Below are 121,896 nucleotides of genomic sequence, written 5' to 3'. Positions count from 1 at the left end.
TGGAGGGACGTGCACTTCTGAGTAATGCCAATGTGGTGTCATATTTCATCCGATTCATGATGACTGTCTTCATCCTGTTCCACAGTGCATGTAATGCCTTGGCAATTCTGTTGTACCCTTCTCCTGACTGATGCTGTGAAAGCTCTCTGCAGATCATGGCTTTTGCTGGAAGATGTGACAACAGAAAATGTCAGGAAAAGCCAACTAAAACGTCTGAACTTTAGTTTGGTTTAATCGGGGGCATTTCCAATGTGTGTGCTGACTCCCATTGACATGAGTTTGAATGTGATTGGTTATTTCTGAATGCAGCCACATCCCCAGTTACAAGTGGGTGTGCACACTTGCGCAAACACAATCGCAGATGTTTATTTTCACATTCCCTCTTTAAAATATTTCCTTTTTAAGTCAGTCGTACAGCTTATAGGGAACAATAATGGTGGAAAGATTTCGCTTAGTCTAATCTAAGTCTGATCACAATAACCTGCCGTTTGAACAGAGCTAAGTAGACTTTTTGCATGCACTCTGTTCACATTTGTGTGTCACTTTGTCCGAATACTTCTACCTTAAAAGGAAGTTACTCCGACATAAAATGGCTGTCATTCTGCCATACCCTTACACTGTTTGTGAGTCTTCTTAAATTAAAGCTGGTCAAATGTTGATTGTTTTACTGCACCGTATCTACGACAAATCAATTTGTGGTGGCGTTTCAAGGCAAAATCACAATAACTCTGCGATTGTCCTAATACTTCTGGACCGACAGAAACAATTTCTTTGGCTTCTGCCTTCACTGCATGTTGAATGGGTTTACTCCAGGTACTCCGGTTTCTCCCCACATTCCGAAAACGTGCATGTTAGATGAATTCAAGACTCTACATTGTGCCTAGGTGTAAACTAAACCAAGTGTGTGCCCAAAGTCAGCTGGGAGACAGTCCACCCTAATGAGCATTTCTACAAAAAACATTGTAACACAACATCTCACACGTACCATGTCAGAGTAAAGGTTTAATACAGTACCTGTATTTCTTTTTCTTTCTTTTTTTTGGGGGGCGGGAGATTTGTTCATAAACCAGCAAAGTATCTTTTGAGTGTAAGCATCTAGGCAGGATCACAGTGAACCTCAAAGCTTCACAACAGCCAACAGAGAACACAAGCTGTCCTTGTATTATAAAGAAGAACTAAAGTCATTTTAATGAGTGAGTACAGCAGCAGGTGTTTCCCTCTTTTGTGTGTGTGTGTTTTATTATTATTTTTTTCTTTACAATTGTAATCATTTTTTTAACGAAACATTGTCCAATCACGAAGATGCAATGCGGTAGCTTCACAGCACTGATACAAAAGTCACACAAGGAAACATACATGGAGTCATATTTCACGTGCTGATTGTCATGAGGAGGTTTAGTGTTGTGTGACTGATTGGCAAGTGTGCAGAAAGAGGTGATGTAGTGCCTATCAACGTTCTCATTCAGCGGTTTGGAACCTTCTGCTAGGCAATTCTAAAAAGAAAATAATGCTACAAGCGGTGAAAAAGCTCACTCTTTCACTGCAACTCCTTGAAGTGAACATTAAACTTCGACAGTTAGCACATCTACCACAAAGTCGAGAGGTTGTGTATTTAGATCTCGGCTCAGGTCCTCGTGTGTAGAGTTTGTGTTGTTCACATGCTTCCGCCCACATCCCAAAAACATGCAGGCAGGCAGGCTCTAAATTTGCCATACATGTGAATGGTGCTTTGTTTATATCTGCCACACAATTGACCAAACCACAGTGTACCCACTTCTCGCCCCAAAGTCAGCTGGGCTAGACTCCGGCTCACCCGTAACCCAAATGAGGAAATGCACAATAGAAAATGTATGGCTGGAGTTCAGCAAAGTATGAGCCCTGGAATTTGCCCAAAAATTGCAGATTGTTCAATTTTGGGCATGGGTCCTTGAGACTTTTTCTTCTGTTTTGCGATTATAGACATGTCCACCCAATTTCTTGTTGATCAGTAAAACTGGCCACAGGAAAAAAAAAAAATGTTTTCTAACTTCCCAAGGGCGCTATTGTGACCTCGGGGAGTTGCTGTGAGGTGCCCTTAAAATACAGTACATGCATTTTCACCAGGTTACACATGAGTCAGGTCCCCAAAAAGGGGACTAAGTCATTAGAAAAATTCTGATGATTAAAGCTGCAATGCCGTAAAGAAGCTTTTTTCATAGGCTCCAGCACGCCCGCGAGCCTAGTTGAGGAGAAGCGCTACAGAAAATGGATGGATGAATCCTTTAATTGATCATTCAACTTTGACACCATACTCTACCCACATTAGTGGCTTGTCTGAAGAAGAAGAATCAATGCTGCTGGCAGCGAAAAACGAGCCCTTCTTCATGGGAAATTCTCAGAAATGTTCATTCAACTTTGACGCCCATGCTCCATCCACATTAGACGGCACAGGCAAAAAGCTTGGACATTTAGTGCCGTCCATCTGTGAAGGATACCTTTTCCAAACAAAAACCTCAGAGCAACATTGGAAAAAAAGCCCTAAAACATTGAATGCTTATAATATATAATCAGAAACATATTTGTGCAGCAGTTGCATCTGTTCATCCCTCGAGCACTTTATGAAAAAGTGCTGCTCATAGCAGGCGAACATCAAGCGACAGCAAACGTCTTTCCGTGAACGCCACAACAGTCACAGCATGACAGCACACACACACACACACACACACACACACACACACGTGCATATGGATCGGAACCAGTGCAAGTCACCAGTTGTTAGAGGCTGTTGTTGAGAAGGCGGCGGTCCTTGTTCCCAGTGGTGTTTCCAGCAAGTCCTCCAAGTGTCAGTTCTTCTCAGCTCGGAACTGCCTACCGTGCAGTTCACCACCGGCTGTGACGACGCTCCTGCGTGTGCACCTTACGAATAGATGGACCAGTAGATGATGTTGAAGAGGATGTAAGCGCCGGGAAAGACCACCCGCGAGTATTTGTCTATGGCGTGCGTGTCGATCCATATGTTCACGTAACCCCTGGAGGGCTTCACCTGGCCCGTGAGCTGCGGGTCGTTTAGGGCCACCTGAGCCAGAATCCGATCCTGTCGCCCGCCGTTCTCCGGCATGCCGTAGTTCCCCGTGGTGTTGATGTCCACGGTGCCGTATCCGGTGATCTGGGGGTCGATCATCATGTCGTCCGGGTTGCCGATGCCGCACGTGCAGGGCAGCTGGGCAGGCGCACGTTTAAAAAAAACCAAAACAACAACATGATTATTAGTTTTTTGAATCTTTAATCAAGACCTCTAAATAAGGGAGAATATTTATGGAGAAATGTTTGTACTGGAAATGTTCCTCGGGGGTACGTGGGTGATTTTGGCTCCATATGCCTTGGTATTTGCCAGATGGAATATTGTATGTGTGAGTTCCAGGCCTGCATTGATTAGCCATGGCCCTGAGAGAGCCTTCCAACTGATGCAATTTAGAAAATAGTCACTGCAAATGAACATCATATAATATTCATTCTGGTGTGTGCCAGTTTAGCATTTCCTTCATGTTGTGTATTGGCTGGTTTATTTCATTGCTACTCTTGACTATAATTAGTTTTAAAAACTATAGGAAATAAGATAAAGTCACAAACTCAAACCGTTGCCGTCATAGAACGACATTATGAACAGGGCTCAATGAACTAATTTGTGCAGCAGCGCAAGAATATATTGGCCCGTATCACGGCAGAGCACACAGTTGCCGCCGCACTTCATGTTAGCGATAGACGACTGTGACGCGTTCCCATTTACTCTGCGTACCAGTTCGCTTCCGTCGGTTTCATAGGAATGGAACGCCATCATTAAACAAAAACCTTCTGTACAGGCAACATTTAGCATACAAGTATCAAACTAACAACTGTATAATGAAACTAAAAGAAAGTAAAACTACTTACCCTCTCAAGAACATTTCAAGTTTTCCACACATGGGCAAAAAAAAAAAAAAATCGTTGGCTAGATTGGTCATTTTCATGCTCGTTATTAGCCAGTATGCCACATGCTATTAATGTTCTTCTTGGTGCAGTTGATCTGTGTGTGCAATTGATAGTTAATTAACTGTATTGCTCATGTTGTACAAAGCAGCCACACCCTCTTCCGCATGGCAGAGCGTTCCATTTGTGGTTCTCTGGTGATAGTCTCACTGTTCCCTACCCGTATTTGGTCTCACTAGATGTAAAAAAAAAAAAAAAAAAAAAAACAACTTGTAGTTGTAGAGTTAAATCTTCAGATACTCACTGAGCTAAAGTCTCAAAAGTTTTGGATGATGATGGTTTTGTTTTTATTTTGGGGGCATATTTTTTCACAAGGTTCTGGTTGAACTTTCAGGGTGTTCAATTTTGGAAACTCTGCTCTAGCATCTTTTTTTCTTCTTCATATTTTAAGTAACATTTTAACAAAAAAAGTTAGAACTGTATATATTCAAACATGAAAACATGATACCTTAACTTTAACCCCATGTATTGCCATTCAAACACTACAACGCTATCTTATGTACTGTTAAATGTTAAATCAATAGAAGGGTACTTGACTTCCTACTTTCTTTGAGAGCAAATGGCCATGCATTCACCAGTTAGCCCGTCATCGCTAGGACCCCACTGCTCGGATAGGGCCTGACCCTTAGTCCTTCCATTTTTGAAATACAGGTACAGGTTTACATCTGAAATCTGACACAAACAAACAGCCATATCAAACTGTGGGATTTAAATCATTCTATTTTTATTATGAGGTAAACCTCTTTGCAGCTGTCTTTTTCATTTGGCAGATGAAACGAATATTAATATCCACGAGTTGACGTCCCAGGAATAATTGGCCCGTAGCACCCAGAGTAGCTGAAACTGATGCAATTTAAAAAATATGTATTGCAAATGGGCGTACAAGATTGTATTATTTATTAGTGCGTGTACCAATTTAGAGCTGCGTTTTAATATAACATATTCAATCATCCATCCATTCATTTGCTATAGCACTTGTCGTCATTAGGGTCACTGGTGAGCTGGAACCTAACTCAGCTGTTATCAATCATTTATTGCACCTGTCCCGTCAATTATTTCCCATGGGAAAATATATACATCATATTCATTTCTGCCTGTGTAATTTAGGTTTTTGTTTGAATTTACACCAGTCAATGAGGCCATTTAAGACTTGAGATTTGAATCCGCTTTTTCCAATCATCCACTTCATATGTTTTCTCTTCTTGGTCTCAGCCTTTTGCACACAGTAGAATAGCAAAACGACATTCAGGCAACGAGCGCGTTTGTTTATGTGTTCCGCATCGGGGGCAAAGCTACGTTGATTTGAAGCAAAACAATTGCATTCTTATTGACTTTAATAAATCACCTCTTGGGATCACTGTTATTAGATGAGGCTTTCAAACACGATGACAATACGAATGTTTTAATCTCTCCTCTAATTTGTTTGGGCAAGTGCAGTGCAGCAGATAATTACTGCAGGAGATGATGTGAAAATGCAATTTTCCAGCATCTCACAGGGCAAGAGTTCCATTAACTATCAAAAGGGTGAAAACAACACTACTTACTCTCTCTCTGAGCTTCCTCTCTTTCCTCTCCTGCACCGTGGAGAGGTAGTTGACGGCGGCGTACTCTATCACCGACAGGAAGACAAACACAAAGCTGACCCACAGGTAAATGTCCACCGCCTTGATGTAGGAGACCCGCGGCATGGAGGCGTTGACCCCGGTGATGATGGTGGACATGGTGAGCACAGTGGTGATGCCTGCCGTGAGAAACACACACACACACACACACACAAATACCTCAGCTGGTTACAAGCCCATGTTAAATAAAAGACAAAAATAGAAAGCAATACTGAACGCCGTGAGACGTGATTATTTGCGTGGTTGTGCGCCACAGTAAGGTCATAAAGGAAGTAAGCATGTAGGACACAGTCTGCCTGCAGCAGTTCTCGTCGGTGCGCCTTCTGGCTTTAAAATGTTACGAGGAAATAAATAGCTTTTTATTTGTGAGGCTGAAAGAGAAAAACATGCATTAACAACCAGAAAGTGAGTTTTCATTCACAACGCAAGTATTGCCTTCCTTTGCAACTTCATTCAACGACACATATTATTCAATCTTTAATATTACAGGTTTACTCATACATTTACATTTACTCTGTTACATTTACTCAAGTAACATTTTGGATAAATTTTACTCGTCAAAATAGTTTTAGTTCTTTTTACTTTTACTTGAGTATTTATGTTAAGAAGAAATGGTACATTTACTCTGTTACAATAATCTACATGCTGCTCGCTACGTTCATTTATCAATAATTGCATGTGTGATCTATTTTTAGACTTTCATTTTCAACTTCCACATCAGGCGCCATTGCTCCAATCCACCGTGATTAGCACAGTGATGTTTGACTCAAGTTCACCAATCAAATGACACAAGAAAGTCACATGTCTGCACACAAAGTCTCCTATTGGTCTCCTTCGTGGGCCAATCAAAGTGAGTCGTGACAGCCGCAGCGACATTACAGATCACAAAAAAAAAAAAAAAAAAACAGCTTTAACATGCAGCGTAGCTTTGCCACTGCCCAAACTTGGTCATTTCAGCCCACTTCTAACTTGAGAAAACACCTTGCGGTAAGTTGCAGATGTATGTTCTCTCTCTCTCTCTCTCTCTCTCTCTCTCTCTTACACACACTTTATCAATAAGTCAGAAAACAGCTTCTTCATTCAGTCATTTTAGTGGATAAAGCAAATAATATTTCCATACGGCTGTGTGGATGTGTTGATGTTTTTTTTCAAAAGTGAAATGGTGGCAGGTGTGTGTGGACTCCCATTGATCATGAATTTGAATGTAATCTGTTACTTCTGAACACAGCCACATGCCAGTTATTAGAGGGAGTGCATCTTTGTGCAACAAGATTTATTTGTATTGATTTGATTTAAACCATTTCACCAGGTAAAAGACCTCTTAAAACAGAATATCTCTTTTGCAATGGTGTTAAACATCAAGTCCAAGTCAATCACATACAATTTTATGTTAATATTGGGAATGGGTCCAATAATCGACTAATTAATTGTTGATTAATAATGTCTTGAAGGATCCAAGTCAAAATGGAGGACACTACTTGCGGCAACCAGCAGCTGATTCAGTCTCAACTAGTTCAACATGACATCAGCTAGGAGAACTTCATTTAATATGGCTCTGCTCCTCTGGGCAGCATCTCATCTCATTAAAAAATAATAACGTATAAGTAAGGTAAGATAACTTCTCTTTTCCTGAAAAAAATGTCTGAAGACAAGAAATCTTATCATAAAAGAAGACATCATGAACACAATAGATCGCTAATCATGTACACTCTAAAGTCCAACAACCCTGAGGTCAAATATGACCTAAATCTCGCCTTTAAAGTCGCCAAAAAACTGAATTTGATCTGCGTCCTCAGTATCTGAATGAAGAAAAACTTGCATAGGAATGAGGAAGTGAGTTTTGATTCGTGATGAATTTGAAGTGGTGCCTTCATATATGACTCAATTAATCACCACAAGTAAAACATCGATCCATCGATTTTCTCTACCGCTTCATTTCCATTAGGGAGCCTATCCGTACTGACCCTGGACTGGTCACCATAAACAACGCTCTCACATTCACACCTATGACAATTTACAGTCTTCAATGCCAACGTCAATGTCAGTCTTTTTGTTAGGACTAGAAACTTGTTACATTGCTGCAATTGAGGGTACGGTAGCTAATAGCATTGCAGTTTTTCTCATGATGTCATGGCAGGGGAGGAATTTCATACCACTGACTTGGATAATCATATTACAGGGCCATATTTGGTTTGGTATCTGCAGATTGCGATGACAGCGTTTGATGTATTCACCGGTGCTTAAAGTGATGCGTTCATTACTTTCTTCTTTGCATTACCCTTGGAGAGAGCATCTCGTGGCAATTGCAACCTCTAATTGTCATTATAGTTCCAAATATAATGTTAATTTGCTAATTAAATCTGAATGAGCAGCACCATATTTCGGGGAATAATCATATTTTTTTTGTGCAAATCTAGGCTGCGGAGGAGCCCCGTAGGCGGTGTTTTCTTTGAAAGTCTTCGTTTGTGAACATTAAAGCTGCATTACCCCAAAACCTGGAAGGGTAGATCCCTAGAGGAGACTAAAAGGGGGGCCTACCTAGGGGGACTCTGGCGGGTACGGCCCTGCGGTCGATCCAGAAGGACACCCAAGACAACATGACCATGAGTGTAGCGGGGAAGTAGGTCTGCAGCAAGAAGAAGAAGATGTGGCGCCGCAGGGTGAAGTGGATGTACAAGCGGTTGTACCAGCCTGGAAAGCACACACACACACACACACACACACACAGAGACTAAGTGGTGTGTACAAGCAGTCGCTAGGCCATAAAACCACTGGAAGGAAAGGTTCATGCTATTTCTGGCAAGGGAAGATAGTGCACAAAATCATTTTAAGACTTGAAAGGCTTTTGTGAGAACAGAAGTGATGGGCGCTGAGAAAACCGCCGCACAAGTTGTTCGAAGTCCTTTGATTCATTCGGTGTTCGTGTGAAATTTACGGTAAATAGTAGCACAGTTCACATGGTGGGCGGTGCTAGGAACGCAGTTTGAATTTTCCTTGCGTTTGCTTCCGGAGCTTCTCCGCTCACTGGCGATCAGGCTTCGAAAGCTCAACGAGTCGAACTGGAATACTCGTGATCGTGGATGCTCCCATTTGGCTGGAACACACCGGAAGGAAGAGATTACCTGTGCTGCTGTAGAAAGCCAGCTTGGTGGTGGTGTGAAATTTCTGGATGAGAAACTGGGAAAGGGATATTCTTTCGTCCGTGTTGAGGGATTCGTTGCCTTTCTTCCAGTAAAGCATCAGATCGTCGTCCGTGTACGCATCTGTGGGTAGAGGGAACAAGCCAAGCCATGACAATAGTGCCCCCCGCCCTGAAACACAACTAAAACAAAGTGGTTCACAGATGGCTTTTCAAAAGCCAGAACTCCGCAAATGCAATGATTACTATGTTCTCAACAATAGAGAATACCAGGCATTTGAGAGGTTTATGAGTCCTATATTTGTACACGGTATTCGAACTGTATTAAACAATGTAACAGGTGTATTACAATGTATGATGTCCTATAGCTCAGCAGGGCATAAACACGGACACACACAATGGTGGCGTGATCACGTCAGGGTCGACTGGAATGTTAACTGTCGTTAAACATAACATTTAATACTGCAAAGGGAACTTGTTTACAACATACAGTATGGTAAGCCTCCACACTGTAATGCATAGCTGCCTCCGTAGGTGCTGCTTTTTCAGTTGGCAACATGGTTCAAATGGGTCAACTTTGTGTGGAAACATTGCCGTCTTTGAACATACAGCAGGTGACTTCCGACCCTTTTTGTTCTGAGAGCCAAAATGAAGCATCTCTTTGAGTGAGTCATTAATTTGTCCTATGTGGATGACACACCCAGCGACTAATTCAATTAATTGAGGAAATAGCGTACAGGAGGTAACCAGAATTTGTATGTAAATCGGAACGTGACATGGTCTAATACTAACCTACAGCAGCAGTAAAGTCATAATTACAGTACATATTTCTATGTAAAACACTTGTAGGCCATAACTAGAAAACAATCAATTGACGCGTGCTGCTGGTAACCTCTAAATGTCACATGTCGGGACAGTCATATACTGAAGACCCCCTGTATATTACTATGGTATTACAATTCTATTATTATACTGGTAGAGTCTGATTTGAATTATCTAGGATTGTGATATAAATTATTTGTATTTGTACAAATGGGTTTGAATGAATGAATACCAACCCTGTATTCATTTTGGTAATATATATATATATATATATATATGTATATAGTGCACCACATTCGGTTGCGTCAGATGTGGCAGTAAACGAGATAAAAAGGAGGTGTGTTTTTTGGAATATAGCTTTTGGGAGCCCGAGGATGTGAATTACGAGATGATGTAACCACTCACAACTTTCGATCTCAAGTGAGCAAGTCTGGGTGTCCAGAGGGAAGCGGCTGAGGTCCATGTTGCACATGGCCGTGACTGTGACTCTAATATGCAAGACACACAAAAAAAGCATATGTAGTGAGTGGCAGTTTCGCTGTGTTCTTTATTTGTATGGAGAGGTGCCTTAAAACACGGGCACAATAGCTATTATGATTCCTTCACTGAATGTGGTATGAATCATTTCATATTGTCTCGTGATGAGCGGCACAGTATCACATTTATCTCGTCATGTGATTACAGTTATTATATATTCTATTATTACATATCCCAGTTGTCCTGCCCTTGCAGTATCAACCTTCATCTCCAAGGTTTTGTTCACATGAATGATTCATTCTATTTTTCCAGCATTGTGTTTTGGGGAACAGTTTTTCATTTTTGACCATTCTTTCACTGTCACACAAAAACAGCCTATGACTAATTCTATTTTTTTTTTTGGTCTGGGAAATTGCACACATGAAAGATAGATACAATTGTTCCCTTTAATGTACAATTTGAAGAAAGCCTGTTCATGTTTTGACAGACCTTTATATAATATATACACTGCTTAACATATTAGACCCCATAAAACGATGCCGCATCATCGTGAGAGGAGTTTCTAACACGTTGTCCCTCTCAAGTTACTGATGAGGTAGTGTTAAAGTTAGCCAGAAAATATTCAAACCAGAAATATTCAAAGTTGTCTGTCGTTCATTGGCAAGGAGCAACAACGCGTTGGAGACAGATAGTTTCACAAGCCGTGCCACTAAGTGTCTGTCTCGACGAGGAAGTGCTATCTCTCTTCTACTCTCCTCGGAGTACGGTGTGGAGTGGAATGTGCCAGCAAGTTCTACTCCTTATAAGGTAAACTACAGATGTTACAACCTTCAGAAACAAGCCCAGATAAATGACTTAGAATTGCGAATATACGCAATATTTTCTGTTCTTTTTCACAGACTACATTCTTTATTTATTTCGATATGCAGGCATTCTATCTTTATAAAAATATATCCGTAGGCAATAAACCTCAGTATGATGCCATGCAAAGTACAACCAAAACAATAAATTACCAGTGAGTGCATATAAAGAAAGAAACAAAAAGGCAATCATAAAATGTCTGCCGTTTGCTGTGTTTTACCGGAGGCTGTAGAGGACGTTGCCGTCGGGATAAACCCTCAGCATGACATTGTCTGTGGTGGTGTCATGGATGAAAGAGCGCTTGGAGTGGACAAAGAACATGTCCGGGACCCAAATCTTCTTCACCAGGCGACTGTCAAAAGTCATGCTCTGGTTGTTGGTGCTGGGGAACGACAGACGCTCGTCCTTCCAGTAGTGACGCAGATAGAGTGTCATCGTGAAGTCCTATATGGAATAAACACACTTCGTAAGGTACGGCACATCTAATGAGGCCCAATATGACAGCTTGATCCAAATAACCTAACATTGCTCAGATTTGATTGACACTTTCAGGGATTTATTAATTTTGCAATATGCGTTTGTTTATTTGTTCACCATATCCACTTCAGAGATGGTGTCCAAACTTTCCACCTGAACATCTACTCCGACTGGAATGGGAGGACCTGAAATAAAACATGATGGTGAATGTTACACAGACTGCTTTTACGGTCACGCTTCCGCAACAGTCACTTGTAAAAAAAAAAAAAACAAAACATGGTTCAACCCCGCAAATCGGTCTGGTTGGGATTGTACAGCGCATGTGACCTATTTACGCTTTGCCACGCCACAGCATCATCCTGTGATAAAAGTGCGTGAACACAATTAGGTCGCAATAATGGATCAAAGTTGATGCAGCGGCGGGATGAAATCCAGTCCATGCTTGCACTTTAAGGACGTGCAGTTCAAATGTGATGCAGGAAAATATTTGTTTGGTTATGCTTATGTGATGTGAGCCAAGGTTTCCCTCGTTGGCATCAATGAATGTTGCAGTTTATGCTCAATAAATAGTTCAAAATAGGGTTTAACTACAGAGAGCTGCATCAAAAATGTATTTGATTGACAATCAAAGGGGTATTCATTTAAAAATAGGATTATTACTGTGGTTGTACTGCACTGCTTCATACTGACAGCAATTCTGGTTATCTTAAATAGCTACAGCGATGGGCAAAATATGAAAATCCATTTTTAATATGATGTAGTACAAATTATAGCTTTGGAAATATCATCTGCTGTGTGTGTGTGTGTGTATATAAACATCCATCCATCCATCCATCCATCCATTTTCTGTCGCGCTTCTCCTCACGCGGGTCGCGGGCGTGCTGGAGCCTGTCCCAGCTGTCATCGGGCAGGAGGCGGGGTACACCCTGAACTGGTTGCCAGCCAATCGCAGGGCACATACAAACAAACAACCATTAACACTCACAGTCACACCTACGGGCAATTTAGAGTCTCCAATTAATGCATGATTTTGGGATGTGGGAGGAAAGCGGAGTGCCCGGAGAAAACCCACGCAGGCACGGGGAGAACATGCAAACTCCACACAGACGGGGTCGGGGATTGAACCCCGGTCCTCAGAACTGTGAGGCTGGCGCTCTAACCAGTCGTCCACCGTGCCGCGTATATAAACATATATAGATATATATAATTTTATTAATTTTTGTTTTGTTTATATAGTATCTGTAATTAGAATCTGTTATTTATTATTATTCATGTTTTTCTTTTCTTGTAGGAAAGCGGAAGCATTTTCCTCTTTTGGATCTTATTACTGAGATGCGTGCTGAGTTTATATTCAGTGTTGTTTCTCCCAAAAAACCAAACACAAAAACAGCTGGTGTGTTTATCCTATAAATATATGTCAGTCCGCAATTCTTCAAATCCCTTGTATAATATAAACAGCTCAGCTATGCCTGTCATAGGAGGAAGTGATGGTACACCACTCCAATGGCTGCAAGCAATGTCCTTTTTCTTCGGGAACCCAAACATGAGTCATGCATACACATCTTTTGCCTGACCTCCAAATGCTGGCCTCATAGTGAAATCGTGGTCGTCTATTCTGAGAAGCTGCTCCGATTTTGTCAACAGAGATTTTGTCATGTCGGGGCTTCTCTTGTAGATCGGGCTGCGGAAATAAAGACAATTTAAGTAGACATGGGCCATTTGGCTACATTTCCTTGACTCACTGTGAAGTAAACCAGTTCATGGATTCATTATGTGTTTGCCATTACTTTGAATGCTCATTAAATGCTCTGAACTCCTGTTTTCATCCCAGTGTAATGAGCAGAATAACGTTATGCCATTGTGGAAGTCTGCATGGATGTCCAGTAGCTCAGCATCAAATAGCTGATATCATGTCATTCTTCAACATGTAAGGACATCCACGGAATGCAGCTAATTACTGCTTTTTAATTTGACTTTATTACTCAACGTGGTTGCATAATCAAGTCAACGATCAATTCCACACAATCAATAGAACTATCAACAGTCAATTACGTAATAGAATATTTATTCCTATTGTTGTGGAATTTAACGGATTTCCAGTGTTTACAGGTGGAATTATTAAGAGTCAAAGAAAAATCAAATATCTCCTTATAAAACCAAATATACTAGGTATTTAACTCACCTTCCTGTTTTGTGACCTGAACCTCCATCCATTCTTGTTTCTCTTCGGGACCTAATCATTGACATAAAAAAAAAAAATATATATATATATATATATATATATATATATTAGTGTAGATTTAGTTAGCGAGTCTTCCTCTCAGTCAAGAGCATTCATGTTTGAAACTCAGCTTGGGCCTATCTTTGTGGTCATCTTCTCCCTGGTAAGACTCAATTGCCCATTGGTGTCAATGTGAGCGTGAATAGCTATTTGTCTATCTGTGCCCTGGATTGACTCCAGCTCACCCGTTACCCTGAACAGGATAAGCAGTAGAAAATGGATGGGTGGGTGGATCAAATGATGGACGAATGGCAGGCATTGCGGGATTTGTGTGTACAGTAAATCGGAATGCCCATTTTTGGGGGTTCTGAAGCACCCCTAAAATGAATCCCAGCACCCCTAAATTTTTAGAGCTCAATTCGTTTTTTTATTGTGTAAAACCACAATACTTGCTTGTAACTCAATATTGTAACAACAAAAATACAGCACCCACTAGTGCCTCGAAAAGGTTTGCTACACCCGATCCCTCCCCGACTGGGCTGTGAGCACAGAGCAATAAACTGTCTTTCGGTGATATGGCCTAAGTACCTGGCTTAAACCAGGATACAGTACGTTGCACATTTCTTGACTCCAAACACTCAAAACCTACACACTATTGTCATTACCAGATCTCATTTTTTTTTTTTTTCATTTAATCGTAGCTCACTGTTTATGTTGTTTGGCAGCAGTTAGTGGATATTGTTTTTCCTAACTAGGAAACGATTCAGGTGGTCAGACAGCAGAACTGTCCTGTGGTTGAATTAGAATGAGAGAAGTTAAGAAGTTAGGTTTCGCTGCCTTGTGTGGAGTTTGCATGTTGCCCCCTGTGCTTGCGTGGTATTTCTTCCGCTACTTCCTCTAATGTCCCAAAAACATGCCTGTTGGATGAAGTGAAGACTCTTATTTGTCCTTATGGTATGCGTGGTTATTTGTCTGTTTGTGCCCTATGATTGGTGCTACCTTTTCAAATTATGGCCAAAAAGTTCAACCTTGGTTTAATTGGACATGAACAACATCTACAAACACGTGGGAAAATGTGATTTGATCCGATGAAACAAAGGCTGAACTTTTTGGCCATGATCGCAAAAGGTAGATTTGGCGCAAACACAACACTGCTCATCATCAAAAGCACCATACTTATTTTGAAGCATGGTGGTGGCAGCATCATGCGCTGGGGCTGTTTTGTTTTTCTCAGCTTCAAACACGGCCTTAGTAAGGTGGAGGGAGTTATGAACAGTTCCAAATACTAGTCAGTGTTAGCACAAAATCGTCAGGCTTCTTAATATAAAGTAAAACAAACAAAAGTTAAGAAAACCCCACTAGGACAGCTAAAATGTATTTGTAAATGTTCATCGGAGGAACTTTAAATGGTGGTAGGTGTGTGCTGCTCACTTCCATTTAACATGAGTTCAAACCTGAACACAGCCACTTCTTAGCTATAAGAGGGTGTGCACACTTGTGCAACTACATTATTTCCATAGTTAATTTTTACCCCCTCTCAAAAAGACTACAATATTTTTTTGATCACATTAATGGAAGAAAATGTTTTGAAAGGATTTATCTTGGTCTCCATTCATCCATTTTCATTCATCCATTAGGGGCGTGGGTGTGCGGGAGCCTATCCCTGGTGACTTTGTGTGAGAGGCGGGGCACACCCTGGACAGGATGCCAGCCAACTGCAGGTCACATATAGACAAACATGGACAAATAAGCATTAATACTCACAATCACACCCGAGGACAATTCAGTCTTCAATTAACCTAACATGCATGTTTTTCGAATGTGGGAGTAAACCAGAGTACCCACAGAAACCCCACACCAGCACGGGCAGAACAAATCTCCACAAAGAAAGGTTGGAACCCTGATACGAACCCCCGATGTCCGAACTGTGAATTGATCGTGTTATATTCGTCTCATTTTTTATATCTCAAAAACCTAGTATTTGAACAGGGGTGCATAGACTTTTTATATCCACTGTACTTTAAACACTGCATAGGGTTACGAGAGCACACATTTTCTACCGTTCTGCTGCTTTCCCCTGCTTTCAGGAGCTATAGTGACTATGATTACATCATCCCAGCATCAATCACACATGGGCCAAAAGGGCATCATCTCCTCATGGCTTCCAAGTTGAATGAAGCCGCCTCTTCTCTGACGCCACTCTTCCAGAGGCGTGCCTTCAGCTCAGTCAGGGCTTAGCGGGCTTTCGTCAGACCACATACGGCACGAGAGCGAGAGAGAAAAGATGAATTCCAAGCCCTCTAAAATGGATTAATGGAGTAGAGCATGTTGTGACAGACAGAGACAAATCCCTCTGACAAGCACAGACAAACATAAAGACGACAGCACAGAAGCAGAAGCAAAGAAAGAAAATGAGAAGGGAGGGAGGGAAAAACGGAAATAAGGGCAAATCATGGGTGATGGCTGCACCGATGGCCGACGGGTGCCACTCGTCCGGTTCCATCCAGCAGCTGGTTCCTAATCCTCTTGGCAGAAATGACGCTCCAATCCCCTCTCGGACTGTCATCAGAACACAGCCGACTGCGTGTCTGCACGCCGCTTTACCTCGCAGCACTTTCTCCTGGGGGAGGCCCACTTGTAGGCCTACTTAATCAATCCGTAACAGCCCCCATGTTGTCAATTTTAATATGGAGAAGTGAGCATCAGGGACGATTCCTGCTGCATTTGACTAGTTTAAAGTGGTGCGTGCCCAAAGCCTCATGAGGCGTTTCTAGTGTGCCCTGCTACCTATATCCACCCATCACTATTCAGCATCCTCAAGGCTGAGAACAGGGAGGAAAATCTGAGTAACAATAAACACACGCGCAACACACAGCAGCAGCATGTTTTTGTGTGCTTCCACCACGTGACAAAAGGATGCTGATGACAGCAAAGAAGTGCGACGATGACGACCATAGAAGAGGGATCATAGCGACATATGCGTTACATGTGTCTCTGTCCGGGTTGCTCTGTAAAATATGGCAAATAGGGTTAGGCATACGATTACAGGGGTCCTCAGTTGATGAATATCCAAATTTAACCTTAAGAATATAGTGTTACCTTGACTTACGAGTTTAATTCATCCTGTGACCAAGCTTGTAACTCAATTTATGCATATGCCAAATCAATTTTCCCCGTCGAAATGAATCAAAATCCGTTTCATACACCCAAACAACACTACCTTTTTTTCATTACGCACATGTTTTTAGCAAAGAAAAATAGAACTGTATCGTATCAAAACATAATAAAAGACAATGTAATAAATAAACTGGTATCATACAGCGTAATTACTGAACATACTCAAGTATTTGTGTCATGCATATAAATGGAAACACACCCATATGAACACTCACACACACACAAACAGAGCACATATTGACTAATAGTGTAGACGCTGTAGAGGAATGGCAAGACACTGATGAAAGACAAGCTGTGGGAACAATCCACACTGAGAGGTGCCACAACCTGCAGCCACAGAGACCATCAGGACCCGGGATTCTCCACATTGTGCAGAGACCCCCCAGTCTCCCGGGTCTGGGGACACTGCAGGACGACATCCAATCAAAACAAGATAATAACAAATAAATAAATAAATAAATAAGGGAGTAATAAATAAATAATAAAGAACTCAGTTAAAAGCTAAACCAAACAGGTGAGTCGTGAGCCTTCTTTTAAAAGCATCTTTTAAAAGTCTCTGCGGTCTTGGTGCCTTTTAACTCATTCACTGCCACAGATGTTTATATTCCTCCAGTGGAATCCAACTGTTATATTGTTATTCTATATTCTTCAAGTATGTTTTTCTACGGAAAGGCGAGCAAGAGGGTCTGGTCCAGCTCGTCCGTGAACTTCAGGTTTGTAAACCACTGTAATGACTAACAAATTCCTGTCAATGACGGCGTTGCATCGCTTTGGATTTGAGAGCAGCACGGCTTTGGAGTCGAAGATAAAGATTAGGGGGTGAATCTCAGCTCGTCACGTCGCTTATGAGGGAGAGAAATACAAATACGTTGGAAGTCGGATGTGTTTAGGCACCTCACACGCCAACAGCGTATTTGTATGGCATGAAAAGAGTATGTGTCGGGTAATTAGTAGAAAGTGTGTGTCGCGATCGTGAGAAGAGGATGCCGTTCACGGAGTGAATGGTGAACTGTGTGTGTAAACTCACGGTGCATTTCTTAGTTGTAGATCTGTAAATAAATTCTTATTTTGCCATCAAAAGCTCTTTCTCAGTCTTCTTTAGCCGCTTCAGTGGCCTTGTTCCGTAACTTAAAATTTGGCTCGCAACACAAAGCAAAACATTGGTATGTGACTTGAAAAACACCGAATTGGGTCACTTGTAGGTCGAGGTACTACTGCACGTGGTTGTGTCTCATCGCCATTGTAATCCATCATCAATTTATTGATTGATTAGTTGCCTGGTGTGGATTCCTTGATCAATGTCTTGAATTTCCCTTGATAGATGATAATAACCTTTCTTTTCATTTGAAAAACAAATGTAATTTCTAGATTAATTTTAGATTTGGAAAAGTATATTGAATATTTTAAATACCGGGTACATTTTGTAAGACATTCAATTGTTTGTCACAAAGACTACTGCTCCCAGAGGCGTCCAACCACAGTGAAGGATGTGGATGTGGATGTGGATGTAGCCAATAGCGACTCGAGCGAGTTGAGACTGAACCAACAGCGCCTCTGCTGCTTGCAGCCAAGTAGTGCATGCCATCGCATCGCTGACAAATCAACAATCATTGATTGTTATGCAATAATGGCTAAAGCAACAATAAGTGGACATTACTAATAACAAAAGAAGAATGCAATTTACACTGCAAAGTCAGCTCTTTTTAGTCTTTATGTCAAGAGACTGCTCCCCTCCGAGGCACATGTTGTAATCTCATAGTTCAGCACGCCATAATAGTTAAGGGTGGGTTAAAGCATGACTTAAAACATTGCCGTTACAGTTGATTTTAACACCGAAAAAAAACCACAGCTGAGAATATACAAAAAGTACAAGGCTAGATTTGAGATGAAGACAACACAGGCATCTGCAGGGTTTACTGCTTTCAATCACATTTGCATTCATAACTTCATTCCTCGTTCTACTCGACAACCGCCAATCAGCCGCGAGATGATTAGCGACAAAATGGTGCACACTCGCAGCCCAAATGACCTGAGGCTCGTTCATTCCAGCTGATGATGCTGAGCCGTTTAATGTCTCCAGTGATCTCTGAAACAACATCTGGACAAATGATAGTGTATCTAAAGGCAGCAGGATTATATGATATGGTGGGCTTCTGCTGTCGATAAACTTGTGACTTCTGCAAGGGTCTTATCATCCTCAACAGAAACCAATCAGAAGTTCATCGTGGCCACAGGCTACGACTGAGCCAACTGTGTATTTAATGAGAAAAAGATTTGAAAAGTGAAAAGATGGTAACCTTTTATTGCGTAAATAGTTTTTTTTGCACTACTTTAACCATCAAAATAGTTCAGTGCTACTTTTATACCAGCTTTTTAATTTCTGATGAGACTATCTATCATTTTTTAATGAACTCATACATTAATGATGAAAATAAATCCTTCATCTATATCCCCAGCTCAAAAATAAATGTCTTCATCAACCTGATGGATTTAGAATTTGAATTCATGTGTTAGTCTAGATCAGGTGTGAGGAATTTTTTTCAGCCATTCTCACTTTCATAAAATATTCCGAAGGCAATAACAAATTGCTGAAAAAAATATGTTGCAACGATCAAACAGATATTTCTTATCATATATTACGAGCATTTGATGTTTTGTTTTATAAGGTTTTATGAGGTTTTATTTATTTTTTGTATTTTAAGGCGGGCCATATATAGTTAACACACAGTGGTTTTCCAACCCCTGATTTGTTTGCCTAGCTACTCCACTTAATTAAACAGGAAGTATTCTCAGGCTATGCCCTGCCATTGGCTGGCGACCAGTCCAGGGTGTAGCCAGCCTCTTACCCAAAGTCAGCTGGGATAGGCTCCAGCTCCCCAGCGACCCTAATGAGGACACACAGTAAAGAAAATGGATGCATGGATTTTTTGGGGGAGTCACTTTTGGGGAAAATTACATCACACACAAAAAAATTCCCATTAGTTTTTTTTCCAGCATCTAATTGTCTATAAACACTTGCTAAATCCTTCAAACCAATGGGTAATGAGTTCTAATTGCATAAATGGTCAGCAAGAAGTAACCACCGGGTGAAGCTATGTCGCCTCGCTTTCCTGCTGCGGTTGTGGGGCAAAACAACTTGTCAGTGGTTCATAAATAGATTCAGGTCTCCTTGCTGTCCAATCTGCTGTATGTGGAAAAAAAAAAAACCCAAAAAACTGGAGGGGCAAAGTAGCACACAGGTGATGCCAGCCCACATCCTGTCAATCTAACCTTCTGAACTCCTTTTCAAGCACACACAGCAACAGCGTTTGTGACTGAAGCAACAAGCGCACACATTCATTGCTTTTCCACGTTTGTACCTGCTTTCCTTCAAGGTCTCCAGCTTGTGACCCTGCGACCGAGCCAGCTTCCCGGCGGCGCCCACCAGGCAGACGCAGATGAAGAACACAAGCACAGTATCCACCCGCATGGCTCACATTCCCCGGAGGACGGACCTCTCTCTCTCTCCAGTTAGTCAGAACGTGCTCCCCTCTTGGGCTCCAACTACTTCCTCAGGCATTCCCTCAGCCAGCTTCTTAGCTCCTATGTTGAAAGACTGAAAAAAAAAAAAAAAGCAGCAAGCAAAGCAAAGCTACACTGGTTTATTCTACAGCCAGGGTGGAAAACATTCTACGTCCTCCGGTGCTTAATCTCCACAGTGGGAAAAGCAATTTTGACTAAACCCATAAATCCTTGAGCGTCAGATGGTGCAGATTTGATCCCTGCAGCGAGCGGCGGATGTGCCTGCCTCTCTGCTGCACTCACTGATGTGTGCTCTCTACTTTACTTTGCGCCGCCCAGAAACACCAATTCCCACAATGATGCAGCATGCTCATTTGTAAGGTCAACGCTTTGGAGATGCAGACTCACAGAGGATGGCATGGTGGAGGTGGATGAAGGGGTGGTGGTCTGAGGTTGATGCAAAAGGCTATTTAACTCCTTGTGAGCCTGTCATGAGAAAAATCCATCCATCCATTTTCTACACCGCTTATCTTCACGAGAGCTGTGTGTAAATCGGAGCCTATACCAGCTGACTTTGGGAGAGAGGCAATGTACAACCTGGATTGGTCGCCAGCCAATCGCAGGGCTCAATTGACAAACATTCACACTCACAACTAAAGACAATTGAGAGTTTTCAATAACCTAAGAAGCACGTTTTTGGAATGCGTGAGGCAGCCGCAGCACCCAGCAAGCATGGGGAGAACATACACACTCCACACATGAAGGCTGGAGCCCAGATTCGAACCACCAACCTTTCAACTGTGAGGCAGATGGGCTAATCACTCGACTTCCACCATGACAAAAAAAAAAAAAAAAAAACAATACACTGCATCTGGGTGCTGGATGTCTTAATGTCATGATTGCTGGCCAGCATGTTATTTTCATTCAACAAAGGTTGATGTCAAAGCAACAGTATTTTGGCCCACAAAAAAAAAGTCATGAAGATACATATTACAATGGAAAAAGTTAAAAAACGTATGAGAATGAAATCATAATATTGTGAGATAAAGTCGGAATATTACGAGTCAGAGCTTTAAGATGAACTGCATTCTTCAGAAAAACTAAAGAAATGTATATATATTATATATATATATATAAAACTGTTGTAATTCCTACACTGCTCACCTGATTTGGATGTAAATACTCTCAAATTAAAAAGTCTGCATTTAAAGAAAATCTTGTTCATTTCATTTCAAACCCATAGATTCTCTATAAATAAAGGCTCATGTTGACACCTGCAGATCTAATATGTGATATAATGAGATGACCTAACAGAATTGTCTGAGTCAATATAAGATGATTCTGATTCTGATTCTGATTCTGATCAGATGTCTTTGAGACCTTCCCATTTCACCAAAAGCAAAAACAGCAAAATATGTGAACTTGCTGACACGGTGGACATTTTTGACTAATGTTAGCTTTTAATAAGCAACATGATTCATTTTTAAAGCTGACTGTTTAACAAGTATATTTAAAATGTTTGAAAGGTTGTTTCTATCAATTGATATTTCATTATGGCAGAGCGGACATGTTAAGCTTGACAACATCCTACTAAACACAAATTCTGAAACCTAAGGTTAAATATTTATTCTGCAACTACCACTGTATAAGAAAGACAAAATGCTGGTAGTCATTTTATATTTGAGTTCATCTATTTCAAGGCCAGTACCTAGAAATGTGTCATCTCATTTTCAACCCTAACCCTAACCCTTCTTAATGGTGCATTTACTCCATTATGACAAGGTGGACAGCAATTCCAGGAACACGTTTAATATGATTAGGAAAATTGAATATACATGATCAGAATGACTCTTTTTATCAACTAACCTGTTGTGGACTATAAAACTTTGTAAAAGAAATATTACTCTTATTACACACACTGTAGGAAGCAGAGCATGCCAAAATCACATACACCCAATGAACACAAATTGTTTAAAAGGACGGAAACACATTTCAAGAGACTTATCATTGCACAGTGATGTATGTATCGCGCTTGCCGTTATAAGGGAAATAGGTGGGCTGGGGCCTGTCAGTTTACACCCTGGACTAGTGGCCAACCAATTGCAGGGCACATCCAAACAACCATTTGCACTCAAATTCACACCTAAAACTCAGAACTATGAGGCAGATGTGGTAAAAACATTTTACTTTACTTTTGTTTAATAACTGATCAAGCAAAGTTGTTTCCAAAGTAGCATTCTTTTTAGACTCAACATTTATTCTATTTCAGCACTTAGTTTGGCATGCGGACACACAAATTGAAAGTATCCCAGTGCTGCCATCCCATCTTTGATTCATCTTTGGCTTTTTTATTATTATTATTTTTTTAACACAGGCGGTTGGATTAGAAGAACACGGATTTGGGTTAACTCCACGGATGTCAGGCTTGATAATTGGTGTAAGTAATACAATATTAGGCTTTGTTTGTGCAGCTGTCTTTGCAGCAGCACAAATATGACAGCACAAGCTTGCTCTTGGCCTAATCACAACTACACTAATTCCCTCTTCCTAAGTGTTGGGGTATTGTTGTTTGTGAGTCTCCTTTTATGTTTTAGATTTATAATATAGATAGGTAGGCAGGTAGATAGTGGCACTGTCTAAATCGTTGTTAATTAAGAGAAATTAGACAATTTAGGGGAGATGCTCGAATCATTTAATATATGTTGCATTCATTTAGCTGTTATTTTCCCCAAAAATGTATTAGTTAAAATGTATTTATTCATTTTACCATTCATTCAAATCATTGAACAATTGGTTGATTGGGTGAATAGTAGTAAAAAAATTAAATAATCAAATACATAAACTTTTAACAAGGTTTTATTTATTTTAATAAGGAATTTGTTAGTTATTATAACTTCATTATGAAAGAATGAATTATTGTATGAGCAAAATAAATATTTTACATGCAATTGTTAATTTTTTATTTCGTATTTATTAATTTGTTGCATTAAATAATGGCAGTTTGCCCAAACACATTAAGGCTACTTCTGCCTTTCAATTTTTTGGTAGCTAGACAAAATTACCCAATTAAGATAAATTTTCCTGTACTTTCAAATTAATAACTTGTTCGTGTTAAATATTTACATGAAAAAGGCAATATTTCTTAAACCATAGCATAATAAAAATGGACATCACTTCGTGGAAAATCGTACCCGTGCCTCTTACACGCACTGAATATGTGCTCGTTTTGCCTCTCGTATCTTGTGTCTCCAAAAATATAAATAAAAATAAAATGCATGAATAGATGTAGTGTATTTCAAATATAAATAAAAATAAAATGCATGAATAGATGTAGTGTATTTCTGAGTGTCATGACGCACCAGATTAGAACGTCATACTGTTGTTTTCTTGTCTCCAAGCGTTATCTGTCACGTGCACTCCCGGTAGCCAATCAAAGCGCATAATTTAAGTTTATTTTCTCTCTTTCTTAATTGACAGGCATAATGTACACCTCGCTTTTACCGCTATTAAAAGCAATCATCAAATTTTTTCCCTTCCCATAGATTTCTTGAGCCAATTTATGTATGTATTTGAAATATGACATTTACATATGATCAGGCAAAGAGGAATTTTGCCTGACAGTCAAAATGTAGGGTAAATTCATAAATCCCTTTATTTGATTGGTTGGCAACGCGCTGGCGGGGCTTTGTAAAGTTCCAGAAAGGCAACACACATTTGTCTCTAAAAATGGTGATGTTTCATATCAGGAGTAGTTCACGATCTGCCACGTCAATTACCGGTAACGATGTGTCTTAGTGAAAAGTACGCGTAAAAGAGTGTGTCAGTCAGCGAGTCGGCAATTGATTTTAGACGCAACAGATTGAGCTGAGCGGGTTCCACTGTCAAGTGTTTTTTTTTTTTTTTTTTTTGTTACTAGCAAGCTAGCTTGTGGCTAGCATTCCCGGAAAGCTTCACGATGAGTTTTTCACGGGAGATGAAACGTAAGTCATAAATAAGTATTCCCGTTTATTTGTTTGCTATCTCACCTCGCCGCGATTGTTACGTTCTCGTCGTCGTCGTTGTTGTCGTTGGCGGCGATTGTTGTTTTGCAGTGCTGCAGAAAGCGAAAAACAAAGCCCAGAACAGCAAGGACATAAGAGAGGAGGCCACCATCTGCAATCAGCTTGGAGACCTGCTATCAAGAAACGGTCAGTGCTCTATTTCTGTCCTTTATTTATTAACTTGTCCATCAAGGATAAAGGAGACAATAATGGGGCGAGTCACGTCTCGGTTGGATTGTCTACAAGTGTTGGTTAAAATCACATGCTGCTATTTCTGGTTTTCTTAATATAGTTGACATTAATGACGAATATAATAATCAAACAATAAATACATGAAAATTGTAAATTTATTAAAAAATATATGCATAGTTTAAGCACTTGAAATGTGCAATATAAAAGCAAGTAGTTATTGTAATCATTATTATTTTCACATTAGCCAGCAACACCATAGCTCCATGATATTGTCTTGCAAATGGGGTTGTAAATCATCTGTAATGTTGCATGTGTAATGTGCATTTATGGAAATTATTTTTTTATTTTTGTAAAGTTTTATACGCTTACGAATTATTTTATTATCAACGTAAAATTTGTTTCCCCAATATGATTGTCTGTCATCTATGTGCCCATCGATTGGCTGGCGACCAGTTCAGGGTGTACCCCGCTTGTCTGTCATCTATGTGCCCATCGATTGGCTGGCGACCAGTTCAGGGTATACCCCGCCTCTCGCCCGAAGATAGCTCCGATAGGCTCCAGCACGCCCGCCAGCCTAGTGAGGATAAGCGGTACAGAAAATGGATGGATGCATGATAGTCTGTCAAAATGCTGAATCTGGTTGCAATGGCCACTTCAACCTTAGTACAACGCATCAAGAATTTTGAAAATCAGAGGATGGGTTCCCCAAAAATGGACTCTTTTGTGTCGGACAGAATGGCCGAGAATGGGAACGTTTTTGTTGCCAATCTAAAATCTGGTCAAAAAACGGCTTCAAATTAAAGCAAATCAGTACAACGTGATTCTTTTAAAATATATTTTAATTATATATATATATATATATATATATATATATATAATATATATATATATATATATATATATATATATATATATATATATTATATATATATATATATATATATATATATATTATATATATATATATATATATATATATATATATATATATATATATATATTTATAAGAGCAGTGTGGGCAGTAGAATTGGTCATCCATCCATCCATCCATTTTCTGAGCCGCTTCTCCTCACTAGGGTCGCGGGCGTGCTGGAGCCTATCCCAGCTGTCATCGGGCAGGAGGCGGGGTACACCCTGAACTGGTTGCCAGCCAATCGCAGGGCACATACAAACAAACAACCATTCGCACTCACATTCACACCTACGGGCAATTTAGAGTTTTCAATTAACCTAGCATGCATGTTTTGGGGATGTGGGAGGAAACCGGAGTGCCCGGAGAAAACCCACGCAGACACGGGGAGAACATGCAAACTTCACACAGGCAGGGCCGGGAATTGAACCCCGCTCCTCAGAACTGTGAGGCTGACGCTCTAACCAGTCGTCCACCGTGCCGAGAATTGGTCATATACTTTCATAATCAATTATTTTTCCAGAATTTAATTAATTATGGAGGATTTTAGAGGCACTTGAAGTGCTTTTTAGATGGCCAAAGATGGCAGCCACTTGTCACGTATTTGTATGCAATAATTATTAATGAATATAGTACATATTTGTATTCACTGAGTCGCATAATTGGTTATGTTGAATAAAACCGTCAAAACATACACATTATTCTATATACTAATTTTAACTGGTATACAAATAATGAATTACCTATTTATTTTAATGCCCGACATTTTCGACCTACTGTAAAATTGTCACCAGAGAAACATCGCACACACATGCACACATTTTAGTAAGAAAAACAGTATAGGCTACGATGAGATTTTAAAGGATGTTTTTACATTTTTTTACATTTTAGGTTCATCTATAGCAAGAAATTGTTCTATACACTTATTTTTTTGTCCCTTTTGCAAATCTTTATGACGTTTTTTTTGGGGGGTCCTTCGTCCAGGTGACTATGAAGCAGCCATTATGGAGCACCGGCAGGAGTTGTCGCTGTCTGAGGTGTTAAACGACAGAATTTCACGAGCTGTGGCCCATCGTAAGATTGGAGAGTGCTTTGCTGAGCTGGGCAACATTGAGGCTGCACTGAAAGTGAGCATTTGTACATCTACAGTATGTCCAAATATTCATTTGGAAACATAATCTCTAAACGGGTTGTGTCTGCGTTTGTCTTGTCTAGCATCAGCGCTGTCACCTGGACTTGGCCCGCTCTGTCAACGATCTCGTAGAGGAGCAGCGGGCGCTCGCCACGATTGGTCGAACTTACCTCTTCCGCTTCGAATCGGACCAATCGAAGAAAAGTCTCAAAGAAGCAGAAGATGCCTTCCGGAAGAGCCTTAGTATTGTAGAGGATCTTCTCGGTGTGAACTGTGAACATGCTGCTGCTCTCTGCTCCTTTCTTGTATAACTATAATAATGACCTAAATTAATCTTTGTGTCTGTGTGTATTGTTAAGGGACTGTGCCAGAGCGAGACATTCATGAAATGAAGGCTCGACTTTTCCTCAATCTCGGTGTGGTTTGCGACCACCTGGGAGAACCCAAGCGCTGCAGCGAGTTCATTCGACGCAGTGTCTTCACCGCAGAGTAAGAGCTGCCTCAATAAGACACAGAGGGCCTCTTTGGAAAGTCAACTCTCCTAACATTTTCAGCACCTTTCCTTAACCTTTGTGGAAAACGTCAATGGGTCAAGGCGAGATACAAAATGTGCTTTCCTTTGAACATGGACAAAAACAGCACTGTTTAAAATGAATTTGACTCTACTTTTCCTGACCGATGGCATCGCGCAACGGCAAGCATTGCTGGCTTAAGGCCAGGTACACGCATAAAGACAATCGGCCTGTTTTTGTGCTTATTCCGCCCCTTCTCGACCTTGTACGTCAAATGCCAGACAATCTTAACGTTTAAGATTATCCGATAAGGTTGTCCTTAGGTGTGATGTGTGTTAAGAGTGGATTCGTCGTGATTTTAGAGTCCGAAACAGATCGGGGCCCGACAATCTTAAATAATGAACGTGTTCAACATTTACGACCAAAGCTCTTCGTGTGTGGGGAATGCCGACTTCTCCTGAATCATGACGCCGATAATGGAATAATGGACGTGGAACAGAATGTAGCCAATCAAGAAGCACCCGAGACTGACGAATACAGAAGTGACCGTAAATAAAAACAAAAATGTTTTACCCGAAGTTGTTTTCTGGATAAAAGTGTGTTCCCCAGACAACAAGGTGTATTTTCCAAAGCAAGTTGTTTTTTTGAGAACATCCCTGCTGTAGCAGATGAAACATCTTTAAGAGTGGAGAAATCTTTGTGTGCGTACCAGGCTTAAGTCTCAAGCGTGAAAATAGTATTTCCCAAAGATGGACTTTAAAAAGTCTTGTGTGCTTGTTATATTTATTTCAGTCTTTTGTTGCCAACAGCGAGAATCAACTTATGTGAATGTGGAAATTTACTGCTCCCAGTACTCGTTCTTAAATGTGAAGTTGGCATTTTCTTTTCTTATGAGGTAAATTATGAGCTACGCAAATAACTTGTATTTTTTAATACTAACATCATAAGTTATTGTTTTGTAGCGTAATAGTAACTTACCCGCGATGCATTGCTTCTTCTCCTTAGGCGTTTTCTGTTGGTTCTGTAACGGCGTCGGTATACTTTGTTGATTTAAATATTTTTGCCATAAAGCATTATAGGTCAAATCCTTTTTTTAAAGGTTGGTCAGGAGTAACCTATGCTAAAGGTGGGTTAAAGGTTGCATCGAGGCAATTTGAACACCTTTCCTCAAAGTACTTTCGCTTCATCTCGCTTGGATAGGAAAAGAAAGTTCCTAAGTCAAAACCAGAATCCAAAAAGGCCCATGATGTCATTTTGTTTTACTGAGAGAGGTCAAGTGGATTGCTCATCCATTGATTGTCTTTACCCCATTTATTGTCTTGTCCCATTTTTGTTCCTGTATTTGATTTTGGTTGGACTTTTGGAGCACATTTTCAAGACATTTCCAGCTGAATTTCACTGAGCTGTCTGCGAGTCCTCTGTACCTTCAACGCTGAACTAGCTTCCTTTGCTTGCTATTAACTCTCTTCCCCTTTGCTCTTAAAAAGGAAGAGCGGGCTGCTGGAGGATCTCTATCGGGCCAACTTCCACCTGGGCAACATCTTCTTCCGCAACGGCCAGCACTCCAACTCCTTGCGCTGCCTCGAGCAGGCCAAAGAATGCGCCCGGAAGATGAAGGACAAGTTCAGCGAAAGCGAGTGCTTCTATTGCATCGGCAAGGTAACAACTTGCTCTAGAAAAGGGATCACAAGATGGAGGCTAAAGTTAAACTATCAGTTTTGTGACTTTTTAAAATTATTATTATTATTTTTTTTTTTTTAAAACATACACAGGTCCAGCTTTCTTTGGGTGATTTTGTGACCGGGAGACGATCCCTTAAAAAAGCGCTGTTGTTGGGTTCCCAGCAGCCACAGGACAGGCAAGCGGTGAAGAAACACTTTAAATATGGTAAAGGAGCTTGCTTGCTTTTTAATATACTCTACATTACATTTGTTTTCAAGCAATGATGTGTACGAGTGTTAAGTCACTATTAGATTGTTTGTTTTAGAAATGCTATATGACAGTTCTTCAACGCTGTGCACAGGTTCTGGATGGCGACTTCTGATGTGTTTTCGTGTTGTTATTACATATTGTGGTTTGAGTGTTTGCATCATCTTCTTGAAGGTCTGGTTTTCCACCATACTGTAGCCTGCGGTCAAAACTTGGCGGCAGTTTGCAGGCAAAAGCTTTGTCAAGTTTCGTATTTTTTGAGTTAACAGTTTTAGCCACGGGTTGTTGCAAATGTTTGTCATATTACTGCAATACTTAATTCTGCCTGGTACAGCTTACGAAAAGACATTACTTTTGTCTATTTCCTGTGTTCCGGATTTAAAAAGGAATCCAAAATGACCCCAAAGATTTGAAAGATTTGAAAGTTGAAGGCACTGGATTCTCGCTGCTGCTGGTTACTTTGGACGCCATTTTTTTGGGTGGGGGTGGTGATTCCAGCCTTGTCCATAAAATGTGAATCACACGCAAAGCGCCCCCTACTGGTCATGAAGTGAAGCAATTCAGAGGAGCTGCTGAATCGTTATTGAATTAGGTGAATTGTGATGCATCGATTAATTGATATTTGTACCACCCCTAATGTACTGGTAGCATAGCGCAAAACAGTTGACTGAGTACAGTATGCCAGAAGTGCCATTTCCAGTCCAGTGGTCATCGCCAACCCTTGTTTGCTCTTGCCGGCACCTTTTTGTCACGTGGTTTGTCAAAGAGGCTGCAACCAGCAGAGGCGCTATTAAGGCAAATGGCGTATTGGTAGAACAAATATGTACATGTGACGCCAATGGTGAAATTACCTGTATCAGCAACTTTATCCAGATTCTTGCTAAAATATACTGGTGTTTTGGTTGGCCCATGCATGCACAACCCCTCTTAAAAATTCTGTGGAAATCAGTTTAATTTGTGTAATCCTGTTAACTGTATTGGCCCTACTATTTATATGTCAATACTATGTCAAATACGGCTTTTTAAAAATCCATTCCATAGCCGACCGGGGCTGTAAGCTTGAAGAGGAGTTGGCGGAGGATCAGGCCAGGAAACCGAGCTCCCATGAGGCCGTGGGGTTAGAAGAACAACTCGGAGATCTCTACTGCAAGGTTGGCTGCTTCCACAAAGCTGTGAATGCATATCAAGCTCAGGTGATTTTTATTTTTTGTGTGCGAATTACTTTTAAAATGTAATCTATAAAAGCACTTTTTAAATTAATGCCGCTTATCCATCCGGATTAGCTTACAGGCGCTGAGGCGTTGGGGAAGCCCGCACGCGAACTGGCGGTCATCCACGTGTCTCTGGCCACCACCTTCGCTGACCTGGGGCGGCATAGTGAGGCTGTGGGGCACTACAAGCAGGATCTCGCGTTACGGCAGGGCAGCCCGGCCGAGGTAATCCGATTTGCGAGTGATGGGTATAACGTGCCAATTCGCATGTCAGCCGGATCTGTGTGTGTCTGTGTATGTGTCAGGAATGTAGCTCTTGGCTAAACATCGCAGCGGCCCAGGAGGAGAGCGGCAGTGCCCCAGAGGATCAGGACAGCAGCTACAGTGCGGCTCTTCACTGCGCTCAGACGAGTGGGCAGGCAGGATCACAGGTCAGGACGCCTCTGAATCAGGGATGGGTGTCTTGATTGCCTATGGGCATAATTAATTAGGAATTATTCCAGTTAATTTGATGTGATATGAGAATCTTGAAATGTTCTTAATCCCTCTTGTCGAAGCCAGTTTTGTACTGAAAGGTTTCGCTCTAGAGTGGCTCAACTTGCTGTAGCTGTCACGTTTTCTTCATAGGACCACAAAACAGTTGCGACTAAATCAACAGGTTACAGTCAAGTATTGCACTCTATGTTGCTTCAGTTCATTCAGGGCATGGTTAGTCAACAATGAATTCCCCTCTCTCGATCAATATGATTCTCAAGAATCAATTATTCTGCCCATCCATTTAAATTTTTAAACAGAACCAAGATGACTGCGTCACAGAAAAAGACACCTCACCCACCTCCAAGTTAACTGCAGTTTAGGATCTGTGTTGCCATGGTAGCAGACAGCAGTTACATCAGAATCATGCGGATTTTCTTTGGTAACATTTATTTCTGTACACTCATCATACCGAGGTGTGCTTCTAATAATTTGGTTATTATTTAGTATAGCAGTGTATATACACTATAGTGTATATATAGTGGTTAGCACGTCTGCCTCACAGTCAAGAGGTTCTGAGTTCATTTCTCTTCTTTGGAATTAGCATGTTCTCCCCATGCTTGTGTGTGTTTTCTGCGGGTATTCTGGCTTCCTCCTACATTTAAAACAAACATGCTTGTTAAGTTCATTGAAGACTCAAATTGTCCATAGGTGTGATTGGTTGTTTTGTCTACCTGTATGTACACTGCAATTGCCTGGCAAGCAGTTCACCGCTCCAGGTCACCCACCCCCTCAATGGTGACAAGTGCTGAAATTAATTGAAGGACCGCTCTCCACCCATATTATTAAAGGAGTATCTCTCTGTGAGTTTCAATGAATACATTTGTGAAGGCAGATTCTTTTATACCGCTCTTGCCATTGCATTGTGCATGTGTACCTAATGTTGCGGTCAGCGAGTTGTGCATACGCAGTAGTCAGCTCAGGTTTCCCTCCTGTACAGAAGCGTGTTTTGAGGTTCTGGTTGGCAGCCCGGAGGCGAAAGGGCTCGTCGGACGCCGACGACACTGAAGCCAAGCTGCTGGAGCTCTGTGCTTCCGAAGGCTGGAATCCAGATGGAAGCGATGGAGAGGAGGCGTTGGAGGAGGAGATGGACAACAGTGAATCTCAGGATGAAAGTGATGTCATCCTCTCAGACTCAGGTGTTCGTTTTTTTCTTTCACTCAAAGCGTACATACCATGCATTTGCTTTCAAGTTGATCTCACAATGCCTCGTATTGTTTCTAGATGAGGACCTGGAGGGATATGACAAGATGGTGTCCGGGAGGAGGAAAGCAAGAGGGGTGAGAAGGAGGGGGCAACATTAGTTCTCTTGCACAACTTCAGTGTTGAACTTCTGCTGCACTGCTTGTTTCTGCAGTGGAACAAGAGGAATATCAAGGGTGAGACAGCCGTTCACAGAGCGTGCATAGACGGCGACTTGAGGCAAGTCCAGTATCTGATAGAACAGGTGGGTCAAAAATAGATTTAAACATGGAAAAGATACAAATTCCTTGAATGCAGTCACACCAATGCCTGAGCATAGCAAAAAAGCAAACATCAGACAACCTGTCCTTGTAATTTCCTTGTACATGGACCAGACTACCAGTCATTTATAGGGCCGCTTTGGTTATACTGCAAATATCCTTTCAAATGTTTTTCCATGAACTAATATGCTGTCAGGGCCACCCAGTGAATACTAGAGACAACATTGGCTGGACTCCCCTGCATGAGGCCTGCAACTTTGGTCGCTATGGTAACTGATTTACACTCATTAAACCACTCTCCTGTATACGTTTCTTTGGTAGAACGCCGTCTCACCCTCTCTCTATCCTCCATTTCCATCCAGACATTGTGGCTGCGCTGCTGGACCGAGGTGCCCACATTAACGATCAGGGAGGCAAAATGTGTGAGGGTTTGACTCCTCTGCACGACGCCCTGAACTGTGGCCACTTCGAGGTGGCCAGACTCCTGGTGGAACGAGGGGCCGCCGTCAACCTCCGCAACGCGAGGGTATGTGTGGATGTGTGTGTTTCTGTCATTGTCAGAGTGTGTTTGTGTGTCAGTTTTACAGTGTGTTATTCTGTGGTAGTTTGTTCGTGTTTGTTTGAGCGTTATTATGTCTGTGTTAGGATGTGTTGAGTTGTGTGTTAGTGAGTGTGTGTACTTCAGCATTTCATAGTGGTGGTGTGTGTTTGTGGTAGCATTATAATGTGCTAGTGAGCCCGACCGATTAATTTTTTGACCCCTTTTTGCTATGTTCCTGTGTGTCTGTGGATATTCGATACCGCTTCTTTCAGATCAATACTAGGTACGTGAGTACTCATCGATACTGACACCAAGTACCGATACCACTAGTACTTTTGTTACATAAAATTTCACTTAACACAATGACAGTTTTGAACAAAGACCTTTCTTTTATTTCTGATAAAAGGCAGCACAACCTTTAAGCTGTTTATAGCTGTCATCTGAAGGTGAAAAGGTGACAGGTTCTTATTGAGGAACAGAAGCGTCTCTGTATTTTCAGCAGGGAATCTATTTCTTGTGACATTAAGATTGCAAGCTACTGAATTAGAGAGCCGTTCACTCTCTACGCTGCTGCATGGTGCTGAGAGCTATTTTCTGGCTAACTTGGCCAGAGAGGATTTAAAATAAAATAAAATTTAACAAAAATACAAATTTCTGTTCAGCCCAGTGTTGGAGTGGATTGGCTTAACGCTCAAGTACATTTTCTGCAAGGTATTTCTGCAGCTGCATTGCAGCAGCGATCACCAGCACTTCTCACAGCGCTCCGTGACAATGATGATGCACGGCGCCATCGTTAGATTCAAGCTGTTCTTTAACATTGTCATGTACCTGTGGTATCCCAGTCCTTACAATTGTGGCTCGAGAGGGAACTTTATACTTCAGCTCCACAACCGTCATGAACCAAAGTTTGGTTCGTCTGCACCTTTAAGTATTTCCAAGCCGGTGAAGTTTTGGCAAGAAAACCAACCATGCATGCGGGTTTTTTGTTGTCTGAACAGGAAGTGATGCACATGATTTGCCGTAGTGTCAAACCGTGGCAGAATAGCGCCACCTACTGGCTAGGAGTTTTTTTTTTTTTTTTTTTTTTTAATCCAACCATTTTCTACCGCTTATCCGAGGTCGGGTCGCGGGGGCAGTAGCTTTAGCAGGGACGCCCAGACTTCCCTCTCCCCAGCCACTTCCTCCAGCTCTTCTGGGGGGATCCCGAGGCGTTCCCAGGCCAGCCAAAGGATGTAGTCTCTCCAGCATGTTCTGGGTCTTCCCTGGGGTCTCCTAGCGATGGGACGTGCCCGGAACACCTCACCAGGGAGGCGTCCGGGAGGCATCCTAATCAGATGCCCCAGCCACCTCATCTGGCTCCTCTCGATGTGGAGGAGCAGCGACTCTACTCTGAGATGCTCCCGGATGCTTCTCACCCTATCTCTAAGGGAGAGCTCGGACACTCTGCGGAGGAAACTCATTTCGGCCGCTTGTATCCGGAATCTTGTTCTTTCGGTCACGACCCACAGCTCGTGACCATAGGTGAGGGTAAGAACGTAGATCGACCGGTAAATCGAGAGCTTCGCCTTTCGGCTTAGCTCCTTCTTTACCACAACGGATTGATACAAAGTCTGCATCACTGCAACGCCTTTCGATCTCCCGTTCCATTCTTCCCTCACTCGTGAACAAGACCCCAAGATACTTGAACTCCTCCACTTGGGGCAGGATCTCATCCCCGACCTGGAGAGGCCACGCCACCCTTTTCCGACTGAGAACCATGGTTTCAGATTTAGAGGTGCTGAATCTCATCCCAGCCGCTTCACACTCAGTAGCGAACTGCTCCAGTGAGAGTTGGAGGTCACGGCTTGATGAAGCCAACAGAACCACATCATCTGCAAAAACCAGAGATGCAATACTAGCATGCAGGGGTACGTGAAACTGGACCATGGTGCAAAAAAGATTGGGGATCGCCCGGGGGGGTTCTAGGATCAGAGGTTTAGGGGCGCTGACCTCGCTTGTAACAGTTTTGTACATTTTAACGCAATTTAATTCCCACATTTCTGAAAGACAAGCACAACATGTGACTAACCCATGAAATCTAATAAAGGTTCTTCAAATGTTGAACTGCAGTGAAAGGGGAATGGATTGTAATCAAAATACTTCAAATAAACATTGTAACCCTTATATCTGGGCGAAGGCAACTCATGTTGATACAGCAGGACTTCCACATACACATTAACAGTATGCCTTTTTTTCTGGACAAAACCAGCCCACATTGGTGACGACCAAAAATGGACCTTAGGCTTGTATTAGGAATGCAATGCACAACATGGAAACACATGAATAGAAATTGAGTTTTGTGAATACTAATATGTGAACTCCTCTCTTTGCTGCAAGGTCATCCGGTGAGTTGGTCACGAAACATATGAGTACCAAGCAACAATCTCTGGTGCAAAATGATGTACAACACTTTAGTGCCCCAAGACAATCACATCCTTGCGGAAACATGCTGTTATGGCATGTCAAGGAGAAGTTTGTAGGTGTTTTGTTTCTTTAGAGTGCACATTACAGCGTTTTAACACCATATAGATTGCATCTTTGTAAAATAAATAGACATCCATCCGTTTTCCGTACCGCTTTATCCTCACAAGGGTTGCGGCCGTGCTGGAGCCTATCCCAGCTGTCATCGGGCAGGAGGCGGGGTACACCCTGAACTGGTTGCCAGCCAATCGCAGGGCACATATAAACAAACAACCATTCGGGCACACATTCACACCTAAGGGCAATTTAGAGTCTCCAATCAACCTACCATGCATGTTTTTGGGATGTGGGAAGAAACCGGGGTGCCCGGAGAAAACCCACGCAGGCACGGGGAGAACACGCAAACCCCACACAGGCGGGACCGGGATTTGAACCGCAGTCCTCAGAACTGTGAGGCAGATGTGCTAACCAGTTTGCGCCGTGCTGGCTAAACAAAGACATGCAACTGTTAATTCCCATGTCCACATGATCTAATATAAGAAGTATTTTAAAGTTGTGCAAATATCTTTGTGACATAAACCAAGATATATGCAACTGTTAAGTCACATGACAATCATTTTCCTATATAAGACTTCGATACAATTTTTTTTTAGTTGTGTAAATAGTTTTTGTGAGATGAACAAAGATAAATGCACCTTATAATTCCCATGTCCACCTTTATCCAATATAAGACATACAGCTAACAGTTTACAGTCCTTATGTTGACAGTGGTACTCATTAAAGTTCCTTGTTTTCATTTAGTAGTGCTCTGCTTCTTCCTCTTGAATCATATTTTGTTTGTTTGCTTGTGTTAGTGTTCCAGTGAGTTTCTGTGTGTATGTCAGACATGTTAGTGTATGTTTGTGAGTTGATGTGCTAGATGTTTTCTTTCTATAGGAAACAATAGGAACAATCAAATAACATCAAGTGTGAGGAAGTAAGCTAAATCTTGGCAATTTGCATTTCTATTCTTTTTATTTGATCTGTGTGTTTTCTGTCTGTCAGGGTCAGACTGCTTTGGACACACTCCGTCAGTGGCAAAGGACATACAAAAAGGAGCTGGACCATGAGACCAGGCAAGCGTGTGCAGCTACAGAGCGACTACTGATGGAGGCGGTTGCAGGAGGAGGTCACTTGTTTTTCTTATTCAGTCAATTTGCATTATTTTGCATCCAAAAAGTCTCAAATCAGATCTCATTTTGCTGCCTTCCGCAGTGCACGTCGCGGCCACCCCTCCCAAACCTTTTGACGCTCTGCAGGACAGCCAGCTGTTCGATGCCGAAAACTCTGAGCCACTTTCGTCCTCTCGAGAGGGCTCTGCCACCAGCCAAGACAGGTCCGGGAGCAGCGATTGGTTGAAGGCGAACGCTTGTACTAGCCTCAAGAAGCGGCAAGTCGGCAGTTCATCAGAGCGGCTCCCAGCCAGAGGGACAGAGGCCGCTCTTCTTTATGGGGTAATAATAGTTCATGTAACCATACACTCTCAGTGATGAGAGGGTGTGCGCACACTCAGTTTTTACTTACCCTCTCGAAAATATTTATTTACCCCCCCCCCCAATTGAATTGCACAGATTTGAGGCACATTAATGATGGAAAAAGTTTGGAACTGTATTGTCTTGGTCTTTTTTTGGTCTCTCATTTTAACAGTGGTTTGCAGACTTTTTATGTTCACTGTATTTAGTTTGTACGTTGCTGTTGGGGGATTTTGGTGTGTCGGTGTTTGGATATGGGTTAATGTGTTACTTTGGCTGTGTTTTTTAGTCTGTGCATGGTTAGGGGTTGTGTGTGTTTCTCAGGGTGCGTGGGGTACACACTATGATTAATAACATTGTGCCTAGTCGTGCACTTGAATAAATAAATGCCTCTCCCCAAATAGAGGCCCGCTTTTTAACTCCTACAACTAGGTTGTACGATAGCTGTAAACAATAAACATTGTCACTGTCCAATGAAATGCATGTACGTACAGTATGTGAAATTTGAAAGCCAAATCAATTTTTTTTTTTTTACAGCCGTGCAGTAATTGCAAACCTGTAAAGACAACAGTTTACCTCCTCACCATTGTAATGATAATAGTACCTAAAACGTATAGACTGTGGGTTGTTTACAACTTTGACAAATTGCCTCGTCATACCCTCGTATGCATGCGTCTACAGTAGAATGTGTGATGTGAAGAAACTCTTGGCACGCTAAGCATTAGAGTAAGTACGAAACACATTTATTATGTTTCGTTTTCAGCCAAGCTCTTCAGACGACAGCGACTCCGACAGCCCTGTTAGTCCCCTACGTCCAGTCCGCCAAAGACTCTCCGTCCAAGCAGCTCAGAGTCAAAAAGATACAACTCCAAATAAAGAAGTGGGTTCAGTTACTAACCCTGGCCGGGAAAGTGGGCAGGATCCCCCTGCCCCTTACGTCTTCGCACAGGACGAATACCACAGCGCCATTCGAGGGTTAGGCAGCGCTAAAACCCTCCTACAAGGCCGCTCAACACAGCCTCACATCCCCAGCACGCCTGGCCCTTCATCCAGCAGCAAATCAGCTCTGGTTCCCACGGAGGAATATATGGAAGACGACTGGCTGGATGATGATTTGGCAGAGAGGCAGCCCAAAAAGAAGAGGCGGCTTCAAGATGAGCAGAACTCTACTGCGAGAGTTCCTAACTCTCAGATGTCCTACAGGAGTGAGAACTCCGAAAAATATTTGATCTCCTTGTTGCGTCCATAGTTTTGACAATAATTGTATGCTTTCAGGTTTTGCACTTCCGCCTTCCAGCGCCAGGGGGCCCTCTTTGAAAAGGAATAGCTCACTGAAGGCACAGCAGGTGAAAATGACTCAGATGCCTGGCATGATCCGTTTGGGCAGACGAGAAGTCAACACGTCACATAGCCCCACCCTGGCAGATGACGACGGGAGACCAGACACGCCGCCGCCACCTCAACGAATACACGTGCAGGTCAGAGAACAATAATACATATTCATGTTTAGGTGACATATTAAGACAAATGCTCTTTAAGTCTTTAAAATGGATAATATCGAAACATAAACCAGTTACAACATTAGGTACACCTGCACAATACGCTATCAGAGCTATGTATTACATCTTTTTTGTAGGTAAGAATGCTCAGTTTTTATTGATAATAATTGAATAGTGTTTATTATTGTAATTACCTATAGTATGAGGGAGACCTACAGGAATGACATGGCATCTGTAAAGCTGAAGTCTAGACTGGCGTTAAAAGGTGCATTTCAAATGCATGCATCCGTTTTCTATAACGCCTACCCTCATTAGGGTCACAAGACAGCTTGCGACCGATCGCCAGCAAGTGCAGGGCACATACAGTATGAACAAACACAACTGCATTCACACCTATGTGGAGTTGAGCAACCGGGAGCCACAGTGGGCTCATTTTTGCAGGAGGGATGATTTCAGTTTTTTGGGCTGCAATAAAATCTGGAAGATTTATATCTTGGTGATGGCCATGATTACTTTTTCTGGGTACTTGTTTTCACATAAATTGTAGTTTTCCTTACTTTTTTGTTTATTCGGAACATTTGTCAAATCTAGCAATATTTCGTGAAAGATGATGCATTCATAAATAAATAACATTCAGTTACACTAACAAGCTAAAGCACTACTCACTCTCTGAGTCTTCTATCAGTCTCTAAACCTTACTTGGATGTTTTTGTGAGAAGTGAAGCCTGGTTTCATTGTTGAGTGTAATACTGCACTGCCTCCTATCTGTCAAAATTGGAAGTAAACCTTGATTTAAACCAGTATTCATCTGAAAGCTATGCTTTTTCTATATACATTTCTGCACTTAACTTCAAAATGACAAAAATGGAGTTGGTCTGCTCTAATTCTCACTGGCTCAATTTAGTCTGCAATTAACATAGCATGAATGTCATTTGATTGACACGGTCAGAGATGTATTCCTTTAACAGTGTTATTTATTATTATTGTTGTTGTGACTTTCGGCTTGTCACGTCAGGGCTCACCGACAGCCAGTCACTCGCATGTAATTACCTTTACTATAAATGAGACCTACAGGAATGACATGGCAACTGTAAAGCTGAAGCCTACAATGGGATTAATAAAAAAAAGTTTCAAATCAAGTATCATAATTCGTGGGGAGACATTTTTAAAGTATTGTATTTAGTGTTTTATAGTACAAATAGAGTCCATCCACCGAGTATCTTTCCCCCCAGATGAGTTGTACTCTGCAGTTAAGTAGATAAACGCCCTGCCTCTGAATGAGGAATATAGAATTTTGTTATTTATGAAATTAATAGTTTGGAAAAAAGTGAAGCGTTCAACAAGTTGACTTACTATGTTTCAGGATCAGGAGCCATATCTGGGTCCACGTTCATTCATTACTGATTACCGTCAGACATTGATGAATGTATGGCAGGACAATGTATTCTAAGAAGCAGGTGCGGGATTATCAACCATCTGAGTTCAAAATACATTACAGTGTGTTTTGCCTCAGAACACATGCAGCACACATTTAGTTTTATAGTCTTACCTCAATGTGATCTATAAAATAGAGAGGGCGGAGCAAATGAAATGATGGAGGGGGGGTTCACAATTTTTCATCAGCACTACCAGGGGTCCACATAGGACGGCACACTTCCTAACCAAATGTATGACAAAATGCCATTAAAAATATGGACAAAATATGTTTGTGTTTTTATTTTATTTTTTAATTGAACCCACTGTACATCACGGTATATTAATATCATGCTCAAATGCATATATAAAAGATCTACTCTTCAATAACAAAGGGTTTGAAGCAAACAGCAAAATGAGCACGCGTTGTGATTTATTTTTTCATCCCCCCGTGCAAAGGGCTGTCATGCATAAAAATGATCATTCAAAGATACTGCTGATCACGTTTTGTTCATATTTTTTTTTCACCAAAATTAACTGACTCAAAGATTTTAATCCTATACTACTGTTGTATTTTGCCCCTCTCATTTACCATGTTAGGAAAAATATTCTACAACAATCCTGTGAAACCCCATTTCAGTTCGCCATTTTGTCCTTTCAGCCGCCGACTCAGATGATGGCTGCCTCTACCCCCACGACACTTCCTCCACCGATAAGGATGAGGGTCAGAGTTCAGGACGACATTTTCCTAATCCCGGTTCTGCAAAGGTTTGATGACGCGGTGAAAATATTTTATTGCGTTTGTATGATGTTGATTGTTAATCTGCCATCCACTGTAGCGAGGCAGACTCTTGCACGGTGTCATGGCTCTGCGACCAGGCCGCACAGCGTTACTACCAGAAGTGTGGCTTGCTGCCCCGCCTGTCACTGCAGAAAGAGGGCGCTCTGCTGTCCCCGCACGACCTACTGTTGGCCGTCCTGCACACCAACGAGGAGGTTTGGATGGTATGAACGTCTTTGTCGTAACAACCTGAAGACTGATCAAAACCGATGTTGTAGGTGTTGGCTGATGTGTCGTCTTGGGACCTCCCCCCTCTTCAGGAGCGCTACAAGAAGGCGTGCATCAGCCTGGCAGTGGGTGAGCAGTTAAAACACACGTGCCAAGATCTTTATTCACTGTGCAAGTTTAAAGGGCACATATTAGGTGGAAAAAAACTAACTGTTTGATTGCTTCATTAAATAGTTGCGTTTCTGCAGGTAAATACTTTTTACGTTTTCAGTGTATTCGTCCTGCAGCGTAGGTCAATAATAATCTTTGCAAAATACACAAGCAAAACAAAATCAGAAAAGAAAAAGAAATCTGATCTAAATGACCTCAGCTGCCTATTGTGTAAATGTGTCTGAGAGTGAGCTCTTCTGCACTTGCTGCCCCACTGTTATGTAACTGTGGGACTAATTTACATTAGTGGTGTAACGATTCATTTATTATGTCGATGTATCGATTTAGATTCCGACGATCCAACTGGATCGATCTGTGCTCAGCAAGTTAGCCTTCCGGACGTAAATATATTGATTTAAATCATTTTAAAAGGTAATCTATCGATACTAGGAAATAACACACAGCATGATGTAAGCACAACATGTAATTCCTTTAACTTCGCCTGATATTTTTTTTTTTCTCAGTTACCACACAGTAGTTTGCACTGTTAAGGCTATTTTGTGCTTCATCATCATCATCATCTCTTTTCTACTTCCTTTTTTATGCCCCATATTTAGTCGGACCTTTCCGTAGTGCCCCCTGGTGATTGGATGAGAAACCACAGTATGTGTGTGTGTGTTGTTTTTTTAAAGCAATTTTATGGCCCAGCCATAAAATCATAGCTGAAATAGCTGTTTTCCCCTTTGCTTTATTGCAAAACAATACAATCAATCAATTTATATTAAGCAGATTTATAGTCTATTAGAAAACACTTACAGTACAGTGCACAATAAGTCATAAAAGGAAAGTAGATCAGGAAAGTCTTCATATTTAATGCTATAGTATGTAACGTTTGGCTTTAACGACCATAATTCGTTTTTACCCGATTCCCTTACAAGAAACAATAAGAATTGAATAAATTTCACCTGCGCTGTCCAGTATGCAGGTATTGATTTCACAAGCACCCCGGATTCATTTTTGGTTAAAAAAAGTTACTGAATCGATTTCCAGCCACTGAATCGTTTCAGATTGTATCATTCTAAATGAGCCAATATCGTCCTTGAATCGAATCGGCAACCACTGAATCATGATACTAATCGAATAGTTGCTAAAACCAATCGTTTCACCAATAATTTACATAATTATTATGTACATAATAGCTGCCATGGGATGATCAGCTCGGCTGGTTGAAGATCCAGCCACAAGATTTCTGTCTTTAACTACATTCTACATTGGTGGTGGAACGGAACTTTACAGTATATGTGTGTGCGTGGTGTGCTACGTTGAGTTTATCGGCGCACGGCGCACACAGTATGATCGAAACTGTTAAATTATGCGGGGTCTGTAAAAGATGAATAAAAAAATAATAAATCTCTTATGATCCTCATGTGTGTACCATGAAAGCAGGACTTTCCATTGGCCTGACAGTGTATGAGGCATGCTGAGGGCTTGCTCCCTTGGATGAGGTAGCGTTGGCTCCTAAAAACAGGCCAGATTTGGCAAGTCAAAAAATAGCGTGTGTGTGTGTGCGTGCGTGCGTGCGTGTAAAGGGCTCTGTAATTCTTGATCCTTGGGCTAGTTTGATGAAAGCATGTCACATTTTATTAAGACACCTGGGACCTGTTTTAAATAAATAACAAATGTCAACGCATATGCGTGTCCATGCAGAGGAGAACAGGCGCGTGACCCGGCTGTGTGAGATTCAGGACGGGAGCTCCTCCATGTTGGTGTGCGGCCTCGGCTTGGCCGCGTCCTCCCTCGCCGCCCTCCTCCGTGCCCTCAAACTGCAGGCCAGCCTGACTGAGCTACGCATGTCGGGCAACCGCCTCCACGACAACCTCCTCGCCGAGCTGGTCGCCACCGCCGCCACCATGCCTCGACTCTGTCTGTTGGACATTTCGGCCAATCAGGTCACAGGGGAGGGGCTTGAGAAGGCCGCAAGTACCATAAAGGGACTTAGCCATCCTGCATTTCCAGTAAGTAGCATTTCAGTAAATGCTCTAATCCGGATTGTGATGAAGCTGACTTTTCATTAATTAATTTATTTTTTAAAACAAATTTATAGTGGAACCGCCAAGTCCAACACCACTGTATAATAGAATTCAAATTAAGTACAACTACTCATGTTTTGAAGGCATCTGACATACGTGATGAAAATGGGACAGGAAGGTCTCCACTGTGTGAAATTTTCTAGGTTTGCTGGCAGTAATAAATTGTCTCGTGTAGTATTTATGTTTACATCCGTTTGGTAAAAATGACATTTACTGTATATGTAGTGGATATTTGCTTATGTTCCATTTCTAGTTCTATCATTATCACGTTGCCTCTTTGCCATCACTAATAACCTGTGGTGATGTCTCACAAAATTCAAAGAAAAGGAAAAACACAAAACAAAAGTTCATTTTAGATTCTTAGATACTGTATGAGCTGAAGTCCCAAAGATTTATTGATGATGCTGATCATGTCCCACACGGACATCATTTTGAGAACTGTAGAATAAGCGGCATTGTAGAGGTCCTTTTTACGAGACCTCTAGTGATACTTTTTCAAAAGAGCGACGAGCGCCAATTGAATTCATGCTAAGAAACGGAGTACGTAAGGGCATCGTTATGATGTTACAAAGTATTTTCCGGATGACACGAAAGGAGCCCGATGGAAGGAAATCACGTTGAACATTGCCAAAGATGATATACGTTGCAAAAGCAGTGTTTTTATTTACGTTGCAAATGTTTTGACTCAAGAACCGCTGGACATAAGGCTTCTCCCGTACGTGTCCAATACTGTTAGTGTTGTTTGTGTTTCCTGCCAGTGTCTGAAGGAGTTGAACCTCAGCCTGAACCCACTGGGTGACAATATATCAGAGTCTCTGTCCTCGCTGCTGTCCTCCTGCCCGCTCCTGGCTGAGCTGTCTCTGCGCGGCTGCGGCCTGACATCGCGTTTCCTGCAGCAGCATCGTTTGCTGCTCGCCAGTGCCCTGACAGGTGGCAACATTTGTCCTAACAGCGGGTGTTTCTCAACCATATTTTGGATGAGAAAAAATGTCACGCCACACCAACTAACAAAATTGTCACATAAAGTGTATCTATACTGCAATAATGATACTCTAGTCTCACTTTATGTGCCAATTTACTTTGTGTGAAATGTGGTGGTGGTGTTTAGTTGAACACAAAGCTATTATTCTGTTGTATGAATGGCAACAGGTGGAGGCACAGGTTTATTGGCCCTGCTGCCATCAAATGGTAGAGAATCTGTCAGTGTGTCACTACACGTCACTGGCATACACATAGATAGATGAACAAAGGTAAAGAAGACTCTTTGGATCCATTAGGTGATACTTTTGTTCTCTCTCCTGGCACACTAATGTGCTTCGGCACACTGGCTGGGAATCACGTCTAGAAGTTGTTCCAAGCCTGTCTCGCCAGTAAATGACTATGTTCATATTGCTTATTTCCCAGGCATGGGCCACCTCAAGTCAGTGAGTCTTTCCCACAATGCACTGGGCTCCACTGGATTTGAGCTAGTGCTGAAAACGCTGCCTCTACACACGCTCACACACTTGGACCTGTCGGGTGTGCGTAGGGGCACAACTGATTACCCGGCGCTGGAGCACCTCGCCAACATCCTGTCGCAGGTACATGCACTTGCGGGTCATAACGTTAGGTAGACCCGCACCATGAATGGACCAATACGTTTCCTGGTCCAATTAGAACTGGTATTGAAAAAGTCCTCTTTGTGCTGTTCACATATGCAGATGTTAATAATGTGGAGTTAAAACATTGTTTTTCTCTCCTTTTAATAGGATGACTGTTCACTAACCCACCTCAATTTGGCAGCTAATGGCTTAACTGATGGCAGTGCAGCAACCTTGGCCAGGTTCGGTAATAACATGCATTTTTGGACGAAATTATTTTTACATTTACAACAAATAACATTGCAATACCTGAGATTGGCAGATGACCAGTCCAGGGTCTACCCTGCCTGTCGCCCCAAGAGTCATCTGGGATAGACTCAGAAATCTTGGTAAAATATCAACCATCCGTTTTTTTATAGTGCTCGTCGTCACCTCGGGTCTCAAGATGGCGGGGTACACCCTGAACTGGTCGCCAGTCAATCGCAGGGAACTCAAAATATTGCAAAACTTCTTAAAAATGTAATATTGTGATAACATTAAGTTCATGTTGTCCACTGATCATCATATCTAGTGGTATGGAAGTTTATTTTTACGTTTTGTGCATTTACACAAAATAGTTCAATTAGTGTAGCGGATCTGTGCATGTGGCGCATGCGGCATACACTCCTGTGTTGACATTGTGGTCTATGCCGGTTATCACAAGTTAACACTGGTAACATTGTTAGCTAATGCTGATAATACTTCCGTGTAGTCAGGCTGTAGCTTGGAAAAGGTGGATCATTGTCCAGCTGAGAAACTGGTGTTTGGGGCTGGTGTTTGGAAATGAGCAAAATTGTGGTGTGACAATTTGGCAAAATTCTTTACGGTTCGCTCACTGAAACATTTTTGCCGTTATTTGGTGATTTAATTAAACACTCGATGGGTGGACAGGCACTCCAGAGAGACAACTAGAGTGGTGCTTTGACATTCGAGTGCCCCATCTCACGGGTTTTTCAATTTACGAGCCGTTTCTTGGCCTATTAAGTTTTGCTTTATGTCACGAGCCAAAATTTGAGTTACGGGCGAGCTTCAGAGACTCCGCCACTTGAGTGAAGAGGAAAAAAGGAGCAATGAAGATACCGCAATGCCTGCCCCTTGCATTTCGCTGAGGCATTTTCAGCTGGAGCTGCTGTAGGCCACAACTCACGCTCACATGCAGACTACAGTGTAAGCTCCAGATGTCAGTCACTAGGCCACGCCCCTTCAAAGCACACATCAACACACAAATACAGTACATGCAGTAAGTACTGTGCTTGAGATGTCTTAACTCCTCTGACAGCTCATCAGTACAGCACTAATATGTTGTTCTACGCAGAGGATAAAGAATAAATGACTGAGTCCAATGATACATGGACTTCTATGTATTATTTTGCGAAATGATCTTTTATTTTTCCCCTTCTGTTTTTAGGTGTCTCCCTATATGCCTCCACCTGGTGAATTTGGACCTGTCAGGAAACCCTTCAATCACCTCAGTAGGATTGCACAGCATCCTCAGCGCCCTCCGAGAAGCACGTCGGTCGCTGACTCTTCTAAACCTTCAAGGTGCCTACCGTAGTAGTGTGATTATAACTAAATAAAGAAAATAGATCAGAGGAAGTCCAGTATGTACAACCCTAATTCCAATGAAGTTGGGACGTTGTGTTAAACATAAATTAAAACAGAATACAATGATTTGCAAATCATGTTCGACCTATATTTAATTGAATACACTACAAAGACAAGATATTTCATGTTCAAACTGATCAACTTAATTGTTTTTAGCAGACAATCATGAACTGAGAATTTTATGGCTGCAACACGTTCCATTTGTTGCACCACCTTCAGGTTGCCAGGTGTCGGGGCCTTTGGACAGCGAGGATCTGGACGCGTTGTCAGAGCTAATTCAAGACCTGCGTCTTTGCTCTCAGGGCCTCAACAAGCTGGATCGGCAGGCTTTAAAGCAGAGCTGGACCAGTAGTAGACCTCACGGCTGTTTTGTAGACCGAAAAGCAGCGTTCTTCCTCTCTGCTGCGGCCACTATGTGATGTAAATGTTTGTAAAATGTGCTTGCAGACTAGAGACAGTGTTATATAGTTATTTGTTAAATCACGTGAAATCTGCGGCTGCATTTTATTTCTAAAAATATTGTTCAAAATCAGCTTGTAACAAAGGATTTCTTATAAACCAGAATCTGCACGTTTTGTGTAAATACTTAGATGTCCTTTATTTATGTGATTGTATTTTTTGTATAACAATGTTTTGTTGGCTTTGTAATTGTACTAAAAAAATAAGAGTGAAAACAATTAAAGAAGCCAAGGTTTTTTCATTTTAAAGGAAAATGTTTGTTTATTCATGTGTAAAGTCCACATGAAGCCTAAAGGTAATACAGTTTACCTGATTTCACCAAATAGTTTCATAATTTCACTTCAACGTGGTGCATGCTCTGTGTTTCCCAAACTTTGAGCCAAGGGACATATTTTCCATTCCAAAAATCTCACAGCACATCACCAGACAAAAATATTACAAAACGTATATACAGTTTTCCGAAGCTATTTTTTTTCACGACTCACAAATTTACGCAGTGTGAAATCCAGCCTGTTGAACACACATTTATTATTCTATTGTGTGATTGGCAGTTAATTATAATTGTACCTTTTGTCATCTAGCAGAAGAGTGTTTCATTGTCCAGCCTGCCACTATACGTCACTGACATAGATTGATGAAGAAACATTTGAATCATTTTCTGATCAATTAAGTAAAATTTCATGTGGCCCACTTGATTATCTCTCATTGGGCACAGAGTATCTAGTTGAAATAAACACAGCACCTCAAATTAAACCAAATTGCTTGCTACCGGCGGTTTCTATGAGTTAGTTTTCCGGTAAGCGTCTTGCTTTTGCGGTGTATAAATGGGTACCGTGTTTTTGCACTGTTGAGTGCAATAGAGTACGTAATTGTCTTCCACTTTCTTGTCATATGCAAACGTAAAAATAATTCCACTCGTGTTATCGGTTTCTTTGGAAAAATAGTCACTCGGTCATTTGGAAAAGTTGCTTAATATAATGACCAATTTGCTCATTTAGCAACACAAGGTGCTTTTGTAAACTAACTCCGCTGTGTTCGCAGCCATGTTAATGGAAGCCGCTTGTGGCGAGGGATTAAATAATGAATTTGGTTCATTTTCTACTAAACAGGCCATGTATATTTGAATAAAAAATTCCCCCACAGAAGGCATTGGGATTATGAGGAGTTCTGCAAAAAATGGCTCCCTTGTAAAAGGTGTCTGGACTCAAAAAGTGTGAGAATCCAAATCAAGACACAAGAGTAAAGACTGGCTCTGCTGAGTCACCTTATTAAAATGTAATACCCTTTTATTCTCTCTCTCTAAATCTGCCCTTATAAATATATATATATGAGAAGCTTGTGCTGCAATGAACTTGGAAATGGTGCTGGTGTGACAACTGAACAATGCCACATACCTCCCACGGACCTCTGTCTATATCCCTCAAATGACTGAAACATATACTGTATTGTTTGTCCACGTGTGCTGTAGTAGAACAGTGTTGGGAAAAAATATATATCGTTGATACTGTATTTCTGCCCTCGGGAGTGTTTGTGTCACTCCGTGAACAAGTTTACCTCATAAGGGTCACTATACATCAAAGAAAAGAATCAGTTATGTGGGCTGCACCGATATGGAGCACATCATGGTAACTAGCGGCTCAGTAACATCAGCGGCCGCTCATTAATGACTCCGCTGCCGAGCATAACCCTAGAAGGAGACGGCTGGGCCAATCAGGGCGCAGCAATGAAGCTCTGACCGCCAAGCCACTCACAAGCAGTCTGAGCACACTCGGGCTTTACCATCAGCTGTTGCACACATGGCTGAGGCTCAGCGCACATACCAGCCACATGGTTCACAGTCACACGTATGCAATGTTTTCATTCCCTTAACAAGTCACCAGCGGCGCTGCCTGGACTGGGTCATCAGAGTGAGCCTTGGCCTTGGCCTTGAGTGGTGTAAAAAAAAACTCGGCAGTGGTACGAGAGCATTTGACTCAGTCGCCACCACTTCGATACTGCAGGCGCTCGTCAATCAAGGGATAGAGGCGACCTATGTCAACATTCTACAATCAATATATACAACGATTCTTCAGGTTCAATACGAATTGATGATGAAAAAGTGCGAATAGGTCTAGGAAAAGGGGTCCGTCTCCGAAGCTATATACAGCTTGCCTTGACGAAATATTTCAAAAGCTCAATTGGGAAAAAGAAGGACTAAAAAAATGAACGGTGCTTATTTGAGCTATCTTCGTTTTGCAGACAACATCCTTTTATTCTCCTACGATGCCGAACAACTACAGCGTCGTATTCAGGGATTAGAATTAGAAAGCCGTCGCTCAGGTCTGAAAATGAACAAAAGCAAAACGAAGGTCGTGTTCAATCGTTACTGCCCACCAAAAGATATCAAAATGGAGGACCATGTCCGAGGTCTATTTAGGCCAACTTGTAACAATGGATGGATGGAAATACAAGCACTGAAGTTGAACGGCGCATAAAGCTTGTCTGGAAGGCTTGTGGAATGCTTAGTGTTATATTCAAGAACAATCTAACACATTTGCTCGAAAAGAAAAGTTTTCGATCAATGTATTTTACGAGTCCTCACTTACGGTAGTGAAACTTGGACTACGAATGCCAAAGTTCTACAATGTAACCCAAAGGAACATGGAACCCCAAATGTTGAAAAGATGCAGTTGGACAAGACAGCAGACGCGAGTTACCGACGTCATTCAAGAAATAAAAATCCTTAAATGGAAACGGGCTGGCCACGTCGGCCGAAGAGCTGACAAAAGGCGGAGCACAGAAACTATCAATTGGATGCAAAGCGACCACGGCGAAGACCTAAAAGTTGGATGGATAGATGAGATCATTAAACAGCAAAATATGCTGGCAACAAACTGCAAAATGTCATAGTACTGGTTGGAAACGGGAAGAAGAGCCCTTCACCCTGCAGTGGATGGATAATGGCTGAGGATGATGATAGAGTATGCATATATAATAAACACCCACCAATGATATTTCAGGCGTACTCCATCAAATGAGGGAAATAGTTTTTGCCTCCTCACATTCCTTTCATTTTGACGTCCGGAGAGTGATCATAACTAGAGATCCTTTTGCTGGGAAGCAGTCAGATCCCGATTTGCCAAACACTCTTCGGTCTGGCTTGTTGATTTCCTTTCTCGCGGCACTTATTTGGACTTGTGTGAACTTTCAGACACGCCCCCTGGCCCCAGACTGAGCCAGGGTCTTATTTAAGGGGCTCATCTCAGCCCCAGTCCTTGTCCCAGTGGAAGCATCCATCTACAAGTGCACCTTGGTGAGTATGCTTCATGGAGCTTTATATTACACAAATCTTCCTTCTAGTATATTCATTTAGTTGACTGAATGGAGCAGTGTGCAATGGGGATTTTATCTGTGAAACATTTCCATCACTCAATAGAGTGCTTGACCAGTTATATGAGACCGTTCATTGCGGTAGGTGAAAGGAACTTTTTCCAACTATCCGAAGACACAATGGAGTACAGAGAGTAGACGATATTGCATATGGAGCCCATTTTCACAGTGCACTGCTTAAGACTTTGCCAAATACGCTTGCTCTAGTACACCCGTGAACGGGGTTAATTGTTGCTCGGGAATGGGGTGATGCAGTCGAACAAAAGTGTCAAAGTGTGGCAACAGCGGCGTGCCGGCAGACTTGAAATAGAGGGAGATGCGCCAAGTGTCACTTGTGTTACGCACTGTGAGGAGGCCGGGCCGAAAATAGACCTCTCTCGCTCTCTCTCTCTCTCTCTCTCTGTTATGACCCTTTTTGGTGCTACCTCAGCAGCTCCGAGGAACAATCATGGAGATATGATATCAGACATTCTACGACATGGGTGGGCAAATGTTTGGGCTCAAGGGCCACATTTGGTTTTCAAAACTGACAGATTGGTGTCCGTATGGGCATGAGGTTTCAATAAATAAGACTTAATATATATGCAATAGGTAAAATTCTTAATTTGACTAATAACATTTTACTGTAATTTGTATTGTATTTACAGTATGTTAATACTTTAAGTAACCCTCCTTATGTTTCTTAATTTAGCCATGAGTCTACGTGGCCCGCTGTATATTTCATCATAAAAAAAGTGGTTTTTGTTTTTTCAAATGATTATTTCAGTGAATATTGAAAAATCACAGAAATATCAGAACAGGAAAAAAAAAAAAAAAAGAAGAGCTACAGTAAATGAATGTAACGGAGTAAAAGATTATTACAGGACTCTTAGTAATGTAACCGCTCGGCGACCGTATAGGGCCGTATGTGGCTCACGGGCCATACTTTGCCGAACAATGTTCACCAACAAGGTTCCACACAAAAATACTGGCGCCGACAAGGGCAAGTCTAATTATCACCCTAAATATAAACATCAGTGTCAGGTCTTTTAAAGTCACACTAAGTCACTAAATGTCGAGGATACTGCTGGCAGGCCATGATAAAGTCGTTTGATGACACGCATCCAACGCGTGTCGGTTTCTTCTCTTTAAAAAAAAAAAAAGACCATCTCAGACCACTCCAGTGAAGCCTGATCATGTGTGACGACGACGAGACCACCGCCCTCGTGTGCGACAACGGCTCAGGCTTGGTCAAGGCTGGATTTGCCGGAGATGACGCTCCCCGTGCTGTCTTCCCTTCCATCGTTGGAAGGCCCCGCCACCAGGTATGCTGGACTTTACCACGCACTCGTTCTTTTCTGTTGTGTATCAAAAAGGACGGAAAGTTAAACACATATGGATTCCTTCCACAGGGTGTGATGGTGGGTATGGGTCAGAAGGACAGCTATGTAGGTGATGAGGCCCAGAGCAAGAGAGGTATCCTGACCCTCAAGTACCCCATCGAGCATGGCATCATCACCAACTGGGATGATATGGAGAAGGTCTGTATTAACATTGAAGCTGACCTTCCAGCTCCTCGACAATTCACAGGCTGACCACAACTGGCAGAGCTATTTTTAACACGGGCGCCTTACTTAGAGGACCGGGTCGCTGTTGTTGTTTCAGTCCTGAGAGCAGCTGCTCTCTTTTGTCAATCAGATCTGGCACCACACCTTCTACAATGAGCTGCGTGTGGCCCCCGAGGAGCACCCCACCCTGCTCACTGAAGCCCCTCTGAACCCCAAGGCCAACAGGGAAAAGATGACACAGGTGCTTCATTGCCTCCTCCGGTTGTTTGATGCACTTTTATTTCTATATGTATTATCATTTGTATGGTCTATATTCATAGTGTAAACCTCAAATACACTGTACCGCAAACTCATCTTACATCATTAGCCTGGCAAGAAATGGCTTCCATATCATTTGATTTGGAAAAAATGCAAAGACTAACGAGCCAGTCTACAGCTTCTCCCCGATAGACAAAGATTCGAGTCTCTCAGTCTTGAACTATCACGTCAACATACGCCCTTTACACCAGTTACCACTTTCCTATAAGCCAAGGCTTTGGCACCATCTTGTGGCATCTCAGAGCGTTATAGAAAGACCAAAAATAGGTGCGTTTTTCAACGAATAGCTCGGATAGGGTCTGTTAAAAAAAAAAAAAAAAGCGCAAATGTACTTCCTCACTTGAACATTCTGCTGGCCTTGTTTTGCAGATCATGTTTGAGACCTTCAACGTCCCCGCCATGTACGTGGCCATCCAAGCTGTTCTGTCCCTGTACGCCTCCGGCCGTACCACCGGTTCGTACACAAAGCTATATTCACAGTACGCGGCATTATTATTATTTCATAAGTCCGGGACTTGGAATGGTTCCACAAGTGAGAAATGTTCACACATAGGGTGTCAACCATGTGTAGGGATTTCTCTCACTGTAAACAAGAAGTGTTAGTCCCACTTCAACAAGCTGTGTGCATCTTTGCGTCAGCAGTAGTAAATCATTTCGCTATGAGACATACCTCAAGTGAGCTGATTTTTTTTAATTTTTTTTTAGCAGTCACTAAAATGGAGGGTCTTTTCTGCTCACCAAAGGTATTGTGCTGGACTCTGGTGATGGTGTGACCCACAATGTCCCGATCTATGAGGGATATGCTCTGCCTCACGCTATCATGCGTCTGGATCTGGCTGGTCGTGACCTCACTGACTACCTGATGAAGATCCTGACTGAGCGCGGCTACTCCTTTGTCACGACCGGTCAGTCCGCTCGTCATAGTTAATTGTTTTAATCCAGCATGCGTGTCGTTTTCTAACTTGAACACTGTGTGCCTTAGCTGAGCGTGAGATCGTGCGTGACATCAAGGAGAAGTTGTGCTACGTGGCTCTCGACTTTGAGAATGAGATGGCCACCGCCGCCTCCTCCTCCTCCCTGGAAAAGAGCTACGAGCTGCCTGACGGACAAGTCATCACCATTGGTAATGAGCGTTTCCGTTGCCCCGAGACCCTGTTCCAGCCCTCTTTCATTGGTGAGTCTCTATCTTTTGTTTCCATTCTCTTTGTTTCGTGCTTGCAGCAACTCATGCGTTGCGCTTGTCACCTATCAGGTATGGAGTCAGCTGGTATCCATGAGACGGCCTACAACAGCATCATGAAATGTGACATTGACATCCGTAAGGACCTTTATGCCAACAACGTGCTGTCTGGTGGTACCACCATGTATCCTGGTATTGCTGACCGTATGCAGAAGGAGATTACAGCTCTGGCCCCAAGCACCATGAAGATCAAGGTGAAAGAACTACAACTGTTTTTCTTTGTCACTTAACACTGCAAAGTTACACAAGACTGCATTTCCTGTTTTCCCCTATCATAGATCATCGCCCCACCTGAGAGGAAGTACTCCGTTTGGATCGGTGGCTCCATCCTGGCTTCCCTGTCCACCTTCCAGCAGATGTGGATCAGCAAGCAGGAATACGATGAGGCAGGCCCTTCCATTGTCCACAGGAAATGCTTCTAAACACACAACCGACCTCATTCTTCTTGGATTTGTCCATTGTTGTCTCCTGTATATACATGATCTGTTGTAATAAAACTAAGGCCTTGTGAGAGTAGCTTCCCTATTTGTCGTCGTTTCCACTACCTCGCGACGTGATCACAGACTGTACTGTGGCTGAAAAAGAAATAAGCAATAAAAAGGTACTGCCAAGTCGATCAAAGATGTGAAATAGGTAAGCAACGTTTGTCCTTTAAGCCACAGATAGAAATCCTGGCATTATTAGAAATAACATTGAGACTAATCCTGACTCAGTATAAATGTTACGGGGTCAGGCTAAATAAATGATGGTGCGTGAAAATACTTTACCCTGAAAGTTTGTATAACATTTAAGAACTCATTGGCCATTTTATACAATTGACATCTTTATTGGCCTATGAGTAGTAAAATCAGAATCAGAATCCAAATCATCTTTATTTGTCAATTATGTCAAAAACACACAAGGAATTTGTCTCCGGTAGTTGGAGCCGCTCTCGTACGACAACAGACAGCCATTTGAGAGAAAATATGTTTGCGACATAAACACACAAAAACACAGTACGGAGAGTCACTGAGGTTTAAAGGACGTGCTTGCTGCGAGTGCTTGCAGCAGACGTACCCCGCTTCCAAGGGAATTAAGCGTTACAGAGCTTCTTTCATGGTTGTCATGCGTCTCGTACTGTTGCGTTGAGTCCCACTCGATATTGCAGCGGGGTGTACTGTCCTGTTCCAAGGTGCCAATATGACTAGAATATGATGTATCATAGTAGGTGCCTACAAGTTGGAAGGATCTGCAAAGTATTATTTTGCAAAGTTAGTTAAATGATCCATCCATCCATCCATCCATTTTCTTTTGCGCTTCTCCTCACTAGGGTCGCGGGCGTGCTGGAGCCTATCCCAGCTATCTTCGGGCGGGTGGCGGGGTACACCCTGAACTGGTCGCCAGCCAATCGCAGGGTACATCGAAACAAACAACCATTCACACCTATGGGCAATTTAGTGTCTTCAATCAACCTACCACGCATGTTTTTGGAATGTGGGAGGAAACCGGAGTCCCCGGAGAAAACACACCCAGGCACGGGGAGAACATGCAAACTAACCCTGTGAGGCAGGTGTGCTAACCAGCCGGCTCGTTAAATTGGAACACGGCCGCGTACAAACAGATGACCGGCAACGCCTTCATGGCCTGTGGAGTCATGTACGCCAGTAGGTCTGTGGACCTGAACACTGAGGAGATCTACTACTCCTTCGACACCAAGAGCGGCGAGGAAAAACACCTCAACATTCGCTTTCCGAAGTTCCAGGAGAATTATTCCAGCCTGGACTACAACCCCACCGATCGGCTCCTCTACATGTACAGCAACGGCTACTACGTGTCCTACTATGTGAAGTTTAACACGGCACGACTCCCCTCTTTGCGATCAGCGGCATTGTGATTGATACAGTTGACCTTTATCGACCCTTTTGCTCAGTGCACGCCAACACACGTTTATTGCCTCCTCCTCAATCAAAATCCAATTGAAGCATTCAAACAATGAATGAATTCATGAAATTGTTGAAGCATTGCCCTTTTGTTCCCATTTCGTTTTGCACTAGCTTTTAGTTGTGTTGGCTGTTTTGCTCCATATTTCTCAACCTAATCAAGGCACAACTTTGACATGAAAAGAAAAACTGTCACGAAAATCTTAACTAATGAAAAAATGATGACCTCGTCTCAATTTACACACAAACTTACTTCCTTAGTAAGTGAAGGTTCTGGTGGGGGGGGGGGGGGGGGGGGGGGGAGAATCCACTCTTAACACCAGGAAGGTCATTCAGGAAACATGAAAGAATCAAGCCTTTGCTGACTTTGATCACGCGGGAGCGAAATGTTCAAATTTGGACTTATTGCTTTTGAGGTACGAATCTGGGCTCTGGAGTAGAGTTTGCATGTACTCCTCATGCTTGCAGGGGTTTTCTCCAGGTACTCTGGCTTCCTCCGAAATTCCAAAAACATGACTTTGAGGCAGTGTTTGATGTCACATTCCCACCTATGGACCTATTCAGAGTCATCAATGAGTCGCCTAACATGCATGTTTTTGGAATGTAGGCGCCTGGAGAAACCAATGCAAGCAAAGGGAGAACATGCAAACTCTACACAGGAAAGACCCGGATTCAAACGTCCAACCTCTGAACTGTGGGATGGGATGTGCCACCCACTTGTCCACCATGCTGACGTGGCTTAAACAATACTTGAAAAATAGGGAGGTGATAAAAAAAAAATAAAAAAAAATCGAATCAATAGTGAGCTTTTCGGTCCATGCAATTGCCACATCCTCTTTTGCTTTTGAGAAAAGGCTTCTTCTTCCTCTCCCTCCTTGTGTTCCCCTCCTTCTCTCTCAGGCTCTCTGTGAGTCATACAAGGTTACCGCTTCCCCTCTGTAATCCTGCCCTTCCCTGGGGGGTGAGAGTTTGAGGGAGCAGCCTAGTTCCATCTGGTACTAAGCCCCCAGGACTATGGAGTCTGAATAGGAGCCTTCCGTTCATAATGGATGGCACATACATGAAGGAGATTTACTGTTTTACTATTCATATAAGGGATTATGCTGCAGTTTGAATCCCAACGCAATTTAGTTTGGAAGTAAAAGTGAAAAATGACAAGGCCCTCATTCAGTGCATGCAAGAAAACAACACTGTCGCTTTAAATCAGACAGCATCTGGCAGGATGCGAGTGGGGGAAGTGAGCGCTACGTGTGAAATGGTACCCGAACGTGACATCACACGCAGCCAATCAGAGGCCAGGCCTGCGGTCCCTCCTCCTCCGCTGCTCCTCAGAGGAGTGTGTTGTGTGCTGGTTGATGCTGATGCTGATGCTGATGCTGCTAAGGCACACGGTCGGCCTCATCACTTAAGGTACACCGGGTTTATCTGTGCATTATCAATGTTTTGATATGGCGTTTGTAGTGTTTATTGTCACGGGAGAATTTTTAAATACTGACTATTGTTCAGTGCACGTTGAGTAGATGACGATGTCACCTCCTGCTATAAGGATGTGATGCTTGTGTTTGGCAGAATTAAGAGGAAAAGAATGCTATATGTTACCATAATCAAATGTCCATATTGCCCTCATGTTTTGCTTGGATATATTATAAGAACCTTTTGTTTTCTTAAAGATAAAGAGCATCGTTGAATTTATCGGTGTACTGTAAAGTGAAAAACGCTGACATTGTGGTTAGAAAGACTTCATGATGAAACATTTTGGCTATTTCTTTTTATAACATGTTGCATCTGTCACTTTCTGTCTGTACAAATGAAGGTTAACTCTTTGCTTCCACTTTTCCAGACCATCATGCTCTGTCACAGAGGCCTAAAGCTCAAAGTCACTGGGGGAAGAACCACAATGAGCCCAGTGACCCCGAGCACAGATGTGTCCTGCTTTTCATGAGACCGGGAAGCAAAGGTGAGCCTCCAAGTAAACTGTCAACAAAGAGAGTTAGAAACGACTAGAAAATCGGTTACACTCACTGTTGAAAAACTTAACATTCACTTCCTCTTTCAGGTTTGATGGAACAAAAATAGATAACATCTTGCTAATCAGTACTGACTTAGTTTAAGTATAGTTTGCAGTTTTAAGCAAAAAAATACACTTTTCTGTATGACCTGACAACAGAATATTATTAAAATGATCGTTTCAAAATATCACTACTTTCTGGCCCCACCTAATGCCTCCAATTTAATTAGAATTATTATTTGGCACTTAACTTGGCACGGCGTGACAAAAATATCCTATCAGAGACTGTAGAGACAGGAGGCATTTGCACACGCTCACCACACACGAAGTCTCGGGAGGACGCACCGCAGCCTCTCCCAAATGTGACTATTATAGTTTCTTGGCTGAATTATTTCACTGCGGTTAGCAACAAAATTCAAAAAGAAGGAATTTATATCTTGTTCGCGGTTTGAAAACTGCATATTGTACTTGTATTGGATTGTAATCCTTCTGATACCGTGCCCAGGCCCGATTGGACCTTGACAGGTCTGAAACAAGGTGAGGATGGCGAAGCGTGATTACTTGGTGGAGGCAGCCAAGCAGATTCACATGGCGCTGGACAGTGAGGTCAACGAGGACTATGAAGCAGCTTTCAGTTATTATAAGAATGGGGTGGATTTACTGCTGAATGGGGTCCAGTGTAAGAGGATCCTTTTTTTTGTCACTTCTACTTCATAATATTCTGCTGTTATTATCTATACAAGATATTCCATGATTATTGTCATATTTTCTTAGCTGATTGGCTAGTAGATGACATTCTTCCCAATAGTGAGGCAAGTATTAGCACCAGTCAAAAGTTTGGAAACACCATTTAATTCAGTACCGTGAGCATGCACGTCCAAACCTAGGACATTCTGATACCGTACCTAAACATTGAACCAATCACAGAGTAAATGCACTTATCTGCATTTGTGCATTTTTATTATATTATCAATCCATAGCTGTGTGATACATTAAATATGATATTTGTGCAGCACAGGACATGTGACGGGAACATATTGGACCAGAATAAACACAGGAAGTTACAAATCAAAAGTTCCATTATTATCTTGTTCGATTTTTTTTTAGACCAATACACACAGTGGTCTGAGAGAGTTTGTCTTACAGTGGACCCGAACAAGGAGCGTCGGGAAGCTGTGAAGAGAAAGACAACCCAGTATTTGAAGAGGGCTGAGGAAATCTTCATAACGCACCTGCAGGACAACCTCGGCAAAGGGAACTCTCATTTAGGGGTAGGACCATGACGCTATGACGATCGTTTCGAAAGTACAGCACCGTATCCCTTTTTACGTGGCAGACTCTCGTCCACACCCAGAGTCTTACGAATGATCACGGCGATGCCTTATTGACTTAAAATGTGGCGAATAATGTAAACATTGATGGTGCCCTGTGACGGGCATAGGCCAGCTGCTGTATTTCTCTGTATTACCAGGGCTACAGCAGTCTGAGATTCCGTCCGGTAAGACACTTGAGTTCTCCTGTGGAAGATCTGGAGATGTGTAAGGTGGTGGGCGTAAGTGACAAGGTAAACGAATCAGCGGCGCTTCCGTCGATGCAAAAGCATGTTCAATTTTGAAATCCTTGTATTGTTGAGCTATCAATACTTGTTTTGTTTCTTCGCATAGGTGCTAGTTGTCCAAAGCATGGTTAATAAAGAGACGTTTGTTGTAAAGGTGAGTGTTTGTTTATTTATTACAACAGAGGTAGAGTAATAAATGTTTTGCCAGGCTGCGGCCACCTGCACTTGTTGGGTCTAGTTGCCTTCATGTTTGCCTTCAGCGAGTGAAAAGCAAGCTCTGTGTCATGACTTGGCCTTCAGCCTTTTGCGTCTTTGTCACATGATGTGGTATGCTTTGGATCAGCTGTTCCTTTCCTACTACAGTTACCAGTCATTTTCATCTGGTTGAAACCTTCTTTATTTCCATTCATAAGGGTATCTGCATAGAATGTCAGTCATCCAGGCCATGGTAATGTGTAAAAGTGGAATCGAGGCAACTGGACTCTTATCGGTTGTGGAAGATGTTAAGGTTTCTTCAGTTCTAAATCTCAGGTATGGAGTTCCCTATGTGCCCACCCCTAGGGGACACACCCACCAGTGACATAAACAGGGGAACGCTACAACTAAGACTTAGAACCAAAGAAGCTTTTTACATTCCATGTGAAACATCAACAACCAACCCGAGTCCACTGCCTCGATTTACCTTTTGTGGACATTCATGAGGCTATTTCTTTTGACATTTCCCAGAATACGCTAGTCTTGATTTTTCTCCATGTTCTGTTTGTCATTCTTTCTTGTTTCAATCACCACTGTAGTTCTTTTACTGCAAGTTACAAATTCTTCGCTGGCCAACTTAGTAGACTGATCTCAACTCAGGAGTGTGTGCTTTTTACTTGCCAAAGACAAAAGTGAAAGCACCAAGCGCAATAAATATTGACAAATGAAGAATGATGCAGCCAGGGAAGAAAAGATAATTCAATCCAAAGTTTTGATACACTGTATAAAGGCAAAATCAGAAAAACCTCTTCAAACACTAAAGCAGTACTAAAGCAGAAGTATAGTAACCAAGTATTTCTACTTTGGTACTTCCCACCACTGGTTTTTAAGACAACAACAGTAAGTCATGTTTTCCTTTCAGAGAAGCTTACACTATGTCTTACATTTATTTTTTGCAGAGTCTGATGAAATCCAGTTGGGAAAGCAGGGAGCAGCCGACTATCATTCCTCAAGGAGTGCCGTACATGGTAAAGCTGCTGAGGTATTACGTCAGCGAGGACACGGTTTACCTCCATCTTGAACATGTCAAAGGTAAGAAAAAGACAGGACAAAAGGGCATCATAAAACTTGTAGGATTTCAGTATACAGTGTTTCCTTGCTACTCACAGGAGAGACCGAGCTGCGACTAGTGAAAATCCGCAAGTGATTAATGCCCCAAGGTTTATGAAGGCCCATAGAGGCCACAAGATGGTGGCAAAGCATTACATTTGTCTGCATGAACCTACTCAATTCTCTTCAACACGATAGCTGGGATTGGCTCCAGCGACCCTTGTGAGGATAAGCGGCTCAGAAAATGAATGATGAATACAGTAGTGCCTTGAGATAAGAGTTGAATTTGTTCCATGAGCACGCTCTTAACTCAAAACAGTCGTATCTCAAATCTGGAAATGCCTCTAATCTCTCTCTCTCTCTCTCTCTCATATATATATATATATATATATATATTTGTGTTTTTTCTGCGTTTTTTAAAAATATTATTTTACTTTGACATATAGTAATAATATAATTAAGTAGAATGTCAAGAATTCAAACGTTTGTGCATCTTTCTGGTGTGCACCACTTGGCTGCATTATATTCGAATCATGCAGACACACCAAGAAGTTTCCGTTTCATTCACCTACTGTAAGTGACTCCATAATCTGCAGGGATATTAGTTGTTTTTCATAGAGGGTACAGAATATATGCCTATGAGTATTGTTATATTGTCTGTCTACATTAGTTGTTAGTTGTTGTTTGGTGCAAGCGTTATAACACTATCGCTATTTGTAAACCTTTCTGTGACGTTTTACTTTAAGTGTTACAGCATTAAGCTAGCGGAGGCCTTTCTAGGCAAAGTTGTGGAGTTGTTTGAAATACACAAGTAGTTCTCTGTTTTATGTTTAGTTAGACAGTAAACTAACTGGGAGTAAACAACTTGGAAGCTTCTTTTTTTAAGATTTGTTCACAATGCCAAACTACTACTTATTGTGAATTGAGCCAAGCTCAGTTCACTGCCACCATAAAGCACTCGTATCTCAAACTTTTGCTCACAAGACAAAAAACAAGACATGCCAAAACGATGGCTCGTACCTATAAAAACAAAATAAAAATCATTGGGTCATTTGCATCTTTTTATTGCTATGGCAAGTTTCAGCAAATAACCAAGAATAGGGTTAGAAAAAAAATCTGTGAATAGGCGAATTTACGAATGGCGAGTAGTATTGGGAAGTAACTAATTACATGTAACGAGATTGTGTAATTTAATTACAAAATATATGTAATTGTAATAAATTACAGTTGCTTTTGGAAATTTCCATAATTACAATTTTAGTTACACTTGAAAAATATCCACAAAAGCCCCGATTTTTCTTTCATATCACTTCCTCGTTCTAAAGCTGACGCTGTGATTGGCTCTCTCTGGTCATGTGCCATTTTCCAAATATGACCTGGAAGTGCCCCCTTTTGGTGAAATCTATTTGTTTGTCTGAGATTTTAAAGTGGCAGGCCCAAAAAAATGGTATGTAAATACAACACACCACAGAGAAGAGTAATGTTGACAAGCCTGCCAAATTTGAATGAGTAAAACAAATCGCTAAGTGTATAAAATCAGGTTTCAAAACTTGAATAATAAGTGCCTGCCACCTCTCAGCTCTCCGACGGTGTGTGGGTGTCAAATGGATGCGCCAAAATGAATCGAACATACCGAGGGGGTGATAGCTTATACAATGTAAAATCACGTTAAGGAGGCTCAACTTTAAAATTTTATGATTATTGTGGACTATAATTATAAAAATAAGCGCATGTCAGCTTAACCCTCGTTGCTGATGACATAAAGTCACAGCCGAACATGGCACCTGATGACAGCGGGACGGTAGGAGGAAACCCATCTAGTTAACACATTCGCTGCCATTGACGGCTTTAGAAGTCAAATATCCATGTTAACTGGGAAGGCCGGCAGTGAATGAGTTAAACACTCAGCACTGCCCCATTCACTAGTATCGAGTTACCCACAAAGCCATGTTGTTTTTAGTGGAAGCTTACAAAACTATCCGTCGTAAAATGCGCACTGCAGAGTCGGCTGGTGGTGTTGCGGTTCAGCTCGCCATCCGCGTGTGTCTTCAAAAAGTCAATCCATTGCTTTTTTTATTTCCTCATTGTTTGAGAGTTTCAAAAAACGTCACCGATCTGTTCTGTAAATTGAGGCATCCAGCAAAGACGCATTTTCAGGGTGGAGCCATCGTTAGCTTGCTAACTGCACACTGGAGTGGTAAATGGGCCTTGTTATGGAAGCTAAGCACAGCTAACACTCAACTGAGCAGCCAAATGAAATGACGTCACTTTGTCATTATACAGTGGGGGAGGGAACTCACGCTGGAAAGTATACGCCCCAGCTCTGTGATGTCACAGGGCAGTGTTTTAGCCTCACCTACAAAATCAGGAAAATTCAAACGGCGAAAATGCTCAATATATCTCAACACTTCAGCACTATATTGTTAAAAGCCTTTGCATATGTTTTAAACACTTATCTTCAAATATATTTGTATTTAGAAACAAAACACGGATATCTGCTTAGAGCCACTTTAAAAGGTTGACTCACAGTGACACTTCAACACAAAAAAAACAAAACGGTGTCATCTTATAATTTTGGACTTTTTAATGGAAATTCGCTTATCTGGGTTGTCATATGAAGCAATATTGTCTAAACTGTGGACATTTGTCATTATGTCCTGTTGATGCATTCATTCAAAATCAAGAAAAGTATCCAAATGTAATCGCATGTAATTAGTTATGTTACTTTGAGAGCATAATTGAAATAGTTACACTACTACTAAATGTTCAACAGGGTAACATGTAATTGTAAGTAACTACATTTCCAAAGTAATCTTCCCAAAACTGATGCCGAGGCGGTTCACTAATTTACACAGGAACTTCAAGTCCTATGTGTGTTTTATTTTGGGTTTTTTTTTTCAAGGTGGGAAGCTCCTCTCCAAACTTCACAAGCTGAGGAAAGAGCGACCCAAAGAACACCCAGAATGCATCAGCACAACTGGCCAGCACAACATCAAGATGAAGAGCAGCTACACCTCACCTACGATCTGCACGGACTACCAGCGGGGCGTCAGCATGGAAAGCGGCCCTCAGAAACTGAGTGACGAGAGCCCGGATGTGGACGACCCGCAGTCCTGGGACGAGACCCAGCGGCGTCTGGACAGTTGCGGGACTCACTCCTACATCGAGGAGACGGGCTGCTTGCAGAACTCCCGCTCGGCTGCATCGTTCGACACTGACCTCGACCGTGCGACTTTGCTTTCGGGACCCACAAGAACGCAGGTCAGCGCTCGCATTCATCCACCAGCTCCGACTTTGTGTTTGCACTCCTCTCAAACTCAGGACAAGCCCGCTCTTCCTCTGTCTTGTGCTCGTATCAGTCAAGCTCTGGACGTCATGTCAGAACTCAATGAGAGCAAAGCTGGAACTGGACTAATAGAGTGCAGCTCTGCCTTTGAAGTAGCTTGGAAGGCTGCAGATCCAGCACTTAACGGTGATCAAATAAACGCCTATGCAGTTATTACTGACAGCGACTTGAAGACGGCACCTCATTCAAAACAGACCTTGTGTATAAAAACGGAATTTCCCAACACTAGAAGTCACATTTTAAGTTCCTCTCCGGCCATTTTGCATCTTCCTCTCCATTGCCAAACACAAATTCACGGAAGGGCGTCTTGGGTTGCCTCTGGCGTTCACCAGGGATCCATTCTAAGTGCAGCTTACGAGGTTACAAACTTGGACGCCAAGCAGGCCAGCAGCAGTCCCACATCAGAGGAACGAAATGGACTGGTGGTCCTTAGGAGCACAGACCAAGCTGTGTTCTCAGACCACTGGGAAGCACGGACCACCTCGGGAAGCTCTTGGCCTTTATCTGCAAGGGAAACCAGTCCAGTCGACATGAGCGCCGGTGTAGAAGAAGCCTGTGAACTACTCAGTCCAGGAAATGTGGCCCCACCCACAGAGGGACCCTTTTCTAGCTGGTACTCCCCTCGCCTCCTCGGAGCCCAAAAGAAGACTGAGGACTCACCGGTGAGGATGGACGGGCAAGGAGATGACCAGATCATTGAGGTGGATGGATGGTGCCACATACCTCGTGTAGCGCTCAAATCCTCAGAGAAGTCCAGCCGCCAGACCTGCTGGGGGCTCCCCGAATCTGAGGTGCGTGTGTGGGGGGCCCAGATCCTGCTGGGCCTTGAGAGCCTTCATCAGCAGGGCATCTTATGTCGTGACCTCAACCCCAAAAATGTTCTGCTCACCAGCAACGGTGAGTGTCATGCAGACGATTGCATGCAGGAAGTTTGACTTGGTTGAAAATATATTGCTTTATATTTATACAGGAAAGGTCTGCTTGACTTTTTTTGGACAATGGAGCGAGGTTCAGTCGGAAATCAACTGCGATGCCATGGAACACATGTACTGTGCGCCAGGTAGCTCCATTATATTTGCTTACTTAATTTTGAATGAATCCATTAACAGGACCCTTGGATATTTCCTCTTAAAAGTGGATTGAAAGCATAGATAATTATTTTGGAAGGTGGCACTTGAAGGTCATATTTGGAAAAAGATGTCATGTTTGAGACTAAAGCAAAATGGTACATGACCAGAAAGCCAATCCCAAGCATGTGCTTTAAAAGGAGGATGTGCTCTGAAAAAAAGCAGAGCTTTTGCTGCTATTTTGCAGCAAATGTACTAAAATTGTAATTATGTTCCGAAAGCAACTGTAATTGAATTACACATATTCTTAATTTAATGGATTATAACTGCATACATTTTGTAATTACAGTAAATGACATAATCCTGTTATTAGTTACTCCCCAACACTGTATGTATAGAGATGTAGTCATTACAAGCATTGAATGGCTGCTTTTGTCACCAGAAATTGGTGGAGTGTCGAGAGTTACAGAAGCTTGTGATTGGTGGAGTCTGGGGGCCCTGCTGTTTGAACTTCTCACAGGAATGGTAAGTGATGCACACCCACAAACTACTCACAAAACGAGGGATATTCAGCTTTCGGGTGAAATTTCAGAATGGATCCGAGATGCACTATTACCTTTACGGGTGTACTTAATTTGAACTCTTCAAAACTTTTGAGGGGAGGGGGGCCGGGGAGGGTCCAAAGTCAATTGGAACATCTCCGCAACCCTTCCTTTGAATGAATGCCCTGACTATGCACTCTCTTCATTTGAAATGCTATTATCCTTGAAATTGCAAATGCCAACATTTTGATACAGTTCTTGTATTGGACCCCTTTTTCATGGACCCCTTACTTGCTCTTTGTGCCTTTAGCCACTATGGCAACTCCACCCGGCAGGAATCAACTCCCACACTCAGCTGCTCATCCCCGACCACCTGAGTACCGCAGCTGCATCCCTGCTTACTGAGGTGTGGAAAACACACTTCTTTTATGATGATATTGCTCATTGATAAGAAGCCGCCAAAGCGACATATACATTAGACTAGTGGTCCCCAATCATTATTGATCCAAGGCACACATTTGACAAAAAATCAAGGCAGACCACCAAACAAAACCTCACAAAAATTACACAGTACGCTGGTGAAATTTCAGGATGAACCTAAAAAGCACTATAAACTTTACAGGTGAACTTAATTTGATGCTTCTCTAAACTGTTAACTACTAAGCTGTTCAGTGCTTCAGTTCTTTTTTTTTTTGCACAACTTTCTGTTCTTTAACAAGGAACTGAACAACAAAATTCACAACAGGGGTTTGATTCATGAATCGACCAATACATTTTCAAGAACACCTACTTCTATGCCTTTCTGTGACTCAGACCAACGAAATGAGAATTTCCCACGGCACACTAATGTCTGAATCACTGGAGTGGACGAGGCCTCTGCTTCTGCTTCCACAGTTGCTTCAGTTTGACGCTGGCTATCGCCTGGGGTGTGGTGGTGGAGGTGTGAGCGACATCAAGTGTCATCCCTTCTTCAGCAGCGTCTCCTGGAAAGCTCTGAGCTGCTAACCGGGGGCAGACCCCGCTGCACCGAGGCCTCCGTGATGCACTGTGCTTCCCAAAGAAAATTGACTCACAAGAAAAATAACAAATTTCCATCAACAGCGTACACATAAAAGTATTAGATTTTTTGATATTCATGACTTTTTTTTTTTTATCTTCGTGCTCTTCTACCATTATCACCATGCATGACATTGGTTAACGTTTGACAATCTTTTAGGCCACCGGTCATGATACTATATATACACTGTGGAGAAAATGAGACAATGCATTGTCTCACACTCAACAGTATACTGCCATCGCCACACCATCTGACTGTCTCTTTAAAGATCTCCGGGTAGTTAGAAAAAGTTATGTAAAACACATAGCGAAAAGGATTCTTGATAGGGAGACTCAAACAACTCACACTATATTAAGTCTTCCTAAAACCGAAGAGAAAGAAAAACTTTTTGTAGGGTTAATCATTAATGTAATTGTGCTGATAAAGCTGCACGTGCATATCAAGTCAAACTGGAAATTATATTCAAACATGTTAGCAGCTTCAATTCATACACTACATACCCAAGTAGTATGATGTGTTTTACTTCAGTCATGAATTAAACTGCAACTTTCCATTAAATGTTTTGTCTCATTATAGCCCACTGAGACGGTAAGAGACCTTAAATAAACATACACCAAATCAAGTAATGTAGATTTTTATTAAAACACTTTTTCTTAAATATTCTACCAGAGCATAAAGAGAATGTTCCACATTGTTGTGAAACAGCATCAATTCTCTCGAGTTCTTAGCTTTGGACATAACATTGTGTTCCTTGGTCTGAATGCATCCATATTGTTCCGTCACCCTGCACGTTGACTCTAGATTTGCCAGACCGCATTAAGTTGAACATGTTGTATGTAGAAAATTACATATGGAGAACATACATGATTGAATATACTATTTGATCTAAACACCAGAACCCAGGAAATCCTCAGACAGTACCAAACCCTTATATCACTGCCAACCTGATATTGCACAACCCAACTGTGTACCCCCCCCCCCCCCCCCCCCCGAAAAAAAACCCTACAATAAATCTCTGTTTTAGAGTTAATCAGTTGTGTTTTTGAGTAACGTCCATCAGGTAGGTATTGCCACTGGTCGTGGAAGGCGGTTCAGTTGGTCGGGTCTGGAGCTGAAGAGGAACTCACATGTCGAGGAGCAGCACCCTGGGGTCCTCCACCACGGACTTGATCTTCCGCAGGAAGGTGACGGCCTCTCTTCCGTCAACGAGGCGATGATCGTACGTCAGAGCGATGTACATCATGGGACGGATCTCCACCTGTTCGTCCACAACAAAAACTCAAGTCAAATAAAACAAAAAATCTACACTCCACTCACATGACGAGCTGTCTTTATGTATTGTGTGTTAAAATGACCAGTTAAAAGTTTTATACTCAACTCTCTAGTTCCATTTTTTAACCTCCCTCTTGTATAAATACAGAAGCTTACATGCAACTGTGTAGAACTTCATCCTAACGTAGAATAGGGCTCCACCATGCGGCGCTTTATGGCACTGCAGAACGTGCAGTGCTGCTTTTACTTCAAAGATGGATGCCCTAAACACATACACTCACCTGCCATAATATTAAGTACACCTAAGCATTCAATTTAGATGGGTTGTATATTAAATGGCTTTTAAAAAGATAATGGGTATTTTCGGTGAACATTTTGAGCTGTAGAACTGCAAGACATCACAATGACAAGTTATCGACCGGTAGTAATATTTATGCGATACTATACATATAGCTCCAAAAGTGAATCCAACCTGTCTTTGACATCGTGCTGTGATTCCAACTACAAGTGAATCTCGATACATTTCAATATTGTAGAAATCTTCAGTTCAATTCAAAAAGTGAAATCCCTAATTATACAGATTAAACACACCAAATTTCTCTATTAAAAAATCATTTAAATTGTTGCTTACATAATATTCTGATTTCTTGAGATGGTCAATTTGGGTTTTTGTTAGCCATAAAGCTATAATTAAAATGATTTTTAAAAAATACATCAATATTTGAAGTGTGTACTGAATCTATTGCGTTTTACTTTTTAATTTGAACTCCTCAAAATAATGAACTTTTTAAATTCATGAGATGTACCCGCAGTGGCTAGTGAATGTCTATTTAACGCAAATTACTTTTTTTTGCACATATTGAGATACTGAAGTTCCATGTGGAGAACACAAACCTTGCCAGCGACTGCCACAGGCCTGTCAAATATGCCGTGCATGCCTAAAATAGCAGACTGAGGCGGGTTGATGATGGGTGTGCCAAACATGGAGCCGAACACGCCGCCGTTGCTGATGGTGAAGGTTCCTCCATCCATGTCTTCCACAGCCAGCTCGTTCTTGCGGGCCTGCAAACAGATAATCACACTTTGACACTTCTAATGAACTATGGAACTGTATTACCATAGTGACACAATCTTCATAATGTTCCCTGTTATGCAACATCATGCATCCATTTACCATACTATTTATCCTCATTAGGTTTACAGGCAAGCTGGAGCCTATTCCAGCTGACTTTGGCTGAGAGGCAGGGTAGACCCTGGACTGGTCGCCAGCTAATCACAGGCCACATATAGAAGATCAACTATAATGTTGAGCAAGGGTGTACAAATTTTTTCTTCTGTGAAAAATAAGAGGATGCAAGGGCCACTTTGACATTTTCCACCTTTAATTAAATCCATGCTAGCCAATTATATTGTTTTTGTATATATTTATAAAAAAACGGTAATAAAGCAAAAAAGTCAGATTTTTCAAATAGATCCACACCTGCACTGAGCAGCAGCAGAATCATGTCCACTTTCAGAACAAAAACAAGAGCAGTCTGTACTAAGCTGACAACATTTAAAAGGAATGTTTACATGCGAATCATTAGTGTGATACATTTCATAATATGGACCTCGGCACAGAGCAGAAAGTGGAGCAAACAAGCACGATTCATGCTATTTGCTGCTGTAACTAATTTATATTTATTCACGGGGGCATTATAAGTAGAATTGTTACTATATTACTTGAAATTACATTATGGTTTTTTTTTCAATCTAGAAAAATACATTACTATTATGGGAAGTAGTTTTCGTAGTAGTCAGGGATATCGCACCTAATGAAAGGTTTCGGAACCTCCACTTGTCACGCTACTGAAGCAAGCGCAGGGGAGAACATGCAAAGTCCATACGGGAAGGCCAAAGCCAAGATTCAGACTGGGGCTCCACGATATATATATAACCTGCGATATATATTGTGATCTGAAATAAAATAGGATCAGTGTTGGTTTCTACATGAAATAGTTCAAAGTTCAGTTCATAGTTCCAAATAAGAACTAGTTTACAGTTTATAGTTCATAATTCAAAATGTTGGACTAAGTTCACCAGTCCAAAAACGAACTAGTTCGTAGTTGATTTTTTTAATATGCTGCTGATGGGCTATTACCCTCAAAATACTGGCATTTAATTTCCCCATTGTTTCCACCCATTCAGTCCACACTAGTAGCCACCTGCAAGTTTCACCCTACAATCTCAAAAACATGAGGAAAAAATTCTTGCTTAGTGTTTTTATTTATTTTTTATTTTTTAAATGGGGAATTAAAAGAAAAACAGGACTTTTGTCCTTAATGTGGAAACCAAAACACGCAATGCAGTATGACAGGAATGATGATGAAAGGACATTAATAACTTTGCATTCCTCACAGCTCTGGCTGACTAAATCAACAAAATAATTTATCTCCTCTTATATTACAAATTTTTTTTATTCCATATCATCACAGTGTGATTGTACAGTGTTTTAATTAAAGCATTCGGATACAAATAATAATTTTCCTAGTAATCAATTTTTACAATTATGTACTGTATTACAAAAGAACACATTCCATCCCATTTTACGCAGTGTCCGTGAATGCACCTCGCACAGTCACGCAGCTGCCGTGTGCCTGCCTAGTGTCATTCTGAAGCCCAAATAGAAAATGTACCAGGCGTACATTCTTTCTACTAGCATGTCCAAACGGGTCCCATTGCTGGTCAATTTTAAAATTACAGTTGATTCAATGTATATTCCAAAACACCAAGATCGCAGTAGACCCAGCAATGTGACTATTGCGCACAAGTACATCGATGACAATGCTCAAACAAAGTATTGTGCAGCCCTAATTCAGACCCTGAACCTCAGACCCATGAGGAAGACTTGCTAACTACTATACTTATGCAAGAGATTTTTATTTATTTTTTTTAAATACAAACCTTTTCGCCCAACATATTGATGGTCTTCTCAATGTCAGCAAAATTCATCCCTTCAACATTCCTGATTACCGGAACAACCAGACCCTGAAGGAGAAGTCACATGAGGATTTTTGCCAAGCGTGCTGTTGAACACTTCCTATGAAGATTACTCACTCGCGCGCACACGCATACGCGCGTGCACACGCATACGCGCGCACACACGCACGCGCACACACACACACACACACACACACACCACAGGGCTTACCTTTGGCGTGGCCACAGCCACACTGATGTCTACGTAGTCCCTGTACACAATCTCTTTGGTTGTGTCATCAATGACTGGGAAAACAAAAGGTAGATCACACACATGAACAAATATGGTTTACATGTACGTATAAATGTGAAAACTGTCTTAGACTATCACGAAAAAAATAAATAAAAAACTTGCAGACCACCAATACTTCACTGTGGTCGCTTTAAGTGGGTCACCATTGTAAAAGTGCAGTAAATAAATTTGGTGGTTTTGAGGTTCGACACTGAAAGGCAACTTGACAGGATGCACTGAGTCAAATAAAACCATAGCGTGATGCCAGGCAGTCTTGTGTGGTGAAGTCTATACCAGCATTGACAGCAGGTTGGTCAGTCAGAGCGTAGGCGGACGCCTTCACGAACGCAGACATGAAGCCCAACTTGATGTTGTGCTTCTTCAGGAAGGCGTCTTTGTAGGTCTTCCTCATCTCAGAGATGTTGCTGCAGGGTGAATGCAAGGAAAAGTCACACATGAGCAAAGCCCATCCATCTTTAAACCCTACACAAGGTCACATTTAAAGCCCTCTGTAAGTACTTGATCCCCGTCCCCGCCTGTGTGGAGTTTGCATGTTCTCCCCGTGCCTGCGTGGGTTTTCTCCGGGCACTCCGGTTTCCTCCCACATCCCAAAAACATGCATTAATTGGAGACTCTAAATTGCCCGTAGGCATGACTGTGAGTGCGAATGGTTGTTTGTTTCTATGTGCCCTGCGATTGGCTGGCAACCAGTTGAGGGTGTACCCCGCCTCCTGCCCGATGACAGCTGGGATAGGCTCCAGCACGCCCGCGACCCACGTGAGGAGAAGCGGCTCAGATAATGGATGGATGGATGTAAGTACTTGCAAAACATGTTTTCAAGATTTTCAGGAACAGGACATATCTACAAGCTTGCAAACTCAAAGATTCACAACATACAGAATGTCATTTATTTATTTTTTTATAATTTGGATGATTACAGTTTACAGCCAAAAAAAACCTGAAATTCAGCATTTCAAGAAATTACATTATTTTTATAGACTGTTGAAATTGGTCTTGTGTTTGTTTAAATTTGACTTTTTAAACTGAACTACTGATATTAAAAAACAAAACATGTTACCAGTATATTCTAATTTATTGAGATGCACCTGCAAACATGCCGTTTCAAAATAAAGGGGAGTAGTAGTAGTGTTACCCATTTTGCTTCAAGCACAGAAGACTTAAGATTTTACAATTCTTGCAATTTCGAACGCAAAACGTAATTACTTTTAAAGCCTTGATAACAAAAGATTAAACTTCAAGCCTGGATGTATAGTTTTGGTCTTTTTTTGTAGGCTAAACAATTTTATAATGCACTTGACAGATTACACATCCCAGCAAAGTGGCACTGTAGTGGTGGGGAGCAGCAAACACCTAATCTTGAATTCTTCAGGAAATGCGTGCTAAGGATTGACTGTTTCTTGCCAGTATTTGCCAGTTAGAACGTGCAAAAATTTAAAAACTTTTAAGCTTTAGAACAAGATAATGGCCCTTTGTTAAGCTATTGCGATTGGCCTGCTAATCATTTTACCTTTAGTCATTTTTCACTTTTATCTTTCTTTTTAATTGTTTGTTTTCCTGTCTGTAAAGCTCTAGGGTTTCTCTGCTAACATAATTAGCCCCTCCCAAGACACTGACTATGTGAGAAAGAAGAGAAGAAGCGATAAAAATCTTCTCTTTCTAGAGCGTGTAAATCTTATTGGGCTGTCATAAAAGCCCATATCGGTGGAGGCTGGCCTTGCACTCAGGGTGCAGGTCTCTGCGGGCCCACGTAGATGCTGCTGCCTCGTGCTCTGACCGCCTCCTTCGGCTCCAGATGAGCCCGAGCCTGGGAAGTCTTTCTCCAGACCGTCAATATCAATCCGATTAGGATACATGGAAAAGCTTCAATAGCCGAAAGCTGACACCTCACATTTGCGGATGAAAGAAATCGTCAGTGTCCTCTTGAGCACCAGGGGCGAGGGCAGACAATAACATTTCCTTTTAAATGAATAAAGCCCATTTTCACATTTCTTATCTTTGTTTTAGATGTAATTCTGACCAAATATTTACATTCCGGTGTTTCAGATGGGGATCCGGTTTCAAAAAGCTATTTCTATTGGGCAGATTCCAATCTATGACCACTTGTGTTTGTATCATTTGCACTTACAGACAGTAAGTAGGGCACTAGCACCTAGAAATATGGTTGAAATACTTGCATATTTGCTAGTAGAAGAGCATATGAAAAATAAAGTAGGGGTGGGCTACTCTTGGGCTACATTTGATTATTTAAAAAACACCCAGATGGGGCGGGTTTTCATAGGCGGAAATTTTTATTTTTTTTTGTAAATAAAGTAAAATTGAGAAAAGGTTTTATTATAGTCAATAGAAAATCTGTTTAAAAAAAACAACAACAACAACAACAACAACAACAACAAAAAAGGCTTCAAATTAGAGCAAAACATCCATTCATCCATTTTCCACACCGCTGATCCTCACTCGGGTCACGGGTATGATGGAGCCTATCCCAGGTGACTCTGGGCGAGAGGCTGGGTACACCCTGAACTGGCTGCCAGCCAATCGCAGATAGCGCAAAACAGCAAAACTTAATTATTTGTGTGTACGGAGCTTACATGAAGAATAAATTGCCCACAGGTGTGAATGCGAGTGCGAATGGTTGTTTGTTTATATGTACCGTATTTTCACGATCATAAGACGCAGTCCAAAATGGACGCCCGGGGCGCCTTATAATGTGGCGCGCCTTATGTGTGCACCGAGTTCCAAAATCTATAAAAGATGTGATGAGCGCACTGCTTGACTTTTTTTTTTTTTAGCATTTCCTGCCGACACGCTGCTTACACAGAGGAAAAGCGGACGTGGTTGAGGGAAGGGGAAGGGTGCGTGAAGTAGGATGCTAAAGCCACGCCCCCAGTAAGTATATAGCGCTGGGGTGTTTTTTTTGTTTTTTTTTAACCGCTTGACTGACCGGGAGCATTTCCGGGGTGTGCATTGTGCAAAACAACATCGGTTTGGCTAAGGACCCCCAAAAATGTCACCAACAAAGACACACGCTAACGAAGCACAGTTTAAACTGCAAGCTATCAGTTACGTGGAGGAACATGGGAATCGAAGAGCCGTGAGAGAATTCAAGATCAACGAATCCATGGTTCGCAAGTGGAGGAAGCAGGAAAACGAGCTTCGCCAAGTCAAGAAGACGAAGCTGAGTTTCCGCGGAAAAAACAAAAGCAAAACACGGAAACAAGGCAAGGTGCCCCGAGTTGGAAGACCAACTCGGGCAATGGATTAATGAGCAAAGAACAGCCAGGAGAAGCGTCTCTACAGTCACCATTTGACTGAGTGCAATAACTCGGGGCTTGCCATCATTGCGGGAGGCTTGACGAACCGCTGGACATCCGTGTAAACAGGGCGTTCAAAGTGAAGTGAGCGGCGTGGAAGCGATGGATGACAGATGGCGAACACAGCTTTACTAAGATTAGGAGGCAGCGCCGGGCGAGTTACGCCACAATTTGTGAATGGATGGTGGATGCTGGGGCTAACGTGTCTGCTTGCACTGTTGTTCGAGCTTTCGCACGGCAACGAGACTGACTCGAACCTGGCGTGTTTGATTGAGAACTTGCCCAGCTGTTCATTTCGGATACAGAAGATGAGGACTTTGATGGATTTGTGGATGAGGATTGATAAAAAAAACAACATGAGTACATTGTTAAATACTTCAATAAAGTACAACCGAACTCAGTTTTGCTCCCAATGCCTTTTTAAAAACATTGTTTTAGCGTGCATGGAAGCTACTGTATGTTTTAAGATAGCGTATGTTTTACCATACCTGCGCCCAATAATACGGTGCGCTTTATGTATGTGTTAAATAGACAGAAATAGACCCTGTAACTGAGACTGCGCCTTTTAATACGGTGCACCCTATGGTCGTGAAAATACGGTACATTTTTTGGGAAGGATGGCAACCTTTTAATTGCATGTATTATTCTCTTCATTATGAACCTCTTTCATTCCATTAGGTAATTATATCTGACTAACAGAACAGTCTTGGCTTTTGTTTAATGGTGTTCTCTTATGAACTGTATGAGTTACAAGGCTGTCACCACTAAGTACACAGCATAGTTTGATTAGAAATAAAGTTGAGTTAAATTGAGGTTAGAATACAACTTTAAAACAATTCAGTGCAATAAATTAAAATCAATCATAATCTCAGTTGTTGTTCATTTAACTTTTATAAAGGTGTGAATACTTTTTTTTAGTGTTATGACGTATGGGGGGAGGTGAAAATACATTTTATTTCCACTCCAACATATGTTGCGACTGGAGCAAGACTGTATGACTTGCTACTTGCGTGAAACCAAGTAATAACTAGACTTGACTTGCTTGAAATTTAGTGGCGACCCGACTTGCTTGATTCCCCCCCCCCCCCCCGACTTGGACATGTGTGACTTACTCCCAACTCTGCAATTTACCCTTTCATTTATTTGGAATAAATAATCATTAATCAACCAGCTGCTAAATGAAATACATTAATTAAAAAAATGAATAAATAGATCTTTGTCAAAAAAATTTCAGAAACAACTGTTAAATCATCACAACAAATATTACAAGACTCCTAATAATTGAACTGCTTGCTAGGCAGATTTAAGAACGAAGCGAACCATCTGGCACCCATGCCATAGTTTACCCACCCATGATGTCAAAGAATGATGGATATAGCTTACCTCATGTCAATTTCATTAAAGGTAGTCAACATTGCGCAAGTGTTTTGGGCTTCCTTCAGCCTTTGGGCAATTCTCAGTCTCATGCGGTTCATCTTTACCTAATTTAGAGACAGAATTATAAGCCTTAGCAAACAATTCTCACTCTGCCTTACTCAATTATTAGCCATCAAAATTAGCTCCCAATATGTTTAGTTGTTTACCCTGCTCTCTGTGCGGGCTACTTTCGCTCCTCCATCCACAGGAGCTGCCGGTGTGGTAGGCTTGATGGCTGACACTGTGAAAAAGACACAAAGAGACAGTGAGCATCACAGAAGTATATGGAGCCGTTGGCGACATAGCCAAAGAATTATTAATCATGTATTCTAGAGGGTCAGGAATTGTGAGGCAGTCCTCACATAACACGAGCCCCGAACCTGGTTTGGCGTCCATAGCATGTGATGGCACAGGTGGCACAGGGGGCATCGTGGTGGGAATGGGGCCAACAGCTGAGGGTGGGGGAGGTGGAGGTGAAGGTGGGGGAGCAGAAGGTGGTGAAGGTACTGCTGCGGTCGGGGCCTCAGCTTTCGGGGCTTCTGCAGCTTGAGGAGCGGCAGCTAAAAGGTAAAAGAGAAACTGACACTTGAATAACACTTCAGTAGTACAATTGGTTCCAACTACTTATTACGTTTAAAATAGTCACGACCAATAGTTCCATGATTAAAACTGTGTGTTTTTCAATTACATCACAAACAAATCAATTCACATATCTTGCATCAATAACAAAGCAAATGTGCATTGCACCGCATATACAGAGCAAACTTGAGATGTCATATTTTCAAGTTCAGCTGGTTTCGGGTTTGTATCACATGATGCATTTGACGGACTGAAACGTATTCATTCTGCTAGCGAGAGGAGCCAAGAGGAGAAGCTGAGAAACGAGTGAGTGATTTGCACGAGCGGTCTCAATCATACTTGTCTTTATCCACCCAAGTTCAATGTAAGTGAGACGTAATCACTCAGATGGCTTTTTTGGGTTTTTTTTTTATAAATCAAGGTTGCCATACATATGCACTTTATAAAACAATATATCACATTATTAAACATTCAAAAATTATTTTGCAAACCCAACAGGGACTTTTAAGTCGCTCCCTTTCGGTTCAAATTACCAAATCATCTGAAGCAGAGACTCGTATAACGACATATTCCGCCAGAACTACATTATTTAATAAAAGATTATTGAAATGTAATATCAATTTAAAATCATTTACAATGAATAATTGATTATTCCTCCCACCACAACACTGCACTGTATATTTGTGACAACGAAGCTATTCTATTAAGAACTACCCACGGCCTTTTCGAAGTGTGAAGAGAGGCGTTCCTCCCTCGACTTTCCCTCCATCAGGAACCAAAAACTCCACGATCACTCCAGAAGAGGGAGACGGAACTTGCACGGATGTCTAGTGGAGAAAAAAAAAAAAAGATAATAATGATGTTTTAAGGTACTGTCAAACCTTTATTTGGAAAAAATGCAACTATTCCCATACTACTAGGGCATCAACACAATTTTAAGCAAGTATATGTTTATATGATAAAGATGCTGTATGAAGCTTTGATTAAACTGTCACAACGATACTAAATGCTGTTGATTGGTGGGCTTTTACTTGCTACCAGTGGTCTTTATGACATGTACATACCTTATCAGTCTCAATTTCACACACCACCTCATCCTCTGAAACAGTGTCCCCCACAGCTGTAAAAAAAAAAAAAAAAAAAAAAAAGTTTGTTTCAAGATCAAAATGGTAACTCCACATGGCCCACATCAAAAGCAAGTACTGACCTAAGGATTTTTTTTTTTTTTTTTTTACCTTTTTCCCACCTCACGTCCCCCTCTGTAACAGACTCCGCAAAGGCAGGAGTCTTAATGGTAAGGACTTCATCTCCTTCGTCACAAAGAGAAGATTAGAAATGCAGTTCTAAATCCAGTTCAGGTTGTACATTGTGCAAGAATGCAATTGCATGTGTATGTACAGTAGGTGTGTCTATGTATTATACAGGTGCATCTCATAAATATTGTAGAAAAGTAGATTGACATCAGTAATCCAATTCAAAACGGGAAACTCAGATTCAACAAATCCATTTTAGAAGGAAAATTTCCATTTTGATTGTTTATCTACCGGTAAAATTCTAATTCCTTGAAATGCTGAATTTGGGGTTTTCATTTGCTTGTAAGTTACTCATCCATCCATTTTCTATAGTGCTTCTCCTCATTAGTGTTGTGGGTAAGCTGGAGCCTATCCCAGCTAACTTCAGGGAAGAGGTGGGGTACAGCCTGCAATGTGCGCCAGCCAATCGCAGGGCACATATAGATAGATAAACAACCACTCACACCAAAGGAAAGTTTAGAGTCGTCAATTAACGAAGCAGGCATTTTTGGAATGTGGGAGGAAGCCACAGTAATAGGAGAAAACCCACACAAGCGCAGGGAGAACATGTAAACACTACACAGGAAGGCTGAAGTCCGGACTTGAACCCCGACCTCAGAACTGTGAGGCAGATGTACTAACCACTCGTCTATCATTAAGCTATAATCATCAAAATTACATAAAATATAAAATATTTCACTGATTGCAGTGAATCTGTACTTGCACTTTTTTAATTGAACTACAGAAAATTTTCCCACAATGTTGTAATTAAGAGATGCATATTCACATCCAGTACAGGTACAACTAAAACAATTTGAATATTGTGAAAAAGTTCAATATTTTTTTGTCAGTCATTTCCAAAAGTGAGTAGAATCATTACATATAGACTGAAAATTTAAAGAAAAAAAAAATCTTGAAATATTTCACTCTACACATGCAGATAAAATTATTACTACCCCATTGTAAATGGAAGAAAAACGCACAGTGGTCAGAGAAATAACTTGAATCTGACAAAAGTAATACATAAAACATTTAATGAAATTTATTATTATTATTATTTTTTAAAAAGACTTATTTTTAATTGTGGTTCAACAGAATTCTTTTAAATAAACTCATGAAACCGGCCTGGACAAAAATGATGGTACCTTTAACTTAATATTTTGTTGCACAACTGCAGTTAAACGATTTTTGTAACATTCAATGAGACTTCTGCACCTCTCAGCAGCTATTTTGGCCAACTCCTCATGAGCACACTGCTCCAGTTGTCCCAGGCTTGAAAGGTGCTTTCTCCAGACACTATGTTGCAGCTCCTTCCACAGACGTTTAATAGATTTAGACCAGGGCTCATAGAAGACCACTTCAGAATTGTCCAATGTTTTGCTCTTAGCCGTTCTTGGGTGTTTTTGTGTGTGTGTTTTGGGTTATTATCCTTTTGCAAGACCCACGACCTGTGACTGAGACCAATCTTTCTGACACTGGACAGCATACAGTATTTCTCTCTAGAATACCTTGATAGTCTTGAGATTTCATTGCACCCTGCACAGATTCAGGACACCCAGTGCCAGATGCAGCAAAGCCCTAGAACATAACAGAGCTCCATGTTTCACAGTAGGGACAGTGTTCTTTTCTTAGTATGCTTAATTTTTGCATCTGTGTACATCGAGCTGATGTGCCTTGCCAAAAAGTTCCAGTTTTGTCTCGTCTGTCCATAGGACATTCTCCCTGAAGCTTCTTGGCTTATCAACATGCAGTTTGTCAAATTCCAGTCTCGCTTTTTCATGATGTATTTTCAACAGTGGTGTCCTCCTTGGTCATCTCCCATCCACTTTTGCTCAAACAACAACAGATGGTGTGATCTGACAGTGATGTACCTTGACCTTGGAGTTCACCTTTAATTTCTTTGGAGATTGTTCTGGGCTCTTTTGTTACTATTCGTATTATCCGTCTCTTCAATTTGTCATCAATTTTCTTCCTGTGGTCATGTCCATGGAGGTTGGCTACAGTCCTGTGGATCTTAAATTTCTGTATAATATGAGCAACTCTGGTCAAAGAAACATCAAGCTGCTTGGAGATGGTCTTATAGCCTTCACCTTTAACAAGCTTGTCTTTAATGTTCTTTCTAATTTCCTTAGACAACTCTCACATTTGCTTCCTCCGGTCCATATTGAGTGTGGTACACACAATATCACCAAACAGCACAAGGATTACTTGTCACCCTTTAAATAGGCCGACTGACTGATTACAAGTTTGAAGACACCTGTGATGCTAATTAGAGAACACCTTGTTTGAACAGGTCCTTATGGTCAAATAATTTTGTATCTTTTCTCAGGGTACCATCATTTTTGTCCAGGCCTGTTTCGTGAGTGTTTTTAAAAATAAAAATGCAAAAAATCTGTTGAACCATAATTCAAAACCAGTGTCTGATTCTCATTGGTTAAGTTTCCTTTTCAATTTCAATTTAACAAAATTTTGTTTTATTTATTACTTTTGTCAGATTCAAATTATTTCTGTGACCACTGTGGGCTTTTTTTTGCCATTAACAGAGGGGCATCAACAATTCTGTCCATGTGTGCATGTGTAATGCAGCAATATAAAATAAGTTTTAATTCTGAAATGGCTGACAAAAAATATTGAACTTTTTTCACAATATTCTCTCTTTTTTTTTAGTTGTACCTGTATATGAATACATTTATATACATACATAATATATAACATAAGACATACTGTAGGCAAAAGAGGTCCTGAAGTATTGGATTTGGAAGACACTGGAGCGTGGATCAGATTTTCTTTAGGAGAGAAAATAATATTACACTGTGTATTAAATATAAGTTCAACTGTTACTCATGCATAAAATTATACACTGTCACTACAATTCTAAGTATCCATCCATCCATCCATCCATTTTCTGAGCCGCTTCTCCTCACTAGGGTCGCGGGCGTGCTGGAGCCTATCCCAGCTATCATCGGGTAGGAGCCGGGTACACCCTGAACTGGTTGCCAGCCAATCGCAGGGCACATACAAACAACCATTCGCACACACATTCACACCTACGGGCAATTTAGTGTGTTCAATTAACGTGCATGATTTTGGGATGTGGGAGGAAACCGGAGTGCCCGGAGAAAACCCACGCAGGCACGGGGAGAACATGCAAACTCCACACAGGCGGGGCCGGGGATTGAACCCCGCTTAGAACTGTGAGGCTGACGCTCTAACCAGTCGGCCACTGTTCCGCCCAATTCTAAGTAATTTCAATCAATAGGTATGTGAAGTTTGTTTGAGAATTTATATTTGTAATGGGATTGTAGTCCCCATAGGGGAAGCGCTTCTGAAAACAGTAAAAGCACTATACAACAATTGTATACTAGTAGATGCAATTATTTACTCAAATGCTGTAGGGGCAATGCTTTTTGCTTTTCCAAACAGTTTGGTTTTCAAAGTCAGTGTGTGCTCTTACACAGTGTTTCTGAGAGTGAAAGGGTAGCTACTTGATATAGCTGCAGAGAAAAGGACAAAGAGACATCAATAACTTGACAGCAGCAACACCACCTTGAAGCACAGATATGGACTTCACGCATACCTGCTGCGCCGATGCGAGTCAACACATTATTTCCCTACAAAAAAAACATGACATGGTAAAACAACAGTGTACAGTGAAGACTCTCCCATTTGCGAGTAGGTGAATATATTTGTGCAAATGTTTCCATTAAACATAACTAACGACTATTCACTGAAAAACAACTATTCACACCTATCCGCATAGTTTTGTGCTCTTTCTGGGACGCCCTAATTCCATAAATTGACGCAAACGTCCGTCTAATAGGAACATAGAAATTGGTGTCAAGGAGGTATGTTCAAGTAATACAGGTCAACTGTGTCAAGATATTTGCATGTCCAGGAGTAGCTAAATTTAGTCTGACATTTTATCCGTAGTTAGAGAGAGACTTCCCTGAATGTGTGTTTTTGCTCTGCTGAGTGGCTATTAAAAAGCTCAAGTTAACAAACTGCGGTGGTCTCGTCATAGCTTTACAACTGGTATTTTGCATTGGTAATTTTTTTCCAAAATCAAATCTCTTTACCATTAAGTCAAGTAATGTTGTAAGATGAGCATGAACGGAAAATGTTTTTGGATAGTAGTTTGCAGTACATTTACAGTTGTTTTAAAAACTTTTAAAATAAGATAATTAAAAGTGATACCATTTGTAATGGGAGAATCGTTCTTGGTCCCTAACTTCACTGTACAAAGACAGACAAAATTTAATATTGTAAGTGCATGTGAAAGTAACAAGTTCCAGCATTGATTAGATTTGACAGTTGGGAGTCAACCTACAAAGCAATGAGAGTCAACGGCAGGAATGGCACCCTGGGTCAACAGTAAGGCGTGAGACGATGGTCCTGCTGACATAATCCGTCTCGCAGGCAAACGCATACATGTACTGTATGGTTTACCCTTGTGAGACCACCAAACGTTTGTCCAAAGAAATAAGCGGCTAACATACTCAAGTTCATTAAAACCTAATCAATTCTATTCTATTCTACCGGGCTTTCTACTTATACTTTCGAAACATCGAAATTCATAATGAAAAACTATATTGGACGCATCTCCAGGTACGTTTGTTAAGTTAAGCTAGTGCAACCTACAGTCACTAATAACATCTAAGTTAGCATGTCACTGCTAGCTAGCGATACAAAGTTTAACTCCAACGCTACAGTTACCTTTTAAGGATGAAAACCATTTAGGGCGATACAGACAACATACGTGTATAACACTGTTTTGACGCGCACCAGAGAGGACCCGGAATACTTAAAACGCAAAGTGTCATACTGTCCTTGGCTCACAATGTTACGGCCTGTTCCGTGGCCTACAGTGGTGAGGCTAATGCTAGCGATGACAGAGGCTAAACCAGCGCACGCCGAAAGTGTTTCAAACCGACAGTGTCCTCCTCCTGTCGCATTTGTGCCTTTTGGCCTACCTGGCGGATCGCAGACAGGGAGCGACCAAAATTCCTGGAGAGACACCGGGAACGGGACAACATGTTGGCTGTGTGACAGCTGCCTGTCAACCGAGGGGAAGCGGGTCAAACAGACAAGGCTGCAAATGGAGGAAGCCCGGTGGGACAAACCAAGTGCACTGAATCTACGGGGAGGGGGGGTCGCAGCCCAGCAGAATGGACTCTTCTGAAACGGACAACTCAACTCCTGCAATCCAGGGAAAAGAATATACATCCAGCCATTGTCGATAGCGTTTATTCTGGTCAGGGTCGCGGGGAGTTTGGAGTCACGGAACGCGTGCACTACTACACGGAAGTCAGTCTCATGTACCATTACCAGGGGTGAGAAAGTTTTTGTGCTTCAGGACCATATTTGAATTTTAAAATAGATTATCTTTGTTTAATGAGGTATTTACACTGTAATTGATTTAATTAATCAACCACCAATTATTTAATAAACAAAAAATACATGTACACACAATTGTTTATTTTAGGTTTTATTTGATTATTTACAATAAATCAACTAACCAATTATTTCATGAAATAATTTCACTTTAAAAAAAAAACATTTTAAATAACACAGAGAAGAAAATGGCTGAATTAAAGTAACAAATATTGCAGGACTCTTGATAAAGTAACTACTCAGTGAGCTGAATTAAAGAAGAGCATGGCGGTCCACACTTTACATATACGAACCCCTGCCCTACACAATCAGCGACGAGTAAAAATAAATGTCGAGCTCTGACAATGACAATCAAAGCTGTTATTATTTATTGTACTGGATTCAAGTATCCCTAATGAACTGCCAGAATGAGAAAATGTTTATTTCATCTGCTTTTTATGATTCCTGGGTGGGGCAAAGTATGGCCCACTGGCCACATAGGCCTGCTACGTTCTTTATTCTGGCCAACTAACAGTGTTTAATACAAATAAATTGTTTGGTAATTGATTTATTTGAATAAGAAACACAAACATTTTGGTAAAATAACATTGTTTATTTTATTAAGTAATTGTTCAATTAATTAAAGGCCTCATTTCAGTCGCCGCCCCTGTCCCTGTCTCTGCTGCCTTGCGTCACTGCCCAAAGAAACACCCTCAGCTCACTAAACTTGGACATCAAAATAGAACTGAAGAGACCAGTTCGTTGTGCTCACCTGGCTGCCTCAGAGTTTGCCTCGGGGTGGACCACGGGCGCGCAACATTCCACGAAATCTTACCAGTTTGATGTCGTATCTTTTGGAATGTAAAATCAATTAAAAAAATATAAGGGAGATTGTCAACTTACCTGACGAATCTGTGAGAACAGTGACATGACATACGCAGTGGTTTTCTAAGCTCAGCCATGCAGCCGTCTGCATATAGGACATACGCCACTGTTATATACAGTTATCTTTACCTTGATGTGAAGTTGAGAAACAATTCCTTTTTAAAAACTTTTGCTCCTAACCGGAGTTAAATAATCCAACCAAGAAACTATAATAGTCTCCATTTGCGAGAGGCTGCGTGTGTCCCTGTGTGCAAATGATTGACAGACTATTCGATCACCCATCCTGTCACTACACTTTCTGATTGACTATTCTTGTCCCTCAGTGTCACGTTTTAAAAGCCACCCATCCATCCATCCATTTTCTTTACAGCTTATCCTGACTAGGGTCACGGGCTGCTGGAGCCTATCCCAGCTATCTTCGGGCAGGAGGCGGGATACACCCTGAACCGGTCGCCAGCCAATCGCAGGGCGCATAGAGACAAACAACCATTCGCACTCACGTTCACACCTACGGGCAATTTAGAGTCTTCAATCAACCTACCACGTGTGTTTTTGGGATGTGGGAGGAAACCGGAGTGCCCGGAGAAAACACACCCAGGCATGGAGAGAACATGAAAACTCCACACAGGCGGATTTGAACCCCGGTCCCCAGAACTGTGAGGCCGATGTGCAAACCAGTTGTCCACCGTGCCGGCAAGTTTCAAAATAATCATTAAAATTAAATTAGAGGCATTAGATGGGGCCAGAGAGGGATGATTTTTCAAAAGATCATTTTAATAATATTCTACTGTCAGGTCAAGAAGGTATGACAAAAAGTATTTTTATTTTTTTAAAACTGCAAATTGTACCTTTAATTGAATAATATAATTTCAATATTGAATGAGCATTATTATTATTAAATGAAAATGTTTAACATAAAATACAAAACATTAGTAAAATATATTTTTGCATTTAATTGGTTACTTCAGTATAAATAACTATAAGTAATACAATCACGATGGCCAAGTAGTTTGCGGTCCATCTGCCTCAGAGTTCTGTGGTTGGGGGTTCGAATCTCGGCTCTGGCCTTCCTGTGTGTAGTTTGTATGTGCTGTTGGTGCTCTTTTCTTTTGGGTATACTCCGCTTTACACCGACATTCCAAAAACATGCATGTTCACCTGAAGTCAGCTGGGATAGGGCCCAGCACACCCGCGACCAATGGGGAGAAGTGGTGAAGAAGATGGATTGATGGAGGGATTATACAATCAAGAATAAAGAATGTTTTTTTCCTCAATTTATTATTTAAATCAACTATTTCACATGAAATGTACAAATATTAGTGAAATAAACACGTGTATTTTGGTATTTTTATTAGATTTTTTTGTATATATTTTATTACATTTTAAATAATACAATTAAAAACAGTGCAGACATTATTATTAATTATATTATTATTATTATTATTATTATTATTATTATTATTATTAAGATAAACTGTTTTACACAAAATACAAAACTAACAGTAAATAAATTATAATTTGACTTTTTTTAAATTAAATGTTTGGGTAATAAATTTTTTATTACAATATAATACCATACGAAAAACGGCATGAATTACCATTCACTCTTAAAAATTTTTACATATTTTAGATTGACATTTTAACTTTTTTTTTTTTTTTTTTTTTTTTTTTTCTTCTAACCCCATCTTCGAATGATCTGGTCCAACATGTCCGTTTTAAAAATCTAATGTGGCTCTTAATAATCACAGCTGTTTGACCGCTCCTGGGCTACACTCTTGTTATGTTACTTGTCCTACTTGTAAATAACCTTACAGAATTGAACATATGGATATGCACACACAAAGAGCAAGTCCGAAGAGCCGAGCACGGGCACGAGCTGTCAGTCAACTTTCCTCGCGAGTGATGCGTTCATGGTCACGCCTCTTGGAGCACTTCAGTGCATCTGCTGCCGCACTCCTCACATCACAGTGAGCGTGAGGCCACCATCCCGGCAACAGGTAAGGGGGATCCCTGTCACTTTACTTCCTCTTTTTGTTCTTTAACAGCCAAGTGGTGTCTAAAGTGTTCATTCCACTGTTTTGTTGTTTTCTTTTAGAAGCTTTGATCACGTGATAGTTGAGTTTTTAAGTTTCAACACGTTTCCGCTTTTTAAAAACACGTTTACATAGTTTGTTTGGTTTTTCAAGAAAATATTTCTTAAAATGTAAGTGAAGGTTTACGACACTCGTTTCAGAGGTTGATATCTTTAAAATTTTAAATATGTTTATGTAAACTGCTTATTCCATTCATTCAGTCACTGTTTTGAGAATTAAGTAAAACAAATCTTATTAGTCATTTTAATGTAAACTTTTACATTGTAGAAACTACATTGTAAAGGAATTAATCACTTTTGGTTTCTACAAAATGCGCATCATTGTACCTTTTTTAAATAATTTAGGGAAAAGACCATTTCAGTGTTTAATGGCTTTAATTTTGTCTACACTTACAAATTTTGTATTGAAGAAGAAAAAAAGCACACATCAAGTTACAAATTTTACTGAAACACTGTAAAGTGTAATGTAGATTAACAAATCGAAACTGCCGTTTTCAAATCCCATCAATTCTGGTTCCATCTTTTTTTTAAGAATGCACTTATGGTCCATGATTAATTTTGTGACATCCAATGTGCAACTGAAATGAAATGAAAGCCAGCAAGAGGACACTATGAAAATGAAAAAGAGAGCGTGAATGGATGTTTGCTTGTTGATGATACAAAAACAGAGGATTCAAGACAATTGCTCTTATAAATAATTTACACACAGTTTTGAATCATGTTTCTTTTATCCTTTACGTTATTATCACATGATCAAAAGGGAGAAACTCTTATTGCTCCAAATCAAGGTTTTGCTTCCTTACCATCTTGCAAATACTGCAGCATTGGCTGATTTTTGCTGTGTGCAACAATCATTTTGCGTGTTCCAGCAGTATTCAAACTCTCAATTGTAACTACATGTTAGTGTATAAAAACATCAGGTTAAGGGTGATGAAAGCTATAAATGTTTGGTCAAGATTCTTTTGATAGTATATAAACTACAGGCTATATAATATATATATATTTAGAAACAATGTCCTTCAGAGCTTTTTTTCTTTTCTGTTCACATAAAAATGTAAAGCTATTGAGACATTTTTGAATGTGTAAGGATTGTTTTACTTTTTGAAAACTGTGATTCCTTCATTATTATGTACTTAATTGTGTTCATTGTACCCCATCTTTTCAGATTCTGATTTGGCAAAGAGTGTGTAGAGCTTAGCGAAAATGAACCTCAGCCCTTCAGACCAGAGTGTGCACAACTCCAATGAAGGCTGCCTGGAGGATGACAAACACAGCGTCATGCTGCCTTGCTTACGCAGAAACATCTACGATGAGCCACTTTCCTCATACTCCAATGGCTCAATCATATCTCAGCTTCTCCGGAAGACCATGCACAGCAAAAGGGCACTAGATGAAAGCCATTTCTACCTTTCCAACTCTACTACCACTGACTCTGGACAGGAGGACCGCAGCAGTGTGTCGTCAAAGGACAGTACAACGGAAGCCTCCTCACCTAATTGCCACCTTTCTACAAGGTGCAGCTCAGAGGGAGAACCACCCATGACAGACCACCTTCAAGCGAAGCGAGCCCGAGTGGAGAACATCATCAGAGTGATGTCAGGTTCTCCCAACAACAGGCCACACGAGGACAATGAGCGGCCTGACGTTGATTCCCGAGACACCAGAGAGTCTCGAGAGGCATACCGGGAGAATAAGCGCAAACAACGGCTACCTCAACATCAGGAGCACAGCATTGGAGGGCCGGCAAGTCAAAAACCTGGAAGAGATCACGATGATACTAACACCAAGGATGAGGAGTGCCACAAACTAAAAGAGCAGCTCCACAGCATGCAAAAGCTTCTATGTCAGCTCCAGGAAAAATTCCTTCAAGTTTATAAGCAGGAAGATGCAGCTCACAACGACAAGGAAGCTGTAGCCACTGATTGTCACACCCCAGTGGGAAGCAACTACACGGGCGCCGAAGATGGTTGCGAGAGGAAGAGCAGGCTGATTTTAGAGTGTGAGGACAGAATGAAAGTTGGTCAACCGACTCTTCAAAGAGAGAGTCAGAACCTTCGGGAAATCTTGAAGCAGGAGCTCTCCAGTGCTATGAATGACTGTGTGGACCGAGTGTTGACCAAGGTGTCCTCATCAGGGCTCGATCTATCCTCTCAACAGCGAATGTGCCCATCTCCAGAGATGCAGATCAGTTTGAGTGCAGGCCAAAAGAACCACCAAGATGGTTCAATACAGGAGCACCTGCAGGCTGAAGAGAGCCCCACCAAGCCCCGCTCTTTGGAGTGTTATGATAACTCAGAGGTGCATCAGGACCAGACAGAAGCACTCTCACTGGTGGTTCGCAAACCAGTGACAACACCTCTGAGCTCAGTCACCTCCACAGTGAAGAGGCCCTATCCTGTTCACCAGACGCCATTCCAGTTCAACTACAGTGCCCCTCTGCATGAAAGCCAGATCCTGGAACACCTTCTCAAGTACGGGCCACACACTAACTTTGGGGGTCTCCACTGCATGCCCCATTCAATGGACAGGACCTCTCCAGACCCAGTAGACCTACCTTGGGACACCATTGCATTGCGATCCAAAGTGACACCCAGTCACATCAGCCACCACTCTCGCCCCTCTGCACTGGGGCCTGTGACGGTCGAGACTCTGTGCCTCCCTCATGTCAAACTAGAGTGTGGTGAGCTGCAAAGTATGGCCGAACGAAACCCCTACATGTCTCTCAACATATCCTTTCACCAAAGTAGCCTTTGAGGGAGACAATGTGTGATTTTCTTTTTTTACGTGATGCAGCCTGTGTCCACACATGGCAGGAGAATTGGTTAACAAAGAAAACTATAAAGTACTCCAGAGAGTTAATAGAATTTCTTTTTAAGTATGTTGAGTTTGAAAGAGCAGACCAAAGAGAAATTTATCACAGAGGCGAAAGTGTGTTTGTTCGTTTTATAATGAGCTACCAATACACTCATAAAAATGATTCAAGCCCTTCTTTCATGCAACCTATTTATTTTTTGTTTAATTTTCTAAAACAAATCTAATTAGCAACGTATACATGTACTTTTTGTTAAGATGAAGTAATAGTTTCACTTTGACATTCATGAACTCAAAACAAATGTTTGATTTGAAATTTGAATTGGGACCGCCCATTGCAACGCTCAGACACTTGTTCCTTGCGCTCTCAGCTTGCTTTCTTTATCGACATTCGACAATTTGTGGCGGCGCTGCTGCGGAGAAAGACAGCTGTAATTTCCCTCCCTGGTGAGTACTGAGTGTTTTTATTTATTTAAAAAAAAAAAAAACCTTTCCCAAAAGACCGCGAAGACCCGTCAGCGTAGTTGGACAGGCATTATGGGCTAGCTAGCTAGCTAGCTATGCTAGGTTTAACTGCTAAGATGGCCTACACTCGAATGGAGTTTGAGTAGGACTACTCGTGTTTGTAGTTACTCTAACTAGTGTTTTAACCGCAGAACGTGTTCTGGGGGAAAAAAAATGTGTACGCTTACGTACGGAAGCTACGAACGTGAATTATTAACTAATAATTGTTTTTGCCAGACGCCCCCTCTGCATAGCGCTCCCACCCCCACCACTCGTGGAGTCTGCTAAATGTATGTAGAATTATTCACTCATCAAAAATCGCCTTATGAATGCAATGCAGGTCATTTATAGTACAGTATATTGTTAACACACCAAAGGGTAACTAAACTGCCCATTGAGAGACGAGTAGCACCTGGCACGTGACCGCCTTCTCTCCTCACGCCCCTTTTTCTTTCTGCAAGCGAATCGAGTTGGGCGAAACATTTAAGAGTTTGTGACCAAGTGTTGTGCGTTCAATAAAGTGAGTACAGTACTTATTGTTTACATTAACCGCACTGGTGTGTTAATCACGGTATTTTATTTGCTAATACTGAATCAGTGCTATTTTTAGCTGCTGCGCCACTATTGCGTTAAGAGTTAGCAAGACTGCTCGTCATTTTATTCTATCCCACTCTTTTGACCATAACAACTGATAAACCGTTGGTTTAAACTGCTGTATGTAATTTTGTATCTGGATTTCTGTTTGTTATCCCCCGTGTGTTGCATTTTAATTAATTTGTTTTCTGTGTTTGTGTTGTTGTTCAGCCCGCGGTAGCTAAGGATGCAGAAAGGAACATCACCACCACAGTCATAAAGATTTACACAATCTGAAAAGATGGACATGAGGAGCCAGAGGATGTGGGAATTGTGATCGAGGGCATTAAAGTCCGCAACAACGCTGGCAGTGTCATCCTGGTGTTGATCATGCTGTTTGGGCTCATCTGGGCACTTCATCTAGTCTTTCCAGAAAAGTACACTTCTGAGTTTTTACAGACGATCATTATGAACTTAGATGGACCCAAGCTAAAAGCAAAGGTACAGCAGCTGAAAATCAAACTTTTTTTCACAAGGGACAGTCAGGGTGTGTGCTCACAGTCCAAGACTGTCATTGAAGATGCTTTTCTAGTACTTAAAATGTATTGATTCAAGATACACTAACCTGCGTTGCTATATGAGTGACTGGACTCAAAGCTGTTTTATACAACTACAAAGAAGCTTAAAAATGTAAGCATGTAAAGTTCAAAATGCATTTCCAAAGAATGTAGTTTTATTTTAATTTTGTGAGTTTTCAATAAAAACACATTTACCAGATTTTGTGTTGTGTGAAATAAATTGTGGGGAGGGGTAAACGCTAAAATTATTTATTTTAGACTAATTATAGTAATTTGAGTTGGACTGATGTGAATCAATGTAGGCCACTTAATGTACTTATTTTACTTTGGCTGTATTTGATGAAAATTGGTTTGGCTGACTCAATTATATCACATTACATGGAACTACTAAGTTTGAGTTGGAGTTACACAAATAAAATGGATGGAAAACCCTCCCAAAATTTATTTGTGTTCATCCAATGAGTCATTTTTTTGAGTGTAATAGTGATTAATACATATCAACACATAGCAATCCTTAGATATCATATTAGGGATAGAAATTTCACAAAATATCCTTGATCCATTTATGGGAAAAACTAACAAACTAATCCTTTAATTATCGTTCTTTAAATATTATAAATTATGGGATAGGAGAATATCTTTTCGTATTGAATTGAGCAGAACAATGCTGCCTGAATAAGTTGTGCCATAGTGAAATTTTGCATGGATGCAGGTCAGCCTCTCAGCTGATGTGATGATGATATTCTTTAGACTGCAAAGTTGAGGCCAAAGCTCTGTAGAAAACAAAGTCTGGACAGTGACTTCCGCAGACATATTGACACCCAGATTGCCATAACGTCACTATGTAGTGCAATGCAAGCAATTGATTGCTTACAAAATTTACCATATGTAAGGGATATTCTCCACAGAATCCTCACCTTATATATATATATATATATATATGACAATGACATGATTGGGGACCCTTGTTGACAACAAGGCGTCCATAAACCATGTCACGTGGATTTAACCAATGACAGAGCAGTGAGGTGAGTTCAAATAGTGTCCAGACTTTGTTTTCTATGGCTTTGGTTAAGACTAAATCAACGGCGCTTCTGCTGGTTGCTTTAAAACGTGATTCAACAGCGATCAATTCTACAAAGTTTGATATCAATCTTCATGATCAAGAAATTGTACAGCTCCAGATGTCATGACTAATATGCCCGATAGAGTAGCATCTAGCGCAATCTGATTGGACACTTGAGTAATTGCTTCAAGGCAAAGCCACATCAGAAGTTGATTCTAGTTGAGTGTTTGTTCTGACAAAAGTAACAGATAACCTGTCTTTAACAAACTACACATTTTGTTCCGGGATTAGTTTTGAATCTGTTGAGCTGAGAGCTACTACTTCTCTTTCGGCATGTTTCTAAAACTTGTGATGTTTGTATGAATGAGATTTACCTCAATTTTTTGGCCCTTCCTGATCCAACACTTAGGATTAATCCAGATTTGTAATTGGGACTTGACGCATGTTAGGGGCAATGAACGAAAGTGAAAGACACATTTAGGATTAATCCAGATTTGTAATTGGGACTTGACGCATGTTAGGGGCAATGAACGAAAGTGAAAGACAGCACCATGTACCACTACACTACCAACTGCCATTAGGAGTAATGAAAATAATTGGAACAAATTATACTTTGATACGCAATAGCATTATTATGCATGTACTAGCTCTCAGTAGTCACAAAAGTATTATATTGCAATGTGTCTTACAAAAAAGTAAAAAAAAAAAAAAAAAAGAATCAAGTCAATACTATGCTATAGTATCGTTATACTGACACAATGTTTGGCGGTGTATCATCTTTTTACGCTACCTTCACTATAATTGAGCTTTGGCTTGGTGGTCAGTTTTAGAATGGGCAGCGCCAGTAACTTCAAGGAGAATTTATTGCTTTGATCTTGCCCCCCCCCCCATTGAAAATTACTGCATCTTCTTTAATCTGAACAGAGAAATGACTTTAAGTCCGCAAAAAGACAAATAAAAAGGAATACAAGGCTTTGATAAGAATTGCCAGGAACAAAAGCCGACTTTTCAAAGGCAGCGAAAGCATCGTGTTGTTTCAGGAAGCGTCATTTTTTTCATACTTGAAAAGGTGCAGGATCTATTTCTCCATCATCATAGTGATGGGGGTGCACAGAAAAGGTCACATCTGAGTGCTGGTGGAAACCACAAGTGCCTCCCAACCATAACACTTGAGCTCTTGTCTTGAGTATGTGTTATTGCGTACCTTTGTGAGAATGCACACAATTGTACAAGAGTACAAGATGACAGCAGCAGCTCTGACTTGGGTGAATGCTGAAAGAAAACTAGTGGGGGACAAGATGCTCCATTCACATGCATTGCTTAAACCACGTGATGACTATCATTAGTTTGATTACATTTATTATACCTCATGGAGGAAATAATTTAGTCAGTATATCTTGTTTATCTAATGCGGGAGAAATATTTGATCGGGATTTATTTTAGCTTTCGAGTGCAAAGGGAAGTGCTTCTCTTTGAACAATAGCACATTAATCTTTCATCCCCACATCCCTGTTTCAAAGCTAGGCTTTTCTAATAAATGTATCACGTTGTGCCCTGATGAAGAAATTTTGTGACCTGAGGCATGGTGGTGGACTACATAGGAAATGCTCCATAGCATCTTCATTGCCACAGAGGGGAAACCTGAGTAGAAGCTGCACTCATTAAATTGCTGTGTATAACCCTCGAAATATCTATTTTTAATCAAAAACTTAAAAAGAACAAAATAGCCAGAAGTAAAATTAAACCACCTTGAACCCCCCTTTTTTTCTTTTCATTATTATTATTATTATTATTATTATTATTATTATTTTAAGAAAAGCGTGTGACATATGCTGTCTTTAAATGAGCTCTTCTTTGGTTTTAACAGCCTGCCATGAAGTGCTTTGCTCGCTAATTAAAAATCCCTAATCTAATTCTTAATTCTGTTTTGCCAATAAGCACATGTTAGGGTCATTATTGACTCGAGCTACTCTTCACCCAAATTCAATTTAGCTGAAGATTGATGCAACACAATACTCGGCTCCACTATCACCTTGCACTGCACTGCACTACATGTTACTATTTGTCCGTGCGTCTGCCTTAACGTGATGGTGAACATCCAGGAGGGTCTCACCCCGAGTCACTTGAAGAAGGCCAAACTGATGTTCTTCTACACTCGCTACCCCAGCTCCAATGTCTTGAAGACATTCTTCCCCGATGTCAAGGTAGTATTCTGTATATAAAATTTAACAACTTCTAAAAGTGTTTCTCCTGCGTCTAACTCCTGGGATCAACTTGTCAGTGTGTGTTTGGGACAGAAAAGAGCCGCAGTGTGTCGGAGGAGAGAAACAAAAACGCAGAGGGTTTAAATAACAAAGCCACTGAGCTGCTAGTGTGTCCTAGGGGCAAAGGGAGATACAGAGCCATTCTCTGTTTAAAAAAAGCCACTCCAGTCAGCAAATGGAGTGACAAAGGACTCTGTAAGCAAGGCATTGCTATTGAGTGTCAACAGAGTTGGTATTAGAGACTTGCTGGCCCTGAACACAACATCCTGTTGGCCTCGGTCTTGTGTCTCTAGCTGTTCTTGGCCCCCGGCTTCCCTTCTTTTTGTCTTTGCATCATTTCTTTTCACACCATCGATGCTGCATTATAAATTTCTCCAAAATGCTTCTTCTGTCCCCGCCTATCATCCCTCATCCTCCCTCAGTCTGGGCCCCTGCCTCCCAATCTATGTTGACCCCTGGGTCAGGGGGGAGGATGCTGCGGCGGCAGCCTGCGAACGTCTCCTCCTTGCTTACAATCCGGCGGTGGGAAGTGGCACCGAACAAAAGAGTGCCTAATCCCAGTGTCTGATTCCATCCTATCAGCCCGAGTCAACGAGAGGGAAGCTTCCTTCTGTCCTTACCACACCACGTTCACACCCATCACACCAGTGGGAAGAAGCGTCTTTGATGCCTGCCCAGCCCTTAGGCCTTTTTTTTCTATCTTTCACCCAGCTTTCTGGATGACGAGATAGAACAACACGACTAATGTCAAGACTGCCTTTAGAAATACAAAGGCCTGGCAGGTTTTTTTTATTATGATTTTTTTTTTTAACTGTGGACATTGGTGGGAAAAAGATCAGCGCAATTTGTGTCTCGTATAAATAGGCTGACAGACTATTAGCTGGGATTTTGCCCCACAGGTACTGAACGTAAGTTACTGCAGTCAATTATTGTGAGAGCCTTCAATAACACACATCTGCCACAGTCAGTTTAATTGATTTGATTTCAAAGCACAGGGCTTCATAATTTTAATTGAATTGAAGTCTCAAATAGGAATGAGCAATTCACCCTAAAGTGAGTCATTTTCTTTGGCCTTCTAATATCTCTATGAAACATTCAATTTTTTTTCTGTTTCCAGTTCAATCGGTGCATCACATCTCAGCTGATCAAGTGGTTCAGTAACTTCAGGGAGTTCTACTACATCCAAATGGAGAAGTTTGCCCGCCAAGCCATCGTAGACGGCATCAGTGAAGTCAAAGAAATCACAGTCAGCAGAGACTCCGAGCTGTTCCGTGCACTCAACATGCACTACAACAAGGCCAATGACTTCCATGTAAGTGCTGCTTGTTGGTCAATAATTCATCTTTTATATTGCATGTTATATTGTTACCTCAGCCAGGGAGGTTCGGGTTTTATTGACTTGAGTTTGTCATCCCATCAGATCAGGTTTTAAATTGTGCTTGTGAAAGATGTCTAAGAATAATTTTTAGAGCTTTAACCCCTTTTAGATATTAAGAGCCCAACAATTGCTTAAACATTGGAGGAGGTTGGCACTTTCTAATAGTGCTCTGTTTTAGTGTATTGTGATTTCAAATTCAACAAATTATTTTTTCTTACATTGTTCAATTTTGTGGCAGCACTGTGGCCTAGATGATCCCATTTCACTTAATTTGTCTGAAAATTATTATTTATTAATAGTACAATCATGCCGGTGACATACAGTGGGTACGGAAAGTATTAAATTTTCAGTCTATAATAATTTAAGTTCAGTTTTTTCCACAATGTACACACAGCAACCCATATTGACAGAAAAAAACAGAATTGTTGAATTTTTTGCAGATATGTTAAAAAAAGAAAAACTGAAATATCACACAGTCATAAGTATTCAGACCCTCTGCTCAGTATTTAGCAGAAGCACCCTTTTGAGCTAGCACAGCCATGAGTCTTTTTGGGAATGATGCAACAAGTTTTTCACACCTGGATTTGGGGATCATCTGCCATTCCTTGCAGATCCTCTCCAGTTCTGTCAGGTTGGATGGTGAACGTTGGTGGGCAGCCATTTTCAGGTCTCTCCAGAGATGCTCAATTGGGTTTAAGTTAGGGCTCTGGCTGGAACAGCCAAAGACAGTCACGGAGTTGTTCTGAAGCCACTCCTTCGGTATTTTAGCTGTGTGCTTAGGGTCATTATCATTTTTGAAGGTGAACCTTCGGCCCAGTCTGATGTTCTGAGCACTCTGGAGAAGGTTTTTGTCCAGGATATCCCTGTACTTGGCCGCATTCATCTTTTCTTCGATTGCAACCAGTCTCCCTGGCCCTGCAGCTGAAAAATACCCCCACAGCATGATGCTACCACCATCATGCTTCACTGTTGGGACTGTATTGGACAGGAACCTTAAGTGCCGCAGAAATCTTTTTGTAACCTTGGCCAGCTCTGTGCCTTGCCACAATTCTGTCTCTGAGCTCTTCAGGCAGTTCCTTTGACCTCATGATTCTCATTTGCTCTGACATGCACTGTGAGCTGGAAGGTCTTATATAGAGAGGAGTGTGGCTTTCCTAATCAAGTCCAATCGGTATAATCAAACACAGCTGCACTCCAATGAAGGAGAACCATGTTAAGGATGATCAGAAGAAATGGACAGCACGCGAGTTAAATATATGAGTGTCACAGCAAAGGGTCTGAATAATTATGGCTGTGTGATATTTAACTTTTTCTTTTTTAATAAATCAGCAAATATTTCAACAATTAAGTTTTTTCTGTCAATATGAGGTGCTGTGTGTACATTAATGAGGAAAAAAATGAACTTAAATGATTTTAACAAATGGCTGCAATATAACAAAGAGTGAAACATATAAGGGGGTCTGAAAACTTTCCGTACCCATTGTATAGTGACAGACAGAACAATTAAATGCTCTTCCATTAGATGGTACAAACCCCAATTCCAATGACGTTTCAACATTGTGCAAAATGTAAATAAAAACAGAATACAATGATTTGCACATTCTTTTCAATATTAAATTCTATACTTTAGAAAAAAAAACATTTAATGTTCAATCTAATGAATGTTTTTTTTTTTTGGGCAAATATTCTAATATATAAATTTGATGCCTGCAACACCCCCCCCCCCCCCCCCCAAAAACAAAAAGAAAACTGGGATAGGAGCAACACAATACTGGGAAAGTTGAGGAATGCTAACCCCCCCCCCCCCCCAAAAAAAAAAAAAACAAACAACAAAAAAAACACCTGCCTGGAATATTCCATAAGTGAACAGGTTAATTGGAAACAGGGGAGTGTCATAATTAAGTATAAATGTAGCATACCTATAGGCTCAGTTGTTCACAGGCAAGAATGGGGTGAGGTTCACTACTTACACAAATAGAAAAATGTTTCTGAACATACAATTGCAAAGAAATTTAGGGATATCATCATCAACAGTCCCTAATATCGTAAAAGATTCAGAAAATCTGGAGAAATCTTTGTACGTAAGTGACAAGGCCGAAAACCAACATTGGAATGGCCGTGACCGTTGATCCCTCAGGTGGCACTGCAAATCAACATTGGTGTTTAAAGGATATTGACATATGGGCTCAGGAACACTTCAGAAAACCATTGTGAGTTAACACGGTGTGTCAATACACCTACAAATGCAAGTTAAAACTCTACCATGCAAAGCGTAAGTCATATATCAACAACACCCAGAAATGCTGCCGGCTTCTCTGGGTCCGAGCTCATCTGAGATGGACTGTCGCAAAGTGTAACAGTGTGCTGGGGTCTGACGAGTTCACATTTCAAATTATTTTTGGAAATCATGGACATCATGCCCTCCGGGTTAAAGAGGAAAAGGACCATCTAATTTGTTATCAGCCAAAGTTCAACAGCCAGCGTCTGTGATGGTATGGGGGGGGGGGGGGGGGGGGGGGGGGGGTGTTAGTGCCGATGGCATAGGTAACTCTGTGAAGGCACCATCAATGCTGAAAGGTACATACAGGTTTTGGAGGAAGATATGCTGCCATCCAAGCAAAAAAAAAATTCTGCGATGTCCCTGCTTATTTAATCAACAGTGTGGCTTCGTAGTAAAAAAAAGTGAGAGTACTAGAAGAAGTTCAGACCTGTCTCCCATTGAAAATGTGTGGCACATTTGAGGCACAAAATACGACAACGGAGAGTCCTGACTGTTGAGCAACTGAAGTTTTACATCAAGCAAGAATGGGAAAGAATTCCACCAACAAAGCTAAAAAATGTGTGTCCTCAGTTCCCAAACTTATTTAGTGTTGTTAAAAGGAAAGGTGATGTAACACAGTGGTAAAAATACCCTTATCCTAGCTTTTTTTGGAAGGTTTTGCAGGCATCAAATTCAAAATCAGTGAATATTTGAAAAAAAAAACCAAAAGGGTTTGCCAGTTTGAACATTAAAAATCTTGTCTTTGTAGTGTATTCAATTGAGTATAAATTGAAAATGTTTTGCAAATCATTGTATTCTGTTTTCATTTACTTTTTACACAATGTCCCAATTTCATTGAAATTGGGGTTTGAAGAGGATACAATAAACCTCTGTTGCCTTTGATACAACAAAATAAGTAATTTTCTTCCTGCTAGTTCATTAGCTTTGTGTTCAATTAAACAGGTGTCACACTAAGTAAGTACATTTGTGAGGAAATAGAGATGACATCATAATTACTTCACTATTCGTACGTTTTGTGACCTGTTTGTTTTGGTGGTGTGTAAAATGGGTGGCTCGAAAAACATTGGAAAATACTTCTCTAGATGTACTTCATGCTCAACTGTGTCAAACGCTTAAGAAAGATCAATAAAAAGAGCAACACAATTAAGTTTGATATCCAAAACGTGCAACATCATGGTTGCTGACACAGTACTATGCCCAGCAGTAGCGTCGAACTGGAAGGAAAAAGGGGACAACTGTCCAAGGGCCCCTGATCATTTGGTGGGAGCCCTGGCTGTCCGGCAGGTGGCCCAAAGTCTGCTTAATTATGTCGACTACTGCTACTCTGCACTGTAGGGTCTGCAGTACTTTGTGGTCAAAGAATATTCATGTTAGATGAACTGAAGGCTATCGCTCAAGGGTGTACACTGCCATCTTGCCCAGTCAGCTAGAGTGGATATACAGAAGTATAGAAAATAAAAAAAATAGCCACATCAGCATTCTCATTACTACCTAGCCAAGGTATGTCAGAGCTCCTGCATGTGACTCACTCCTCACCTCCATCCTCCTACTGACCTGTGTGTCACACTGCACCTGTGGCTTGCCAGCCATCGCTGCTATTATCTAAACTGCAGAGTGATGCTTTATCAAACTGTGGGAAGAGGAAGCCGCAAAATCCGGCTAAAACAACTCCGGATTAGAGGACCCGTACGCCTGAGCGAGGCCGAGATTGCTACTGATGCGGAATGCTGAGAAAGATGCTGTGGATTGCGAGGCAGAAGGCCACTCAGTGGGAAAGGGATGAGACCGTTTTCTTTACCTTGGGACTAAGACATTCCTTTCCCAGAGATGCTTTGTGTCAGGAGATGAGGGGAAAGAAAAATAACTAATGCCAACAACTAGTGCTGACTGCCTGGCCAGTTGATGGGAAACAAGGCGGTATTCTCCCAGCATACCTTGTGAGTGCACCTCGTGAGTGGTGATATTATTGTTCATTCATAAACGCCGTGCATAGGTTTACAACTAATCTTTTGTCACATCTCACCTGTGTCATTACCTAGTGTCTTTGGCCGTAAAAGAAAAGAAAAGAAAAGAAAAAATAGGATAACACATTTCGACCTAACACAAACGGAATGAGCTTTGCACAAACACAGTTTCCCTGATTGACCAGGGGAAAAATTAACTCGCAACATTGTTTTGGAGGAAATACTAAGGGAGGAGTTTTCAATCTAGAAAATATTTCAGGAATAATCTAGAAAAGAATGGCGTCTTCTTCTTATTATTATTATTAGTAGTAGTAGTAGTAGTAGTACAGTTGTTTTAATAATTTAACAGTACATTTTTATTCTATACAGTAGCACTCCTCACAGAGAGGATTTACAAAGTATGAGATTGCGCGAGTCAAAAACATCCAGTTAATGCAAGATAAAAATAAATAAACAATCAAGTCTTATTTATTGCCTAAACAAATGTTCTTTAACTGATTTTTAAAAGTTTAATGAAGTAATTATAATAGAGTAAATGCTTTGTCGCTATAGCACAAAACTCCACAGCTGAAGTCATGCTGTTCTTGTTAATATCAGAAACGATCTAAGGCTGCCTCAACTGCTTCGGAACAAGATTACTCATCAAGCAATTCCACACATTTAACAGAATTATTAATAATCAATTAATCAATGACTATGCCCACACTCTCCTCAAGTGAACAACTGATGAAAAGCTTAACTTATATTTAGCCGTCTCTTGTCAGGAAATTATTTACTTTCAATTAATTGTTTATTATTATTATTACAAATATATCTTGGCGGCATGACTGGTTAGCACATCTGTCTCACAGTTCTGAGGACCGACCGGGGTTCAAATCCCGGCCTTGCATGTGTGGAGTTTGCATGTTCTCCCCGTGCCCGCGTGGGTTTTCTCCGGGCACTCCGGTTTCCTCCCACATCCCAAAAACATGCACGGGAGGTTGACTGAAGACTCTGAATTGGCCGTAGGTGTGAATGTGAGCGCGACTGGTTGAATGGTTGTTTGCTTATATGTGCCCTGCGATTGGCTGGCGAACAGTTCAGGGTGTACCCCGCCTCCTGCCCGATAATAGCTGGGATAGGCTCCAGCACGCCCGCGACCCTAGTGACGATAAGCGGTACAGAAAATGGATGGATGGACAAATGTATCTTTGTTCGTCTATGGCAGCAACGTATAGTGACAAGCAGAACAATTAATTGCTGTTCCAATAGATGACAGAAGGTACAATAAACCTGAATATCCACCTGTTGCCATTAATACAAACAAATAAGTCATGGCTTCCTGCAAGTATATCAGCTTTGTATTCAATTCAACAGGCCCAGATTTCAAGTAAATTTGTATGTCAATTGAGACATGATGGTCAACATTTCAGTATTCATACATTATATAACCATATTATTATTAGTAGTAGTAGTAGTAGTAGTTTTTGGTTGGCGATGTGTCTTGAGCTTTCTCACTTGGTGCCTTGGTTCAATAAACGGTAGGAAACACTAAACAGTTGCGAAGATGTCTTGTGAAGGGATACACCACAGCTTGTCTGCTGGCATAAGCTCATTACTCAGTACTGATGGAACATTTTATAGCGTAAAGTTTCGATTTTAGCTACAGGATACTGTAGCTATTTATTCTCCACTTGCCTTCTTTTCCAGGTTCCTGACAAATTCCTGGAGGTTGCTGAGATCACGTTGCATGAGTTTTACAAAGCCATTTCTGTGGCCAAAGATTCCGACCCCTCCTGGAAGAAGGCCATCTACAAGGTCATCTGTAAACTGGACAGCGACGTTCCTGACGAATTCAAGACATCCTCCTATTTGTAGGCCAAAGCGGATAAATGTGACAACAAGTATAGGAATTGGTGACAGGGGAAAGCTAGTCACTTGAATATTATGATAATTTCTTGTTGTGCTTTTTACTAGTGAAGTGAAATGTAGCTGTTGGATTATATTGGATGACTAGACTGTAGTTTGTTAATATTCTTGTTACATCACGATCAAACGAATGATTACTGCTTTTTGTGTATTATACTGTGTTGCTCATGTTTACTTATATAATCTGCTTAGGTACAATTAGACAATTATTGAGTTTGTAGTGCCAAATGTCATCCTTTTTCAATGCCATCAATTGGGGCTGGGCCTTTGACTACGTTTCCTCGATTGACTGTGGGAGATGTTAATTAATTGTAATTTAAAAATAGACTGTATATTTTAATGAGATGGGAAAGTCTCTCTTCAAAATGTTCTGGACTCATCTTTCGATACAAGTGTTTTATTGAGCTTCGTGAGTTGTGCCATAGCATGGAAGGAGCTCAAGTTCCCTTGGGTGTTGTTCTTTTTTAGACCACAAACTAGTTGAGACTGAATCAACCTAACCAACGATCAATTAAATATCAGTTTTCAATTCTAAACAACAATGAATTGATTTATTTGTTCATCATGTCCATCCCTATAGTATCAACACATAGTTTAGCTTGATCCTGATTTAGATGGTTGTATTGAGACATTTCTTTTACATTGCTCCGTGCTGTGGAAAAAACAAACAAACAAACAAACAAACAAAAAAACATGCACTTATGCTGTTTGTGTCATAATGTTCTGTGATTTTGGTATAAACTAGTTGCTTAACATAAAGCACATGTGGAAATAATGCAAATGATTTATTGTGGACAAAGGTGAAGGAAGCCTTTGGTTATGTAAAGTACAATCATTTTCGGATATTTCAGAAACGGACAATGTAATGGATGATACTGGAATTAAAGATGATATAAATTATGATATAAAGCAACTTGATTATGTTTTCTTTCATAGTAATCAATCATTGCATTCAATCGAAAGCTTTGCTTTCAGCCGCACATGTTGAAATATAAAAATACTGCGTCCAGGCTCCGAGCCCTGAAGGTGCCTCTAATCCACATTGACCCCAACTATTCTGTTCACATTGTTCACCGGAGCCAATTCAAGTCAACTTTCTAAGGCCTACATTCATTGTGCAGCCGCTGCCATTTTCTTAAAAAACAGCCACAATGCATTCCCTCCTCATGACTAATGCCCGAGGTGACCTCATAACACAGTTGTGCCACCGAAGCAGAATTCCACAAACCCACTGGTTCTTTCTTCCAGGCAGCGGGCCGCTCAAAGCACACTGATTGCAAAAGCATGCGCACAAGTCGGATGAAATCGCAAACACCATGATGCTCTTTCATGCCTTTAGGTGTCAAACTGGTGGCCCGGGGGCCAGATCTGGCTCCCCGCATCATTTTATGGGGCCCGCAAAGGCAAATCAACATTGCTCATTGTGTTCTGGGTGTAATACCATTGAGATATTTGCAACCTTTTTTTTTGGTTACCAATCCCCTTTTGAAAAGAAAAGTAATAGTTGAAAAACATGTTTTTATAGGCTTCTGATTTCAAACCTGGTTTTTCCATCAATGTGTTGTGTATACGGTATGTAATTAGAATATATGTGGTAATCTTTCATTTCTATGGGTTCACAGTCGTAGCGGTTCTGGAGACTGGGGTTCAAAACCCGGCCCCGCCTGTGTGCAGTTTGCATGTTCACCCCGTGCCTGGGTGGGTTTTCTCCGGGCACTGCGGTTTCCTCCCACATCCCAAAAACACGCGTGGTAGGTTGATTGAAGACTCTAAATTGTCCGTAGGTGTGAATGTGAGCGCGACTGGTTGTTTGTTTCTGTGTGCCCTGCGATTGGCTGGCGACCAGTTCAGGGTGTACCCCGCCTATCGCCCGAAGATTGCTGGGATAGGCTCCAGCAGCCTGCGACCCTAGTGAGGATAAGCGGTAAAAGAAAATAGATGGATGGATGGATGGATGGATGGATGGATAGGGCACAGGTGTCAAACTCAAGGCCCTTGATCCAGATCCTGTCCTACACATCATTTTATGTGGCCTGTGAAAGCAAATTAAAATAAATTATTCAAATAACCATTGAATAAACATTTTTATGTGATTGTTTGGTGACCAGTTCAGGGTGTACCCCGCCTCTCGCCCGTAGTCAGCTGAGATACGCGCCAGCACACTCACGATCCTAGTGAGGATAAGCGGTTGAGAAAGGAGGGATGGACAAACATTTTTTACTGGCTTCTGATTTCAAACTAGTTATCCATCAAATGTTTTGTGTATATGTCAAAATATGACACGATGATACATTTATATGAATTCGGAGTCATAATGGCCCCTCCGAAGGAAACGTGACAAAACGAATTCGACATCCCTGCTGCACCCAAAACTTGGTACATAATTTTATGAAATCCAGTACATCTAGAATGACTCTATCCATCATCACTCCCTCCCTCCCTCCGTCCATCCTTCTTCTTCCCTTTATCTGAGGTTGGGTCATGGGGGCAGTGACTCATGCAGGGAAGCCCAGAGTTCCCTCTCCCCGGCCACTTCGGCCAGCTTTTCCATGGGGATCCCGGGGTGTTTCCAGTCTCTCCACGGTGTCCTAGGTTGGGAAGTTCCCGAAACACCTCACTATGGAGACGTCCAGGAGGCATCCTAAACAGATGTCCCAGCCACTTCATCTGGCTTCTCTCGGTGCGAAGGAGCAGCGGCTTGCCTCTGAACCCCTCCCAGATGACCGAGCTTCTCACCCTATCTATAAGTTAGAGCCCAGATACACTACAGAGAAAACTAATTTCTACATCTTGTTGCCGCGACCTTGCTCTTTCAAGCACGTCTCACGACACTAAGCTCGTGACTTTAAGTGAGGGTAGGAACGTAGATCGACCGGTAAATCGAGAGATTTGCTTTTCGGCTCAACAATTTGTCTGCAACACTGCAGCAGTCCACCGGTCGTTTAATTCTTCCTTCAGTCGTGAACAAGACCTCAGGATACTTGAACTCCTCCACTTTGGGAAGGATACCACCATTGACCGTTTCCGACTGAGGACCATGGCCTCAGATTTGGAGGTGCTCATTCTCATTCTATCCGCTTTACACTTGGCTGCAACCACTTCAGCAAGAGTTGATGAGTTGAGACCACAATTCAATTCCAACTATTAAGAGAATAAATTCTAACTTTATGAAGTCAAAAGAACCACATCATCTTCAAAAATCAGAGCTGTAAAACTGAGGCCACCAAACAAGACACCGTCAATGCCTCGGCTGCCAGCTCTTATGCACTCTCCAGAACTCCACCTCATCTCCTTTCCTCTCACCTCATCTCATGAATCTGAGATTCGACATCCCGATGGATCATTCCACTCCAGAACCCACAAATGCATCCTACCAGGGAGGCTGAGGAATGTGATGCCCTGTCGGTGGAACACACCCTCCAGTACCCCTTCTTAAAAAGGGGGACCACCAGTTGCTCTGCCATTCCCGAGGCACTGTCCTCAATCTCCACGCGATGGTGCAAAGGAGGGTCAACTAAAACATACCCACAACATCCGGAGCCTTTGAGAGTTATTGATGGTTCTTATCCACCCACCGGGGCCCTGCCACCGAGAAGCTTTTTAACCAACCCGGCAACCTTAGACTCAGAGATAGGAGGGACCACCTCCTTGGGGGTCATTTCTTTTAGTTTTGACCTTAATTGTCCAATAAAGCTGATCATGATTGCGTTTCTAACACACGGAGCTACAAGATACTTTATGTTATGTGAACTGAGACAAGAAAACATAGCACAGTGCATAAGTGCAGCTTTTTCTTGTCACTGTGTTGGTAACAAAAACAAACATTTAATTGGAAAAGCTGTTAGGTAGCAAAGCACCAATTACATCAGAAATGATAACATTAAGGAAATTGAAACATTAGTTGGATTTGTTGATGAGAAAGACAGGAAACAATAAACCACACTAATCTTTTAATAGACATGTCTTTTCAATTAGAGCTGCCTTCTTCAGCAAATGGATTTACATCCTCAACACAATTAAAATGCCTCCGGTTGAAGCAAAATGCTTTGCTTCAATTAATTTGTTGGGTGACATTTTCAGAACAAGACTTGGTAACCTCTGATAGATTGAAAGAAACAAAAAAATACCTTCAACTGCCTCTGGCTGACAAGGCGTCCACTTAAATGGTCTGATACAAAATTATGTTTTAGGTGAAGCAAAGTGTGTCAGTCATGAAGATGAAAAGGCTGCGGAACTAGATGAAATTGAAATAGAAAACCGCACAGTAATTTACTCCATGTGCATTTCTGAGAAATATATGAGCCTAATGAATCGTACGCCAAATCTGTTTGGCTGAACCTGAGCAGAGGAAAGACAAACACCGCCATCTAGTGGAGATTTAAGGTATGGCACACACTCTTGCCTAAACGAGACCTCAAAAAAAAAACATTTTTGAAAGTTAATTATGGCTGTAAACGATGTCAGAAATAATTACCATTGTATTGTTGCTTACAGCTTTACCCAACCTCAAGACTTTTAGAGTATCTAAAAATATATAACAGCGAGTGGCATTTTCCACGCAAGTGAAGTGAGTGTAGCTGTGTGGATCCTCTTGAACAGGTAGGATGAAGACAGGATCAAGCGGCTCAGGAGGATGGGGAGGAAGGGAATCAGGGAACTGGGAGGTCTGAAACGTTCGGCCTATTTAATCTCCACGCTCATGCTCATATACAAGCTTCTTTGGCATCGCGGGAAAGGGGAGTGCAACTTGACAATGGGGGAGGCTGACTTTAGGCTGCCCTTCAGACAACCACTACTTGGTGTAGTTTTGTGCGATCACCAGTAAATCTTTATTAATTTTAATTGGAGCCTCCATTTAAAAGAGCAATTAAAGCGGATTAATCGAGCCCATCCCGTATAATGTCTTCTGTTAATTAGTTTGTCAGCACTGTTTTAATATCGCTTAATGACTTCATATTTCAGGGATGACATTAAAGGGATGCTGAAGGAAAAGAAATGGCCTTATCACAGTGCGCTGCTTTAATAGAAGATGTCCCCAGCCAGTATAGGCAAGGTCAGACCCATGGGCCGCTGGGGAGGAAGATGCTGCAGGGTGGCACCACGCTGCTATGCTCCTGGGATACATACAGTAGCTCGCTCACACACACGCACACACACACACACACACACACGCACGCACACATACACACACACACTGTATGCCATTTAGTCAAATGTATTTCGTCATGCACTATTACGAGGAGAACTCAAAGTGTGGGAGGCATTTAAGACAGAAAGTATAACTCTCAGGTCAAAGTGTCCAAAATCTTGCATTCACACAATGTACAACACTTCACAAAAGCGCCATCATCTTCACATCAATACTAATTGAGAACAATTACAATTAATACAATTATTAAACAATAAAGTCTACCTAAGTCTAATATGAGCGCAGCTGTACTGTACATACGTATGAGGTCCAAATCACATGTTCATTTCCAACATCCCAGTCATTTCAATTATTGAAATGTCAATTTTCATGTTTTCGAAAGTTTAGCATTATACACACTCTTTTAAAAGCTACAGTATAATAGCAGTAAGTCATTCATTTTCCCCTCTGCGGTCCGTGCACAGGGCCATTTTGACTGCAAAATATGCAGATGCTTGTACGGGAGCGAAATGGAATGTACAATTAGGTAATTAAGTAATTAAGTAATTGGACAGTGACACATCTTCAATTGGGTTGACCACTGAAGAACAGTCATCATTATTATATTGATTTGCTTTGAAAAAGTCTTGAGTTGCTTTCGATGTATAAGGTCATTGTACATCTGCACTGTGAAGTGTCCTACCAGTTTTGTAGCATGGCTTCGTAATAAACAGTGTGGGTATTTAACTGGTCTGTCAGCAGTCCGGACCTGTCTCCCATTGAAAATGGGAGGTGCATTATGAAGTGCAAAATATGACAACAACTCAAAATGAGTGAATATTTGGGAAACAAAATAAAAATAAAAAGTTCATCAGTTTGAACATTGAATATCTTGTAGTGTATTCACTTGAACATAGGTCAAAAAAGATTTGCGAATAATTTGGTTTTTGTCAAGGCTGTGTCAACACACAAGTGGTTGGACCCTAAAACAAACACAAAACAAGCTTAACGAGTTTTACAGTATTTATTAAACAAATCGAGCATGCAAAGTGTGAAACTACAAATAACAAAAAGCAACTTGACAAAGTGCTGACATGGAAGACAAAATTGTAAAGGGCCACAGGAGAAAGATACTCGAGCTAATAGCGAAAACAAAAACTCTAAACTTACAAAAGGCGGAGGTAACAAACGGGAACAGACAAAGCACAGTAGTAACAAGAAAAAACAAACAAGAGATTAATGACGAGGCCATGGCAAATAGCAATTACAATAGCTCGGCCTCTTAAATACCCTGCTGATCAGGATTGCAAGCAGGTGTGATGCAGGAGACTCCGCCCACAAACCCACGCTAAGGAACTGCGGGAAATGAGCAAACAAGTTTTACACGACATCCCAACTTCATCGGAATTGGGGTTTACAGTTCCATCACGTGTCCAAAGGTGGCCACGCCGCTAGGAGTTGCAAAGAAACAACCGGAGCGCATCCTCTTATTGCAAGCGAGCCTGGCCTGCATCCCTGCTAATTTGAGTGTGCCCTCGCACCTCCACTCTCCTCAGCAGATTCATAAATCTCATTCCCATTATCCCGCTAATTAGCCGGGATTACAGGAGCATGTAATGCTCCTACTTCCCAATAGATTGATTGGAGGATGGTCTCTTTGTTTTGAAATCACTTCCTGATTGATGTACAGAGCCCTAGTTTGCAATTGTAATGGCCCAGATGTTAACAATCAAATGCGTTTCCGCTCCAGGAAGTAACAGTCTGTCATGGAAGAGAAGCCAGCCGAGCGTGTAACGACACATCACAGGAGTATGGGGAAGGAGGGGAGGGATGCAGAGATGGGAGTGTGGGCAGCTACAGGAGCCCTGGCATACAGATGGCACAATGCCTAGGTCCATGTGTACAACAGAAGTCAACTTTATTTGTACTGTTGTGATAAAATACTCTAGATTTTGGATTTGTTTCTTCTTTTTTTTTTTAACTCTCTCATCAAAGATGAGTGCCATTTGGCTTAGTTATTTAATGAAATAAGATAGAGAGAGGGAGATAAAATGGTCCTATGGTAAAAACACAGATCCGATTCCCAAAAGTTTATCAGAGCATCAGGGCTGAATATATCATCAGCTGCTGGAATCGGGACAAGTTAGAATCAGTAGAGGGCACTATTGTCTTACTAAACTGTCTCCTTCACTTTCTCATACCTTTCCCCCCGCCCCCCCGCCCCCCGCCCCCCTTACCCTTCACCAATAAATCACTTTCCCAGATAGTTAATGGATATAGAAGCAGATCATGAGTGAGCTATCTGTGCGGCGATAATTTAAGTGAAGATCCCCACACTGATTGCTGTGAAAGGTTATTTATTTCAACAATAATGCGGGACACAAAGGGGGAATCTGGGCGAGATTACCTGCAGGTGCACGCTAGAGTGCTCATCTCCAATGGAGCAGCGTGTAAATTGGGTTCACTTTCCCCAATGAAAATACAGACTGCAGTTTATTTCTACTTTATGCACATGGAAGGCTGTGCTTCCCGCTCAAGGGTGGCTGGGGACCCAGAGATGGCTCGCAAGGGAGGGTGGGCTTAGACCTTGAAAAATGTCTCTTTTGTCCCCGAGTTTTCTGAAGGCTGAACTATTGAGGTTTGGTTGTCCACCAGACAGCTTCCACTCCCCTCTAATTAAATACACAATAAGGAAATTGTCTTTTGCGTGCTGGACTAAATCAGAAAAGGCCCTAAAATGTGCCCTTGATAAACTGTATATGTTGCATTTGTGCATGCACACACGGGTGATGGGCACTATTGATTGTCTGTGTTGGTGGAGCACCTTGGGGCAAAGAAGCCAGCTTGGTACAGACTCTCCGCTTCTCCCCTCATGCAGAAAAATGCATGATTAAGGCCTAACTGACATGTCTAAAACGTCCTGGGGAGAGAGAAGAGGAAATGGCTCCATATGCTGCCCCATGTGGTTGCAACAACCCAAATAAAAAGTGTGGCAGCAGTGGCTGTCTGGTGCGGCCTGGCGTCCAATAACCTCTAATCACAGTGTTCTGCCAACAACTGGAAACATGCCACTGCGGAGCGAACGCAACCCAAAAGCCTCGATGCACGATTCACATCCGCACACCCGCGGATACAATGGATACTTTTACATGTCTGCCATGCTGCAGGCTTTCAACTAGACTGTCGGCCAAGATATGCATCAGACATGGATCCAATGCAGTGTGAGACATAAGCATTGGGTAAAAAGGATAGGAGCCCTTGAGCTGCATGATAAGCACTGTCACGTAGACATAACATATGTAGCTATGCTATCCTTTCGCTTAACGCTCCAATGGGCTTTGGTTGACTCTACCTGGAGCAGTGGTTGACAGCAGCAGCCAAAACGGCTTCATCTGTGGGACTTTTAGGTTTGGGTTCTCCGGGGGAATTTCTATCCCCCAGCTGGGCCTTGTCATCACCTTCCATCAGAAGTGGCAAAAATACCCACAATCTGTATTTAGGTCGATGTACCTGTGTAAAAAAAGACCAAAAAGTAGAAGAAGAGAATACAAAAACACTGTAGTGATTCAACCCATTTACTGATGGAAGTAAAAGTACAAAAGTACAGACTGAAATGTACTGAAGTACAAAAGTAGAAAGTCAAAGTTAATTTTACTATCATTATTATACGATACCCGTTCGGTTACTTGGCACAATGACAAATAATCTTTGCACACAAAACAGTAAGTTCCCTCTTTTATTAACTTGCACACTTCTTGTACTGGCAAGAAAATATAAATGACTGGACACAGCTTCGCTGCAAGCTACAAGATAATCAGCACTGAATTGACAACAGGTCTTGCATGAGCACCTGAATACCTCTTAACGGCTTTGTATCTGCTAAAATAGATAATGATAACTGAAAAAATACCTTTTGTGTATTTCTTTTCTTTTTTTTTTTTTTAGATTGGATGTTGAATTTCTGAATACCATAACCTTGTGTTTTTTAGGGTGGCACACGATACAATGCATGGGCCACAAATCATTCTTAGAACGAGCAACAGCAAATAATTCTCTTAGATAAGGCCATGGTTTGGGAATATCTTGTTTCTCTGAATCTGTTGCATCATCATTGTTAATGTCCCCGGGACCATGCATGTTCCGACTTCTCAGTCCCTAAGATCTTTATCTTTTTTTACGTCGCGTCGTCATCCGCAAAGGTTGAATAAAGTAACAAGCATATGTGGACGAAGTAAGGAATAGAAAATACAGATATCCCTTTTCAAATATTGGCAGTGTTGGGGAGTAACTAATTACATGTAACCAGATTAGATAATTTAATTATAGAATTGATTTTATTCTAATCCATTACATTACTGGGAGGAAATGTGTCATTAAATTACAGTTGCTTTTAGAAATGTTCACGATTACAATTTGAAAAATAGCCGCAAAAGCTCTGATTTGTTTTTATATCACTTCCTTCTTCGAAACCGAACTCTTGTGATTGGCTTTGTCTGGTCACGTGCCATTCTGCAGTAGTCTAAAACATAACATAACTTTCCAAAAATGACCTCGAAGCACCACCTTGTGGTTCAATCTATTATTTGTCTGATATTAAAAAAAAGGTTGAGTTACAGTTTTGAACACGTAAAAGAAAATTGACTATTGAACAGTTTCATCTTTATAATTTTTTCTGGTTTGTCACATAAAGCTATATTTTCTAACTTGTGCACATTTGTTGGTGGTTTTCCACATGCTGTGCACATTTCAGCCAACAAACATTTTTAATTATGTATTTACATTTCATCATGTTTTGTTATCAGGTCATTGTTTGTGCAAACAACAAATATGTGGCTAATAAAAAAAATATGATCGATGGTTTTAATCTACTTTTTAGAGGAAACATCCAAGAGTTTTGCATTCATTCAAAATGAAGAAAAGTCACCAACATCCAATCAGATTTAACGAGTAATATTACTTTGAGGAAGTAGCTGAAATAGAGACACTACTATTACATTTTCCACAGGCTATCTTGTAATTGTAACCAACTACATTTCCAAAGTACTCTAACCAACACTGAATATAGGCTTTAAGCAAAACGTCATCAGAAAAATAAATGTTCAAGTACAGTACAGATACCTGGAAAAGCTACTTAAGTACAGTGACAAAGTATTTGTACTTTGTTCCTTCCCACCACTGCACTCCCTCCTCGGGGGAGAAAGAATCAAGCAGCCTTCTAAACGCAGATGGATGGATCAAATCCCAGACCCAAATCCCCAAATGTCTGCATGGGGACATGAGGGTGGCCTTTCCCAAGGGACCACATGGAGCAAGAGGAAACCTGTCTGAGACTGGCAGCTGTACCACTCCCCCCTGGCACAGGACACCCGAGGGTGGACCTGCTGCTCAAGTGGTGTGCGACAAATGGCAACATGCTTCTGCTGCCCTGCTTTGTTTGATCACGAGACCTGATTGAAGGACAACAGCAGAAATTGACGAGGAGGATCTTGAGAATTGGGGGGGAGGAATGAAGAGGGGGTGGAGGGTGTTTTGGAAAGCTCAGACAGTCAGACAAACGAAAATAAAGTGATATCATTTGAGCACATAAACATATGCAATTTCCCACAATAATGGGACAGTGGAGATGAGCCATCATTTGATTTCCATATGGATGAGTCAATTTTTGTTTTTATGTATGCTGCTCTCTTCATTATAATGTGCACTTGAACTCATTCACAGGAGGATCATATTTCACTGAGGAATAAGGGGAGTTCCAAAGCATTTTGAAGAAATAAAACAAGAAAGACCCCCGTCTCCCCCTGAAGTTCAAGCAGCCTTTATTAAAAGTGCGCTATGATTGATAACCTGTCAGTCATCGGAATAATGGTGGCCAATCCCGTTTGTGGAAGCCAGCTCTGCTTCCCGCCCTCATCCTTTATGCCCCTATCGCCCCCAACACATCCGCTTGCCATTGAAAACTTGTAATTGAATGAGTTTTGTCATGATTGTGATTAATCATATTAATTTGAACTAATTAAGAGATGTGTGAAGTTAGGACAATTACATTAATGACATTTTTTTTTAATGTTTTTTTTTTTTTTTTTTTTTACTTAGCCTAGTAAAAAAAAGGACAATCAGACCAGGACTGTTATGAAAACTCTGGAATTTGATTCTAATTGAATGTCTAATTTTATTAATGATGAAATTTATAAAAGTCCTTGAGGGGAAAATTAATGCAGATTCGGCTCCGAAGAGTGGAAAATTAATTAAAATTCCTTCTGATGTTCCTGGCGTAAGAGGCACAGGCCCTGTTAACCCTGGTCCTACTGTGTGTACACACACGGGCCCCTGAGGTAACTATAAGCAGGAGTGGAGGCATTTAAAGGATGGCAAATAATTGTTAATAGCCCCCGAGATAAGTGTCGTATTCGGGGGTATTTGTCCAGCCTTTTTATGGTAACTTATACAATCAATGTAGGCTCTGTCTTCGTCCTCAATACCGTTGTTAAACAATAAACACATGCTTCATGTTTTAGACTTGACTGGAGAAGTAATTGAACAAGCCGTCACTGTTAGTGTTGTGGTTCTCATTCTGGGCTTTTGTGGAACAGGCATGAGATTGATTCACACTCAATGCCTTATTTAGAATCTCCAGATGGGCTTCCAGACCCTGTTGTGAGTCTGTATTGAAAAAAAATCTACAGTATGGAAAATATATATTTCAGAAAAATTATATTTTGCTGACCACCCATTCAAAAAGCTGTACACTTTCATTCTAATATGCCACGACCACCTAGAGGTTATGAAAAAGGTGTAGTCTACACTTGACGGGTATGTTTGACTGCATATATGTACAGTTGTGCTCATAAGTTTACATACCCTGGCAGAATTTGTGAAATATTGTTTTTTCTAAATACGAATGATGACTGAGCAACAACCATCATTAATTTCTTTAGGGTTATGTTTTGTTTAATGATAATGCTTTTTCCGAAATGCTTGACAGTTTAATTTTGATTCCATTAAAATTCAAATGTGTTTCCCCTGGCCTTTCATATTTTGTTTAAATAATTGTACCCATCTTACAAATTCTGCCTTGGTAATCAAACATATGGCCACAACTGTGTGTTTTCTCATTTACTAAATACAAGTTGGGCTGTGAATTTGAAAATAAGAGCAGGTAAAAGACAGTGTGCGGTTGCAAACAATATTTCCCTGAGTTCATGTCAGAGAAGTTAATGGTGCTCAATGTTGGACTGTGGTTCTTCAGAAACACACTTTGACCTTTTCTTTACCGATATCCAATAGTATGCATTTTTGCGCTGATTTGGAAAACAAGTACATTTTTATGAGAGTCAAACTGCAGTTTTTTGGGTCAAATCCAAGCAATCCTTGTACTGTTCCCTGGCCTTTCCCAATGATTGACACCCAGGTCAAGCTCTGCCACTTCAGGTGCAGTCGGGGTCTGACACTTGTGTTGCATTGGCTCTGCGTTCCCCTTTAAGCTCTGCATATTCACTAGCCTGTCTCCCACTCTGTGGGCCAATTCATAATTAACAGCTGTTGGCTTGTCAAGAGTGGCCCTGGCCATGGTGTGTGCGCACGCGCGCGCACACACGCACACACGCGCACGCGCGCGCACACACACACACACACGCACACATATTTATATTCACTGTGAAGACCCCCTTGCCATGGATGGATGTCAGAGGCCATGAACCCATCCTCTTTTCCTGAATGATGGACACTCACCTGCAAGCTGAAATGCATCCTCAGTGGAGCCGATCTCAGCATCCCACCACAGACTCCCTCCTTTTCTCTTGGTGTCTCACTCATTTATTTCCTCTCCTGCCTGCTCTATGCCTTCTGCCCACATGTCAGGAACTTTTGCGTGAAATCCAGCTCAGTCTGGCCTGAAAGAGAGGAAAGTGTATGTAAATGAGGCACGACCGTGGCTGGCCCTTTGCTATGTGTGTTTGTCATGCCTGTTTAGCTGAAGTTGAAATGTAAATATAGACCACGGGAGATCTCGGCTGCGATAGGCTGCTTGAAATTCCAATAAACAAGTAGCTGTCCAGTAATAATAAATGATACCCATAAAAAGGGGTGATTCCCTGTGCAGATAAAGATGAAAAGTAATTGTTTGTGCTCACACAAAATTAATCAGATCAAAACAGGGGCAATCATTTTAAAGAGACACCAGACCCATAAAAAAGGCAGAGCTGTGATAAAGTATTGGCTATCAGGCACGCAGTCTGGAGGTTAGTATTACAATATTATTGAGGGCCAGTATTCATGTAGCCGGAGATAGCATTATTGCATATATTCATATACTTATGTTGCATACAAGCAGATTCACAAAGGCAGTCAAGGTACAAGGTCATAAGAGAGTTTTGTCGACGTTCAAGCTCCATTAAAAGCGCTAACACTCACGTGGATAATGGTTTCTCTTATTATATAATATTATTCCATTGCCTTCATTTTTGTATATCATTCGAGAAATGTTTTTGTTTTTTTCCTTTTGAATACTTTTCCTTTTACTGACTACTGCAAGGCATTCCCTTAATACATTCAACAAAAGAGAATATGTTAATATGTTTGTGTGTCGCTGCAATTTCAATTTTTGATTTCGATTTGATTTAGCATTGTAAAATTAACTTAAACGATAGACAGCAAATTAATTTTTTCCACTGGTCTCTTGCTATGATTAATTGATATGTGTAATTTGAATCTAATATGTGAATGAATAGGAATGAATCCAGATGTTCTTATAAGAATGATTGTACATTTTGGTTGGTTTTTCCTCAGAATCCCGCAGTGGAGGGGTTTTGAGACTTCATTTGGAATTTTCAGCTCTCTCCCACATTCCAAAAACATGCATGTTAGGTTAAGTGAAGTCTTTAAATTGCCCTGTGATTGACTGGTGAATAGTCCTGGGTGTGTCCACGACCAATGTAGGCCAATACCCTTAACAGGATAATGACATTTGCATTTCATTTTATATTTTGGATTCCATAGTTTGTCCAGAGAAGACACACTCCAATGAGGTCAAATGAATACAGCATAAAACTAAACAAGCAAATCATGAGAAATTCATGAACACTATGATTTATTATTGTGGTTGTAGTTCCCAGTGAAGTAGAACTACACTGCAAAGTACTGAGCGCTGTCAACGACGACAATAAACATAATGCTAAAAGGAATACCTCATCCAAATACCTCAGTGGCAATTAAAACTGAGCATTATAGTGTGTTAAGAGTGCACGTTGTGGCCAGGAAGCATCGATGATATGAATTGCAGTAACTTTGCACCACTCCAAATGAATGAAGGGCACGGACATTTTTGATATACAATACCTGATGGCATTTGTCTATCGCTACGTGGTCACGCTCGGGTCTTGTTTGCTTTGCCGTGGCTGCCACCGTGGCATGCGACTGAAAGTAAACTCGTGGCAGTGCCAAGCTGGGGTGTTCCCACTGCCCATATGCCACAGTGACCAACACACAGTGTGCGTGCCACTCGCTCTGAGGACCTAGATATGACAGATCACCTGGAAAGAGAAGAGGCAACACAAACATGGCTATTTTCACAGCTTTGCTATACTAAACATACAAAAGCCTCTCCAGCATTAAAAAGGGGGCCAATTTGGGCTGCTCAGTGTTTCGCCATTCACATGCTGAGGATGTAGAGCAGCTCTATTGAGCTCTGGTGCACTGGCTGTGGTCCTATGCAGTGTGTTTACCAGAGCATTGGAGAGAGACACCACGATGCACACAAACAACAGTGGAGCACAGTTCCTGGAGACCATCCATACTCTATTTGTAGTGAGAGAACCAGATAACTTCACTTTCCCCAATGAGACATTTGTATGAGTTTTACTGGCAATTTCAGTGTGATTTTTGTATTTTCAGATTAAGCTTTCAATACTTAAAACAACCAAGTCAAGTGGCAATGACCTGTTTTTCCAATTTGAGTGCCTCCATGGCAAAGTTGAGCACAACGATGGTGTCAAATAGAGGAGATCAACCAGTCTTCCTAATTGAGAGGGTGATGAGGCTAAGACTCCTCTGTAGGGTATTGTGTGCCTCATCTTGTGTGTCTCATCTTGTTACTTTTGAAAATGTACGCCTAGCAGCCGACGACGGCTCTTGTATGCAAACTCTCAGCGGCTACTCAATTCCCTGCACTGCATTTTTTTTTTGGTCTCTTTCCTCTTCTCTGGCAGGTTGTAATGGAGGTAATTGCACAATAAAAGCTATTCTCTAAATCATTTCCTCTCTGTCCATACAAGATTGATCACAGAACCAATCCTTTCTACTGGTGTAATTTTCATATTTAATGAGCGTGACTCCAAAACTATTACACTAATTAGTCAAATCTCACATATCGGTAATGATGCTCGCAGTAATTAATATTGTATTTAATTAAAAAATGACCCATTTCGATGGCTTGCATGCCTGCGGGTAGGAGGGGACGTCGGAGAGCGGGTGTGAGAGAGGGGGAGGGCTGTTGGACAGTACACTGGGATGGATCGAGAGCTCGAAGACATGGTGGGGGGGAGTAGGTGTTGTGGGAGAGGACAGGTGTAGGTGCCCCTCCTCCCTCTTGTTGTGCCTTTGCAGGTTCTTGCAGCATATGTCCGTGTGGTTAGGGTGTGCTCAAAACCCCCTCTTTCCTGCAATGCCAGCAGCCAAGCTGTGTGATTTATGTGGGGTCCCCTGTTCCACTGTGCATACACTGGAAAATCTCCAGTTTACACAAGAATTGCTTGAAAAATGAGATCTGTGACTACATTCTTTTCATTAGCGGCTTATGCTAGCGTGGAGCCTGGCAGCCTCTGAGCTCCTAATGATGCGCAGTGCAGGCCCGCAGCTCACAGCTGCTCGCACACTCTCATTACCTGCAATATCTGAGTCACAAACACTCTGTTTTTTTTTTTTTAATTTACACAACAATTAAAAAAGAAAATATTTACGAAACTCATTCTGCTTGAGGCAACCCGATGCTATGTTCATGCATAGGTAACTCTGACAAAAACAAGCTATTCTCAAAAGCATTTCAATATTTACTTTCAATAAAACAAACAGAATCAAGATGACTAAATGTGCAGCAAATGTGAGATGCGTGTGCTATTATTTTTCACAACCTGAAATGTTGGACCTTTTCCACAGGAAGGTCAAAATTATGTACAGAAGCAGTGTTTTATCTATTTTTTCCACACGTCTTTTAACTTTTTGTACTTTTTAAAAATATTATGTAAAAATTGTCACTCTGCAGTAGGTACATTTCACACCAAGTTATGCCACTTTCCATTGCAGAGCAGTGGTTCTCAAACATTTAGGGTCCAGAAACCACTTACTGGGGCCATTTTTATTTTCAAAGCACCCTCTCATAATCCTGATATGTTCCCCTAAATACCATGGGAATTATAAGTGTTTTTAATAGTTTCAACCTAAATATTCATGACCTGCTCAATAAAAAGGAACCACATAAGATTTAATCAAATTAAATATTTATCCATTGTCACCAGCTATAAATGCTGCATGCATGCATGGATTTCAGATTCATGATATGTCACAATCATATCAGAGGTTTTAGTTAGAGTAATACGTTTAGTATGTTTGTTTTACTGGCGTGTCGGTCCCTATGTAGGTATGCATTATTTTGAAATGATACGACATAATAATTTATGACCCCGGTTTGAGAACGACCTCTGTAAAGTATCGGTACAGACTTGTGTCGCCTGGATTTCGCGCAGATTTCCCCAAGACACACTGTCAAAAAACAACAACAACATGCAATTTGTGCATTTTCTCTCCCTTACCATCGAAGTTAGCAAAGGCCTGATTGTAGGATGGCTGTAAAAGATTATCCTGTGGTGTGGGGTGTGTTAAAAGGATTTTTTCCCCTCCCCAATTTGTTCAGAAATCTGTCGGGGCCAACAATCGTCAATGTTAAACCTGTTTAATATTTGCGCTTGCGAATCCTAATGTGCGTGATCTCCATCAAGTTGGGCTGGCCCACGGACTGCCTGATTGTGACGTGAAACAGAACGATAGCCAAATAGGAAGCTTGCTAAAGCTGGTGCTGTTGCCAGACACAAATAGAGGGGCGACTGGTTGTGTTGAGTGTTTGTCCCGAAAGTCATTCACCACAACAAAAATAACAAGGACAAAAGTTTGCAACTTAGATACCAGATGAGCCAATTTCTCCTTCTTTGTATTTTCAGTCAGTCTTGAATTCCCTTTGCACCGTACTGCCTCTCTAAGTCAACCTTTTTAGTACTAGTACTGTATTTTCCAGCAGCATCGACTCTGAACTGAATTGGAGCCAGTCTGATAAATCGGCGGGCCGATTAATCGGGGCAATATAGTGTGTATCAACGATAAATGGACATCGGTCAATATGTGACCAATGTATTAACTCTTTATCTGCGTGGAAATTCTGTGGCGCTGCTCCTGTGTGTCTGTGCTGCACTCTGCCTGTATGGCTGGCCCCTCCCCCTCATACATACATAGCATAAATCGTGTGTGGTGTGCTGTGTTGGTCATCTCGTACACCACACACTATAGGAGCAATAAGCGCACATATGGCGATTTTTTTCCTTATCAGGTGTGGGGTCTCTCACATTTAAAAACATCTATTAAATCGATATGTGGGCGTCCAGCTTTTATCCAAGAGGTTAATGAGGGCTACTGCAGCAAAGTGGAGACTGTGGATTTTAATATTGCAACGTCCAGAGCTGAGGCACAGCAACTGGGTAGGCAAACATTAACATGCGTCTGCTTCGATATGATGACGTGGCAATGATAACTGGAATCGCCTCTTGACCAGGTCCTAGAAAAAAATATCTGGAAGAAGAATGCAAGTGTATGCATGGGATACAGTACATGTGTGTACGTGATAAATACAATTCTTGTTGACAAATTCTATTGTGCCAATGAAATCAATGCATTTGATCGTCTAATATGATTGGATGAAATCATCACCTATACTGCCGACGTGGTGTCTGCGAATTGCTTTGAAATATTGATGCACTGTTATGAACCAGCATACTTTTTTATACACACATATATATATACACACACACACACGCACACACACGTAGAGAGAGAGAGAGATTTTGCCAGCATTCGCAAGTTGTTTCTGAGGTAATTGTTGTTTCTAATTTGCTGATTGTTTTTGTATCCATGCAAGGAACATTCAGGCTCTCTTATTTAATCAAACAAGCAAGGACCAGAGCGTCTCACACAACACACACGTACACACAAACCCATCTCGTCCCCACCTCTCCAGCCATCAGTAACAAACAATGATGCTCTCATCCCAGGCAGCAGTTCAGTTCTCTTATCTAAATAAGATTTAGCCTTCATTTAAACGGGGCCTCCATCAGTTGGGAGAGACGGCAGAGGAATAGTCAGCAGGATAGAGGACCTAGGGCACCTCATTTTATCTTTATTTATGTCTCTCTGCCTCGCTCTTTTACCAGCAGCAGGACTGCTTGTGCACATGCTGCTGCCGCGACGCACTCAACAATGTAATTGGGGTGATGAAAAATTATCGTGATTGGGGGCATTGCTTCTCTCCCCCTCACCGCCCCCTGGTCCCCGAGCCTGGTCCCACTCCTCCGTACACCGTCTCCCCCGTGCCTCCCCTAACCAGTAATAACATCTCCGGGCCCATCTGTCACCATCTAATGTGACAAAGTTTTTATCGCATGTATTAAGGCGGGCAGATTAAAAAGTAAATACAGCAATCTCACCAGGCCGCTGCGCTGGCAGGTTATGGCGCATTTCACGGTGGCCTGAGCACCTCATCAGTGTTCCGCCGCCTGTGCCCCTGGCAGGGAAACAAACAGGCCCCCAGGGAGCAGAGCCGGAGGGGGTGGAAGCAAAGGGAACCGAGGTGGGCTTGTGAGTGGGCTGCAGAGGGGAGAGGAAGGGGATGGGAGGTGCTCGGCAACCGAGGTGGGATCAGGGTTAAGGAGATGTTAACGGATACCATTAATGTTATATGTCTTCTTCCCCAAGAGGTAGACGACAGCAGAGATTGGTCCTTTGTTCCCTCCACATTTTCTCCACGGACGAAAAAGTAGAATGAACCAGGAAACTCTTTTGAATGCTCAGGTAGAAACTCTCTCACGCTTTCTGGCTGTTTGACCAAGCTTACAGTCGCCCTCTGCTTTCCTGCATCACTTTACACCTATGGTCAATGGCTCGATTCTAGAGTGGGCGTCCATCTGGCCCGTCCATCCCCGCTCGCCACTCAGAAGGAACGCACGGTGACTCTCACCACCCTGCCTGGCAGATGGGGGACTGAATGCTGTGTGCCTGTCAGATTAGCTGATGTAATGGCTCATTTGGGCGCCTATGAGGAGATATTAGCACATGTGTTCCATACGTCTGTGTTGAGCTCCATTAAGCCACCGGGAGAATCCTTCATGAACACGAAACACACCTCAGGAGTCATGTGAACGGAACACACTAGTGAGTACACTGGCTCCTTGGAAGAACTTTTTAATCGCAACTTCTGCCAGGAGGCTGGTCAATGGCCGGTTTGTTCGGATTTCTAATTCATTTTACCCGTTGCAAAAGCAGCAATTGTCATAAGTGCAAAGCAAAGTTCGAAAAGTATAGTGTTCCCTGCTAGAACGTGGTTCATTGTTCACAGATTTGGAAGCCAGTTGCACGCCTTCAGTGTCATACCATGTTGTGACGCAACGTGCCGGGGCAGCACTGAGGTCTACTGGAAGCGATGCGGCGTAATATCTGTGAGAGAAAGAAGAGGAGGCAGAGAAGGTCCCCAACGAACCCCAGTAACAGTCACTGTTCCCACAGAGCAGAGAGAATATATGCCTGTGAGTATTGTTGCATATGCTCTGTTTGTATTGTGTTGATGCTCCGTGTGTGCTGTTTTAAAGTTTATTGTTACGTAACCTCCCATCTATGGCATTGTATGTGCCATGTTATCATTAAGCTAACAAAATTACACGGTTTGGTTGAATATTTTGGTGTCTAAATATACAATGTTTAATTCTATTTTGTTTTACAGTATGTGTCAGTTTTACAGTAAACTTTAACTGGGAGTGACCAATGAACATCTTGAAGCAAGAACGCTTTTCCTCTTACTTGGAGAACTGGGCGAGCAAGAGAGTGATAACAGGTGCAAAGGAATACTTTAAAATGTACCTTTTAATAACTTTAAGGGGGTTGTAACAAATTTAAATGTTTAAAGCATGTGGGAGGGGTAACACTATATGCAGTATAGAAAAAAAGTAACATGGTCTCGCTATGTCAGAGATTTTCACATAATAGTGGTGGGTCTGGAACATATAGTCTTGTATAAATTGTTATCTGAAAGCTACACTTGAGTAAAAGTACTGTAAGTATCTTAACAGAAATGTACTGTGGTAGAAGTTACCTTATAGAATATTACTTGAGTAAAAGTCAAAGTATCTGACCTTAAATGCACTCAAGTACTGTATCAAAAGCAATTTTCTCACAATAAATGACTTAAAATAAGAATTTTTAAATATATATATTTTTTTAAATTGAGTTTTAATCAGTTTTTAGCTTGTCATTTTAATTTTATTTTGCTCTATTTAGTTGACTTCAGTGGCGTAATTAAAGATCTGCGTGTTGGCTGATTAGCAAAGTTAGCTAGCATGTGTTAGCCTGGCCATCATGTTAAATGTATGGCCGTACAATGGTCAAATTTGGAGTTCAACCACCAATTTTCAGGAAAATAACTGGCATCCGGCATCAACAAGAAATCATTTTAGGTGGGTCACACACTAATCTAAGATCTAAGAGAAGAGCGTTTCTGAGGTTTCACTGTAATTCTCTCCTCAAGAGTACACGACAATACAAAACAACTTTCAACAGCAATTAAAAGCAGCAAAGGGCTGTTTACTTGTGTCCGGCATGTGTTTAACGAAGTGACCAAGACTGCTTTAAATAAAGCCGTGCTTTAATGAATCACGGCAGCAGCAGGCTTGGCGGAGCAGCAGACAGAAGCGAGCGCAGAGATTGTCAGCCGAGCACCTGGGATAGGAGGGTTGCGTGCTGGGCCGTGCAGGCTGACAGGCTGGCTGCTGACAGCTTCGTGACAGGTCAGTGT

The 121,896-nt window shown here is 41.5% G+C and overlaps 6 protein-coding genes and 2 long non-coding RNA genes across 16 annotated transcripts; 5 read left to right on the top strand and 3 right to left on the bottom strand.

Moving 5' to 3' along the window:
- Positions 1–967: 967 nt before the first annotated feature.
- On the bottom strand, positions 968–24,483 carry LOC133487340 (gamma-aminobutyric acid receptor subunit rho-1-like). Of its 2 annotated transcripts, XM_061793731.1 has the most exons (11): positions 24,328–24,483; positions 20,161–20,396; positions 13,586–13,636; positions 12,978–13,084; positions 11,521–11,588; positions 11,147–11,370; positions 9,994–10,076; positions 8,750–8,890; positions 8,166–8,318; positions 5,550–5,746; positions 968–3,199 (listed from the first exon to the last, which is right to left on the bottom strand). In XM_061793731.1, exons 2-11 carry the CDS (start codon positions 20,268–20,270, stop codon positions 2,897–2,899), a joined length of 1,437 nt encoding a protein of 478 aa, XP_061649715.1. In that variant the 5' UTR covers positions 20,271–20,396; positions 24,328–24,483; the 3' UTR covers positions 968–2,896. The 2 variants fall into 2 exon arrangements, with proteins under 2 accessions (XP_061649715.1, XP_061649717.1); XM_061793733.1 differs by lacking the exon at positions 20,161–20,396.
- Positions 23,980–46,829, top strand: tonsl (tonsoku-like, DNA repair protein). Of its 3 annotated transcripts, none has more exons than XR_009791291.1 (28): positions 23,980–24,282; positions 24,394–24,489; positions 26,429–26,571; positions 26,660–26,840; positions 26,936–27,065; positions 28,576–28,747; positions 28,861–28,975; positions 30,059–30,210; positions 30,301–30,453; positions 30,534–30,659; positions 31,703–31,901; positions 31,987–32,042; positions 32,120–32,209; positions 32,422–32,494; positions 32,588–32,751; positions 36,271–36,394; positions 36,481–36,719; positions 37,501–37,942; positions 38,013–38,215; positions 40,311–40,417; positions 40,489–40,645; positions 40,709–40,787; positions 42,516–42,823; positions 43,657–43,828; positions 44,303–44,478; positions 44,647–44,725; positions 45,926–46,059; positions 46,342–46,479. XR_009791291.1 is itself a non-coding variant. In XM_061793730.1 (28 exons), the coding sequence occupies exons 1-28, from the start codon at positions 24,258–24,260 to the stop codon at positions 46,539–46,541; spliced, it is 4,257 nt and encodes a 1,418-aa protein (XP_061649714.1). In that variant the 5' UTR covers positions 23,980–24,257; the 3' UTR covers positions 46,542–46,829. The 3 variants fall into 3 exon arrangements, 2 of the variants coding, with proteins under 2 accessions (XP_061649714.1, XP_061649713.1); XM_061793730.1 differs by having other exon boundaries at positions 40,489–40,654; positions 40,751–40,787; positions 44,647–44,720; positions 46,342–46,829; XM_061793729.1 differs by having other exon boundaries at positions 23,981–24,282; positions 44,647–44,720; positions 46,342–46,829.
- Positions 46,830–49,721: 2,892 nt separating this feature from the next.
- On the top strand, positions 49,722–53,566 carry LOC133487341 (actin, alpha cardiac muscle). Of its 2 annotated transcripts, XM_061793735.1 has the most exons (9): positions 49,723–49,873; positions 51,094–51,254; positions 51,342–51,470; positions 51,628–51,738; positions 52,185–52,269; positions 52,559–52,720; positions 52,798–52,989; positions 53,068–53,249; positions 53,334–53,566. In XM_061793735.1, the coding sequence occupies exons 2-9, from the start codon at positions 51,126–51,128 to the stop codon at positions 53,475–53,477; spliced, it is 1,134 nt and encodes a 377-aa protein (XP_061649719.1). In that variant the 5' UTR covers positions 49,723–49,873; positions 51,094–51,125; the 3' UTR covers positions 53,478–53,566. The 2 variants fall into 2 exon arrangements, with proteins under 2 accessions (XP_061649718.1, XP_061649719.1); XM_061793734.1 differs by having other exon boundaries at positions 49,722–49,873; positions 52,798–53,249.
- A 486-nt stretch (positions 53,567–54,052) lies between these two features.
- Positions 54,053–62,127, bottom strand: LOC133487663 (uncharacterized). Of its 2 annotated transcripts, none has more exons than XR_009791416.1 (3): positions 61,817–62,127; positions 59,680–59,811; positions 54,053–54,283 (listed from the first exon to the last, which is right to left on the bottom strand). It is a non-coding gene; the product is annotated as an uncharacterized LOC133487663 (long non-coding RNA). The 2 variants fall into 2 exon arrangements; XR_009791417.1 differs by lacking the exon at positions 54,053–54,283 and adding an exon at positions 58,027–58,155.
- rps6kl1 (ribosomal protein S6 kinase-like 1) lies at positions 56,264–66,843 on the top strand. Of its 4 annotated transcripts, XM_061794611.1 has the most exons (12): positions 56,264–56,384; positions 56,815–56,931; positions 57,488–57,661; positions 58,129–58,253; positions 58,454–58,546; positions 58,647–58,694; positions 59,695–59,827; positions 62,748–64,088; positions 64,162–64,251; positions 64,701–64,783; positions 65,111–65,206; positions 65,695–66,843. In XM_061794611.1, exons 3-12 carry the CDS (start codon positions 57,526–57,528, stop codon positions 65,803–65,805), a joined length of 2,256 nt encoding a protein of 751 aa, XP_061650595.1. In that variant the 5' UTR covers positions 56,264–56,384; positions 56,815–56,931; positions 57,488–57,525; the 3' UTR covers positions 65,806–66,843. The 4 variants fall into 4 exon arrangements, with proteins under 4 accessions (XP_061650595.1, XP_061650597.1, XP_061650594.1 ...); XM_061794613.1 differs by lacking the exon at positions 65,111–65,206; XM_061794610.1 differs by lacking the exons at positions 56,264–56,384; positions 56,815–56,931; positions 57,488–57,661 and having other exon boundaries at positions 57,668–58,253.
- Positions 66,476–82,190, bottom strand: dlst (dihydrolipoamide S-succinyltransferase). Its single transcript, XM_061794614.1, has 15 exons — positions 81,969–82,190; positions 80,576–80,609; positions 80,453–80,492; positions 79,723–79,784; positions 76,942–77,016; positions 76,771–76,826; positions 76,425–76,533; positions 75,508–75,687; positions 75,295–75,368; positions 75,095–75,192; positions 70,674–70,804; positions 70,320–70,393; positions 70,073–70,156; positions 68,024–68,191; positions 66,476–67,115 (listed from the first exon to the last, which is right to left on the bottom strand). Exons 1-15 carry the CDS (start codon positions 82,029–82,031, stop codon positions 66,981–66,983), a joined length of 1,383 nt encoding a protein of 460 aa, XP_061650598.1. The 5' UTR covers positions 82,032–82,190; the 3' UTR covers positions 66,476–66,980.
- Positions 82,179–101,545, top strand: prox2 (prospero homeobox 2). Its single transcript, XM_061794615.1, has 6 exons — positions 82,179–82,328; positions 85,068–85,250; positions 86,511–88,072; positions 92,974–93,081; positions 94,259–94,453; positions 100,454–101,545. Exons 3-6 carry the CDS (start codon positions 86,549–86,551, stop codon positions 100,619–100,621), a joined length of 1,995 nt encoding a protein of 664 aa, XP_061650599.1. The 5' UTR covers positions 82,179–82,328; positions 85,068–85,250; positions 86,511–86,548; the 3' UTR covers positions 100,622–101,545.
- Positions 88,611–90,010, top strand: LOC133487664 (uncharacterized). The gene is made up of 2 exons (XR_009791418.1): positions 88,611–89,180; positions 89,465–90,010. It is a non-coding gene; the product is annotated as an uncharacterized LOC133487664 (long non-coding RNA).
- Positions 101,546–121,896: the final 20,351 nt, after the last annotated feature.

Source organism: Phyllopteryx taeniolatus, chromosome 13 (assembly GCF_024500385.1).
Source record: "Phyllopteryx taeniolatus isolate TA_2022b chromosome 13, UOR_Ptae_1.2, whole genome shotgun sequence".
Classification (NCBI taxonomy): domain Eukaryota; kingdom Metazoa; phylum Chordata; class Actinopteri; order Syngnathiformes; family Syngnathidae; genus Phyllopteryx; species Phyllopteryx taeniolatus.
Note: the sequence above shows the minus strand (reverse complement) of the source record. Positions and strands in the feature narration are given on the sequence as shown.

Excerpts from the sequence above, each read along its gene's own strand:
- LOC133487340 (XM_061793731.1), bottom strand. The coding sequence starts at position 20,270 with ATGCGGGTGGATACTGTGCTTGTGTTCTTCATCTGCGTCTGCCTGGTG. Across the intron at positions 13,637-20,160 it reads GAGACCTTGAAGGAAAGCAG|GTCCCGAAGAGAAACAAGAA; the intron begins GTACAAACGTGG and ends GTCAATGATTAG. Across the intron at positions 5,747-8,165 it reads ACCCGCCAGAGTCCCCCTAG|GCATCACCACTGTGCTCACC; the intron begins GTAGGCCCCCCT and ends TTCTCACGGCAG.
- tonsl (XM_061793729.1), top strand. The coding sequence starts at position 24,258 with ATGAGTTTTTCACGGGAGATGAAAC. Across the intron at positions 24,490-26,428 it reads AGACCTGCTATCAAGAAACG|GTGACTATGAAGCAGCCATT; the intron begins GTCAGTGCTCTA and ends TCCTTCGTCCAG. Across the intron at positions 32,752-36,270 it reads TCAACCTCCGCAACGCGAGG|GGTCAGACTGCTTTGGACAC; the intron begins GTATGTGTGGAT and ends TCTGTCTGTCAG.
- LOC133487341 (XM_061793734.1), top strand. The coding sequence starts at position 51,126 with ATGTGTGACGACGACGAGACCACCGCCCTCGTGTGCGACAACGGCTCA. Across the intron at positions 51,255-51,341 it reads TTGGAAGGCCCCGCCACCAG|GGTGTGATGGTGGGTATGGG; the intron begins GTATGCTGGACT and ends TTCCTTCCACAG. Across the intron at positions 52,721-52,797 it reads CTACTCCTTTGTCACGACCG|CTGAGCGTGAGATCGTGCGT; the intron begins GTCAGTCCGCTC and ends TGTGTGCCTTAG.
- rps6kl1 (XM_061794610.1), top strand. The coding sequence starts at position 57,981 with ATGATATTTGTGCAGCACAGGACATGTGACGGGAACATATTGGACCAG. Across the intron at positions 58,695-59,694 it reads AAGAGACGTTTGTTGTAAAG|AGTCTGATGAAATCCAGTTG; the intron begins GTGAGTGTTTGT and ends TATTTTTTGCAG. Across the intron at positions 64,089-64,161 it reads TGTTCTGCTCACCAGCAACG|GAAAGGTCTGCTTGACTTTT; the intron begins GTGAGTGTCATG and ends ATATTTATACAG.
- dlst (XM_061794614.1), bottom strand. The coding sequence starts at position 82,031 with ATGTTGTCCCGTTCCCGGTGTCTCTCCAGGAATTTTGGTCGCTCCCTG. Across the intron at positions 75,369-75,507 it reads TGCTATGGACGCCAAACCAG|TGTCAGCCATCAAGCCTACC; the intron begins GTTCGGGGCTCG and ends TCTTTTTCACAG. Across the intron at positions 70,157-70,319 it reads TGGCTGTGGCCACGCCAAAG|GGTCTGGTTGTTCCGGTAAT; the intron begins GTAAGCCCTGTG and ends CTTCTCCTTCAG.
- prox2 (XM_061794615.1), top strand. The coding sequence starts at position 86,549 with ATGAACCTCAGCCCTTCAGACCAGAGTGTGCACAACTCCAATGAAGGC. Across the intron at positions 88,073-92,973 it reads ACCCCTACATGTCTCTCAAC|ATCCAGGAGGGTCTCACCCC; the intron begins ATATCCTTTCAC and ends GTGATGGTGAAC. Across the intron at positions 94,454-100,453 it reads ACAAGGCCAATGACTTCCAT|GTTCCTGACAAATTCCTGGA; the intron begins GTAAGTGCTGCT and ends CTTCTTTTCCAG.